At 44.3% G+C, this 102010-nt stretch overlaps 1 protein-coding gene across 1 annotated transcript; it reads left to right on the top strand.

The window, feature by feature from the left end:
* Nucleotides 1–14809: 14809 nt before the first annotated feature.
* Nucleotides 14810–100733, top strand: SNX4 (sorting nexin 4). The gene is made up of 14 exons (XM_062209215.1): nucleotides 14810–14966; nucleotides 37721–37842; nucleotides 47301–47436; nucleotides 47508–47657; nucleotides 48128–48175; nucleotides 58460–58515; nucleotides 68428–68500; nucleotides 73319–73380; nucleotides 80368–80433; nucleotides 89080–89169; nucleotides 89872–89971; nucleotides 93412–93557; nucleotides 95370–95484; nucleotides 99553–100733. Exons 1-14 carry the CDS (start codon nucleotides 14826–14828, stop codon nucleotides 99598–99600), a joined length of 1353 nt encoding a protein of 450 aa, XP_062065199.1. The 5' UTR covers nucleotides 14810–14825; the 3' UTR covers nucleotides 99601–100733.
* The last annotated feature ends 1277 nt before the right edge of the window (nucleotides 100734–102010 follow it).

The raw sequence follows: 102010 nt of genomic DNA, 5'->3' as shown, positions 1-102010 counted from the left end.
AAGCAGAAACTCTGGGCTTTCTTTCCCATGGTGTGCACATTTTGGGAGAGGTGGTTTTTCAAGTGGAGACTGAGTGGAAATTTACATCTCACAGGGCTCATAGGAGTCTTCACAAAGCTCACAGAAAACATGCATCCATGCATCTCCAAAATTTCCCACATGGATTTCAATGTTTCTGCACCAGAATAAAGTGATCTTAGAATGCCCTTTTCCACGAACTTTTTGAAGTACTTTCCTAGAAGCTTGTCATGGCTTCCGCAGGCCAGTGGAAGTGGGGGTATCAGGCAATGAGGTAGATCCACTGCCATCGCACCCCCACACAATCTGCCATTCTGCTTTGTGGTTGCTGTTTGCTTTTTTATTGTTTAAAAGGCAAAGAGAAAGAGAGAGGGCGTCAGACAGATCTCATCCTCTGGTTCACTCCCCAATGCCCACAATGGCCAGGACTGGGCTGGGCTGAAGCCAGAAGCCAGGAATTCAGTCCACCTGAGTGACAGGGCCCTAACTGCCCGAGCCATCACCTGCTGCCTCCCAGGGTCTGCTGGAATCCCGAGCTGGAGCCAGACTGAAACCCAGGTGCTCTGACATGGGTGCAGGCGTCTTAGCCACCAAGTCAAATGCTGGCCCGTTGAGAAGAGAAAGTGGCCCACAGAAGATGGGCAAACGTGTCTCAAGTCGGAAGTTCGCTGGGTGAAGTAGGGGAAAGCCGGTGAGGTGCGTTCTGACTGGAGGGGCGGAGTTCGGAGCCAGGCCGGCGAGGTAATGTGGACTTTTCATTCTGGCTTTCCTTGTTCTGTGGGCCTCCGGCTTCTGAAGGGGTTGTAGGAATGCAGGGCGCCAGGGCAAGGAGTCGAAGGCTGACAGCCCCAGCCGAACCGACGTGGCACAACTCCCAGTCAGCCCTAGCAGGATGGTGCAGGTGCGTGCCCATTGGCTGCTCCAGGCTCCAGGCTTCCCACTCTGGCGCTGATTGACAGCCCCGGGCAGGCTGTGCTGACCGCCAAGGTGCTGCACGGCCTGGCCCTCGTGGTAATTCCCTTTCTGTGCATCATCCAAACTCCAGGTTTTTTTTCCTGAGCCACCCAGGCCCACCTTCCCTGAACCACCAAGTCCCACTCCCCTTCTCCATGTAGCAGAAACTGCAGTGTTGCAAATGTAGAACCAGCGGTGGCTGGAAATAGCCAATATGGCGGGAGGATGTATCGCTCCTCCCCTCCTCCACCGCATCCCACAACCTGCAGATTATTACAATAAAACTACCATGGGGGCAGCCCCACTCTCATCTAGCACCTGACAGCACACTTCCGATATTTCAAAAAAAAAAGGGGGGTGCTTAGACGCGGGCGACGCCTGAACCCCGCCAAATCCCACCCCTTTTTGAATATCCAATGTGGCTCCACCCCAGACATCACCCTGTGTGCCTCCTGATGCTACAAAGGGAAGGCCCAGCCTTGTTGGGCATTTTTTGTTTTTTGTCTTGTTTTATTGAAAGGTTGTTTTCTCCTTGAAGGGGGCTCTTCTTGGTTGAGTTTTCACTTGGTGCGGGATTTTCTTTGTTTGGGTTCGTTTTGGCCGCCCCGCTCTGGCCTGACGTCTCTATAGCTGGCGCTTTTGCTTTGCTCTACATCAGTCCTGCTCTCCTGTACACCTTCCGCCTCCACCTTTGAATTCTCGGGTGCCTGGAGGGAAGACCTGGCGTAAGCCTGGCTGGGAGCCCCACCCCCCACCCCCCATGACAAGAGGGCTCCTGTGCACCTCGGTCCCCACAGCGCTCTGCTTTCCTTGAGTCTGCCAGGCACCTTTTCCTTCTGCGCATGCCCAGGTTGCAGACGTGCAGCGCTCTGCTCTGGGTGCCCTGTGCAAATGCACGAGCACGTCCCCCAAAGCAGGGACTTAAACAGGGGAACTTTCAGGAAAAGAACAGGGAAACAGCAAGACATTTTTGAGTTTGGGGCATCAGCGGGGGACCCCGGTAAAGCTGTGGTCCACCCTGGTGAGGGGGCAGTCAAGAACCAGCGGTTTTCGGGCAACATATCTGAGACAGTCGCTTTAACTCCTATAAGAGCTGAGTGGTCTGCATTCAACAATATTATCTTAATTTGCTATTTGATGTCAAGGAGCAGATTTCCAGCTAAGATAGAAATCATAGTTCTCTTTCCCAAATTTAAAGCTATTTGTCTTTTATTTTAAAAATAATAATTTATTTGAGAGGTAGAGTTACAGACAGTGAGAGGGAGAGACAGAGAGAAAGGTCTTCTTTCAATTGGTTCACTCCCCAGTTGGCTGCAACGGACAGAGCTGTGTTGATCCGAAGCCAGGAGCCAGGTGCCTCCTCCGGGTCTCCCATGTGGGTGCAGGGCCCAAGGACTTGGTCCCTCCTCCACTGCACTCCCAGGCCATAGCAGAGAGCTGGATTGGAAGTGGAGCAACCGGGACTAGAACTGGCGCCCATATGGGATGCCGACGGAGGATTAACCTACTGCACCATGACGCCGGCCCCAGCTATTAGTCTTTGAAACGATTTAGTAACCTGATTTTTTTCTGAGGATGTGGCTCCATTTACCTCAAGAAGGTGAAAAAGACAACAAAAAAAATTTTCTATCACAATCTGAATAAAAACCCAAATTCCAAACCAGAGGTATTCCTGACATGACTCAAGGCATAAGTGCAATTCAAATTCTGCTGAAGTAAGATCTAGGGCAAGTGTTGTGGTGCAGTGGCTTAAGCCACCACTTGGAATGCCCGCATCCCACATCAGAGCCCCAGTTAAAGTCCCTGCTCCAACTACTCTGCTTCCATCCAGCTCCCTCCTGATGCACCTGAGAAGACAGTGGCTGATGGCCAAGTGCTTGGGCCCCTCCACCCACTTGGGAGACCCACACACGGTTCCTGGCTCCTGGCTTCAGTCTGCTTTGCTTGTAACCGTCATCTGGGGAGTGAACCAGCAGATGGAAGATCTCTCTCTGTGTCTCTGCCTCTCTCTCTCTCTCTCTCTCTACATCAATCTGCCTTTCAAATAAATAAATAAATATCTTTAAAACAAGCAAATGAAAAGATCCAGATTTAGAAGTATTTCTTTCAATCAAGCTCAGGCCAGGAATGAACGGCATTGGGTCACTGAGAATCTAGATCCAAGTTGTAATTGAATAAAATGGCCACAAGATGTCACTAGGCACTTAAAGTGCTTTTAAAAAAACTCTGAATCAAGGAGAAAAACAAAACGGGTGAAATGTCAAATTATTAATGATAACAGGAGATATGAGGGCGTCCCCTCAGCAATATATCCTCTCTAGACTGGCAGTTCTGTCACAGCTCCCTAGCCAGGGTGGCCATATGGGCACAAACCAAAACAGGAGCTCAACAAAGCCAGAGAGCCATGGCCACAAGCCCTAGGTGCTGCATTCCAGGTCCTGGCAGGGGTTGAAAAGGAGGCACTTACATCAGGCCCATGAGTCCCAAAGGAGACTGCTGCTGTGGTGCCAATACTGGTCCCAAGGGAGTTGCATCTTTTTCTGCTCCTTTGAAAATGAGATCCCACTGCTGCCATCAAGTTGTTAAAACTTGGCCGGCGCCGTGGCTCACTAGGCTAATCCTCCACCTGCGGTGCCGGCACCCCAGGTTCGGTTTCTAGTCCTGGTCGGGACGCTGGATTCTGTCCCGGTTGCTCCTCTTCTAGTCCAGCTCTCTGCTGTGGCCTGGGAAGGCAGTGGAGGATGGCCCAGGTCCTTGGGCCCTGCACCCGCATGGGAGACCAGGAGGAAGCACCTGGCTCCTGGCTTTGGATCGGCGCAGCGCTGGCCATAGCGGCCACTTGGGGGGTGAACCAACGGAAAAGGAAGACCTTTCTGTCTCTCTCACTGTCTAACTCTGCCTTTCAAAAAAAAAAAAACTAAAGCTCAAGGGTTCTTTGACATTAAAGGTTTTAGTGAGCTATTACCGATGATAGCCAAAAAAAGGGTCAAATCCTAGAGCCAGTTCCTATAACTGAGAGCAACAAGATTCGATTAGAGATGGAAAGTGTCCACTGAACCAAAAAAGCCAGAGTATTTTTTAGAATATCTATTTATTTATTATTTGAAAGGCAGAGTGACACAGAAGGAGAGCGAGAGCGAGCGAGAATGAGAGAGAAATCTCCCATTCACAGGTTCACTCCCCAAATGGCCACAATAGCCGGGCTGGGCCCTGCTGAAGCCAGCAACCTGGCACTCCACCCAGGTCTCCGACAAGGGTAGCAGGGAACTCAAGTACTTGGGCCATCATCCACTGCCTCCAAAGATGTACATTAGCAGGAAGCTGGATCAGAAGCAGAGTATCCAGGACTCAAACCAGGCACTCTAATATGGGATGTGGGCATCCCAAATGGTGACTTAACCCACTGCATTACAACACTGACCTTTCTGTCTATTTCTGTATTTCAAATAAAAAATTTTAAAAAATTTGAACAATAATAATGGATGAACCCTGAGTTTGACAGACCAAGAAAAAAGGGAGAGAATATGAATTACAGAACATAAATAACAGCAATAAAAGGTTATCATGGGGCCGGCACTGTGGCGTAGAGGGTAAAGCTGCCACTTGCCATGCTGCATCCCACGTGGGCACTGGTTCAAGCCCTGGCTGCTCCACTTCTGATCCAGCTCTCTGCTGTAGCCTGGGAAAGCAGTGGAAGATGGCCCAAGTCCTTGGGCCCCTGGACCCACATGGGATACCTAGAAGAAGCTCCTGGCTTGTGGCTTCGGATCAGCTCAGCTCTGGCCCTTGAGGCCATTTGGGGAGTGAACCAGCGGGTGGAAGATGTCTTTCTCTCCCTCTCTCTGCCTCTCTATAACTCTGCCTTTCAAATAAAATAAATAAATCTTTCAAAAAAATGCTATCACTACAGACACTAACAATTTTATGCCAACAAATTCAATAACTTAGATAAAATGGACTTTTCAATTTCTTGAAAAATGAACTTTACCAAAACTGACACAAAATGAACCCAAATCTTGGGGCTGGCGCCATGGCTCATTTGGTTAATCCTCCGCCAATGGCACTGGCATCCCATATGGGTGCTGGGTTGTAGTCCCGGTTGTTCCTCTTCCAGTCCAGCTCTCTGCTATGGCCCGGGAGTGCAGTGGAGGATGGCCCAAGTGCTTGGGCCCTGCACCCACATGGGAGACCAGAAGGAAGCACCTGGCTCCTGCCTTTGGATCAGTATAGCTCCGGCCGTAGTGGCCATTTGGGGGGTGAACCAGTGGAAGAAAGACCTTTCTCTCTCTCTTTCTCTCTCACTGTCCAACTCTGCCTATCAAAAAAAAAAAAAAATCTGAAAGGCCTGTATGCTTTAGAGAATTTGAATCAAAACCTTTCTCACAAAAAAAAGCTCTAGGGGCATGCATGGTGGCATAGCACGCTAAGCCACCATTTGGAACAGCCACATCCCATGCTGGATGGAGTGCCTGCTTCAAGTCCTGGCTACTCTGCTTCTGATGCAGCTCCCTGCTAAAGTGCCTGAGAGGGAGCAGGTAGCGGCTCTTGTAACTTGAGTCCCTGCCAACAACATAGCAGACCCAGATGGAGTTCTGAGCAGAGATGAAAACAACAAAAACTGGTGTCAGTAAAGGGAAATGTGTGTTCTCAAACATTGTTAGAGGGAACGTAATTTGTTCCACATTTTTAAAAGATGTATTTATTTATTTGAAAGTCAGAGTTACACAGAGAGAGGAAAGGCCCCTGTTCCACATTTTGGAGAACAGTTTGGTGGTGCCTATTAAAGGGGGGTACCCAGTCATGCACCCTCGTTTTGTAGGACCCAGCTTCCTGTCGTAGAGCAGGGCAGGTGTTGTGGCACAGCAGGTTGTCACTGCTTGGGACACCTACCCCCAGAGAGAGTGCTGCTTTGAGTCCCAGCTACTCTGTACCTCCGATCCAGTTTCCTGTAATGTGCCTGGAAATGCAGCAGATGATGGCGCAATGCTTGGGCCTCTGCCACCCACATGGGGGACCCAGGTGGAGTTTCTGGCTCCTAGCTTTGGCCTGGCCCTGCCCTGGCTGTTATAGGACTTTGGGGAGTGAACCAGTGGGAACATGATTCTATCTTTATTATACTTATGTATTGGTTTTTAAAAGGAGGGAAAAAGACATTCAGAAATATAAATAGTGGGCCGGCGTCGTGGCTTAACAGGCTAATTCTCCTCCTTGCGGTGCTGGCACACCAGGTTCTAGTCCTGGTTGGGGCGCCGGATTCTATCCCGGTTGCCCCTCTTCCAGGCCAGCTCTCTGCTATGGCCCAGGAAGGCAGTGGAGGATAGCCCAAGTGCTTGGGCCCTGCACCCCATGGGAGACCAGGAGAAGCACCTGGCTCCTGGCTTCGGATCAGCGCGATGTGCTGGCTGCAGCGGCCATTGGAGGGTGAACCAATGGCAAAAAGGAAGACCTTTCTCTCTGTTTCTCTCTCTCACTATCCACTCTGCCTGTCAAGAAAAAAAAAAAAAGAAAGAAATATAAATAGTGAAGGTGATTGTTTCTGGGTCCTAGTGTTATGGATAATTTTAATATTCTTTTTGCTTTTTGGTATTTCTGAATTTTGAAAATGATGACTATACATTGCTTTTTTTTTTTTTTTAGCAAAAATGGAACTAAAGGTCATTAGAAACACATAATATGCTTCCCTGTCCATGGTACTCTTTACAAGCACTGGTCTAGATAACACTTTGGTGGGAGTATCAGCAGGGACTTTAAGTATCAAGTAGAAAGTTGGACTGGTGGGGCTGGTACTGTGGTGCAGTGGGCTAATGCCCTGGCCTGAAGTGCCAGTATCCCATATGGGCACCGGTTCCAGGCTCAGCTGCTCCACTTCCGGTCCAGCTCTCTGCTATGGCCTGGGAAAGCAGTAGAAGATGGCCCAAGTCCTTGGGCCTCTGCACCTGTGTGGGAGACCTGGAGGAAGCTCCTGGCTTCCGGCTTCGGATCGGCGCAGCTCCAGCCGTTGCAGCCAATTGGGGAGTAAACCATCGGATGGAAGACCTCTCTCTCTCTCTCTCCTCTCTGTGTAACTCTTTCAAATAAATAAATCTTTTTTTTTTTTAAAGAAAGTTGGACTGTTGACTTTTGAGTTCCCTGCTAATTGCAATTTTTCTGTTTTTGCACACATGTGTCACTACACAAATGCCTCTGTATATGTTAGTGAAGTCAATGCATCTGCAAATGTCCGAACAATGCCTTTTTTTCTATATTTTCCATGCTTTGATAGTGGCGCCTTGCCGACCCTCAGGGGCCTGTTTCTAGGGCTGGCCAGTCCCTAGAGGTGGTAAACAACGGCCTGCAGGACAAGGGGCTTCGGCCCCTTCCCCCGGCCCCTTGCCCCAGCCACCTCCTTTGTCAGCACTCCCTGCAGCCTCATTCTCCTTCACTAACGGTGTCGGGGCCACGCAGCAGACCACCCTATCCTCCAGAGCCTGCAGAAGTCACTCAGCCTAGCCAGTCCTAAGCGTCTGGCTCTGCCTGGCCTGTTCCCACAGAAGCCCTAAGGAAGGCCCCTGTCCATGTTCCCCCTTGGCCTCCCTGCCCCGCTGACTCACCCTAGTGGTTCCTTTGCAACCCACCCCCCATCTGGTGGTACCTCCAGGTGGTACCTCTTGCTTCAAGGGAGCTGTGGGTATAAAACACTCCTTCCTTCACGACAGTCATCTGTGTGTGTGTCTTACCACACCCGTGTAAATCAAATCCTGGGGGCCGGCGCTGCAGCTCACTAGGCTAATCCTCCGCCTTGCGGCGCCGGCACACCGGGTTCTAGTCCTGGTCGGGGCGCCGGATTCTGTCCCAGTTGCCCCTCTTCCAGGCCAGCTCTCTGCTGTGACCAGGGAGTGCAGTGGAGGATGGCCCAAGTGCTTGGGCCCTGCACCCCATGGGAGACCAGGAGAAGCACCTGGCTCCCGCCATTGGATCAGCGTGGTGCGCCGGCCGCAGCGCGCCAGCCGTGGGGGCCATTGAGGGTGAACCAACGGCAAAGGAAGACCTTTCTCTCTCTCTCTCTCTCTCTCTCACTGTCCACTCTGCCTGTCAAAAAAAAAAAAAAAAAAAAAAATCCTGGGCACCCGTAGAGTGTCGCATATGCACACAGCACCTGGACCCTCCCTTGTATGAACTTCCTTCAGCATAAACAAACACACTTGGGTGAGATTTTGTTCTGGTTTCATTCAAGTGGGTTCAGTCTGAGCCTTCTCAAAGCAGAGTCTCCGCATAATTTCTGGGGAATTATCTTGGAACATCTGGGCTGCTGTGACCAAACACCACAGCCTGGGGGACTCAGAAACAGCAGACTTCTGTCTTACAGTTCTGGAGGCCGGAAGGTGGAGGTCAAGCTTCCAAGCCAGTGTGCTGGGGCCTGAGGAGGGCTCGTTTCCCGCCCCACAGCGGGCTTCTTGCTGGGTCCTAACGCGGGGGGGGGGGGGGGTAGTGGTGGATGAGCTTCTGCGGGCTTCTTAGGAAAGCACTGAGCAGCAAGCATGGACTGTCAATCCCTCATTGGAGGGCGCCACCCTTCCCTTGTGAGCTCATCGCCTCCCCAAAGCCCCACGTCCTAAAACCGCAGAGGTTAGGATTTCAGCACATGATCTGGGGGAGGGACCTAAGCATTCAGACCAGAGCTGGAATTGTGTCTGAGTGGTTGGATGTGGTTGGTTGCTGGCGAGGATTGAAGAGTTGAGAGTAATTATGACTTCCTTTTTTGAACTCCTAAAATCATCTCCCACAACAAAATGCCATAAATCCTTAGTAACTTTTAGACAGCCCTAATTTTCAAGTCTGGCAACTTCTGGATACCAAAGAAAATTCCATGTCTGGAGCATGAATTTCCGGTTCCTTTTGAGCTTGCAGAAGTACCCTCACAGGTGAAGTGCTATTACTGGATGTGTGATGTTGGTAGAGAGGTGCCACATCGTTTGTCCTGAAATACTTAGCCAATGAACTGTGCTTCCTCCCTGCCCATCAGGTCAGGTTTCCTAGTTGTAAACAACTATCTGCTTCGGAAGGCCTCCATCAAAGTTTTTTTTTTTTTTTTTTAAGTTAGAGTTACAAAAAGACAGAGAGAGACCTTCCATCCACTGATCTACTGGTTCACTCCCCAGATGGCCGCAATAGCCAGGCCAAAGCCAGGAGCCAGGAGCTTCATCTGGGTTTCCCACAAGGGTGGAGGGGCCCAGGCACTTGAGCCATCTTCCACTGGTTTTCCCAGGGAGCTGGATTGGAAGTGGAGCAGCTGGGACAGGAACCCACACCCACATGGGATGCTGGGGTTACAGGCAGCAGCTTTACTTGTGACGACACAACGCCAGTCCTTCAAAGTACCTTTAAGTTATCTGAGAGGGAAGGAGTATTTATTTGCTGAAGATTTTGGTAGCTGGCTTGCTGTAGGATGTTGGAGGAGTTGAACTCCTGGGAGTTCAAGGGCCCCATCTGCTGAGTTGAAATAATTGGCCCAGGGTAGTGAAGGAAGGATCTGAGTGCTTCCGCTCCTGTGCTGGGAGGCTGGGAAGAAGGCGCATGTGAAGAATTGCTCTGGGGACTCTGCCCCCAAAGAATACAGTGACACTGATAGGAAGGGGACAAATGAGATCCTGTGCTGTGAACAACAGCCGATGTCCTCCACACCGACCCTGGGAAGGAGGGAAGAGGAGGGTGCCCTGCACACTGACCCTGGGTAGGAGGGAGGAGGAGGGTGCCCTGCACAGTCCCTGGGTGGGAGGAGGAGGGTGCCCTGCACAGTCCCTGGGTGGTCGGCCAAGGGGCAGCAGGAAGATGCCAGCGGCGGGGAGAGGAGAACCTGGATGATAGGGTACAGCGACTTTCATATCTGTTAAGTGAACGACAAAAAGAAAAAGTAAAGCATGCTGTTCAGATACAGAAGCCTGGAGTCCCTCCTGCTGGCTGAGGTGACAAGTGTGTCCCCACAGAGGGGCACTCATCCTTAGAGCCAGCCTGGCTGGGTCACTTTCGGGTCCCAAGGGCAAGCCCTCCCCAGTGGGGGCGGGGGTTGAGGAGGCGTCCTTTTGTTTCCAGAGTCACAATACGGGCACATCTGTGTCTCTGCCTTTATGGATTTCCAAGTAAGTAATCTACTGACCTCTTTTTAAAATAATTATTTGAAAGAGAGAGAGAGAGAGAGAGAGATTCTTTATTGGCTGGTTGGGCTGGGCCAGGCTGAAGCCAGGAGCCAGGAACTGCATCCAGGTCTCCCAGGTTCTGGGATCATTGTCTGCTGCCTCCCAGGTACATTAGCAGGAAGCAGAGGTAGGACTCAATCCCAGGCACTGGGATATGGAATGCAAGCATCCCAAGCAGCCGCTCATACCACACCTCGAGCCCCACTGGCCCGCTCTCTTCTTCCTTTCTTGCATGCAAAGAAGTCACATAGGCCAAGAGCTTGGTTTCTGACTGTCCTACAAATCTGGGTTTGAATCCCAAGCCTTTCCTGTAGTTACTGGCTATGTGACCTTGTTGGCTGTTACCTGAGCATGCTTCTTCCTCTGTGAAATGAAGAAAATAATGCCTGCCTGGACACTGCAGGGTGGACAGGTCTGCAAAGTGCCAGCACAGAAAAACTGCAGCTGTTGTGATGCAAGCTACTGGGCAGAGCATCCCAAAGATGGACCGAGTGAAGGATTGACCTCCCGCACACCCAGGCTTTTTATATAAACACTAGTTGCTGTCTCTTTATCAAAAAGAATTTGTTAGCTTATAGGCAGCCCAAGGTCAAGGTATATTATCTAGTATACATAAATATTCACTTTTTTTGAAACACATTATTTTGTAATAAAGTAAAAATAATCCATCAGATAATCTATCAGAGTTTAAATGAAAATTTCCTTAAAATCCAATTCCTAGTTAGCCTAGGGAAACAAGTGGCTGGGTCCACAGAAAAGCTATGTAGAAGGATGGTCACTGCAGTGTTTGTGAAACTAAAGCTTGGATTCAATTTAAATTATAAGTATAGACCTTTATAGGATTAAATAAATCATAATAATGTTATCATAAAATGCTTTTGGCCATTAAGAAGATTATGTAGAAAGATTTACTCACATACAAAGGTGTTCTTACTGTATTAAGTAAAATGAAGTAAATTCTGAAATAGTGTTATAGGGGGTGGAGGTTAGGTTAAGATGTCCTAGTCTCGCTCTGGAGTCGGCAGACTCGACCCCAGCTGCGCCTTTTGAGTCCGGTTTCCTGCCAGTGCAGATCCTGGGAGGCAGCAGGTCATGCAAGTAGTCGGGCTGCTGCTATCCACATGGGAGACCTAGATTGAGTTCCTGGCGCTCTGCTTTGGCCCAGTGTGGTCCTGGCCATTACAGGCATGTGGGTTCTCACCATTGGGTGAGAGTTCAGTCAGTCTGTGTCTCTCCAATAATTTTTTTAAAATGTTGAGTGGACTAACGAACAAATTAAAGTGTAAGAAAACAGGGGCTTGCTGGCGCTGCGGCTCACTAGGCTAATCTTCCGCCTTGCGGCGCCGGCACACCGGGTTCTAGTCCCGGTCAGGGCGCCGGATTCTATCCCGGTTGCCCCTCTTCCAGGCCAGCTCTCTGCTATGGCCCCGGAAGGCAGTGGAGGATGGCCCAAGTCCTTGGGCCCTGTACCCGCATGGGAGACCAGGAGAAGCACCTGGCTCCTGCCATCGGATTAGCGCGGTGCGCCTGCCGCAGCAGCCATTGGAGGGTGAACCAACGGCAAAAAGGAAGACCTTTCTGTCTATCTCTCTCTCTCACTGTCCACTCTGCCTGTCAAAAAAAAAAAAAAAAAAAGAAAGAAAGAAAACAGGGGCTGGTGTTGTGGTACAATAGGTAAAGGCACTACCTGGGACGCAGAATCCCATGTGAATGTTGAGTCCTGGATGCTCCACTTTTTTTTTTTTTTTTTGACAGGCAGAGTTAGACAGTGAGAGGAGAGACAGAGAGAAAGGTCTTCCTTTTGTTGGTTCACTCCCCAATTGGCTACTATGGCCGGTGCACTGCACAATCCAAGCTAGGAGCCAGGTGCTTCCTCCTGGTCTCCCATGTGGGTGCAGGGCCCAAGGACCTGGACAATCCTCCATTGCCCTCCTGGGCCACAGCAGAGAGTTGGACTGGAAGAGGAGCAACCAGGACTAGAACCTGGGGTGCCGGCTCCACAGGCGGAGGATTAGCCTAATGAGCTGCGGCGCCAGCCGGCTGCTCCATTTCTGATCTAAAGCCCTGCTAGTGTGCCTGAGAAAAGCAGCCCAGCTCTGGCATTTGCAGCCATCTGGGGAGTGAACCAGTGGATGGAAGATCTCTCTCTCTCTCTCTCTCTCTCTCTCTCTCTCTCTCTTTCTCTCCCTTTTTCTCCGCAACTCTTTCAAATAAATAAGTAAATCTGGGGCCAGGGCCGGGGCTGTGGCTCACTTGGTTAATCTTCCGCTACGGCACCGGCATCCCATATGGGCGCCAGGTTCTAGTCCCAGCTGCTCCTCTTCCAGTCCAGCTCTCTGCTGTGGCCTGGAAGGCAGTGGAGGATGGCCCAGGTCCTTGGGCCCCTGCACCCGCATGGGAGACCAGGAGGAGGCACCTGGTTCCTGGCTTCGGATCAGCGCATTGCCAACTGTGGCGGCCATTTGGGGAGTGAACCAATGGAAGGAAAACCTTTCTCTCTGTCTCTCTCTCTCTCTCGCTGTCTATAACTTACCTGTCAAATAAAAAAAAAAAAATAGGTAAATCTTTTTTTTTTTTTTTTTTTGACAGGCAGAGTGGACAGTGAGAGAGAGACAGAGAGAAAGGTCTTCCTTTGCCGTTGGTTCACCCTCCAATGGCTGCCGCGGTTGGTGCGCTGCAGACGGCGCACCGCGCTGATCCGATGGCAGGAACCAGGTGCTTCTCCTGGTCTCCCATGGGGTGCAGGGCCCAAGCACTTGGGCCATCCTCCACTGCACTCCCTGGCCACAGCAGAGAGCTGGCCTGGAAGAGGGGCAACCGGGACAGGATCGGTGCTCCGACCGGGACTAGAACCTGGTGTGCCGGCGCCGCAAGGCGGAGGATTAGCCTAGTGAGCCGCGGCGCCGGCCAAAATAGGTAAATCTTTTTTTAAAAAAAGATTTTAAGGGGCCGGCGCTGTGGCGCAGCAGGCTAATGCCCTGGCCTGAAGCATCGGCATCCCATATGGGTGCAGGTCCGAGACCCAGCTGCTCCACTTCCCATCCAGCTCTCTGCTGTGGCCTGGGAAAGCAGTAGAAGATGGCCCAAGTCCTTGGGCCCCTGCACCTGTGTGGGAGACCAGGAAGAAGCTCCTGGCTCCTGGCTTCAGATCGGCGCAGCTCCTGCCATTGCAGCCAATTGAGAAGTGAACCAGTGGATGGAAGACCTCTCTCTCTCTCTCTCTCTCTCTCTCTCTCTCTGTCTCTCCTCTCTCTGCGTAACTCTGACTTTCAAAAAAAAAAGTTTAAAAAAATTGGGGACTGGCATTGTGGTGTAGCAGGTTATACCACTGGTGATGCTGACATCCCATACAGGAGCACCGGTTCTAGTCCTGGCGCTTCTGCTTCTGATCCAGCTCCCTGTAATGTACCTAGGAAGGCAGTGGAAGATGGCCCATGTGCTTGGATCCCTGCCACCCACTTGGGAAATGCATATGAAGTTCCTGTCTCCTGGCTTTGGCTTGGTCCAGACCTGGTTGAGGTAGCCATTCAGGGAATGAACCAGCAAACGGAAGACACTTCTTTCTCTGTCACTCTGCTTTTCAAATAAATAAAATTCATCTTTAAAAAATTATTTTAGGGGCCAATGCTGTAACGCAGTGGGTTCAAGCCATGGCCTGCAGTGCTGGCATCCCGTATGGGCACAGGTTCAAGACCAGCTGCTCCATTTCTGATCCAGCTCACTGTGAATGTGCCAGGGAAAGCAGAGAATGGCCCAAATGTTTGGGCCCCTGCACCCCTATGTGGGAGACCTAGAGGAAGCTCCTGGCTCCTGGCCTTGGCCTGGCCCAGCCCTGACAATTGTATTGATTTGCAAAGTGAACCAGCAGATGAAGATTTCTCTCTCTCTCCCTCCTCTCTGAAACTCTGCCTTTCAAATAAATAAATCTTTAAAATTTTTAAAAAAATTAAATAGTTTTATAGTGTGATCCCATTTTTATTTTATATATGTATATATTTGTATATATATATATATATGATACTTGAAGGGATATATATTAAATGTTATCAGGGTTGGGCCGACGCCTGCAGCACTGGCATCCCATATGGGCACTGGTTCTAGTCCTGGCTGCTCCTCTTCTGATCCAGCTCTTTGCCATGGCCTGGGAAAGCAGTAGAAGGTGACCCAAGTCCTTGGGCCCCTGCACCTACGTGGGAGACCTGGAGGAGGGCTCCCGGCTTCGGATTGGCACAGCTCCGGCAGTTGCAGCCACTTGAGGAGTGAATTAGTGGATCGAAGACAGCACCCCCCCCAACTCTGACTTTCAAATAGATAAATAAATAAATAAATCTTTAAATAACAATAACAATAATAATGGGAGCCCAGGCAGAGGCCGAGAGGGGGATGGTCGGACCACGGCCTTCAGCTTCCTCTGCGTCCACGGAATGGTTCCCATGCCTGCTTCTGGTGTTCACCGTCCCTGCTCGTTTCTCTCGCTCTCTGTCTTCCCCTATCTCTAGAGTTCTCCTAGATTCCGGATTCTCCTGACTCGGGAGCCAAAGGCTTCCTCTACCGGCCCATCTGCCGCCAGCCCCGCTAGGGGGCGCACCCGGGCCGCGGCCCCCTGGGGCGGGCCGGGGCAGAGGGGCGGGGCGGGGCGGCGGCGCAGGCGCACTGGGCTCGGCGCGCGGAACTGCAGCCATGGAGCAGGCACCTCCGGACCCCGAGCGGCAGCTGCAGCCTGCGCCCCTCGAGCCGCTAGGCAGCTCCGACCCTGGGCTGGAGGCTGCGGTCGGGGAGGGCGCGGACGGGGCCCAGGAAGAGGGCTCCGGGGCCGACACGGTGAGGACGAGGGGCGGCCGAGGCCTCGGGGCCTGTGTCTGGGCCTAGCGGGCTGGGCTGGGCAGGGCAGGGCAGGGCTGGGCAGGGCTGGCGGAGGCTGCGGGGTTCGGCCCGGGAGGCCGCTGTGCTGGGGCGGCGGGGCCGCAGCTGCTGTGGGCGGAAGGCTCCGTGGGGACCGGGGACCCCTGGAGTGGGGGCCGAGCGTCGGCGCTGCGGGGGCCCAGGGCAGGGGACGTGGGGGCGCTGAGCCTGGAGGGGCGTGGGTTTCAGCTGTCGAGAGAAGGGCAGGCGTGGAGTTTCGGGGCGGTGGGTTCGTGGGGGCTTGAGAGGGGAGGGGTTGGGGAGTGGGATGAGGCGCGCATCTCGGGGCTCTCAGGGTGGCTGGCCCGGTGCTACCGCCCATCAGGAAACTGAAGAACGGGTCAGGTTCAGGAGAAGATACAACTGAAGGCACATTTTCCAAACACCTCATTTGGCTTTAATTTCTCGATTTGGGGGCGTGATTTGGAGGCTCCCCGGTGTTCCAAGTGTGTAGCCGCTTGGGACAGCTCCTGTGGTAGTGATTTTCATTTGCTAGAGAGGAAAAGGGGAAAAACGTATCGTCTTAGATTTGTAAGCGCTTCCGGTCCAAAGTGTTTTTCACGTACGTGGCGGGATTTGCAGACCACCGACCCGGAGGCTCCTACCTTGGGCATTGCTCATCCAGTCATTTTGGGTTTTTCTTGATCGAATGGCGGGCCCCATATTAAACTGCCCATCCGTGTGATGGATAAAGCAAAGCTGTTCATTGGATGTAGCTAGGAGGCCTCTTCAGCTTGCCACGGACTTCAGCTGAAACAGGAGTTAAAGATTTGGCCTACTGAGGAAAATACCAAGGTAGGGAGAGGAGCAGGAAGACTTGTTGACGGTATGATATGCTTGTAATTTTTCTTTAGGTTAAAAAACCATTTTTGTAGAGGAGTGCTTAGGTTGGCAGCAGCAAAATTGAGATAACGGTGTTGAGATGCCCACATGCCCCCTGCCTCGCGGGTACTGAGCCTTCTGCAGGGCCCAGCCCACAGCCGAGTGTGTGAGTGTGCGTTTGTTCCCTCGCTGGCAGGCCTTATCACTCCAGGTCCACAGTTTACATTAGTGCTGACTCCTGGTGTTGGACAGACCTTACGCGTGCCCACCATTGCAATAGCCTCTCTCTCTTCATTGCTGTGAAGATCCTCTGGGCTCTGCCTGTTGGTTGGTCTTTCCCCTCAACCCCTGGCCACCACTGATCTTACTGTTTCCGTAGCTGTGGCTTTCCCAGTCTGCCAGGGAGCTGGACTCTTACTCAGATTGGCATCTTTGACTTCGTAGTAAGCATTTGAGGTCCCTCATGGCTTTTCATGGCTGAGTAGTTCTGTTCTTTTTAGCACTGAGGAATCGTCCATTGTCTGCATGTACCATGGTTTGTTTATTCATTCACTTACTGGGGTACACCTTGGTACTTTGGAGTTTTGGCAGTTAGGAATAAAGCTGCTGTAAACGCGTGTGTGTACAGGTTTCTGTGTGGACATAAGTTTTTAACTCCTTTGGGTGAATGCCAAGTAGCATGATCACTGGGTCATTTGGTACCAGCATGTTTTTTGGAGAAGCTGCCAAATTGACTTTGAAAGTGGCCGTACAGTTTTACCTTCCCACCAGATGTAAGAGAGAGTATGTGTTCTAGACATCCTCATCAGCCGTTGGTGTTGTCAGTGTTCTGGACTTGGGCCACCGGGGATGGGGATTTCCGTGTTTTGCTTTGCGTTTCCCTGAGGACAGCTGATGGGGACCATCTTTGCATGGGCTTGTTTGCTGTCTGTGACTCTTTGGTGATGTGTCTGGTAGGAAGGACTTTTGCCCCTTTTAAAAATTAGGTGGTTTTTCAATTGTTGAGTTTTACCTTTCCATTTCATTTTTCCCTAAATTTTAGAATTACTTGTGGAGTGGTCAGAGGATCTCATATTAAATGTGAGAGAAGTGTATATTCTGTCAGTGCATAAATTTGACTGTTACATGCACCCATGATATAATCTTTCTTTTGAAAATAGTGCGCATTCAAATTATATCACTATGCAAACAAGGCTTTCACAAAATAATTAACAGTTCCTTTGAAGCCTCCATCCATTCTACTGTATTCCAGCTCCTTTCCTCTACCACAGAGTTAACCAGTATTCTAAATTTTTAAAATGTTATTTATTTTTAAAGATTTATTTTTTTGAGAGGTAGAGTTGCAGACAGAGAGGGAGAGACAGAGAGAAAGGACTTCCATCTGTTGGTTCACTCCCCAAATGGCCACAACGGCTGGAGCTGGGCAGATCCAAAGCCAAGAGCCAGGAGGTTCTCTGGGTCTCCCATGAGGGTGCAGGGGTCCAAGGACTTGGGCCATCTTCTGCTGTTTTCCCAGGCCATAGCAGAGAGCTGGATTGGAAGAGGAGCAGCCGGGACTCAAACCAGTGCCATGTGGGAAGCTTGTGCAGCAGGCAGAGGCTTAGCCCACAAAACCACAGTGCCAACCTGGTATTCTGAATTTTGTGCCGGTTAATTCTTGCTTTTCGGTATTATGTTACCATATGTATCCCTAAACAGTGTATGAGGGGGTCTTCAAAAAGGTAATAGAAAATGTATACTGTGAGAAAACTGCATGGATTTCAATTTCTTTTTTTTTTTAATCAAATCTAAATTCTATTTTTTTCCACAAACTTTTTGAATTATTTAGTTTTCGCTGATTTTTGAGACTACATATGTGGAATCATTTTTCTGACTGCCTTTCCTTTGAGATTCATCTAAAATGTGGTTTAGTTTATTTTCATGACTGTAGCATGCCACTTTGTAGATATTCCTTTTTTTTTTTTTTTAATAAATCTCACACTTAAAAATTTTTTAACTTATTTATTTGCAAGGCAAAGAGACAGACATCTCATCTGCTGGCTGACTCCCCAAATGCCCACAACAGCCAGCACTGGGCCAGGCTGAAGCTCAGAGCCAGGAACTCGGTTCCTGTCTCCCACATGGGTGGCAGGGACCCAAGTACTTGAGCCATCACCTGCTGCCTCCCAGGGTGGGCATTAGCGGGAAGCTGGAATCAAGAGCAGGGCCAGGACTGTAACCCAACTGCTCTGATGTGGGGTGTAGACATCCCAAATGGCAACTTCACTACACCGAATGCTTGTCCCTCTTCCTCAGATTTTTTAAATGTATCTGTTTGAATCGGGAACTCAGTCTGGGTCTCCCACATGGGTGGCAGGTGCCCAAGTACTTCTTCTTCCATTGCTTTTCCAGCTGCATTAGCAGGAAGCTGGATCAGAAGCAGAGTAGCCAGGATTCAGACTGGCACTATTATGAGGATGCCAGTGTTGTGAGTGGCAGCTTAACCTGCTGTGCCACAGTGCTGGCCCCCAGTTTTTTTCATATCCTTCAATGAGTGATCCAAGTGTCCTTACTGGTACCTTAACCGCAAGGCCAATTGCCTGTGCTGTCATGAACTTTTTGAAAAACCCTCAGGTGGTCTCTTGTTTTTCTGTCAGTCTTCAGTTTGCTTTTCCATTGTGATATTAGAAGCTCCTTGTCTTTCCCATTTGTATTTTTTCCCTGTGAGGAAGAGTGCCTTCATTTTTTAAAACTATGGGCATTTCTATTTAGAATAATTTGAACAGCTGAAAAAATGAGAGGGGAATCTAATCTCTAAGAAGGTAGTAATTAGGAGAAGGGAGAGGAAAAAACAAGGAATGGGGGAAAGAATACTTTTTTTTAGGCTGAAAGATTCCATTAATTTGCAGTTAAGAGGCAGAGATAGGGGCTTATTATTATTTGCCAGAGATCAACCATTGCCTGAAGAAAATTCTTAAGTGTTATTTATTTATTTTTATTTGAGAGTCAGAAGGAGATTGCCCATATACTAGTTCACCCCATAAATGCCCACAAAATCTGGAGCTGGGTAACACTGAGAACTCAGTTTGGCTCTCCTTTTTTTTTTTTTTTTTTTTTTTAAGATTTATTTATTTTATTTGAAAGTCAGAGTTACACAGAGAGAGAAGGAGAGGCAGAGAGGGATGGCTGTGCCGATCCGAAGGCGGGAGCCAGGAGCTTGTTCTGGGTCTCCCATGTGGGTGCAGGGGCCCAAGGACTTGGACCATCCTCCACTGCTTTCCCAGGCCATACCAGAGAGCGGGATCGGAAATGGAGCAGCTGGGACTTGAACCAGTGCCCATGTGGGATGCCAGCACTGGAGGTGGCGGCTCTACTCACTACGCCACAGTGCCAGCCCCTGGGCTCTCCCCTTATGAGTGACAGGGACCCAGGTACTTGAATCATCACCTGCTGCCTCCCAGGGTGTGCATGAGCAGAAAGCTGGGATGGAGAATGAAGCTAGGACTCAAACTGAGGCATTCTGATTTAGGATGTGGGTGTCCCAAATAGCGTCTTAACCATGGTGCCAAATGCGCACCTTTAAATGATTTTTTAGGGAGAGCAGTGGAGCAAAGCGTGCTTGAAAGGGCCAGTGTTGTGGTGTAGCAGGTTAAGCTGCAGCCTGCATTGTCCTGGCTGCTCCATTTGCAATCCAGCTCCCTAAGTGCCTGGGAAAGCAGCTGAAGATGGCCGAAGTGCTTGGGCCCCTGCATCCACGTGGGAGACCTAGATGAAGCTCCTGGCTTTGGTCTGACCCACTCCTGGTTGTCGTGGCCACTTGGAGAATGTGCCAGTGAATGGAAGATCTCTTTCTCTGTTTCTCTCTCTCTAACTCTGCCTTTCAAATAAATAAATAAATAAATCTTAAAAAAAAAAAAAAAGTTCCAGTGCAAGGTGGGCATTGTAGTGCAGTGGGTTAAGCTGCTGCTTGTGACACCCACGTCTCATTTCTGAGTGCCTATGTAGAGTCCCAGGTACTTGAACTGGGAGGCAGCAGATGAAGGCCCGAATACTTGGTTCCTGCCACCCACTTGGGAGATCGTGATGGAGTTCCTGTTTCCTGGCTTTGGCCTGGGCTAGCCCTGGTTGTTGTGGGCATTTGGGGGAGTGAATCAGTGAATGGGAGAGCATTCTCTCTCTGTCTTACTCTACCTTTCAAATAAATAAATAAATCCTTAAAAAAAGTTCCAGTGAACAATTAGCACCTTCTCTGATTGGCAGCTGAGAACTAAATGAAGTAGACCAGAACTGTAGGGTTGTGGGATTCTGTGGCTGAGGATACATAAAAAAGAGAACATTTATAGGCATAGTATCAGAGTCTATGAGTTTGGCAGCAGCAGATGAAATCATGGTCAAAAGTTTTCTTATCCCTTCCTACCTCAGTGGCAGTCAGTTTGTTGTTGTTGTTGTTTTTTTTTTTTTTGAAGGTACCTTATGGTATAAAATTTTTCCATCATAGCCAGCATTTGTATATCATATATAGAAGTGTTGTCTCAGGAAATAGCATATAACTATTATTTTATGCAGTGCTCTTCGATATTTTTCTCTTCTGTATATTTCATTAAGAAATGTTGGTCTCAATCCACCAGATTAATTAATTTCATGAAACATGAATGTATTGTTATTCAATTTGGAAGAGTATTTAACTTACATGTTTCTTTTTAAATAAAAATTAATATTTTCTGAGGAGCTGTACTTTTGGAAAAAAATTTATTTATTTGAAATGCAGAGAGACAGGCAGGCAGGCAGGCAGAGTTCCCATCTACTGGTTTACTTCCTAGATGCTCATAACGGCCAAGGCTGGGCAGGGCTAAGCTGGGGACCAGGAGCTCAATCCACATCTCCCAGGTGGGGTTCAGGAAACCAAATACTTGAAGGTCTATAGCAGGAAGTTGAAGTCAAGACGCAGGGCACTCCAATGTGTGATGCAGCATCTTAACCACTAGGCCAAACTTCCATCCCTGTGCTTTCATTTTGAAAGTCTTCTTACAGAGGGGCTGGTGCTGTGGTATGGTAGGCTACCGTCTACAGCACCAGAATCCCTTATGGGCGCCGGTTCATGTCCTGGCTGCTCCTTTTCCGATCCAGCTCTCTATTTATGGCCTGGAAAAGCAGTGGAGGATGGCCCAAGTGCTTGGGCCCTGTACCCACATGGGAAACCTGGAAGAAGCTCCTGGCTTCTGGCTTCAGATCAACCCATCTCTAGCCATTGCAGCCATCTAGGGAGAGAATCAGCGGATGGAAGAACTTTCTCTCTGTCTCTCCCTCTGTCTGTCTGTAACTCTGCCTCAAATAAATAAATAAATAAATAAATCTTTTTAAAAAATCTTACAGAAAAAGCATGAGAACCCTATTTTATGTGTTGTCCTCTCAGAATTTGTATGCTGGAGCCTAATCCCCCAGGTGATGGTGTTTGGAGGTGTGGCTTTGGGAAATGATTGGGTCACAAGGGTGGAGCACTCATGTGACTCCTCCCTCCACTGTGAGGATGCTGTGGAGCCCTGCACGCGAAAGGGAAGCAGGCCCTCACCAGATGCTGAGTCCACCGGCATTTTGATCTTGGACTTGTGCTTAGAGAGCTTCAAATCAGTTCTCCCACCTTGCCACCTTGCCAGAATTTGACCCGGAATGAGTTGCTTAACTTCTCTTTGCTTCAGTTTCCTCGTCTGCAAAATGGGGATAACAGTCCTTGTGATAGACCAAATGTCTGTGTCCTCCAAAATTCCTATGTTATTAGGATCCCTAATCCCCTAAGGTTATTAGGTCTTTGTTCTGTTGATTCACTCCCCAAATGCCTGCAGCATCCAGGGCTGTCTGAGACAGGAGAAAGCCAGCAGCCTGGAACAGAATCCAGGTTTCCCAAGTACTTGAGCTTTGTTATTTGCTGCCTCCCAGGTGCCATTACCGGGAAGCTGTATTGGAAGCATGTAGCTGGGACTCCAACAAGCCACTCCAGTATGGGACATGGCGTCCCAAGTGGGGCCTTAACTACAGTGGCAAACACTCTGCTCTGGACTTCATTTTTTTTTTTTTTTTTTGGCAGGCAGAGTTACACAGTGAGAGAGAGAGAGACAGAGAGAAAGGTCTTCCTTTTTCCATTGGTTCACCCCCCCAAATGGCCGCTATGGCCGGTGTACTGCAGCTGGCGCACCGCACTGATCTGAAGACAGGAGCCAGGTGCTTCCTTCTGGTCTCCCATGCAGGTGCAGGGGCCCAAGCACTTGGGCCATCCTCCACTGCCTTCCCAGGCCACAGCAGAGAGCTGGACTGGAAGAGGAGCAACCAGGACAGAATCCGGTGCCCCGACCGGGACTAGAACCCGGGTGCCAGCGCCGCAGGCAGAGGATTAGCCTATTGAGCCGTGGCGCCAGCCCTAAGTTATCTTCTTACACCTCCATCCTCAGTCTGCCCAGGTTTTTTTTTCCCCCACTTGTTTTTTTTCTTTCTCTCTTTCCTTCCTCCCTCCCTCCCTTCCTTCCTTCCTGTTTCCCCATAATTTTCAATTTAACAATAAACTTAAATATATTTTCCTAAGTGTATGATGTAAATATTAGATATTATAAGTACATTTGGCATTCTAACTGCTTTTTTTTTTTTTTTTAATTTATTTGACAGATAGAGTTAGGGAGAGAGACAGAGAGAAAGGTCTTCCTTCCGTTGGTTCACTTTCCAAATGGCCACTACGGCCGGAGCTATGCCGATCCGAAGCCAGGAGCCAGGTGCCTCTTCCTGGTCTCCCAGGCGGATGCACAGCAGAGAGCTGGACTGGAAGAGGAGCAACTGGGACTAGAACCTGGTGCCCATATGGGATGCCGGCGCCACAGGCGGAGGATTAACCAAGTGAGCCATGGCGCCGGCCCCTAACTGCTTTCATTTGTAGTACTCAAAGTTGATATATAGGTTGACTGTCCCTAATCTGAAAATCCAGAAGTCAGAGCACTGACATGACCCTGCAAGTGGAAAAGTCCACACCTGACCTCATGTTGGATTGCAGTCAAAATGCAGGCATTCAGGGGCTAAGCTACTCATTATATGACATCCTTAGAGAAGCAGGCACAATAAAAATATTTTATAAAAGTACCTTCAGCGTATGTACGTAAAGTATGTGAAATCTACATGAATTTCATGTTTAGACTTAGGTCCTATCCCCAAAATATTTCATTATGTATGTGCAAACATTACAAAATCTGAGATTCTCTTCCCAAGTGTTTCAGAAGAGTGATGTTCAGCCTTTACTCAGGTTAGCCTTTCTTTTGTTTTCATTCTTGAAAGAGCTCCACAGGTAGACAGCAGAGCGTGGCTTGGGGGAAGAATTTCCTGTGTGTACCGTGGACCTTGAGCTCAGGCCCATTGTCTCTGTCAGTTTTCTTTCCATCCCTAATGCCTGACATTGTGAGTGCTCAGTAAATATTTGTAGAATTAATAGTTTCTTATTATTCCTTCTATTACTGTTCCCTACTTTATGCTTCCTTTTTACTGTCTTCACTGTTTGCAACATTTTAAATACATAAAACAGGTGATTTTCATTTTCATTTGCTGAATTGGAAATACATTTTTTAAAAGATTTATTTATTTATTTATTTATTTGAAAGGCAGAGTTACAGAGAGAGAAGGAGAGACCGAGACATCTGCTGGTTCGTTCCCCAAATGACTGTAACGGCTGGGGGCTGGGCCAGGTCAAAGCCACGAGCCATGAACTCCTTCCAGGTCTCCCACATGGGTACAGGGGCCCAAGGACTTGAGCCACCCTCTGCTGCTTTCCCAGATACATTAGCAGGGAGCTGGATTGATAGTGGAGCAGCCGGGACTCAAACAGGCGCCCATATGGGATGCCGGCACTGCAGATGGCAGCTTAATCTGTTCTGCCACAGTGCCGGCCCCAGAAATTATTTCATCAGTATATCCTTCTACCTTTATCTAATCTCAGAGTCAGGTAGTTATTTAGTCTTAAATCAAGTAGAAATCAATGATGTACACATTAAGTATCTACACTGAGACATTATTCCTTCATCACTCTTTAAGAATAGTCTTCACTCTGACGGTAAGTCCACTTTAAATACATTTATAATATTGTGTCTCGGGGCAGGTGCAGTAGTGTAATGGGCTAAGCCTCCGCCTGCGACTCTAGAATCCCATGTGGATACCGGTTCAAGTCCTGGCTGCCACCATTCCAGTCCAGCTCTCTGCTTATAAAAGCAGTGGAAAATGCTTAGGAAAGTGCTTAGGAAAGAGTGGAAAATGGCCAAGTGCTTGGGCCTCTACACTCATACGGGAGACCTGGAGGAAGCTCCTGGCACCTGGCTTTGGATTAGCTCAGCTCTGGCTGTAGTGGCCATCTGGGGAGTGAACCAGCAAATAGAAAACCTTTCTCTCTCTTTAACTCTACCTCTTCTTCTCCCTCTCAAATACATAAATAAAATATTTTTTAAAAATTTTGTGTGTCTCTTTAAAACATGTCCCTGGTCTTAGCAGCCAGTCAGTAAGCCAAATTTCTAAATCTAATGAATGTGTCCCTTTGACAGGGTATCTGTTGGGTTATTCTTGGCACTGCTCTGTGCTAATATTGACAGTATAAGCAATTTTGTGTCATTCTCAACACTGCCAGTATTATTGTTGTATGCCTATTTTTGCTCTTTGGCTTATTTGTTTATTTATTTATTAAAGATACATTATTTATTTGAAAGTCAGACATAGAGGGAGAGAACCACTATCTGCTGGTTCAGTCCCCATATGGCTACAGTGACCAGGACTGGAGTCAGGCCAAAACCAGGAGCTTCTTTCAGGCCTCCCACATGGGTGTCAGGGGCACAAATGCTTGGGCCATTTTCTGCTGATTTACCCAGGCCATCAGCAGGGAGCTGGATCAGAAATGGAGCTCTGGAACACGAACCAGCACCCATATGGGATGCCGGCAATGCAGATGGTAGCTTTACCTGTTGTGCCACAGTGCCAGCCTGGTTCTTTAATTTTTATGGTGGCTGATGTTATGCCTATATTTTTATACCTTCGTTCTACTGGATAGTATCACACAGTAAATTCATGACTCATGGCTTTATCTTTTTGGGGAGATAATTTTTCATTGAAGCACATGGTGGTAAATCAGAATGCTTGGCTGTGGGTCAAAAGGTATTTTCACACATATACACAGAATGAGGACTTTGTGCTACTGATTTTTTATGATTTATTATTTATTTGAAAGGGAGACGCACACACACACACACAGGGAAAGAGACGGAGAGAGATCTTCTATCTGCTGGTTCACTCCCCCAGTAGCTGCAATGGCTGGGCTGGTCCAGGCCAAAGTCAGGTCTTCCACATTGGTGGCAAGGACCTAAGTATGTGGACCACCATCTGCTGCCTTCCCAGGCACAATAGGAAGCTGGATTGGAAATGGAGTGTTGAGTGTCTGTTATGGGATGCTGGCATCACAAGTGGTGGCTTAATGCAATGTGACACAATGCCAGCCCCATTCTCCTGATGTTGAGTGGCTTGTGCTTATTTAATTTTTTGTTTTCTCTTGGTGTAATTGTTTCCTTCTATCTGTCTTATTTGCTGTTTTAGTACATCAATATACAACAACTTATACTTTTATAAACATAACCTTGTTTGACAACTGATTTTTTTTGTTGGCTGATTCCATTCCATTTGGCTTAGTTCTCTGTCCTTTTCTTTATTTTCTTTGATCATTTTTACCTTTTATTTTATTTGAAAGGCAGAGAGAGAGAGAGAGAGAAAGAAAATCTTCCATCTTCTGTTTGACTCCCTAAATGGTCACAACGGTCAGGGCTGAGTCATGCCAAAGCCAGGAGTCTGGAACTCCATTAGAATCTTTCACATAGGTGGCAGGGGCCCAGACACTTGGGCTGTCTTCCACTGTTTTTCCAGGTGCATTAGTAGGGACCTGGGTTGGAAGCAGAACAGTCAAGACTCTGCCACTCTATGGGATTCTGGTGTCAGGTGGCAGCTTAACCCACTATGCCACAATGCTAGTCCCACCTTCTGTATTTTGAAACATTATTTTCATTTTTTAAAGTTTTTTTTTTTTTTTTTTAATAAAGGCAGAATTGGGGGGGGGAGGGCAGAGATCTTCCATCCATTTGTTTACTTCCCAAATGGCCACAATGGCCAGAGCTGGGCCAGGCTGAAGCCAGGAACCAAGAGCTTCTTCTGGCAGGTGCCCAAGTAGGAGCTGCTTTCCAAGGTGCATTAGCAGGGAGCTGGAGCAGAAGTGGAGTGGCAGGGAATTGAACCGGTGCCCATATGGGATGCCAGAGCTGTAGGCAGCAGCTTAACCTGCTACTCCATAGCACTGGGCCCATGTTTTCATTTTATTTGAAAGGCAGAGAGAAAACTTGTTCATCTGCTAATTCATTCTTCAAACATCCACAACAGCTGGGACTGACCCAGGCCGAAGCCAAGAGCCAGAAACTGAACCTGGGTCTCTTATGTGGGTGATAGGGACCTGCTGCCTTCCAGTGTGTGCATTAACAGGACGCTGGATTCAAAAGCTGAGCCAGGACTCGAACCCCAACTCTTTCTGTGGGATGCCAGCATCCCAAGCAGCATCTTGACTGTTGCAGCAAATGCTCACTCCAATACCATACTGTTTTATACTGTTCTTTTGTAGTAAATTTTGATAATCCATAAGTGTGAGCCTTCCAATTTTGTTCTTTTTTAAGTTTGTTTTGGCTATTTAGAGTTCCTTAGAGTTTTATTTTATTTAAAAAAAATTTTTTTTAGAGTTATTTCTTTTCTTTCTTTCTTTCTTTTTTTTTTTTTTTTTTATTTGACAGGCAGAGTGGATAGTGAGAGAGAGAGAGAGAGAGAGGTCTTCCTTTTTGCCATTGGTTCACCTTCCAATGGCCGCTGCGGCCGGCGCATCTCGCTGATCCGAAGCCGGGAGCCAGGTGCTTCTCCTGGTCTCCCATGCGGGTACAGGGCCCAAGCACTTGGGCCATCCTCCACTGCCTTCCTGGGCCATAGCAGAGAGCTGGCCTGGAAGAGGGGCAACCGGGATAGAATCTGGCGCCCCAACCGGGACTAGAACCCGGTGTGCCGGCGCTGCAAGGCAGAGGATTAGCCTGTTAAGCCACGGCGCCAGTCCTAAAAAAAATTTTTTTTTAAGATTTATTTATTTATTTGAAAGTCAGAGAGAGGAGAGGCAGAGAGAGAGAGAGAGAAAGAGAGAGATCTTCCATCTGATGGTTCACTCCCCAACTGGCCGCAATGGCCGGCGCTGTGCCTATCTAAATCCAGGAGCCAGGAGCTTTTTCCAGGTGTCCCACGCGGGTGCAGGGGCCCAAGGACTTGGGCCATCTTCTGCTGCCTTTCCAGGCCACAGCAGAGAGCTGGATAGGAAGTGGAGCAGCCGGGTCTTGAACCGACGCCCATATGGGATGCCGGCACTTCAGGCTGAGGTGTTAACCTGCTGCACCACAGTGCCGGCCCCTCCTTAGAGTTTTATGACTTTTGGGATGGGTTTTTATATTTTGCAAGGAATGCCATTGGATTTTTGATAGGGATTGCACTGCATCTGTAGATTGAATAGTATTGATATCCTAACAACAGTCAATATTCCAATCTGTGAACATGGGATGTACTTCTGTTTGTTTATGTCTTCTTTAATTTCTTTTAGCAATGTTTGTAGTTTTCATTGTACAAGTCTTTCACCACCTAAGTATTTTTTTTCTTTTTAATATTACTATAAATAGAAAACTTTTTGTAATTTCCTTTTTAGGTCATGCATTATCAGTATATAAGAATACAATTGATTTCTCTGTGTTGACTTTGCACCCAGCTACTTTGCTTAATGGATTTGCTAGTTTTTTATTTTTTTAAAGATTTATTTATTTATTATTTGAAACGCAGAGGCAGAGAGTGAGAGAGAGAGAGAGAGAGAGGTCTTCCATCCTCTGGTCCTCTAGTTTACTCCCCAGATGGCCACAACAGCTGGAGCTGGGCCAATCAGGAGCCAGGAGCTTCTTCCCTGGTGCAGTGGCCCAAGGACTTTGGCCATCTTCCACTGTTTTCCGAGGCTATAGCAGAGAGCTAGATGGGAAGTGAAGGAGCCAGGACTTGAATTAGTGTCCATATGGGATGCTGGCACTGCAGGTGGCTGCTTTACCAGCTATGCCACAATGCCGGCCCCGCATTTACTAGTTCTAACAGTGCTTTTTATGTGTGTGACATTTTGTTAAAAAAATTTATTTATTTATTTGAAAGCAGACTGAAAGTGAGAGGGGTCGAGGCAAGGGAGGGAGAGATATTCCATCCACTGGTTCACTGGGCTGGGCCAGGCTGCACCAGCTCACAGGCAGGAGCCAGGAACTCCATCCAGGTCTGCTATGTGAGTGGCAGGGACTTAACTACTGGAGCCATCATGTGCCGCCTCTCAGGCACATTAGCAGGAAGCTGGACTGAAAGCAGAGTAACCCAGACTTGAATGAAGTGCATCAATATTGGAGGCAGGGGTCCCATCCCGAGTGTTGACTAACACGCTGAACCTCAGTGCCTGTCTCTTTGTGGAATCTTTGAGAGTTCTCTACGTGTAAAAAATTTTTTAAAAATACTTATTTATTTATTTAAAAGTCAGAGTTACACAGAGAGAGAAGAGGCAGAGGAAGAGAGAGAGAGACAGAGAGAGAGATAGGTCTTCCATCCGATGGTTCATTTCCCAATTGGCTACAACGGCCGGAGCTGCGCCAATATGAAGCCAGAAGCCAGGAGCTTCTTCCCAGTCTCCCATGCAGGTACAAGGGCCCAATGAGTTGGGCCATCTCCACTGCTTTCCCAGGCCATGGCAGAGAGCTGGATCGAAAGTGGAGCAACTGGGTCTCGAACTGGTGCTCATATGGGATGCTGGTGCTTCAGGCCAGGCATTAACCCACTGTGCCACAGTGTTGGCCCCTCTACATGTAAAATTATATCATCTATGAAGAGAAATAATTTTACTTGTTTGTTCATTTTGAGCACCTTTTATTTCCTTTTCTTGCGTAACCACTCTGGCTAGAATTTTGAATACTGTGTTGAATAGAAGAGGCAAAAGTGCTCATCCTCAACTTGTTCCTTATCTTAGTGGAACAGTTAAAAAAAAATTTTTTTTTTAAAGATTTTCTTATTTGCAAGATGGAGTCACAGAGGGAGAGGGAGAGATGGAGAAAGAAATAGATGCCTTCCATCCACTAGTTCACTCCTCAAATGACTGCAACAGCCAGGTCTGGATAGGCCAAAACCAGGAGCCAGAACTCCATCCAGATCTCCTATGTGGATGGCAGAGTCTCAAGCACTTGAGCCATCCTCTGCTGCCTTCCTAGGTGCATAAGCAGTAGATGAATTGAAAGTGCAACAGCTGGGACTCGAACTGGCACTCTGATGTGAAACGGCAGTGTTGGAACTGACGGCTTGACCTGCTGCACCACAGTGCAGGCCCCAGTTTTCTTGTCTTGTAGTGTCTTTGTCTTTGGTATCAGAGTAGTGCTGGTCTCATAGGTTGAGTTAGGAAGTATTCCCTCCCTTTGGTTTTTTGGAAGAACTTGAGGATTGGCTTCTTTTGCTGTTCTTCTTTTGCTGTTTGGTGGAATTTAGTAGTGAAGCCACTCACTTCTGGGCTTTTCTTTATTGAGAGATTTTTGATTACTGATTCAGTCTTACTAGTTTAGAGCTCTCTTCAAAATTTTATTTCTTCATGATTTAGTCTTGCTAGGTTTTGTGTTTTTTGGAATTTTCCAATTTGTTTGCTTTCATAGTACTTCCTTACAACCCTCCTTACAACCTTCTTTCTTCCTCCCTTCCTCCCTTCCTCCCTTTCTCCCTTTCTCTCTTTTTTTGACAGTTAGTGAGAGAGAAAGAGAGACAGAAAGGTCTTCCTTCCGTTGGTTCACCCCCCAAATGGCTGCTACGGCTGGCGCACTGCGCCGATCCAAAGCCAGGAGCCAGGTGCTTCCTCCTGGTCTCCCATGCGGGTGCAGGGCCCAAGCACTTGGGCCATCCTCCACTGCACTCCCGGGCCATAGCAAAGAGCTGGACTGGAAGAGGAGCAACTGGGACCAGAACCCAGGATGCCAGCGCCTCAGGCGGAGGAGCCGCGACACCGGCCAACCCTTTTTATTTCTATAGAATCAGCAATATCCCTTCTTTCATTTCTTTTCTTTCTTTCTTTTTTCTTTTTTTTTCTTAAGATACTTAATGTATTTGAAGGGCAAAGAGAAGAGAGAGAGAGAGATCTTGCATCCCCAAATGGATGCAACAACCAGGGCTGGGTCAGGCCAAAACCAAGAGCCTGGAACCCCATCCAAATTTCTTAAGTGGGTGGTAAGGCTCTAAGCACTTGGGCCATCTTCTACTGGCCTCCCAGGTGCCTTGGCAGGAAGCTAGATCCAAAACTAAGTAGTGGGAACTGTAACAAAGCAGTCTGATACAGGGTTAGGCATTGCTATTTGAGTCTTTTCTTTCTTTCTTTTTCTTTCTTTTTCTTTCTTTCTTTCTGTCTGTCTGTCTTTCTGTCTGTCATTCTGTCTGTTTCTGTCTTTCATTTTTAAAATGTATTTATTTATTTGAAAGTCAGAGTTACAGAGGAGAGACAGAGAGAGAGAGAGAGAGGTTTTCCATTTGCTGGTTCACTCCAAAATTGGCTGGAGCTGCGCCAGTCCAAAGCCAGGAGCCAGGAGTCCCTTCCAGGTCTCCCAACGAGGGTGCAAGAGCCCAAAGACTTGGGCCATCCTCTCCTGCTTTCCCAGGCTATATCAGAGAGCTAGATTGGAAGTGGAATAGCCGGGACTTGAACCGGTGCCCATATTGGATGCTGGCACTGTAGGTGGCGGCTTTACCACCTATACCACAGTGCTGACCCGTTTTTCTTTTAGTTCAGCTAGTAAAAGATTTGTCAATTTTGTTGACATTTTCAAGGAATGAACTTTTTTTCTTTATTGGTTTTCTGTGCTGTAATCCTCATTATTTCCTTCTCCTAGTCTTAGATTTAGTTTCTTGTTTTTTTTCCTAGTTCTATATGTTGTAACGTTAAGCTGTTGATTTATTTCTTATTTTATAATGTAAAAGCATTCATAATTATGAATTTTCCCTGTGTCCCATAAGTTTTTTTTTTTTTAATGTTGGATCAAGTGTCCCTTTTTTTTTTTTTTTTGACAGAGTTAGACAGTGATAGAGAGAAAGGTCTTCCTTCCATTGGTTCACCCCCCAGATGACCGCTACGGCCGGCACTGCGCCAATCCGAAGCCAGGAGCCAGGTGCTTCCTCCTAGTCTCCCAAGCGGATGCAGGGACCCAAACACTTGGGCCATCTTCCACTGCCCTCCCAGGCCACAGCAGAGAGCTGGACTGGAAGAGGAGCAACTGGGACTAGAACCTGGTGCCCTTATGGGATGCTGGCACCGCAGGCAGAGGATTAACCAAGTGAGCCATGGCGCCAGCCCGTCCCCTATAATTTTTGATATACAGTTTTTGTCTTATAGTTTCTTTTTTTATTTCTTATTTGCTCTGTTGGTAGTTTAAGAGTCTGTTGTTGCCATTTTGAGTCCTGGCTGTGTGCTTCCCATCCAGCTCTCCCTGCTTGTGTGCCTGAAAAGGCAGTGGAAGATGTCCTAGCATTGGGTACCCATGGGAGACCCTGGCTCCTCGTGTTGCCCTGGACCAGTCCCAGCTGTTGCAGCCAGCCATGTGAAGAGAAAGCCAGCAGATGGAAGACCTCTTTCTCTGACTCTCCTTCTCTGTTACTCTACCTTTCAAATAAAGGAAAACAAGTCTTGGGGGGGCGGTGTCCCTGTTGTATAGCTTCACAATTTTGTGAATTTTCTGGTTTTACTTCTGTTACTGATTTCTAACTTCATCTTGCTGTGGTTGGAGAAGATAGTTTGCATGATATATATACATATATATATATATATATATATAATATTTTTATCTATTTATTTGAAAGAACTACAGAGAGGGAGAGGCAGAGGGAGAAAGAGAGAGAGGTCTTCCATCCACTGGTTTACTCCCCAACTGGCCGCAACAGCCAGAGCTGAGCTGATCTGAAGCCAGTAGCCAGGAGCTTCTTTTAGGTCTCCCATTCGGGTACAGGGGTCCAAGGACTTGAGCCATCTTCCACTGCTTTCCCAGGCCATAGCAGAGAGCTGGATCAGAAATGGAGCAGCCAGGACTCGAACAAGCACCCATATGGGATGCCAGCGCTACAGCAGTGGCTTTACTTGCTATGCCACAGCGCTAGCCCCAATATCCATCTTTTTAAATATGCCAAGACCTAATTTGTCGCTTAAAATATGATCCATCTTGGAAAATGTTCCGTGTATGTTTGAGAGAGTATATATGCTGCTGTTGTTGGATAGAGTTTTCTGTTAGATCTAGATGGCCAATTTGTGTTAAGTCCACTATTTCATCACTTTCCTTCTGTAAGGCTGTTCTACACATTATTAGGAATGAGGTTTTGAACTTTCCAACTGTTATTGTAGAACTGAGTTTCTTCTATGAATTCTGTCAGGTTTTGCTTCATACATTTTGATGGTCTGTTATTTGGTGCATAAAAGATTATGATTATTACATCTTCTTGCTATATTGATCCTGTTATTTATTTATTTATTTTTGACAGGCAGAGTGGACAGTGAGAGAGAGAGAGAGACAGAGAGAAAGGTCTTCCTTTACCATTGGTTTACCCTCCAATGGCTGCTGCGGCCGGCGCACCGCGCTGATCTGATGGCAGGAGCCAGGTGCTTCTCCTGGTCTCCCATGCGGGTGCAGGGCCCAAGCACTTGGGCCATCCTCCTCTGCACTCCCGGGCCACAGCAGAGAGCTGACCTGGAAGAGGGGCAACCAGGACAGAATCCAGTGCCCCAAATGGGACTAGAACCCGGTGTGCCTGCGCCACAAGGCAGAGGATTAGCCTATTGAGCCGCGGTGCCAACCTGATATTGTTACTAATATATAATGTCCTTTGTCTCTTGTAAACTTTTTTGAGTTAAAACATATTTTGTTTATGTTAGTCTGGTGTTACTGCTCTGTTTTGGTGGAGTGTCTTTTCCTGTCCTTTTACTTAGGATTTATTTGTGTCTTTGGATAAAGTATATCTTTTGTGAAGGCATATTGTTGGACCATGTGTTTTTATCTCCTCTGCTTATCTGTGTCTTCTGACTGGGGAACTTAATCCACTTACATTGTAAATAATTAGTTTGGTTCCTATATATTTTATAGCTATTTTTGTCCTTCATTTCCTGCATTACTACCTTGTTTTGTGTTTAGTGATTTTCCTTTAGTGAAACATTTTAATTCTTTCCTCTTTTCCTCTTGGATGTATTCTATAGCTATTTTCTCTGTGGTTATCATAGAGATTACACTTATCCTAAAGTTACAACACTCGAGCTGTCACTGCTGCCTCCTAGGGTCTCCATTAGCAGAAAACTAGAGTCAGCGCCATAGCCAAAGTGCGAGCTCCAAAATCACTGACAGTCGTTCTGATGATGTTCTTATTCAGGAGTCCTTAATGTGTGATGAGTTCTCTCATGCTGCTTTCTTTTCTTTTCTTTTTTTTTTTTTTTTTACTTTTTGACAGGCAGAGTGGACAGTGAGTGAGAGAGAGAGAAAGGTTTTCCTTTGCCGTTGTTTCACCCTCTAATGGCTGCCGCGGCTGGCTCACGGCCAGCGCACCGCGCTGATCCGAAGCCAGGAGCCAGATGCTTCTCCTGGTCTCCCATGGGGTGCAGGGCCCAAGCACTTGGGCCATCCTCCACTGCACTCCCTGGCCACAGCAGAGAGCTGGCCTGGAAGAAGGGCAACCGGGACAGAATCCGGCGCCGGCTTCATGCTGCTTTCAAGAGTCTCTGTTTTCTTTCTTTCTTTTTTTTTTTTTTTGACAGGCAGAGTGGACAGTGAGTGAGAGAGAGAGAAAGGTTTTCCTTTGCCGTTGGTTCACCCTCCAATGGCTGCTGCGGCCAGCACACCGCACTGATCCGAAGGCAGGAGCCAGTTGCTTCTCCTGGTCTCCCATGGGGTGCAGGGCCCAAGCACTTGGGCCATCCTCCACTGCACTCCCTGGCCACAGCAGAGAGCTGGCCTGGAAGAGGGGCAACTGGGACAGAATCCGATGCCCCCACCAGGACTAGAACCTGGTGTGCTGGCGCCGCAAGGCAGAGGATTAGCCTATTGAGCCGCGGTGCCGGCTTCTTCTTCTTCTTTTTTTTTTTTTTAAGAGAGTTACAGACAGTGAGAGGGAGAGACAAAGGTCTTCCACCCGCTGGTTCACTCCCCAAATGGCCAGAATGGCTGGAGCTGTGCTGATCAGAAGCCAGGAGCCAGGAGCTTCTTCTGGGTCCCCCATGTGGGTGCAGGGGCCCAAGGACTCGGGCCATCTTTTTCTTCCCTCCCAGGCCACAGCAGAGAGCTGGATTGGTAGAGGAGCAGCCGGGACTCAAACCGGCGCCCATATGGGATGCTGGCGCTGCAGGCGGAGGATTAATCAATTGTGCCATAGCGCCGGCCCCAGAGTCTCTGGTTTTGCAAATTTGATTAAGATGTTTCCTAGTAAACTCATCTTCTTTAGAGCTCACTGAGCTTCTTGGATGTTTATATTCATGTCTTTTGTCAAATTTTTTAAGTTTTCTGCCATAATTTCTTTAGATTTTTCTCTCTTCCTTCTCCTGCGATTATTTGTTGGTCTGCCTGATGGTGTCCTACAGGGTTCTTAGGCTTTGTTCACTCCTCTTCTATCTTTTTTCTTTCTTTTCATTGAACTCTATGATTTCCATTCTCCTGTCTTCCAGTTTGCCAGTTATTTTGTGTGCTTGCCCAAATCATGCTTTTGAAGCCTTTTAATGATGTTTAAGTTTCTTTTCTTTTCTTTTTTTAAGATTTATTTATTTATTTGAAAGGCAGAGTTGCAGAGTCAGAGGCAGAGTGAGAGAGGTCTTCCATCCATTGGTTCACTCCACAAATGGCTGCAATGGCAGGAGCTGGGCCAATCTGAAGCAACGAGCCAGGAGGTTCTTGCAGGTCTCCCATGTGGGTACAGGGGCCTAAGGACTTGGAACATCTTCTACTGGTTTCTCAGACCATAGCAGAGAACTGGATTGGAAGTGGAGTAGCCGGGACTTGAACCAGTGCCCATATAGGATGCTGGCACTGCAGGCGGTGGCTTTACCCGTTGAGCCACAGTGCTGACCCCTATGATGTTTAAATTTCTGTCACTATTCTTTTAGCTCCAGAATTTCTTTTTTGTTCTCATTAAAGTTTTCTATTTACTGATGTTTCCATGCTGTTCATACATTTTTTTAAAATATTTTTTATTATTATTTTTGACAGATGTGTTAGAGAGAGATAGAGAGAAAGGTCTTCCTTCCGTTGCTTCACCCCCCAAGTGGCTGCTACGGCCGCCGATCCGAAGCCAGGAGCCAGGTGCTTCCTCCCAGTCTCTCATCCGGGTGCAGTGGCCCAAGCACCTGGGCCATCCTCCACTGCTTTCCCAGGCCACAGCAGAGAGCTGATCGGGAAGAGGACCAACCGGGACTAGAACCCGGTGCCCATATGGGATGTTGGTGCCGCAGGTGGAGGATTAACCAAGTGAGGCATGGCGCCTGCCCCACACATTATTTTCTTGACTTTTTCCACTTCTTTTCTTCCTTTTTTTTTTTAAAGATTTTTTTTTATTTGACAGGTAGAGTTATAGACAGTGCGAGAGAGAGACAGAGAGAAAAGTCTTCCTTCCGTTGGTTCACCCCCCAAGTGGCTGCTACGGCCGGCGCTGCGCCGATCCAAAGCCAGGAGCCAGGTGCTTCCTCCTGGTCTCGCATGCGGGTGCAGGGGCCCAAGCACTTGGGCCATCCTCCACTGCCTTCCCGAGCCACAGCAGAGAGCTGGACTGGAAGAGGAGCACAACCAGGACTAGAACCCGGTGCCCATGTGGGATGCTGGCGCTGCAAGGTATAGAGGATTAAACCAAGTGAGCCAGGGTGCCGGCCCCCCACTCTTAAAGCACATTAATACAGTTGTTTTGAAGTCTTATCTAGTAGATCTCCCATCTGATCTCTTTCAGGGACAGTTTCTGTTGATTTATTTATGTTTTTTCTTTGTATGGGCCATACTTCACTCCTTGTATATTTTATGATTTTTTTGTTGAAAACTGGGCATTTGAGTATAATAATGTGGTCAAATTCTTTTCCTGAGAGTTTGCTGAGGTTTTTATTTATTTATTTATTTATTTTGAGAAGGGTCAGGGAGAAGGTTGTTGTTTCACAACCTCTGTGCCAAGCCAGCCTAAGGTGTAAATTTTAAGTCTTGTCAGTTCTTTTCTAAGCCAAAGCCTTTCCTTGTGTATATATGGTCATTTCCTCATTTTTTTTCTGTATAGTCAGTTGTTTTGGAATTCCAAGATTCTTTAAAAATGTGTTTCTTTACTTTTTTGAAAGACACAGTGAGAGAGCGAGAGAGAGGGAGAGTTTGTTATCCCATCCACTGGTTCACTTGTCAAATGGTTGCAACAGCTAGGGCTCTGCCAGGGTGCAACCAGGAGCCATCCCAGTCTCCATGTGGGTGGTAGGGACTCACATAATTGGGCCATCTTCGTCTGCTTTCTCAGGCTTATTAACAACATCCTGGATCAGAAGTGGAGTAGCCAGGACCCCAGCAGGCTTTCTGATATGGGATATCAGTGTCCCCAGCAGTGGCTTACCCCATTGTGCCAAAACACTGAGCCCCTGAATGTCCAATATTTTAATATCTGGCTTCCAAAAGGGGGAAAAAAGAAAAATGAAGGAAGAAAGAAAAGAGTGTTAGCCCTTAAATACCCTGAAAGTTTCTTTTGTCAGGAGGACAGATTTGCAAAACTGTGGAAGGTGCACAACAGTGGCTATCAGCTTTGTCTTTACTTCTGTGATTAACAGCAGCAGGCCCTGATCAGAGGTCAGATCCCTGATATTTGCAAGGCAAAACCCCCTTTGCCTACCCTAGGCTCCTGCAAGCTGTGTTTAAGCTTCTCCAGGAGCTCAGCTACTACTGCAGGGCTCAAGGTGGGAGATGGACAGCTACTATATGCTAAGTTGATCAAAATTAACTACATTTCATCGTTCAAACCTTCATGAGACCCCAGAGTTGCCAAATATTTGCATCAGACCTAGTCTGCCCATATAATTGTTGTCCTGGTTGGGAGACAGATTCATGGTGCTTCCTAATCCATTGTGTTCCTGGGATTTGCCTTGTACAATGTGTGTTTTTTTTCTTAAAGATTTATTTATTTATTTGAAAGAGTTACACAGAGAGAGGAGAGTTAGAGAGAGAGAGAGAGGTCTTCCATCTGCTGGTTCACTCTCTAAATGACCACAAAGGCCAGAGCTGAGCTGATCAGAAGCCAGAAGCCAGGAGCTTCTTCCGGGTCTCCCACGCGGGTGCAGGGGCCCAAGGACTTGGGCCATCTTCCACTTCTTTCCCAGGCCATAGCAGAGCTGGATCGGAAGTGGGGCATCCAGGTCTTGAACCGGCGCCCATATGGGATGCTGGCACTGCAGGTGGCAGCTTAACTGGCTACGCAACAGTGCCGGTACCTACAATTTGTTCTAAATATTTTTTTCTTATGCATTTCTAAATAGATTTATTTTTGGTCACTTGTGTGAAATGTCTAACTCTTAATAATGAAATGTATGATACCTGTTAAAATAGCCTGGAGAAGTTAGAGCACGACAATATGTTGATAAAAAGAGATTGCCATTTGCAACCCCTAACAATTCAAGAGATATAAAAAACTATCTTGAAATATGTAAAAATAAGAGGTTTTATTAAAATAGGTTTTTTCTTTCCACTCACGGGTTTTTTGTTCTTATTCCATTGACTTTTGTCTAGATGACAGAAAATAATTTTTTGTTGAAGAAGATAGAAATCAGTGTTTCAGAAGCGGAAAAACGAACTGGAAGAGCTGCCATGAACATGCAGGAAACATACACTGCTTACCTCATTGAAACAAGGTAGGTGGTGAGAATCAGGCCTATGCTTAGAGAGAAAGCTTTTTCTGGTAGTTGTTGATGCAAACTCTGTTGAATAACAATATTTTATGAACCATTTTATTTTCAGGGATTGACTTTGTTTTACTTTTTACAGATGTAGTAAGTGAAAGCTGTGTCTTTTGCTGGGTTGTTTTTGGTAGCCATATTCTGATTTATTTGTTTTTGGGGGAAGAGGGTAGTTTATGGAATGCTTCTGGGATCTGGAATATTACTGGATGTAGGCTTTGGTGGAGATTTTGATCTTATCCCTATGAATTTTGTAAAAGAATACCAGGTTCTTCTGAGTTTATAAAGTGAATTTCTTTGTGTGGAGATGGTTAACAGAGAATTCTAGGAATAGAGAACAAGGCCTAAGTTGTCTTAGGATAGTTGGAAGTAACAGATAAATTAATGGGAAGAAAAATGAATCGATTGGGACTTTAGACCATGTGGTAAAGTAGAAAACACAACGTGAATCATGCAGTAAGAAATGGAAACTCCCCAGAAAGTTACAGGACTTTTTTTTTTTTTTCCAAGTTTTATTTATTTATTTGAGGGGCAGAATTAGAGAAATATCTTCTATCTGTTGGTTCACTGCCTAAATGGCTGCCGTGGCCGTAGCTGGAAGCCAGGAGCTTCACCTAGGTCTCTCACATGGGTGCAGAGGGCCAAGGACATGAGCTGTCTTACTTTGCTTCCCCAGGCACATTAGCAAGGAACTGGATGGGAAGTGGAACAGCGGAGACTCAAAGCAGCATCATATGGGATGCTGGTGGTGCAGGCAGTGACTTAACCTGGGATGCCATGATGCCAGCCCCAGAAATGCTTTCAGTTAAAAGAATATTTTTGAGCCGGCGCCGTGGCTCACTTGGCTAATCCTCCGCCTGCGGTGCCGGCACCCCGGGTTTTAGTCCTGGTTGGGGCACTGAATTCTGTCCCTGTTGCTCCTCTTCCAGTTCAGCTCTCTGCTGTGGCCCGGGAAGGCAGTGGAGGATGGCCCAAGTGCTTGGGCCCTGCACCTGCATGGGAGACCAGGAGGAAGCACCTGGCTTCTGGCTTTGGATCGGTACAGCGCGCCAGCCATAGCAGCCACTTGGGGGGTGAACCAACAGAAAGACCTCTCTCTCTCTCTCTCACTGTCTAAATCTGCCTGTCAAAAAAAAAAAGAAAAAAAAAAGAAAAAAAAAAGATTTTTTTTGGGTGCCAGTAAAATAAAATAATAGCAGTACCAAACCAAGCTGATTATATGTTATAACCTTGTATTAATGTTTACTTTTTTAAGAATTAAGGTGGTATTGTTTTATTTGCTTAAAATGCATTTTATTTATTTGAAAGGCAGAATTAGAGAGGGAAAGAAAGAGGTCTTCCATCTGCTGGTTCATTCCCCAAATGGCCATAATGGCCAGGACTGGGCCAGGCTGAATCCAGGAGCCAGGAGCTTCTTCCAAGTCTCCCATGAATGTTCAGGGGCCCAAGCACTTGGGCCATCCTCTGCTGCTTTTCCAGGCCAGAAGCCGGCGGGGACTTAGACTGGTGCCCATATGGGAAGCTGGTGTCACAGATAGTTTCTTTAGCTACTATGCCACAACACCAGCCCCAAGAAAAAAAGTTTTTTTTTTTTTTTTTTTTAAGATTTATTTATTTACTTGAAAGAAGGAGTGAGAGAGAGAGAGAGAGAGAGAGAGAGAGAGAGAGAGACAGACCTTCCATTTGTTAGTTCACTCCCCAAATTGCCACAACAGCCAGGACCAAGCCATTCTGAAGCCAGAAGCCAGGAGCTTCTTCTAGGTCTCTCATGTGGGTAGAGGGGCTCAAGCACTTGGGCCATCCACCACTGCTTTCCCACACACATCAGCAGGGAGCTGGATTCAAAGTGGAGCAGCTAGGACTCGAACTAGCGTCCATATAGGATACAGGTGTTTCAGACCGGGGCTTTAACCCACTGAGTCACAGTGCTGACCCCAGAAAAAAAAGTTTTAAACTCAACTGTTTCATAGGCTTTGCTAAAAGTCAGTGAACCTTTATGCTGAAACTTGTGACTCTCAAGGCATCTTCCAGGTGTGTGGTGCGCTCAAAATGAAAGTTAAAATCTTGGTGAAGGTTGTCTAAAGATGACTTTGCAAACCTTTGTAGATACAGTCAGCCCTTTGTATCGATAGAGTTGGTTCAGCTACTTGTGGATCAAAAGTATTGGAGGGAAAATTAGATTTTACTGAAGACCTATGTCTTTTTTGCATGTTTTTGTTCCCTAAATGATACAGTACAACAATTATTTATATATAATATTTATATTGCAATAGGTATTACAAGTAATGTAGATGATTTGTGAATAGAGTGTCCAAATATTTTATATATGAAATTTGGGCATCCTCAGATTTTGGTATCCTATGGGGGCCTAAAACTAAAAGAATCTTTTAAAAGTGAGAGAGTATATGTCATAGGGATTTTAGGAAAAGGGAGAGTTAAGGTAGTTCTTTTAAAAATTGGGTTGGGTCATTTTGTGACTTAACTACATATATGTATGTGTCAAAGAGGTTTGTAAGGTTATTTTTACAAAAATTACGACCCCATGAGAGGATTAAAACAATTTTTAAAAATACTTTTTGTTTTATTTGAAAGGCAGAGAGACAGAGACAGACAAAGATCTTCCATCCACTGGTTCATTCCCCAAATGCCCACAACGTCCATGGCCAGGCTAGGCCAATACCAGGACCCAGGAGTCAATCCAGGCTTCCCAGGTGGGTGGCAGGAACTCAGGTACTTTAGCTATCACCACTGCCTCCCAGGATGAGCATTAGTAGGAAGCTGGATTGGAAGTGGAACAGACAGAGCTTGAACCAGGCACTCCGATATGGTATGTGGGTGTAGTAAATAGTGACTTAACCACTGTGCCAAATGCCTACCCTAGTTTGTTTTTAAATTAAATTAGTCACTTTAAAAGTCATACTTTAGAGAATACTGTTATCTCTAGCTTTCTAGGTAAATTCTAAATTTAAAAAATATTTTTGGTATGTGCCAGTTTCTTTACTCACTTGGGCTTCAAGTTAGGTGCTGACTACTTCTGCTGGAAGAGAACCTTGAACCTTGATCTGTGTAATCTAAAATAATCTAACCCTAACCCTAAAATGTTTACTCTTTAGTTTTTTTTTTAAATATCTGGTTTAACAATGTGATGAGCACATTCCCCCCCCCCCACCCCTTTTTTTAAAAAAAAATTATTTGAAAGGCAGAGTTACAGAAAGAGGGAGAGAGAAAAATCTGTCATCCACTGGTTCACTCCCTAAATGGCCACAATGGCCAGAGCTGGGCCAGACTGAAGCCAGGAGCTGCTTCTGGGTCTCCCACGTGGGTGCAGGGGCCTAAGTACTTGGGCCATCTTCTGCTGCTTTCCAGGTGCCATTAGCAGGGAGCTGGATCAGAAGTGGAGCAGCCAAGACTTGTCTAAATACTGATAGAGTTTGTGGACTCAAAGGCTTACATAGCCTTCACAGCTTATGTCAAGAGCCTGGGGTGATCACTGACATCATAAATAAGAGTGTCAATTGTTAAATCAACACAGGAGTCTTTGTGTACTTACTCCCCATGTAGAACCTCTGTCCTTAATGAGTTGTACCATGAGAATTAACTGTAAAACTTGTTCTCAAACAATACTTTATACTTTGTGTGTGTGTGTGGGGTGCAAATTGTTGAAATTTTTACTTAGTATAAAGTTGATATTCTGTATATAAAGTTAATTAAAAATGAATCTTAATGAAGAATAGGATGGGAGAAGGAGTAGGAGGTGGGATGGGAGTGGGGGTGGGAGGGTGGGTATGGGGGAAGAACCACTATATTCCTAAAGCTGTGCCTATGAAATTTGTATTCATTAAATAAAAACTTTCTTAAAAAAAAAAAAAAGTAAGGCCAAGACTTGAAGCTTCACACTCTTATGGGATGTAGGCGTCCCATCCAGCATGTTAATTATTAGGCCAAACATTCGCCCTGGATTCTTGCCTTTTTGATCTAAAACTCCAGATGTTTACTTACAAATGGTCCATAAGGGGCTAGCGCTGTGACATAGTGGACTAGGCCTCCACCTATGATGCTGGCATCCTATATGGGCACCATTTCCTGTCCCAGCTGCTCCTCTTCACATCCAGCTCATTGCTATGGCCTGGGAAAGCAGTAGGAGGTGGCCCAAGTGCTTGGGCCCCTGCGTCCACATGGGAGACCTGGAAGAAGCGCTTGGCTTCAGACTGGCCCAGCTCCAGCCATTGTGGCCATTTAGGAAGTATACTAGCGATGGAAGACCTTTCTGTCTGTCCTTGTCTCTGTAACGCTACCTCTCAAATAAGTAAATAAAAAAGTACAAAAAAAAAAAAAAAAAAAAAGGGCCATAGACCATGAGTTTGATTGTTATTGTTCAAGTAAAAAGGTTGTAAGTTTTGAGATAGTTCAATTTGTGTTCTTCTCTTTTACGATTTGTGTTTTCTCTGTCTTAGCAAATTCTTTCCTATCCATATCATACAGACATTTGGCATGAGAAAAAGCTTTATAAGTATAGAAGACCCAGCACTGTGGCACAGTAGGTCAATCCTCCACCTGTGGTGCCAGCATCTCATATGGGCACCAGTTCTAGTCCTGGCCCTTCCTATTCCAATCTAGCTCTCTGCTATGGCCTGAGAAAGCAGTAGAAGATGGCTCAAGTCCTTGGGCCCCTGTACCCGCATGGGAGACCTGGAAGAAGCTCCTGGGTCCTGGATGGAAGACCTCTCTTTCTCTCCCTCCCTCCCTCCCTCTAATTCTTTCAAATAAAAAAAAAAAAATAAAATAAAATAAAAAACACAAATATTTAATAGCACACAACTGGTTTTACACAGAAACAGCCACCATCAGCCCTAAGAATCAAGTAATGATACCACACTGCCTCCCAAGCCAAAATGGAATTCCTACATATTCTAACAGAGACATGATTTTACACTTATTTTAAAAGAGCTGAACTGCTGTGAATATAAACAGACAAATCTCTGAGGGAACTAAAAGCAGTTACTTCAGCTGTGATCAGTTTTAGCCTCCTAAACCACAGCACTCTAGCGAATTGCAGACCGGGCTTTGTACTTGTTCCCAAAGAGTAGATGGGTAAGCTATAGGATCCAACTTCAACTCTTAGTTGATATGAAGGCTTGGTAATATTCACACTGTCCATGATTGTATGCATAAATACTGAATTCCAGAAAGAATGTCATGTAAATAAATGTAAATATATATGAGGTTTTGGGTTGGTGAAGGCCAATTAACCTTAGGGATTCTATACTTACTTTTTTTTATTATTATTATTTTGACAGGCAGAGTTAGACAGTGAGAAGAGAGACAGAGAGAAAGGTCTTCCTTTTCCATTGGTTCACCCCCCAAATGGCTGCTACAGCCGGTGTGCTGCGCCGATGCGAAGCTAGGAGCTAGGTGCTTCCTCCTGGTCTCCCACGCGGGTGCAGGGCCCAAGCACTTGGGCCATCCTCCACTGCCCTCCCGGGCCATAGCAGAGAGCTGAACTGGAAGAGGAGCAACTGGGACAGAATCCGGCGCCCCAACCGGGACTAGAACCTGGGGTGCCGGCACCTCAGGCGGAGGATTACCCAAGTGAGCTGTGGCGCCGGCCATACTTTTTTTTTTTTTTTTTTAATATTTTTATTTATTTATTTCAGAGGTAGAGTTATAGACAGTGAGAAGGAGAGACAGAGAGAAAGGTCTTCCTTCTGCTGGTTCATTCCCCAAATGGCTGCAATGGCCAGAGCTGTGCTGGTCTGAAGCCAGGAGCCAGGAGCTCCCGGGTCTCCTACGGGGGTGCAGGGGCCCAAGACTTGGGCCATCTTCTGCCTTCCCAGGCCATAGCAGAGAGCTGGATCAGAAGTGGAGCAGCAAGGACTTGAACTGGCACCCATATGAGATGCTGGCACTGCAGGTGGTAGCTTTACCTGCTATACCACAGTGCCAGCCTCAGCCACTAAATATTTGTTGAATGGTTGGATAGATGGGGTAGTTTTTGAATCTGATGACAGTGTTCTCTGTGCTGTCATTCATTTTCTCACGGTTAGATCCTGTCTTTAGTGGGCTTTTTTTTTTTTTTTTTTAAGATTATTTATTTATTTATTTGACAGGTAGAGTTACAGACAGTGAGAGAGAGAGAGACAGGGAGAAAGGTCTTCCATCTGATGGTTCACCCCCCAAATGGCCACCACAGCCAGAGCTACGCTGATCCGAAGCCAGGAGCCAGGCGCCTCCCCCTGGTCTCCCATTATGGGTGCAGGGCCCAAGCACTTGGGCCAACTTCCACTGCCCTCCCAGGCCACAGCAGAGAGCCGGACCGGAAGAGGAGCAACCGGACTAGAAACCGGTGCCCATATAGGATGCTGGCACTGCAGGCAGATCAACATAGTGCGTCACGGCGCCGGCACCCCCCCCCCCTTTTTTTTTGAGATTTATTTGAAAGGCAAATAAACAGAGAGAAAGGATGAGATATATTTAAATATCTTCCATCCACTGCTTTATTCCCCAAATGGCCACAACAGCCAGTTCTGCTTCAGGCTGACGCCAGGAGCTAGGAGCTCCATTCTGGTCTCCTACATGGGTGGCAGTGGCCAAGTATTTGGGCCATATTTCACTGCCTTCCCAGGCACGTTAGCATGGAGCTGGATTGGAACTGACTAGCCAAGACTCAGACTGGCATTCTGATATGAGATGCTGTATTGCAAACAGTGGCCATAACCTGATGCACCACAAAGCTGTCCCCTGGTTTTTTGTTTTTTGTTTTTGTTTTTGTTTTAACAGATTTTCTATAAGCCTTGTAGGCGTACTGTGTATTGGCTTTATTTATATACTCATTAGCAAGATGTAGATTTTGTTTGTTATAATTTTGAATAATTTTAAAGCTGAGATTAATCCGGATACTTCTACAGCTAAAGTTGAGAATCTGAATTGGAATAGTTATTAGTCATAGCTAATGTTTAGGTCAACTCTTTAAAATGAATTGTGATTTAATAATTCTCTGTTTTTTTGCTGGGGAAAGGGAAACATTTGTGCATTTTGTGTTCCGTTGTTTGTTTCCTTTTTATTAATACATAATGATTAAATTTCATGGTAAGCTTAAATAATAAAAATGAGCATGGCATGATACAAATACTTCAAACTTGACTTTGAGTCAGCTATTTGGTGCAGTGGTTAGACACTGCTTGAGACATGTGCATCCCATTTCAGAGTGCCTGTGTTTGAGTCCTGGTCTGCTTCCTATTCCAGCTTCTTTCTAATGTACACCTTGGGAAGTAGCAAGTGATAGTTCAAGTACTTGGGTCCCTTCAACCACATGGGAGACCTGGATTGAGTTCTAGTCTCCTGGCTTTGTACTGGCACAGCCCCTGCTATTGCAGGCATTTGGGGAAGTGAACAAACAGATGGAAGATTTCTCTGTGCCTTTCAAAGAAATAAATATAAAGTTTTTAAAAAAGATTTATTTATTTATTTGAAAGTCAGAGTTAAACAGAGAGAGAAGAGGAGGCCGAGAGAGAGAGAGGTCTTCCATCCGCAGGTTCACTCCTCAATTGGCTACAACAGCTGGAGCTGTGCTGATCCGAAGCCAAGAGCCAGGAGCTTCTTCTGGGTCTCCCACATGGGTGCAGCAGCCCAAGGACTTGGGCCGTCTTCTACTGCTTTCCTATGCCATAGCAAAGAGCTGGATCGGAAGTGAAGCAGCCGGGACTCGAACCAGTGTCCATATGGGATGGCAGCACTGCAGGCGGCAGCTTTACCCACTATGCCACAGTGTTGGCCCCAATATAAAGTTTTAGAAAAAAGATTTGGCATTTGTGGCAGAGTGAACCAAGCTGCAGCTTATGACACCAGCTTCCCATCTCAGAGTGCCAGTTTAAGTCCTAGTTGTTTTACTTCCAGTCTAGCTTGCTGCTAATCCACCTGGGAAAGCAGTAGAAGATGGCCTAAGTACTTGGGCCGCTGCCACCCCTGTGGGGGACCAGGATAGTTGCTGGCTCCTGGCTTTAGCCTGGTTCAGCCCAGGTTCAGCCCTGGTTGAGGCTGTTTGGGGAGTGAACCAGTAGATGGAAGATCTCTCTCTCTCTCTCCCCCTCTCTCTGTTGCTCTGTCTTCCAAATAAATAAATATATCTTAAAACATTTTTTAATATTTGTAAAATCATTTTTTTAGAAAAAAGGTTTATTCAGTTATTTGAAAAAGTTATAGAAAGGGAGAGACAATGAGAGAGAGAGAGATCTTTCATTTTCTTGTTCACTCTCCAAATGGCCGCCACGACCTGGGCTGGGCCAGGCTGAAGCCAGGAGCTTTATCCCAGTCTTCCATGTGATTCAGGGGCCAAGTACTTGGGCTATCTTCTGCTGCTTTCCCAGGCACACTAGCAAGGAGCTGGATCAAAAGTGGAGCAGCTGAGACTCAAACTGTCATCCATATGAGATACTAGCGCTGCAGATAGTGGCTTAAGTTGCTGTGCCACAACACCAGTCCCTCAAAAAAATTTTTTTAAAGACAGCTTTATTCCTAGACTGATTTTGTTTTTGTGTCTTTGTGTTTTTAATAGAGAGATATGCATTATGGTTGTGTGTGCATTTCTTGGGAGTACAAATAAACTATTGTCTAGCAAACAATTAGAAAATAAGAAAGTACTAACCGTACTTAGAAGACTGGTGCTTTCTCACAGTGTTATGCTATGCTAGCAGAAACCTCAAGTAATCAAGTAATTTAAAATATCTTTTATATGATTTAACTCCAACCTTCTGTCAGTTAGAAGTTGAACTTTTATATGGGTGAGAGGTGATGTTGCCTGATAGCTCTTTATAATTATATGTAAAACTTGAAAGGAGTTTTTGCAATCCCTCTTTCCCATCCTTTTAGAGATACTTGAGATTTTATCATTGTATTTCCTGGTTTTGGATTCATCTGATTGGTCTGATTGGTTTATAATCTAAATTGAGGTTTTGTGGTGTCTTAGTCTTCATCATGAGTATTCATTCATCTTGGCAGAACTGAAGTTAAAACTATTTTTATTTAATGAAACACTAGCTAAGCCAGAGATTATACACTGAGGCATTTAGAATGTTCCTGGTACAGCTGTATCTTTTGAGTCCAGTAGGCTTCCTATAACAGAAGGAAAGGGATGGGGGGAGGGGAAGCTTTGGAATCCGATGGATGTGAGTGCCCACACCCAGGTCTCTGTCATCCTAGCAGAGCCTGGGCTGTGCAGCCGTTTCCTCATCTGTGCAGTGAGGATCCTAAGTCCCTGCTTTGTAGGTTGTTGTCAGGATTAAATAAGAAAATATGCGAAAAGCATTTACTCAGGGCCTGCTTTGTAAACATTAAATTTTAAGACAGGTTGTGTTTATATGTATATATTCTTATTTAAAAAAAAACAATGGTAGAAATGTTCTTCTCTTCCTTTCCAGGTCAGTTGAACATGCCGATGGCCAGAGTGTCCTAACAGACGCGCTGTGGAGGCGGTACAGTGAGTTTGAGCTGTTGAGAAACTACCTTCTAGTTTACTATCCACACGTTGTCGTGCCGCCGCTGCCAGAAAAGCGGGTAAGAAGTGAAATGCAGCAGCTTCCGGGTAGCGGCGTTGGGACTTTCTTAATGATGCTTTGTTTACCTAGGCAGAATTTGTGTGGCACAAACTCTCTGCTGACAACATGGATCCAGACTTTGTGGAGAGACGACGGATTGGCTTAGAAAATTTTCTCTTGAGAGTTGCTTCCCATCCAGTCCTTTGTAGAGACAAAATCTTCTATTTGTTTCTAACACAGGTATTTTTCTTTTATTTAGTCTTTTTAAAATGTTCATTTGATGGGTTTTGTTGTTTTAAACTATGGAATGCTGTTCTAAGGATCTTTTTGGAGTAACTTTGTTAATTTATATGTAATTTATTATGATTTTGGTTTGTGTTGAATTTCAAAGTATGGGAATCCATTATTCTTTTGGTTAACCTATCTTATACTTGGACATACCAAAGATGATAAGTTTTTGGTATCACTTAAATAATAACAGAATTACTCTTCAGTGTTTGAAGTCCATATCTGAAAAATTTTTGGTCCACATTTTCGTGATCTGGACTGTATGTTTAATTTTGAAATGGAAAGAAGTCTTTTTTTAACTACTTTCTCTTGTCTTCCCTTGAAATAAGAACAGAGTGATAGGTATTTATTTAAAATGTAATATTCTTTGTGGATTGTTTTGCTTTGCATTAGTGATTTCTAAAATTAACTTGAATTTTTAGGAAGGTAACTGGAAGGAGACTGTGAATGAAACTGGGTTCCAGCTGAAGGTAAGAATTTTGTATGAAATAATTTGCTGTGCTCCTTTATAGTTCTAGCACAGTGCTGTACACTCAGTGAGTATTTGATATTTGTTGAGTGAGTGAGTGAGTGAATGTATCATTGTGGATTTGCAAAGAAAAGAAACACTGCACTTCACTTTTAATTTGTGTAATTCTAATTACTAGTAAGACTATAATGAGTATATTAATTCTACTAGGAAAGAGCATTTTGAAGCAGCAATTTAAATACAAGTTGTAGCTTTTTCTCACAGTGAATTCATATTATACTTTACATTTTTTTACTTTCTTCCTGTTTCTGCTCACTCCCTTCCCCCTACAATTACTCACCCCCCCCCCCTCCGATTTATTTATTTGAAAGTCAGAGTTATAGAGAAAGAATGAGAGACAAAGATCTTCCATATGCTGGTTCACTCCCGAAATGGTTGCAACAGCCGGGGCTTGGCCAAGCCAAAGCCAGGCACCAGGAGCTTCTTCTGAGTCTACCACATGTGTGGTAGGGGCCCAAGTATCTGGGCTGTCTTCTGCTGCTTTCCCAGGGCATTAGAATGGAGCTGGATGGGAAGTAGAGCAGCTAGGACACAAACTGGTGCCCATATGGGATGCTGGCATCACAGGCAGTGGCTTAACCCACTATGCCACAACACTGGCCCCAAGAGCTCACTCTTTATCAAATAAGAAAGGCATGTCTTCTTTTATTTTATGGTTTTTAAATTTACAGAGTACTTTTTACAAAGTTTATTTTAAAGATGTGTTTATTTTTGTTCTTTTTTTTCCCCAGAAGCCTTTTATTTAAAGTATACAAACTTCATGCATTTCATAAATACAACTTTAGGATCACAATGATTCTTCCCACCATACCTGCACTCCCACCCTTCTTCCTCCTCCCTCTCCTATTCCCATTGTTATTTTTTACTAAGATCTATTTTCAATTAACTTTATACATATAAGATTAACTCTATACTAAGTAAAGAGTTCAACAAATAGTATGGAAAAAAAACTGTCCCTTGAAGCCACAGTTAGAGAGAGAGGGAGAGACAGAGAGAGAGAGATCTACTATTCACTGGTTCACTCCTCAAATGGCCTCAAAGGCCAGAGCTGGGCCAGACTGAAGCCAGGAGCTTCTTCCAGGTCTCCCACTTGCTGCATTGGAAGTGGAGCAGCTAGGACTCAAACCAGCACCCATATGGGATGCTGGCATTGCAGATGGCAGCTTTACCAGCTACACCACAGTGCCAGCCCCTGAAAGGCACTTCTAAAGACTCAAGATCGGATTTTCCCATTTTACTAGACTAACAGATAAGTTCCTGGTCATGCTGCTTCTACCTACTGGGGTATGACAACCAGTTCAAAATGGGCACAGGAGCATCTATTGGCAATTCAGGCTTAGTTAGTTTTTCCACATTTAGTCATTGAAATAGTGTTTGGAAATGAAGCTGTTATCTGAAAATTGAGGAGCATGGTGGTGGTAGTGAGATGGCCACCCTGACTAAAGTTTCATCTCTGATGTAAAATGAATAGATAAGTAGATAAATATCATATAAATTGAAATAGTATGGGTTGAGTATCCCCAATCCAAAAATCTGAAATCTTGAAATTCTTTGAATTTTGGAGCATTTTCAATTTTGGAGCTTTTCAGATTTCAGATTAGGCCTGATCAGCCAATGAAATCTATGCAGATATTCCCAGACTCTGTAATCTGAAACACTTCTTTTGGTCCCACACATTTCAGATAAGAGACACTCAATTTGTATGTAGTATAAATTGATACATGATTCACATGTTAGTATAGTTTCACTAGTTCAATATGACCTAAGTAATTAATCATTTTTTAAGAATTATTTATTTATTTGAACGGCAGGTTATAGAGAGGCAGAGGCAGAGAGAGAGAGAGATGTTTTCCTTCTGCTGGTTCAATCCCCAAATGGCCGCAATGGCTGATGCTGAGCCAATCTGAAGCCAGGAGCCAGGAGCTTCTTCCAGGTCTCCCATGTGGGTGCAGGGGCCCAAGGACTTGGGCCATCTTCCACTGCTTTCCTAGGCCATAGCAGTGAGCTGGATTGGAAGTGGAGGAGACGGGACTCAAACTGGTGCCCATATGGCATGCCGACACTGCAGGCGGCAGCCTTACCCACTATCCCACAGCGCCAGCCCCTAAGTAATTTTTAAGTTGTATTTTATTTTTTTGAAATGCAGAGCTAGCGAAAAGCAGAGAGAGAGAGAGAGAGAGAGAGAGAGTTTTTCCATCTGCTGGTTTACTCCTCAATTGGCCACAATGTCCAGGGCTGGGCCAGGTCAAAGCCAGGAACCAGGAACTTCATCTGTGTCTCTCACATGGGTGGCAGGGGCCCAAGCCATTGAGCCATCTTCCTCTGCTTTCCCAAGCACATTATTAGGGAATTGGATCAGAAGTGGAGCAGCCAAGACTCGAACCCACACCTACATGGGATACTGGCATTGAGTGATGGCTTAACCTACTATATACCACAATGCTGGGCACCCAAAAATCTTTATAGTAATTAAAAAACTTGGAACTTACGCATTTGTATAAAGGTACTTGAAATTCTGCACAAAATAAAATACAAAGAATTTTTTTTCCTATACAGAGAACAGTTAGGTATCATATAACTAACAGTTAGTTGTCATATGAGATTATAATTTATAACTATTTTGAAATGGAGGCAATATGGCTTACTACTATACTTATGGAAATACTTTTTTTCCTCTCAGTTATTCAGATAACCTTGGCTCTCTGTGTTCTAGGCTACAACTTATTTTAACAGAAATAAAAAGATGCCGAAGTGAGTAATACTGGAGACAGTCACGCTGACAGTAGTTTTGTTGTACATTTGAGCCTGATGGCAAGGCAAGGGAGGGAACTGTAGTGTAGGAGTCAGAACCCTGCAGGATGGGTTCACTTAGCATGAGGCCTAATCCCCACACTTCCTGTATAGCCTAGAGCTTCATTGCCTTACAGATGGGCCCAGTTTATAGTGGTTGTGTCTGGAGGCTTCAAGGAAAAGTGGAATTATGCTTGCTATGTACTTTTTTTTTTTTTTTTTTTGACAGGCAGTTATACAGTGAGAGAGAGAGAAAGGTCTTCCTTCCATTGGTTCACTCCCCAAATGGCCGCTACGGCCGGCGCTGCGCCAATCTGAAGCCAGGAGCTAGGTGCTTCCTTCTGGTCTCCCATGCTGGTGCAGGGCCCAAGCACTTGGGCCATCCTCCACTGCCTTCCCGGGCCACAGCAGAGAGCTGGACTTGAAGAAGAGCAACCAGGACAGGACCGGTGCCCCAACCGGGATTAGAACCCGGGGTGCCGGCGCTGCAGGCGGTGGATTACCCTAGTGAGCCGCGGTGCTGGCCGCTATGTACTCTTTGATTCATGTGTGGTCAGTGGGCTGTGCATCTCAGTTGTTGGGATTGTTCTGAATACCGAGACCTAATGTTCATTCCCAACATGCTGATTCCCATTAACCTAAACTTTTGTAACTTGTTTTTTAAAGATTTATTTTATTTATTTGAAAGGCAGAGTGACAGAGGGGAGGAAAGAGAGAGAAAGAGATCTTCCATTGGCTCCAAATGACCACAACAGTAGGGGCTGGTCCAGACTGAAGCCAGGAGCCTGGAACTCCATCTGGGTTTCTTGTGTGAGTCACAGCAGCCTGAGGACTTGGCCGTCATCCTCTGCCTTCCTGGGCGCATTAGCAGGGAGCTGGATTGAAAGCAGAACAGCTGCAACTTGCACTGGTGCTGTGGTATGGGGAGGAGATGCCAGTATCACAGGCGGCAACTTAACGTCTGCACTACAGTGCTGGCCTCTAAAATTTGATAACTATTGCTCTAAGGTAATAAGACTGTTTTTTGGAAGAAAGTTTTAGAAAGTTGTCAGAAATGGTAAAAAAAAAAATCTTTAGACTCATCACATGTGGGGTCTTCAAAAAGTTAATGGAAAATGCACACTATGAAAAAACTAGATATGGATTTCAATTTTTTGGTACTTTTCTTCTATTTTCCACAAACTTTTAAAAAAATTATTTTATTTGAGGGGCCCACTCTGTAGTGCAGCAGGTTAAAGCCCTGGCCTGAGGCGCCAGCATCCCATATGGGCTGCTCCTGTTCTGATCCAGCTCTCTGCTATGGCCTGGGAAAGCAGTAGAAGATGGCCCAAGTCCTTGGTCCCTGCATCCACTTGGGAGGCCCAGAAGAAGCTCCTGGCTCCTGCCTTCAGATCGGCACAGCTCTGGCTGTCGTGGCCATCTGGGGAGTGAACCAGTGGATAGAAGACCTCTCTCTGTCTCTACCTTTCTCTGTAATTCTGACTTTCAAATAAATAAAATAAATTTTAAAAAAATTATTTTATTTGAATGGCAGATTTACAGAAAGAGAGAAAGAGAGACAGAGAGAGGTCTTCCATCTGCTGGTTCACTTCCGAGATGGATGCAATGCCTGGGGCTGAGCCAGGCCGAAGCCAGGAGCCAGGAGCCTCTTCCAGGTCTCCCACGTGGGTGCAGGGGCCCAAGTACTTGAGCCGTCTGCTGCTGCTTTCCCAGGTACAATAGCAGGAAGCTGGATTGGAAGTGGAGCAGCTGGGACTTGAACCAGCACCCGTATGTGCTGCCGACACCACAGAGGCTTAACCTTCTATGCCACAGTGCTGGCCCCTCTGTTTTTTTATTTTTAAAATGTTTATTCATTTGAAAGGCAGAGAGAGAACTAGATAGACAGACACTGATCTATCTGCTAGTTTACTCCTGAAATGCCTGCAACAGCAGGGGCTGAACCAGGCTGAAGCCAGGAGCCTAGAACTCTATCCTGGTCTTCTAGATAGATGGCAGGGTCCCTAGCACTTGAGCCATCACCTGCTGCCTTCCAGAGAGTATGTTAGCAGGCAGCTGGTTTTGAGAGTAGAGTCAGGGCTTGAACCCAGGTATTCCAGTATGGGGTGCAGGCATCCTAAGCTACATCTTAATAGCCTACCATCTGTTTAATCTACAGTCTTGACTTACTAGATTAATATTTTTAAAAATCTTTGCTGAGTGACTGTTATGCCCTGCAAGATAATTCTAAACTTAATTCTTTTTTGTTTTATATGAGCACAAGCAACAATTTTTTCAACATTATTGATTTTTGACATTTCTTTATGTTTTAGAATTTTATATAAGTATTCATGCTATATAATTCCATGATAGGAGACCAAAAGGTTTATCTTTAAAGTAATGGACATTTAAACTAGTTGTTATAATGTAATTTTAACTGGTTAACTCAGTCATGAACATATGCATCATCCAATATGTTCAAACTTTAAATGGATACAGGCTGATTTAAAAGAATCTGAAACTTTGCTGCTTGTAGCAGACCTGTCAGAGCCAAAGTCTGGTCCATTAGGGTCTCTGCTTATTTTTGTATTGCTCACAAGATCCAAGAGAGCCAGTGGAGAGTCCAAACTCTGGGTGCCTGCAGAGTGTGTTAGGGATTCTTCTGAGTCCCGAGTGCTGTGGGTACTGTTTATTTATTTATTTATTTAAGATTTATTTATTTATTTGAAAGTTGGAGTTACACAGAGGGAGAAGGAGAGGCACAGAGAGAGAAAGAAGGCCTCCCCAATTGCGGCCCAATTGGCCACAACGGTTGGAGCTGTACCAATCCTAAGCCAGGAGCCAGGATCTTCTTCTGGGTCTCCCATTTGGGTACAGGGGCCCAAGGACTTGGGCCATCTTCTACTGCTTTCCCAGGCCATAGCAGAGAGCTGGATCAGAAGTGGAACTGCTGGGTCTCAAACAAGCACTCATATGGGATGCCAGCACTGCAGGCGGCGGCTTAACCCGCTATGCTACATCACCGGCCTCTGTGGGTACTGTTTGAATGAGCTAGAAACATCCATAAGCTCTCTGTTCTTATGAGCTTATTATTTTTTTTTTAATATTTATTTATTTATTTGAAAGTCAGAGTTACACAGAGAGAGAAGGAGAGGCATGGAGGAGGTCTTCCATCCACTGGTTCACTCCCCAGTTGGCTGTAACGGCCGGAGCTGCACCCATCCAAATCCAGGAGCCAGGAGCTTCTTCCAGGTCTCCCACACAGGTACAGAGACCCAAGGACTTGGGCCATCTTCCACTGCTTTCCCAGGCCATAGCAGAGAGCTGGATTGGAAGTGGAGCAGCCAGGACTTGAACTGCAGGCAGCGTCTTTACCCGCTATGCCATAGCGCCGGCCCCATGAGCTTATGTTTTAATGAGCTTATGTTTTAATGAGCTTATGTTTTAATGCTTAGAGATATTGAATTAACATTAAAAAAATAGAGATATTGAATTAACATTAAAAAAATAAAATACTTAAAATAGTGGTATATGCTGTAAATAAAGTTTCAGCATTGTTAATGTGACAGGAGGGGTTGTTTTTCAAGGGTTACTTTGAAGTGGGTGACTGGAATATTTGTTGTCCAAATAGCAACCTTTTTGAGAGTAAAAAGAGCTGCTGTTAATAATAAGAGTAGGACAACAGCTATTAAACAGGACTGCCCTTGGGCAAACTGAATCACATGGTCCCATGGCACCTCCATCACCCAGTTTTAAGGAGTAATGTTTGAGCTGAGGCCTGAACCATAAAAAACTGTAAAGCTGTCAACCCACGAGGCCAAGAAAGAGAAGTGTGAGACAGAGGCTCAAGCTGAGTAGAGGTTTACCAGGCAAAGTTTGGGGAAAGATGAGCAAAACATGAAATCACTGCCACAGTAGGGCAAGGGGTTAAGCTGCTGCTTGAGGTGCCTGTATCCAGTAAGAGAGTGCTGGTTTGAGGCCTGCTGCTCTGCCTCTTATCCAGCTCCCTGCAAATGTGCCTGGGAAGCAGCAAATAATGGCTCAAGTAGTTGGGCCCCCACTGCCCATGAGAGAGACTTGGACAGAGTTCCTGACTCCTGGTTTCAGTTTGGTCCAGCCAGTTTGGGGTGTGGACATTTGGAGTGTGAGCCAGTGGATGGAAGATCTCTCTTTGCCTCCTGTTCTCTTTCTCTGTCACTCTGCTGTTCATATAAATAAAAAAATCTTTTTTTAAAAATAGTATTGCCACAGTAACTGTTGTGCAACTCTGAGCTGCTATTCATATTTTCATATTACATCTTTTCTGTTTGTTTTTTTTTTCTTTGAAGATTTATTTATTTGAAAGGCAGAGTTATGCAGAGGCAGAGAGAAAGAGGTCTTCCATCTGATGGTTCACTCCCCTGTGCTGTCTTAGAGTCTAATGTTTAACCAAGAAACAAGCAAGATAATTTCGGTTAATGCTGGTTTAAGTGGAACAAAATAGGGTGGTGTGACACAGTGATGGGTGAAGGGCACATTTAGGTGCTTAGTGGGGAAATCTGTGCAGTTTGGTGCAGTCCAGGTAGTTTTTTGGAGCTCCAGCTTTGGGGGAGAATTTCTACTTTGGCTGCATTTTAGATAGTTTCCCTTATTGAGTTGGGTGTGGTGCTGGACCTGACCTGACCTGACAGAATGTTTGGTGAGCAAAAGTCAGCCTGGTGACCTTTTACATTTATATGATTTCTTTTTTTTCTCTCTCTCCTTTTTTTTTTTTTTTTTTTTTTTTTTTTAAGATTTACTTATTTTATTTGAAAGAGTTACAGAGAGAAAGGGAGAGGGAGATAGAGAGAGCTTCCATCCACTGTTTCACTTTCCAAATGGCTGCAACAGCCAGGTTGGGCCAGACTGAAGCCAGGGTCCAGAAACTTGTCTCCCAGCAGCAGTCTCCCAGCTGCGTGTAGGGGTTCAGGCACTTGGGTCATCCTACACTGCTTTCCCAGGCGCATTAGCAGGGAGCTGGATCAGAAGTGGAGCAGCTGGAACTCGTACTTTCATCCATGTGGGATGCTGGCGTCGTAGGTGGCAGCTCTACTCAGTATGCCGCAGCACCAGCCTCTAAATGATTTTCAAATTGGTAAATTGGTGATGCTAAGCATAAAGAATAAACTTGGTACTATTAAAATGCATGAGATTCAGGAAAAGATGAAGTATCTCTTCTTACAGTTTTTATGTAATTTGATCTTCATTTAAAGAATCAACTTTTGCTGGGTTCAGTGCTCTGGCATAGCAGGTTAAATTGGTGCCTGCAGCGCCAGCATCCCATATAGGTGCTGGTTTGAGTCCCTGCTGGTCTGCTTTGCTTCAGTTCCCTGCTTGTGCAGCTGGAAAAGCAGTAGGAGATGGCCCAAATCCTTGGGTCCCTGCCCCCATGTGGGAGATCTGGAAGAAGCTCCTGGCTCCTGATTTCGGATTGGTCCAGCTCTGGCCATTGTGGCCAACTGGGGAGTAAACCAGCAGTTGGAAGACCTCTCTGTCTCTGTCTCTTCCTCTCTCTCTCTTTCTCAGTAACTGCCTTTCAAATAAGTAAAATGAATCTCTTTAAAAAAAATCACTTTTGCATATGACCAGTCATTAAAACTTGTGAGATCCTTTAGTATTTAGTAATTATAAAAACATGTTTATTTACTTATTTTTTAAAAGGTAGAGGGACAGATAGAGATCTTCTGTCCCCTGCCTTACCCCGCAGTGTCCCCAGTGACTGGGGCTGGGTCAGGCCCTAGCCAGGAGCCAGGAACTCCATTCAGACCTCCCTAGTAGGCATCGGGAACCCAAGTACCTAGGCCATCATCTACTGGCTTCCAGCCATTCTAACAGGAAGCTGGAGTTGGAAATGGAGGTGGGACTCCATCCTAGATACTCCAAACTGGGATATGGATGTCCAAAGTGGTGACTTAGCCTATTGAGCCATAATGTCTGCCCCTTTTTAGTGATTTTTGCTATACACATCAGATTTATAGGTGTTGCTATTTGTAAGGACTTTCAAATGTATTAACTCATTTGTCCATGAGATGTAAGATAGATCAAGAATTGGTGAAATGGTGATTTTAGAAATGAGAGAATCCTCTGAAATCATTGATAAGTTAAGCTTCTTTCTTTCTTTTCTTTTCTTTTTTTTTGACAGGCAGAGAGACAGAGAGAAAGGTCTTCCTTTTGCCATTGGTTCACCCTCCAATGGCCGCTGCGGCCGGCGCATCTCGCTGATCCGAAGCCAGGAGCCAGGTGCTTCTCCTGGTCTCCCATGCGGGTGCAGGGCCCAAGCACTTGGGCCACCCTCCACTGCCTTCCCGGGCCATAGCAGAGAGCTGGCCTAGAAGAGGGGCAACTGGGATAGAATCCGGCGCCCCGACTGGGACTAGAACCCGGTGTGCCGGCACCGCAAGGTGGAGGATTAACCTGTTAAGCCACGGCGCCGCCGGCCAAGTTAAGCTTCTTTAGATAATTCTGTAAATCTCTTCTGGTCTATAGTTCCAGGAGGCTGTGACTCTGGAGTAGTATATTGTTACTTTTGTTTTTCTTTACCTGGTCAAGTAATCTGGGAAGCCCTGGCAATATTTTTGCTATATTAATTGAGAGTTTTTCTAATTGTGCATTGGTAGGTGGACTAATGTAAAATTTTCAAACTGATTGAGGATTTTGAAACCAAAGCACATCTTGAAGTTGATTGATGTTTGAACTGCCTTTCATGAACCCTATAGTTCCTGTGCCTTGGTCAGAGAAGTATTTTTTTGTTTCTTTAGTGAGCACTTAGGATAGGATTTAGATAAATATACATTCCATGCAGTGAAATTACTGTTTAGTGTATTTCCCTCTGTTTCTTCTTTGAGAACAATTACCTAGAAATAAGTTAAGATAGGTAAAAAGTTGTGCTGTCTTGCAACATCTTACAGTAGCCAGAAAGTAATTTGATGTCATCTAGCTTGCCTACTTTAGTACACGTATTCTCATATTTCTTTATTTCTCCCTAAAACACTGATTATGAAACAAAAAAAATCAGTGTACATTGGCTTGGATTCTGAGAACTGTCTTCTCACAGTCTCTAAAGCAGCAGTTTCCCTTAGTTTATTTAGTTCAGATCATTGCTTTTCTTGGTTTAGAGAAAAGCTGAACTACTTTTTCCACATTATCTGTTCTGAATTATAACAATGTAGAAGCCACATGCCTGTTAGTGTATTGGTGTTTATAGTTGTTTTTCTTTGTTATCAGCGAATGCTGCATATTCAGTCTAATTTATAAGATGTTTTTGTCATATTCTCAAAAATAGCTCCTAAGCTGTTTTTTTCAGGGATGTTTCCTGTGTTTCCAGCTGTATATGAAGAAAATTGTACTTGAGCATCTTAATTCTAAAGGGAAAGTTAAACTGTTTGAATTTTATACCCTGAAATGTAATTATATTAAGTGAACAAATTATTTTTTCCAGGCAGACTCCAGGTTAAAAGCGCTTAATGCAACATTCAGAGTGAAAAACCCAGACAAGTAAGGTTTTGTTTTAATAACAGTTACAATGTTGTTTTGAATGGTGTTTATCAATCTATTTAATTTTTCATTTCTGAATGTATGCAATTTATTTGCGGAATATTTATATAGTAATTCATGTCTAGTGAAGTATTTTAAAGTCTAAAACTGATTTTGAAATTTGGTAATTTAATTAGGTTTAAAGTTGTAAATAACTGAAGTTACAGAAAAGCCACTGTTGTTTTTTAGAAGGATTTACTAAATGTTGAAAGTGTCAGAAAAATGAGAAAAGCAATTTTAATTTCATATAGTTTTCCTTGTATGACTTTGCTTGTGAGATATCCACAGAACTCAATATGAAAATTATGTACTTACATATTTCATAATCAGCTATCTATTCTATATGCCAAAAAACTTTATCTAAATGCATACTAGCATAATTTCATGGAGATACATTTATATGACACATACTTGACTTCATTAATATCAGTTTATTGTTTGTGAGAGCTTTTCTGTATTAAAATATGCCAATGTATTAAAAATTGACTTTCCTTAGGAATAGGCCTAGGTATTTAGGATTTTGCTTTTGTTCCTCTTAATTTAGGAGCTAATTCAGGCTCCTACTCTGTGGACCTGGCAATCTGGTTCATCTAGAGGTGTTGAGCAGTTAGAGCAGTGCTAAGGCTGACTTTTCCATTTTTCAAGGACCACATTTATGAGATCGTTATGGTTTCTCCAGTGAGTCCTTCAGTGTTGATTTCTATACAATGTACTTTTTTTTAGATTTTATTTATTTATTTGAAAGGCAGAATTACAGAGAGACAGAGGCAGAGAGAGGAAGAGAGAGATCTTCCATCCTCTGGTTCACACCCCAAATGACCACAATGGCTGGAGTTGGGCCAATCAGAAGCCAAGAGCCAGGAGCTTCTTCTGGATCTCCCATGTGGGTGCAGGGGCCTAAGCACTTGGACCATCTTCTACTGATTTCCCAGGCCATAGCAGAGAGCTAGATAGAAGTGGAGCAACCGGAACTCAAACTGGTGCCCACATGGGATGCTGGCGCCGCATGCTGCAGCTTTACCTGCTGTGCCACAGTGCCAGCCCCCACAGTGTACATTCTTATCAGACAAAAGCTTAGTTTGTGTATTCTGAAACCCTAACACTAATTACAGTGCCTCTTTTTTAGCTTGAAGTTTGAATAAGAAAGATAAAGAAATGTTTTTTAGTTTTGATAATTAATGAGTTGTAATGGTTAGCCATTGAGGATTTTGTTTTTGTTTTCTTTGTAGTAGACCTCATTTTTTAGAGCTGTTTTAGATTCATAGCTAATTTGAGTGGAAAGTACAGAGTTCACTCACGGCTTCCCCAGCTATCACCGTCCCAACCACAGTGCTGCATTTGTTCCAGTGAGTCTGCATTGTACATAGCATTTTTACTCAGAGTCCATCATTTATATTAGGGTGTATTCTTGGTGTTGGACATTCTTTGTGTTTGGACAAATGGAAAATAACAACTATTCACCATTGTAGCAGCTACATAATAGTTTCACATTAGATGCTAAGAGTCCTCAGTGCTCTACCTGTTCATCTCTTCCTTCCCCTAGTTCCTGGCAATCACTGATCTATTGACTGTCTCCATAGTTTCTCCTTTTCAGAATGTCATGTCATACAGTAAATAGCTTTCATGTTGGCTTATTTCACTTAGTAATGCGCATGTAAGGTTTCATTAGGGTTTTTGTAAATGCTACAGTGACATACATAGTATATAGTATGTAAGAGATGTTCTCTTAAATTATAAGTCACTCTCCAAAAAAGCTTTAGGAAAACTTAAGGTAAGTTTGTAACCTTGGTGGATTTATATTTGTTAGAGTATCATGAAGATACCTTTATTTAATTAACACTTTCATTTTTCATTATTTTTATAGAATAATTTTAATTTAATGAAAAATATTTTGTCATTTGAATATTTTTCTTTTTTTACCTAATTAGTTTTTCTGAGTTGCTAAATTTTACTTATTATTCATACTGTATGTAGAAATTTTCATGTGATACTACCAGTGATATTACCAAGTAGTTTTTTTGCACTTTTATTTTTGTTAAGGTGTATAATTTTAATTTTTTTTATGAATAGTAATAGAATTTGTTGGCTGTAAATTCTGAGCGAAAGAATTGCCTATACTGGTCATTGTTATAACAGATTCTTTTTTTTTTTTTTTTTTTTGAGAGGTAGTGTTACAGACAGTGAAAGGAAGAGACAGAGACAAAGGTCTTCCTTTCCATTGGTTCACTCCCCAAATAGCCGCAACAGCCGGAGCTGCACTGATCTGAAGCCAGGAGCCAGGAGCTTCTTCTGGGTCTCCCATGTGGGTGTAGGGACCCAAGCACTTGGGCCTTCTTCTACTGCTTCCTCAGGCCATAACAGAGCTGGATTGGAAGAGGAGCAGCTGGGACTAGACCGGTGCCCATATGGGATGCTGGTGCCACAGGCAGAGGATTAACCTGCGCTATGGTGCCAGCCTCTGAGGTTCTTAATATGTAGAAAAAATCTCTGTTCTAGGTCTAACTGGTCCAATAGTCCCACCATTATTAAAATAAATTTCATTCTATCTTTTCCGAAAGTCCAGAAAACCAGAATGATTGTTTCAAAGGGATTACCATTTGTTCTTCTATTACTTGCTTCATACATGTTTATCTTTCCCCATACTTTACTGTTAAGAGCAGTGAGGAGGACCTGGAACCTCCTCCTTTTATTTAACTGTAGGAGCTCTGTAGATGCTGTTTGTACTGCATTAACTGAGTATTTTTCTTAAAGTCAATATGCCCAAGGTTTATCTCCATTTGTTGAGCTCTATGTTGTTGCCAAGAAGCTAAACCCTCAAGACAGAATCTAAGGAGTAAACCAATCAGATTATATAAATGTTATTTACAGTTATTTAAAACTATACAATTTATTGTGGAAATCAACAGTATCAACCACTCATGTCTTGTGCCACCTTCAGTAGAAGTTTCAGTTACCAAAGGCTTTAGTTGCCAGTTGCCAGGTTTTCTTGACTTAAAAATATACACAATTAAATGATTTTATTTAAATTATATATAGGGGCCGATGCTGTGGCATAGCGGGTAAAGCCACTGCTTGCAGTGCCGGCATCCCATATGGGCGCCGGTTCATGTCCTTGCTTCTCCACTTCCAATCCAGCTCTCTGCTATGGCCTGGGAAAGCAGTGAAAGATGACCCAAGTGCTTGGGGCTCTGCACCTATGTAGGAGATCTGAAAGAAGCTTCAGGCTCCTGGCTTCAGATCAACACAGCTCCAGCCATTATGGCCAACTGGGGAGTGAACCAGTGGATGTAAGACCTCTCTCTCTCTCTCTCTCTCTCTCTGCCTCTCCTTCTCTCTGTGTGTAACTTTGACTTTCAAATAAATAAATAAATTTAAAAAAAAATAAGTCATACATAAAACAATGGTTTTCTTCTTTTAAAAAAAATCCAGAATACAAACGGGCCAATAGTTAAGATTATTATTTTTCTCAGGGTATTCCTTGAATTTCTAATCTGGTTATATCACTTTCCTATGCTGGAAGTATGGATCGAGAGAAGGAATTTGTATAGTGAGTTTTTCTTCAAGGAGCTCAAAAGTCACCATATTAAGGATACGTTCAAATGGACAGGGAGGTAGGAATTTGAAGTGTGGAAATCAGAAAAAGAGGAGAGTGATTAGTAGACTGACATATTTTAGGAGTCACTTGGACTACCAGAGCTCATTGAATTCTTTCTCTTTCTGGGCTTACTCTCAGGTAATGTTTTACAAGTGCAAATATAGTAAAATTTGTAGAACTGGAAATACTTTCAGTGTAGTAGGGTAGAGAAAATTTAAAGCCATGTGAAAAAATAGAAGAGCAACGTGAAATAGATAACAGTTGGACTCCAAACTTTGTTTGAACCCTTGAACTTTGAGATTGGAGAGAGATATTAATAAAAAACAAACCTTGATGGAGGTTATTTTCTTTTTCTTTTCTTTTTTTTTTTTTTTTTATTTTTGACAGGCAGAGTGGACAGTGAGAGAGAGAGACAGAGAGAAAGGTCTTCCTTTTGCCGTTGGTTCACCCTCCAATGGCCGCCGCGGTTGGCGCGCTGTGGCCGGCGCACCGCGCTGATCCAGTGGCAGGAGCCAGGTGCTTCTCCTGGTCTCCCATGGGGTGCAGGGCTCAAGGACTTGGGCCATCCTCCACTGCACTCCCTGGCCACAGCAGAGAGCTGGCCTGGAAGAGGGGCAACTGGGACAGGATCGGTGCCCCGACCGGGACTAGAACCCGGTGTGCCGGCGCCGCAAGGCGGAGGATTAGCCTAGTGAGCCGCGGCGCAGGCCGATGGAGGTTATTTTCAAGATGAGTCTTGGGATGGATGTTGTGGCACAGCAGGTTGGGCTCCTGCTTAGGATGCCCACATCCCACATCAGAGTGCCTGGGATTGAGTCCCTCCTATGCTTCCAATTTGACTTCCTGTTAATGCACTGGGAGGTAGCAGATGATGACTCAAGTATTTGGGTCCCTGTCACCAATATGGGGTAACCAGATAGAGTTCTTTGCTACTGGCCTCGGCCTGGCCCAGCCTCAGCAATTGCACGTATTTGGGGAGTAAAACAGCAGATAGAACATATCTCCTCTATTCCCCTTCACCGTTACTCTGCCTTTCAAATAAATAAGTAAATAAATAAAACTTAAAAAAATTAAAAATAATAAAAGATGAGCCTTGAATAACTGATGAGATTTGGTTAGGGGAGGCATAAGTCCAAGCTAAGAGAGATGACTGGCCGGCGCCGTGGCTCAACAGGCTAATCCTCCGCCTTGCGGCGCCGGCACACCGGGTTCTAGTCCCGGTCGGGGCACCGATCCTGTCCCGGTTGCCCCTCTTCCAGGCCAGCTCTCTGCTGTGGCTAGGGAGTGCAGTGGAGGATGGCCCAAGTCCTTGGGTCCTGCACCCCATGGAAGACCAGGAGAAGCACCTGGCTCCTGCCATCGGATCAGCGCGGTGTGCCGGCCGCAGCGCGCTACCGCGGCGGCCATTGGAGGGTGAACCAACGGCAAAGGAAGACATTTCTCTCTGTCTCTCTCTCTCACTGTCCACTCTGCCTGTCAAAAAAAAAAAAAAAAAAAGAGAGATGACTAAAAGGTAGAAGTAGGGCCGGCGCCGTGGCTCAATAGGCTAATCCTCCACCTGCAGTGCCAGCACCCCGGATTCTAGTCCCGGTTGGGGCGCCGGATTCTGTCCCGGTTGCCCCTCTTCCAGTCCAGCTCTCTGCTGTGGCCCGGGAGTGCAGTGGAGGATGGCCCAAGTGCTTGGGCCCTGAACCCCATGGGAGACCAGTATAAGCACCTGGCTTCTGGCTTCGGATCAGCGCGGTGCGCCGGCCACGGCGGCCATTGGAGGGTGAACCAACGGCAAAGGAAGACCTTTCTCTCTGTCTCTCTCACTGTCCACTCTGCCTGTAAAAAAAAAAAAAAAAGTAGAAGTAGAATATGGAGAATTAAGGGAAGCATAGATCCTGTAGTAATTTTTTTTTTTTTAAAGATTTGTTTATTTGAAAGGCACAGAGTTACAGAGAGAGAGAGAGAGAGAGAGAGTGGTCTTCCATCTACTGCTTCACTCCCCAAGTGGCTGCAATGGCCAGATCTGAGCCAATCTGAAGCCAGGAGCCAGGCGCTTCTATGTCTTCCACATGGGTACAGAACCCCAAGTACCTGGGCTATCATCTACTGCTTTCCCAGGACATAGCAGAGAGCTGGATAGGAAGTGGAGCAGCCAGGACTCAAACTGGCGCCCATATGGGATGCCGACATTACAGGCAGCGCCTTTACCCACTAAGCCACAGCGCCAGCCCCCATAAGATTGTTGTAAGAATAGAAAACACAAGAAAGGTTGGTTGAGGCTCCACAAACTTACAGTTTTATCAGAATCTGCATTTATTTGTTTATTTTTATGTCTCACAATCAACAATTTAAGATATGTAGTATTTCAGAAGGGAAGACTTGCATCATTATCTCCCTAGTCTGAGCTCTTTCTAAATTTCCTCCTATCACTTGAAGCTATAGCATTTTAACATTATTATATATGATTTGTATTCTTTACTCTAAGAATATCTCATTCTTTCAGGTAGGATTTCATATTATTTATTTACCTGAGAGGAAGAGAGACAAGCAAACAGATCTTCCATCCACTGGTTCACTCCCCAAATCCCTTCAGTGGCCAGGACTAGACCAGCCAAAGCCAGAAGCTAGGAACTCAGTCCAGGTCTCCCATGTTGGTGGCAGGAACCCAATTACTTGAGCCATCACTGCTACCTTCTAGGGTCTCTCTTTGCAGGAAGCTGGAGTCAAGAGCCAGAGGCAGGCAGTGAACCCAGGCACTGAGATAATGGGACACAAGCATCTTAACCTGTGACTTAACTGCTAGGCAGAAAGGTCATTCTGTGCTCCTTATTTCAGTGTGTAGGCATTGCTAGATTCTGAGTTGGGCAAAGAACTTTGAGTGTCATTCTCAGAAAAATTAATTTCTTCATTTCTTAAATTTCTTCATTTAATATATGTTGTCATCTAAAACTCACTGGATTTTTCAGTCTTTAGATCTTCTGATTTCCCAGTAAGCATGATTTTTCCAAAGATGCACATTTTGTCTGTCACCTAGGTAGTTAGAAACTTTTAGCCATGTGGTCACCTGGGAATGCTGTAAACTCTTGCCCCAACATACACAAAGCAGATTGTGCCATTCTGTCAGTCAGATTCAGAAACTGAAGTATGCCTTACACATTTCATGACCAGAGAAAGGACCTTTGCTTTCAGCTCCAGAAACCTGTTTCTCCCAGTTTAAGTACTCTTGAGTCTTAACTTCATATTCTTACAGATTTTCTTGTCACCTAATATGAGAACTAAGAATTTTCTAGCCGTGCCAGCTCCAGAGTTGGGAAGGGTCGTCAGGAAATCTAATCAAATCTGGAGAAGCTCCAGAAGGCCTGCTTCTAGAGAATGTCTTACTCCTAAGCCCTGCCACCAGCGAGAGCTATCCAGGCAGATAGGATGTAAGGAACTGTTAGTCTCTTGACACTTGAATTCAGATTTTAACTTCTAAGGGAAAATTATTCCAGCTCAATTCTAATTGGCTGTACGTAAAGAAAGTTTGTAAATTGATAGCTATTGAAAGGTCAGATAATACAAAGCTTCATTCCTGTCCCTACCTATACATCCCTACTCCTTTTCCCCAGAGATTAGATTGACATTAATTTTTAGTTTCATATCCCTTCATAGTTTTACACTATAAATGCAAACAAAAGTCTAAGAATATGTTTACTTTCCATCTGGAATATAAAAAGGGAGATCAGACATGGTTTTTGCACCCTCCCCCAAGTGACATGCCAATCTTTTTTTTTTTTTTTTTTTTAAGATTTATTTTATTTATTTGAAAGGCAAAGTTACCAAGAGAGAGAGGTCTTCTATCTACTGATTCACTCCCCAAATGACCGCAAAAGCCAGTACTGGGCCAGGCCGAAGCCAGGAGCTTCTTCTGATCTCCCACATGGGTGCAAGGTCCCAAGCACTTGGGCTACCCTCTTCTGCTTTCCCAGGCACACTAGCAGAGAGCTGGATTGGAAGTGGAGCAGCTGGGACTTGAACCTGCACCCATATGGGATGCTGGTGTTGCAGGCTGGAGCTTAACCCGCCACACTACAGTGCCAGCCCTGCCAATCTTGCCAGCCCTTTTATACCTGAATTATGTTTTTAGCTGAAGAACTCTGCCCTGAGGGGAGTAAGAGTAATGATCAAGTATTTTATTATGATCAGATGTCCTCAGCCTTGCTAGAGTTACATACATGGTGTCTGTGAAAAGTTCTGTAAGCCACATTAAGGAGTTTGAACTTTGTCTCAGGATCTTTGTAGTTTAAAAGCAGGGGAGTGGTGTAGCTTTGGGCTTTTGGAAGGCCATCCAAGCAGGGTGGGCGGTAGTTGAGAGTGGTGTGGGAGTGAGTGGACTAGCAGGTGAAAAGTGGTGGTGCTGATTTGAATCTAGACTATTGGCTGAGCAACCCAAGAAAGTGAGTGGATTTGGGTAACATTTAGAAGTGGAATCCACAGGCTAGGTTGTCAGTAGAACATAGAGGGTGAAGGAGAGGGGCAGGAAAACAGATGACACGTGAGCTTCATTATTTTGCATAGTAGGCAGTTCACGAGGGCAGTTTTGGGGGACAGAGGATGACAGATTGAGCTTTGGATAGGTAAGCAAGTACAAATGTCTGCTAGTCACTTGGTTGTATAGATTTGGAGTTCAGAACAGAGATTTGGGCTGAAAGTAGAAATTTGGGATTCTGCAGCATGTAGCTCCTAAGTGTGAGGTGTTATGATTGACAGGTGTATAAAGAATGGATAGATTAGATTAGCAGATAGCTGAGAATCTAATTCTTAAGCTTGAAGAATGCCAACACTTCCAAGTTGTTTTCAAAAGTGTAACCTGAGAAGTTCCACTGTGCAACTCCTGTGGGCCTCTGTGTCATTGTAGTTACTTACACTCCTCGAGAGACTCTCAGTAGTTTTCAGCAGAATCTATGCACACTTAAGTTAGAGATGTAAGAGATGGGTGAAGGGAAGGAGAACTGCAAAAGGGACTTAAGGAGCGGCCAGAGAGCACAAGGAAAATCATAAGACAAGAACATTGATGTTAAGAGAACAAATGGTTGAGAGGGAGGGCAATGTCAGCTGTCATACTGCCGAGAGGATCCGGTAAGAGGAGGGCTGAAATGCACTGTTATTAGCAGGGTGAGAATACTTGGTGACTTAGCAGGAATATTCTCCACTGTAGTGCTGGTGGCAGGAGCTAGGTTCTAGTGGGCCAAGCAGTGAATGAGAAGGAAAGAAGTGGTTATTAGTGGGGAGTTAATGCTTGGTTTTAAAAGTTAAGTATGTTGTCAAGGAAGTGTGTATATTTTAATCTGGGAAGAACTGAATTATCTTGCTAATGAAAAGGAGCTTGTAAAGAGGGAAAATTAACACATACACATATGGAGTATAGCTGGCATAAACTCTAGAGTGTTGCACGGGAAGGAAGAAATGATATAGATATGAGAAAGTGTGTGAGTTGATTGGTATGAGGTAGTGGTAGTAGTTCCCATTGTTTGGAGGGTAACAGGTGGTGGTCGCAAGTTTCAGAGCTTTAAGGACAATTGCAGTTAATGAATTAGGGAAACAAAGATTACCAAGCAGCGTTAAGGCTGAGGTTAGGCCGGTGCCGTGGCTCACTTGGCTAATCCTCTGCCTGCGGCGTTGGCACCCTGGGTTCTAGTCCCGATTGGGGCGCTGGATTCTGTCCCGGTTGCTCCTCTTCCAGTCCAGCACTTTGCTGTGACTCGGGAAGGCAGTGGAGGATGGCCCACGTGCTTGGGCCCTGCACCCAAATGGGAGACTAGGAGGAAGCACCTGGTTCCTGGCTTCAGGCCGGCTGCAGCGCACCGGCCGAAGCGGCCATTTGGGGGGTAAACCAATGGAAGGAAGACCTTTCTCTCTGTCTCTCTATCTCTCACTAACTCTGCCTGTCAATAAAAAAAAGGTTGAGGTTAGAGGCCAGAAGTTTATGGTTTTACATTAAGATTTTTGGCACTAAAAGTTTTTTCCTGCCTTTTTGTTTTCAAAGTAGTTTTTCATACCAGCAAACGTTATCTCAGTGCCAGGGTATAAATTTTTAAGTGTGACATCTTTTCTTGGCTTTCAACATAACTAAAGAATCATTTTATTTTAGAATTTTTTGATTTTATATTGGTATGTAAATGTTCAAGGCCACAGCAGATGATTAAGTAAAATCAGTTTCATTATTCTCAGGAACTACTGTTTTATCTTTCAGCATTTGACTGCTTTTTTTTTCATGAGAAAAAATGATTATTTGTTTCCTATTCCAGGCGATTTACTGAACTAAAACACTACAGTGATGAACTGCAGTCTGTCATCTCACATCTTCTTCGAGTCAGAGCTGTAAGTGCTACCCGAGAGCGCTCTGACACATATTTATAAAGAAGTGGCTCTCATGTTGTTATATTTTTAAGTAATGGTTGGTATTTATGATGAATAACTGGTTTTACATTCCAGTTTTTAATGTTTCATTATTCATATTGCTTTTTAGAAGAAATGTGATCCAAAACCATTTAATAGAATTAATAAGCTTAAAAAAAAAAGTAATAAGCTTGAGTGTTGGGCCAATTATAGTCCACAGTAATGTATTAGATGCTATATGAAGCAGGGTGGACTGAATATGATTAACAATAATGTGTTACATACTATATGAAGAGCTAGAAAACAAGAGCTTATGGGTCCAAACATAAAGAAAAGAACCTGGAAATGCTAATTATTCTAACTACTTGATCGGTTAATTTACACTGTATACATGTATTTAAATAATGTACTGTACCCCATAAAAAGGTACAAGTATTGTCTATTAATCAAAAATTTCGGGGCAGCACTGTGGTGCAGTGGATTAGCGCCCTGGCCTGAAGTGCTGGCATCCTATATGGGCGCCAGCTGCTCCACTTCTGATCCAGCTCTCTGCTATGGCCTGGGAAAGCAATACAAGATGACCCAAGTCCTTGAGCCCCTGCACCTGCATGCGAGACCAGGAAGAAGTTCCTGGCTCCTGGCTTCAGATTGGTGCAGCTCCGGCCATTGTGGCCAATTGGGGAGTGAACCAGCAGATGGAAGACCCCCCCCCCCCTCTCTTTCTCTCTCTGTCTCTCTGCCTCTCCTCTCTCTGTGTAACTCTGACTTTCAAATAAATAAATAAATCTTTTAAAAACAAAATTAAAATGAAATTTAAAAATAAATGTGAAACATTTTGTGTCACGTGGTTGGGAATCGTATAGTTGTTACATCTTGTCAAAAGGCCTACTATTTCAGTGTTGGAATGTAAATAAGTATAGAATCTGAGATCCACAGATAGCATCCTGTTTTTGTTTTTGTTTTTTTTTTTTAAGTTTTGAAGATAGACCTGCTGTGTCTTTATTTTTTTAATTAATTAATTTTTTAAATATTTATTTATTTATTTGAAAGAGTTAGAGAAGGAGAGGCAGAAAGAGAGAGGTCTTCCATCCTCTGGTTCACTCCCCAATTGGCCACAACAGCTGGAGCTGCACAGGAACCAGGAGCTTCTTCCAGGTCTCCCACACAGGTGCAGGGGCCCAAGGAATTGGGCCATCTTCTACTGCTTTCTCAGGCCAGAGCAGAGAGCCAGATTGGTAGTGGAGCACCCGGGTCTTGAACAGGCAACCATATGGGATGCGGGCACTGCAGGCAGTGGCTTTACCCGCTATGACCCAGTGCTGGCCCCAGCTTATGGTTTTTTTTTTTTTTTTTTTTTTTATTTGACAGGTAGAGTTACAGTTAGAGAGAGAGAGAGAGAGAGAAAGGTCTTCCTTCCGTTGGTTCACTCCCCAAATGGTTGCCACGGCTGGCGTTGTGCCGATCTGAATCCAGGAGCCAGGTGCTTCCTCCTGGTCTCCCATGCGGGTGCAGGGGCCCAAGCACCTAGGCCATCCTCCACTGCTCTCCTGGGCCACAGCAGAGAGCTGGACTGGAAGAGGAGTAACCGGGACTAGAACCTGGCGCCCATATGGGATGCCGGCGCCGCAGGTGGAGGATTAACCAAGTGAGCGATGGCGCTGGCCCCCCAGCTTGTGTTTTAAAACTTGAGAGTTTGGTGTTTTAAGAAATAAAAACAACAAGCAGAAAAGGTGGATGGCATTAGAGGAAGAACTGAGTTTGGAACTTGTCTCTGCCATTTGTTGAATCGTTCAGGAAAATCTAGTAACTGTTCAGAGCTTGTTCTTTTTGCTGGAAAATGGGATTAAAATCTGCCTGGCACCTGGTAGGTATTTTCTTGCTCAATTTCATAGCAGCCCCTTGAAGACACTGTGATTGTCCCCATTTTGCAGATTTTAAAACAGGCAAATGAAGTAAAGTATTTTGTGTAATATCATTTAATAACTAGATATATGGAGCCAGAACTTACAGCTGATTCCAGATTCCATTTCTTAACCCTCTTACAAATGACAGGTTGACAAGGGATGTGAATTCATGTAGAGGGAGGGGAAGAAGACTGACAGTCACAGAGCCGCCCCACTTGTGGCCAGGAATCTTGGAAACATCTCATCTTCACAAAGTCATTTCTACTTCAAAAGAAAGATGCAATTTTTAAAAAAATTTTTTATTTATTTATTTTTTTTGACAGGCAGAGTGGACAGTGAGACAGACAGACAGAAAGGTCTTCCTTTTCCGTTGGTTCACTCCCCAGTGGCCGCCACGGCTGGCGTGCTGCGGCTGGCGCACCGCACTGATCCGAAGCCAGGAGCCAGGTGCTTCCTCCTAGTCTCCCATGGGGTGCAGGGCCCAAGCACTTGGGCCATCCTCCACTGCACTCCCGGGGCACAGCAGAGAGCTGGACAGGAAGAGGAGCAACCGGGACAGAATCCGGCGCCCCGACCAGGACTAGAACTCGGGGTGCCGGCACCGCAGGCGGAGGATTAGTCTATTGAGCCATGGCGCTGGCCAGAAAGATGCAATTCTAAGGCTAGGAGTGGCCTAGAAAATTTTCCAAAATCAAACCCTAACCTCAGAAGGAGGTGAAATTTGAACTCATATTTGTCTGACTTCAAGTCTCTTATTTCCTGCTACCCTATGCCACCTCTCTAAGAATATAGGGATAACCAGTGTAAAGAGGCGCCAGTCTGTGTGTCCAGATTTTAAAAATAACGTCTTTTAGTAGCATGTCATAGAACCTTGTTCCTCCCAACTTTAAATATCTACTGTTTAGTGAGGAGAGAGGGCATTCTCAGTTCCAAATGATGTGAATTGGGAAAGATAATTGCATGAGGTTGTCTGATTCCTTCTGTTGGCAGTGCATTTGTCCAATGTCAGTCCTCCCAGAACAGTTGTCTGATGATCGATTTGCAAATAGAAGGACTTCTCAACAGAAAAGAAATTTTATAGCAGAATAGACTAACCAAGTACAACAATCTTTTCTTGGTATCAATATTCTTTTTTTTTTTTTTTTTTTTTCAGGATTTACTTATTTAAAAGTCAGACACACACAGACACACAGATCTTTCATGCACTTTTTCACTTCCCAAATAGACACCGCAGCTAGTGCTGTGCCAGCCTGAAGCCTGGAGCCTGGAACTCCATCCTGGTCTCCTTCATGGGTGCAGAGGCCCAGGGTCTAGGGCCATCTTCTGTTGCTTTCTCAGGAGCATTAGCAGAGAACTGGATGGAAGCAGAGCAGCCGAGACTCAACCTGGCACTTGGATATTGGATGCCAGCATTGCAAGTGGAAGATTCCCCTGCTTTGCCATAATACCAACCCCAGCAGCAGTAGTCTTAATTACTGTTGAATCAATCTGGTTTTAGATTTTTTTTCTAAAGATTTAATTTTTTTTTAAACTTTTATTTAATGAATATAAATCTCCAGTGTACAGCTTATGGATTACAATGGCTTCCCCCTCCCATAACTTCCCTCCCACCCGCAACCCTCCCCTCTGCCGCTCCTTCTTGCCTTCCATTCACATCAAGATTCATTTTCAATTCTCTTTATATACAGAAGATCAATTTAGTATAAAGATTTCAACAGTTTGCACCCACATAGACACACAAAGTGAAACATTTATAAAGTCAGAGAGAGAGGGAGAAGGGGAGACACAGAAAGGTCTTCCATCCTCTGGTTAATACCACAAATGGCTGCAATGGCTCAGGCTGGGCTAGGCCAAAGCCAGCAGACAGGAACTTCTGGGACTCCCACATGGGTGCAGGGGCCCAAGCACTTGGACTGTCCTCCATGTGCCATGCTTTCTCAGACACATTAACAGGGAGATGGATTGGAAATGGAGCAGCTGGGACTCAAATCGGCACCCATACGGGTTGCTAGTGTTGCAGGCAGTGGCCTAACCTGCTGTACCACAATGTTAGCCCCTGGTTTTAGATTCTGATTATTCGTGTTTTACTCCCCTGCCTTTTTGGCCTTTCCTTTTCTCTAGAAATGATAAATTTTGGCCTATAGTTTGTAGTTTTTCTAAGCCTCAACTAAGCTTGATGAGATGTCTAAATACCCAACAAGGAATGCTTGTTTTGTAACTACTCAGTGGAATTTTATGTGACTACTTAAAGTGGTGTTTATTAAAGGTGATATTAAACTGCTGGGGAAAATACTACTATTCTTGGCTATAGGAAATTGTAAAGCAGTAATTAAAAACTATAAAAAGAAATATGAATGAGGCTGGTGCCATGGCACAGTAGGTTAATCCTCTGCTTGTGGTGCCGGCATCCCATAAGGGCGTCGGTTCTAGTCCCAGCTGCTCCTCTTCCAATCCAGCTCTCTTCTGTGGCCTGGGAAAGCAGTAGAAGATGGCCCAAATACTTGGGCCCCTGCATCCACATGGGAGACTGAGAAAAGGCACCTGACTGCTGGCTTCAGATCGATGCAACTCCGGCCGTTGCGGCCATTTGGGGAGTGAACCAACGGAAAAAAGATTTTTCTCTGTGTCTCTCCCTCTCATTGTCTGTAACTCTACCTCTCAAATAAATAAATAAAACCTTAAAAAAAAGAAATATGAAGCATATGGTATGATAAATATGGGAAGATTGTACTAGTTTTTTTTATGATAATGTTTTCTGGAGATAAAGTTTTTTTCTTCTCCATATTTTCTAAATACATTAAGCATGGACTTTTTTGTTGTCTTTAATAAGATGATTTTTAAAGTAATCTGCATAGAACTTTAACCTAATAGCAGTTTCTATTAAAATTTATTTCAGAGAGTAGCAGATCGACTCTATGGTGTATATAAAGTGCATGGGAATTATGGGCGAGTTTTCAGGTAAGGATTGAACATATTTTTTTAAAAAATTATTTATTTATTTGAAAGTTACTACAGAGAGAGAGAGAGAGAGATCCTCCATCCCCTGGTTCATCCTCAAATGATCATAGCAGCCAGAGCTGGGCCAGGCTCTAGCCAGGAGCCTGAAACTCCATCCTAGTCTTCCACATGGGTGTCAGAGGCCCAAGCACTTGGGCTGTCTTCTGTTGCTTTCCCAGGCACATTAGCAGGGAGTTTGATTGGAAGTGGAGCAGCTGGGACACCAACTGGCACTCATATGGGATGTCAGCATTGTATGCAGCTGCTGGCCCCACATTTTTGTTTATTTTCATTTGAGAGAGAACACTCCTTTCTGCTAGTTCAACCCCTAAATGCCTGCAATAGCTGAGGGGGCTGAAGCCAGGAGCCAGGAACTCAAGCCAGGTCTCCCACATGCATGGTAGGAACCCATTAGCAGGAAGCTGGAGTCAGAAGCCAGAGTGGGGAGTTGAACCCAGGCACCAGTAGATTTCTTAATCACTAAGCCAAATACCTGCCCCAGTACTTTCAAAATAAATAATTGTTAACTTTTTGTCTAAAAAGATTAATTTTTGAAAACATGAATGTGGAGAGTATGAGATTGTTTTTCAGTGGTATTCTGTAGAAGTGTTTTCAAGTGCTTGCTTTTTATTTTAAAGTCCCTAAACCAAAAGTCCTGAGGAAGTTCAATATATTGAGCAATAAAAAGCAAACCTGTCTGAGGCAAGTCGTGGGCCTTTGTTTCCTCGCAGAATACCTAAGATTACATTGTCTGTCAGTGTCTTAGAGAATTACTGGCTTTCTTTTTGTCATTTATATAGACTGTTATAAGATGAGTTTTCAGTCTTGAGATAATTGTAGTGATAATTTGGATATTTGCATATATAACTTGCATTTTTTTAGTTATCTTTGAACCATTTGAGAATTTTTGTGTATGTCATTATTTAGATTGTAACGTTATATAAGTTATTATCACATCTCTTTATAAAAAGGAAAATGTCCTTGCTGATGTTCCATTACATGTCCTTTTGATTGATTTAAAAATATACCTCAGGTTACCTCTTATAATATGGAATGCAGTCAAATGGAACAAAATGCAAAAGGAGCAAAAGCTTGTGCAGTGAAAAGTCTCCTGGCCCCTGTCTGCTGACCACGCAGGTCTCCTCCTCTGAGATAACTACTGTTAGTTTCTTAGTTTCCTCCATGCCCTCCTAGTAAAATGTGGAACTATAAATGCAGCATACAATTTTTTTTCCCTTTTTTAAAACACAAAAAGGGAGCATATCGTATGCATTGCTTTATTTGCTTCCTTTACCTTTTCCACCTAAGAACTGTTCTCCATGGTACAGTAACTGAGTTGGGTTTGATTGAGCAAGAGTGTCATAATTCAGTTAACAAATCTCTTCCTTGGTTATGATTTACAGTCTTTCAATATTGTACTTAATACTACAATAAATATTGTTGTATGTCGTTTCACACACATGGTATATATGTAGAATAAAACTTTAGATGTGGAATTCCTGGATATAAGGACTAAGAAGGCAGACTGAGCTATGAGTGAGAAAGGTTGCCAAAGTGGGAGAAATTAATGAAAAGGTGAACATTCTGTAAGTAAACAATGAGTGGCAATTATACTTAAAGAAGATTTTTGTGTGTTTGTCTATTTCACATACACGTTAGCCATTCAGTGGAGAAGCCAGAGAGATGGTCTAACAGAAGTGCAGTCATGGGAGTGGGTAAAGAGGGACCAGACAGGCTGGCTGCATGCCACTAGGACACTGAAAACCTGGAAAACAAAGCAAACTGTAAATGCCCTTGTTCCTTATGTACCTCTGTGCAGAGACCAGGGTGGACGGCAGAGCAAGGGGGAGACCAGGCTGCAGGAAGAGCAGAGGCATGGGGAAGTACACCAAATCCGTCAGCACTGTGTAGAGAGATACTCTTTTTTTTTTGACAGGCAGAGTTAGAGAGACAGAGAGAAAGGTCTTCCTTTTCCATTGGTTCACCCCCAAAATGGCCGCTACAGCTGGTGCGCTGCACTGATCCAAAGCCAGGAGCCAGGTGCTTCCTCCTGGTCTCCCATGTGGGTGCAGGGCCCAAGGACCTGGGCCATTCTCCACTGCACTCCTGGGCCACAGCAGAGAGCTGGACTGGAAGAGGGGCAACCAGGACAGAATCCGGTGCCCCGACCGGGACTAGAACCCAGGGTGCCGGCACCGCAGGCGGAGGATTAGCCAAGTGAGCCTATAGAGATACTCTTAATAGACTGCATTTCTTAGCCTCAGAAGAAGCTTGTGTGACAGGACAGGCAGCCTTTGCCATGCAGGGATCTCCCCAGGGGCCAAGGTGGGGCTGGCCCAAGCTAGCTTCCAGGAGTTGGAGAAGAGGCACACCCTGAGAGTGGGTGAGGTGGGGGAGCAGAGGAAGGGCTGCAGTGTCCCTTGGGCTCTCAGTTGGGAGATGAAAGGTCTCCTGGTTTTATTGCTTCTTTGTTTTGTTTTCTTTTTTCTTTTTTTTTTTTTTTTTTAAGATTAATTTATTTATTTGAAAGGAAGAGTTATAGGGATGGATAGGGAGAAGCAAAAAGAAAACTTCCATCTGCTGGTTCACTCCCCAAGTGGCCACAACAGCCAGGGCTGGACCAGGCTGAAGCCAGGAGCCTCATCTGGGTCTCCCAGGTGGGTGCAGGGCCCGAGCACCTGGGCCATCCTCTGCTGCCTTCCCAGGCGCATTAGCAGGGAGTTGGAACAGAAGTAGTGCAGCCAGGACTTGAACTGGTGCACACATGGATGTGGGCACTGCAAGCTGCAGCTTAACCCACTACGCTGTAGTGCCAGCCCCTCCTTTTATTTTCTTAGAGTAGATTTTTGTATTATTCATGCCACGAGTTGTTGATAATGTTTGTTGGCTCCAGGTAGAGGAGTTCTTTTACACTCTTCTTGAGTCCAAGGTGTTCTGCAGCTGCCTTCCCTGGTTATAGCACCTGCCCTGACTTAGCATCAGTCACAGGGGCATTCCCCATTGTGGTTTATGGGACCTGTCCCTGTTTTCACTAGTTTCTTGCTCAGCTAGGAACTTTCACATCTACTTGTCTGGAAGTACACCAAATGTAAGAGAACTTCAAAGAGTTCTTCTGTGGGAAAATAGAATTAAAAGATGTTTATTTTGATGCCAATTTACGCATCAAAATGCACATTTTCTATGAAGACCCCTGTACATAGGTGGGATTCACTCTGCAGAAGACTTACAAAAAAGGGGAAAGGAACTTCAAGTTCTACCATGCACTTAGAGCTAATGAAAGCTGTCAGGAACTAATAGCCTAAGATGTATTCTGTTAATTGAACATTTATTTAATTCATAGAGTTAATCCATATGGAAGCAACCAGAAGAAAACATCTCTCCCAGAATCAGTATTATAATTCCTTTCAAGGGATTCCAGAAAATAATACAGGCAAATTTTTTTCCAAAAAGCATGTGCAAAGGCTCGTGATCAAAAATGAAACTCATCGTGTATCTCATGATGGGTATAAAGCTCACTAACACAAGGATGTACTTTCCTTTTATGTTTTGACTGAAGGCATGGTAAGTGGGGGTGAAGGGCCCTTTTGACTAAGAAAGCAGAAGTAAGAAATGTTGTAGGTTGGGATAAACACATGGAGCACTGTACTGGCAGCCAGTTCTAATCTCAGCTCTGTCTCTGATCAGCTGTCTGGCTTTGCGTAAACCATGTTTGGTCTCAGAGCCTGACTTTAAGTCTGGATTTAATTGTGGTGTAGGATGAGGACAGTGATTTTCAAATCCCTTCTAAGCATAGTAGTTTATGTTTAGATGAAATCTTATACAGAGGTATATACAAGCAGAACATTTTTAACAAGACCTGCTTAGGGCTGGAGACTTTCCCTCTCCTTATCCATCCCTGATGAATGCCGCATTCAGTGACTAAATTTAGCTGTAAACTTCTATTCTGGTTGTAACTCATAATGTTCTTTTGTTCCTCTCATTAATCTTGACAATGGGATATTCTTGGGAGTCCTTCCCTTTCTTTCTTTAAATGGAATTGTAAAATACTAGAACAGGAGGGACCTTGGTAGTTCTGTAGTTCAGAGTTCTTAACGCAAGAGGTGAGGACAGACTGCAGGTTGTCTGAAGTCCCTGCAATTGTATGTAAAATTTTGTGTTTGTGATTTTTTTTTACGCCTTAGGAAAAGGATACATGGTTTTCATCACATGGTACAGAAGGTCTATGACCCTTGTGGATGTGTTCATCTATGACCATTACCCTACCAGTACTTTAATAATACAGTTTTGCCTCTTAGAAATCAGATGCTTGGTGGGTGTTATGGCGCAATGGGTAAAGCCACTGCTTGGGATGCCTGCATCCCATATTGGAGTGCTTGGGATTGAGTCCTGCCTCTGCTGCCATTCTAGCTTTCTGCTTATGTGCACCTTGGAAGGCAGCAGGTGATGGCCTAAGTTCTTAGGTTCCAGCCACCCATCTGGGAGAGCCAGACGGAGTTCTAGGCTCCTGGCATTAATCTGGCCCAACCCTGGCTTGTTGTAGGCATTTGGGGACTCAACCAGTAGGTGGAAGATCTTTCTGTGTGTGTGTGTCTCTCTCTCCATTAGTTTGCCTTTCAAATAAATAAATCTTTTAAAATTTGATAGTAGACCTTTCTCTCTTTTAACAGTATGTTAGTGTTCCCCTGAAACTGATTAATATTTTCTATTCCCTATCCTAGACTTATACACGGGCCATAGGTTAGAACCTTTTGTCTAGCTAGTTTCTTAAAATTTCATGGGTATACAAGTAATCTGGGAATCTTGCTGAAATACCCATTTTGATTCAGTAGGTTTGCAGTGGTTCATCCTACATCTGCATTTCTAACAAGCTGTTAAAATACAATTTGAGTAGCAAAAGGCAAGACTATATGTACTCTGAGCAGGATAGATCTTACTTTCTTTACTTTGGTCTTTCCAGTGCTTAGCGTTGGTTGATACATAGAACCAGTAACTATTTACTGCCTCACAATTATTAGTTGATTCACTGACTCAGTTTATAAACTATACTCACCAAGTATTTGTGAGACATTAAACTACTCAGTTGGAATATAATGATGATCAAATCCTTCCTTCCTTGAACTGGTTTTTAGGATTGTTTAGGAATCAAGGAATTGCATTTGGTTATGTTGACCTGGAGCTGCTAGCAATAATAGGAGGCTTGAAAATGAGATGAACACAGTTGCTGTAGATGTCTCCCAGATGATTGATCTGGATTGGCGATTAATTCCATTAATATCACCTACAGTTAAGTTAACTGGACTCACTGCATCACACACTTGGCCAGTTACACTTGCCATCCATCTAAGAACCCTCAATTTTATTTTTCATGTGAAGAACTGGGCTTTACATTTGTTTTATTTGAAGTGTGAGAGGTACGTAAAAGCAAAAATTGCCTTATAGGCATAGAAATGAGGTTTTGGAGCTAAAGCTGGAGGTGTTAAAAAGCCATTTTGTGCCGGTGCCACAGCTCACTAGGTTAATCCTCCGCCTTGCGGTGCTGGCACCCCGGGTTCTAGTCCCTGTCGGGGCACTGGATTCTGTCCTGGTTGTCCCTCTTCCAGTCCAGCTCTCTGCAGTGGCCCAGGAGGGCAGTGGAGGATGGCCCAAGTGCTTGGGCCCTGCACCCGCATGGGAGACCAGGAGAAGCACCTGGCTCCTGGCTTCGGATCAGCGTGGTGCACCGGCCGCAGCGCACCGGCCGCAGTAGCCATTGAGGGGTGAACCAATGGCAAAAGGAAGACCTTTCTCTCTGTCTCTCTCTCTCTCACTGTCCACTCTGCCTGTCAAAAAAAAAAGCCATTTTGTAAACAGCAGTGTACATAAAGAAGCTTAACTGTTGCTGCTACTCTTTGACTAAACATGTAGGAAAGGAAATTATTGGAGGGAGTTTTCCTTGTTTTTTCTTTTCATCATAATCATGCAGTTACATCAGTGATTGGTATGTTTGTTTTGCTTCCTTGAAGATAGTAAAACCTTCTGAGGTTTTTTCTTCTGATACTATAAGCATATGATCTTGTATTTCAGAACAGTTTATTGAAACTATTGAGAGAATTACGATTTTTTCTTTTATGATATGTTGAAGATGTTTATTGTATATTTTGCAAATAGCAGGAAAATTGGAAAAAACCCATAAGACCAGAAAAATGATTATGAGTTGTCATTTGAAACAATGCTTAGGAGAAACTATTTTAATATTATGGGAAGACACTGTTAAGGGAAAAAGGCATGATGAAAAATTGCCCATATCATGTGATCTCAGTGACATTAAAAAGAGCAAATAAAAAGACTTGAAAGACAGCAAACCGTGTAGAGAAAGCAAATTATATCATCTCTTGATATTTGGGATTATAGATTTATTTTCCCAGTTTACTGTAATATGTATGTGTAACTTCCATAAAAATAATTTTTTATGAAGAGCATCTCACATAAATGACAGCAGAATGATCTTTGGTAGGCTTACTCAGCAGGCTGTGCAGCTCCATTTAAGGTTTTACTATGTACCTAACATTTCTGTACAATCGCCCTTTTCTGTTAGCTGTTAATTCAGTGGCATATAACTAGGTGTGCTGGAACCATCCATGGACATTTGAAAATGCAGATGCCTTGGCTCTGTCTCCAGAGATGGCGTTCCATATTTTTTTTCACAATTGACTTGCATAGGCACCCTGAGAATGTGACACGTAAGCAGAAGCTGTTTTGTGTGACACTTACCTTGCACTCTCCAGCAGGTGTCAGCTTACATTCAGTTGTTAACTTGAGGGGGACAACAGCATATTTGAGTCACAGAAAATAAATCCAAATATATGTACTGTACATTATTGAAAAACTAACTAGAAAAGAATAGTATAAAAGAGTCCACTTAGTAATCTCTAACTCATGTTGCTTTTGGTTTCATCTTTTTCTTTCTAGTGAGTGGAGTGCCATAGAAAAAGAAATGGGTGATGGACTGCAGAGTGCTGGTCATCATATGGACGTGTGAGTACTTGGAGGGTGCAGCATAAAACACCATGTGAAGTTCACATGGCAGTGTTAATGACTCTTACGTTCCTACGAAGTTTACTGGTATTTATGTTATACTGTGTGTGTGGATCTAACTGAAATTTATCTGAGGAATACAAGGTTAGTTCAACATTTGAAAATCAGCCTGGGGGGAGGGGTCAGCACTGTAGTGCATCGAGTTAAAGCCCCAGTCTGCAGTGCCAGTATCCCAAATAGGTGCTGGTCCGAGTCCTGGCTGCTCCATTCCCCATCCAGCTCCCTGGTAATGTGCCTGGGAAAGCAGTGGAAAATGGCCCAATTCCTTGGGGCCCTGCATCCACATGGGAGACCCAGAAGAAGCTCCTGGCTCCTGGTTTCAGATTGGCTCAGCTCCAGCTGTTGGCAGCAATTCTGGGAGTGAACCAGTAGATGGAAGACCTCTCTCTCTGGCTCTACCTCTCTCTGTAACTCTTTCAAATAAATATAATAAAACTTAAAAAAAAAAGCCTAATTTCATGAATTAACAGAATAAAGACAAAAACTTATATACTCATTTCAATACATGTAGAAAAAGCTGCTAACAAATTTCAGCACTAATGGACAGTGAAAATTCTCATCAAACTAGGAAGAAAAGGAAATTTCCTCAATCTGAAATTTACAGCAAATATCATCTTAATAGTGAAGTGTGGACATTCTTTCCTAATGTCAAGAACAAGGCAAGGTTGCCCACTGTCACCACTGCTAGACACACTGTGCTGGAGATACCAGTCAGTACAACAGGACAAGAAAATTAACAAGTATAAATATTAGAAAGGAAGAAGTAAAACTGTCTTTATTTATTTGAAGTCAACAAGTTTTTTTTTTTACATAGAAAATCTTAATAAATGAGCCAGAAATATTGTAGAACTAACATCTGATTTTAATAAGGATGCAGGATACCAGATTAATATATAAAAATCTGTGGGAGAATATTTGAGAGGCAAAGAGAGGGAACTCTGGTCTACTGATTCACTCCACAAATGCCTGCAATAACAAGGGCTGGGGCAGACTGAAGGAGGGAGCAAAGAACTCAACACAGGTCTCCCATATGGATGACAGAAACCCAATTACTTGAGCCTTCAGCACTGCCTGCAAAGATCTGCAGTAGCAGGAAGATGGAGTCAGGAAACTGAGCCAAGAATTGAACTCAGAGAGGTCAATGTGGGATGCAGGCAACTTAACCTCCAGGCTAAACAACCTACCCCCTGCACTCCACCACCACCACCACCACAATGGGGCCAGTGTGATGCAGTGGGCTAAGTTGCAACTTGTGATGGATCCCATACTGAAGTGCTGATTTGAGTCCCAGCCACTCCACTTTGACTCTCACTTCTTGCTGATGTGCCTAGGAAGGCAGCAAAACATGGCCCATATGGGAGACCTGCCATCTATATAGAAGACCAGGATGGAGTTTTCTGGCTCCTGGCTTTGGCCTGGCCCAGACCTGGCTGTTAGAGGCATTTAACCAGCAGATAGAAGTCTGTCTGGGGCCGGCGCTGTGGCTCAATAGGCTAACCCTCCGCCTGCGGCACCGGCACACTGGATTCCAGTCCCAGTCAGGGCGCCAGATTCTGTCCTGGTTGCCCCTCTTCCAGTCCAGCTCTCTGCTGTGGCCTGGGAGTGCAGTGGAGGATGGCCCAAGTGCTTGGGCCCTGCACCCACATGGGAGACCAGGAGAAGCACCTGGCTCCTGGCTTCGGATCAGCGCGGTGCACCGGCCGCAGCGGCCATTGGAAGGTGAACCAGCGGTAAAAAGGAAGACCTTTCTCTCTCTCTCTCTCACTGTCTAACTCTGCCTGTCAAAAAAAAAAAAAAAAAAAAAAGAAGTCTGTCTGTCCTTCTGTATCCATCACTCTGCCTTTCCAAAAAAAAAAAAAAAAAGCCCACTAATCTATTGTTTTTATATACTAGCAATAATTGGAAAATTAAAAAAATGTTTTTCAGATGCTGTCTATAGTAGAGTCAAAGCATAAGGCTTATGAATTACGTAATGAAAGATATAAAAGATCTCTGTACTAGAAACTATAAAATGTGGCTGAGAGAAATTGCTGAAGACCTGAATAAATGGAGAGATGAACCATGTTCATGGATTGGAAGTCTCAGTGTTGCTGAGGTGTCAATTCTACCCAAATTGCAGTCCCAATCAAAATTCCAATGATTTTTTAATGGAAAATTGATAAGCTGATTCAAAACTTTATATGGAAATTCAAAGGACCTAGAATAGCCAAAGCAATCTTGATAAAGAATAGTGCGCCGAGGCTCAATAGGCTAATCCTCTGCCTGCGGCGCCAGCACACCGGGTTCTAGTCCCAGTCGGGGTGCCGGGCTTTGTCCCGGTTGCTCCTCTTCCAGTCCAGCTATCTGCTGTGGCCTGGGAAGGCAGTGGAGGATGGCCCAAGTCCTTGGGCCCTGCACCCACATGGGAGACCAGGAGAAGCACCTGGCTCCTGGCTTCGGATCAATGTGGTGTGCCAGCCGCAGCACGCCGGCCGCCGCGGCCATTGAGGGATGAACCAACGGAAAAAGGAAGACCTTCCTCTCTAGACAGACACACACACTCTCTCTCTCACTCACTGTCCACTCTGCCTGTCAAAAATTAAAAGAATAGTGCTGGAAAATATTACTTGTTTTCAAGATCTATAAGCAGTGAGCATTTAGCCTGGTGGTTAAGACACCTACACCTCACATCAGAGTATTTGGATTTGATTGCCAGCTCTGCTCTTAATTCCAGTTTCCTGCTAATGCAGATCTTGGGATGCAGTAGTAACAGCTTATATAACTGGGTTCCTACTACCCATGTGGGAGACCTGGATTGAGGTTCTGGATCTCAGTTTCCCCAGCCCACCCCCAGCTGTTTGCAGCCATGTGGGGAGTAAACCAGCAAATAAGATCCATCTGTCTCTCTCTTCTCCCTCTCCCCACTCATAGCCTTTGCCTCCCAAATAAATTTAAAAAATTTTTTTTAATTTACTATAAAGGTAATAAGGTATTGGCATAAAGATAAAGATCAGTGGAACAGAACATAGTCCAGAAGCAGAGCCATGCTTCCCATAGTCCATTTCAACAGATAGTGCTGGAATAACTGGATTTCTACATGGCAAAACAAGTGAACCTTTGGGCCAGCACTGTAGTATAGCAGGTAAAAGTGCCACCTTCAGTTCCAGCATCCCATGTGGGAGCTGGTTCAAGTTCTGGCTACTCCAGTTCTGATCCAGCTCCCTGCTAATGTGCCTGGGAAAGCAGTGCAAAGATGGTCCAAGTGTTTAGGCCTCTGTACCCATGTGGGAGACCCAGAAGAAGCTCCAGGCTCCTGGCTTCAGATTGGCTCAGCTCCATCCATTGTGCCCATTTAGGAAGTGAACTAGTGGATGGAAGATCTCTCTCTCTCTCTCTGCCTCTGCCTCTCAAATAAATAAATAAATAAATCTTAAAAAAAAAAAAGAAATGAGCCTTGAGCTACGTCTCACACTTTACACAAGGACTCATTCAACTTGAATGATACACGTATGTGTGAAAGCACAAATTATAGCTTTTAGTAGGAAACATGAAGAGAACATTGTTACAGCACTAGAGGTAAGCAAAGATTTCTTTCTCTTTTTTTTTAGATTTATTCATTTATTTGAAAGAGTGAAACAGAGAGAGGAGAGGCAGAGAGAGCAAGAGAGAGAGAGAGAGGTCTTCCATCCAGTGGTTCACTCTCCAATTGGCCACAAAGGCCAGAGCTGCGCTGATCTGAAGCCAGGAGCCAGGAGCTTCTTCCAGGTCTCCCATGTGGGTAGCAGGGCCCCAAGGACCCGGGCCATCCTCCACTGCTCTCCTAGGCCACAGCAGAGAGCTGAATCAGAAGTGGAGCAGCCGGGTCTTGAACTGAGGCCCATATGGGATGCCGGTGCTTCAGGCCAGGGCGTTAACCCACTGCGCCACAGCGCCAGCCCCAGCAAAGATTATTCTTAAAGTGCATATGATGGGGCCGGCGCTGTGGCATAGTGGGTAAAGCCACCACCTACAGCGCCGGCATCCCATATGAATCCTGGCTGCTCCACTTCCAATCCAGCTCTCCGCTATGGCCTGGGAAAGCAGTGGAAGATGGCCCAAGTCCTTGGGCCCCTGCAGCCACGTGGGAGACCCGGAAGAAGCTCCTGGTTTCTGGCTTCAGATCAGCACAGCTAAGGCTGTTGCGGCCAATTGGGGAGTGAATCAGCAGATGGAAGACCTCTCTCTCTGTCTCTCTCTGCCTCTCCTTCTTTCTGTGTGTAACTCTGACTTGCAAATAAATAAATAAATATTTAAAGTACATATGAAAATAAACAAATTTTAATGATAAGTTGATTGGTCAAAATTTAAAACTAATGGTTATCAAAATAGTATTTCAGGAAGGGAAACGTGGAGAATCAATTCTAAATGGGATACAAAGTGTCAGCAAAGATGAACAAAGTTCTGAGATGAATGATGGTAATGATTGTGTAATAGTGTGAACAATACACTAAAAAATGGTTAAAAAAGTTAATTTTATGGTATGTATATTTTACCCCGGAGATACCATTAAGATAAAGAAGAGGCAGACCATAGACTGGGAAAAAACATTTCTTACCAAATATATAAAGAACTCCTACAACTCGATAATAAAATAACAAAATATATCTTAAATATTCTTGCCACAGAAAGTGGTAAGGGGGCTAGTGTTGTGGCACAGTAGGTTAGGCCACTGCTTGTGATGCTCACATCCCATTTCATAGTGCTGGGTGGAGCTCTGGCTGCCCTGCCTCCAATTCAGCTCCCTGCTAATGCAGCTGGGAAGGCAGCAGAAGATGGTCCAAGCACTTGGGCTCCTGCCATCCACATAAGAGACCCCGTGGATTCCTGGATTCAGCCTGACCCAGCCCCAGCTATTGTGGCTATTTGGGGAGTGAACCAGCCAATGAAAGATGTTTGTATGTGTATATGTCTCTGTCACTTCCTTTCAAATTAAAAAAAAAAAAAATCTTAAAAAACCAGTAAGTATGTTAGGCTGTCAGTATGCTAATTAAGTTGATTCATTCATCTTGTGATGTATGTTTCAAGATATTACATTGCACATTGGATACATGACTGAAGATTTATTTATTTTTTGAAAGGCAGAATTAGAGACATCTTCCATCCACTGGTTCACTCCCCAGAAGGTCACAATAGCCAGGGCTGAGCCAGGCTGAACCTAGGAGGCAGGGGCTTCTTTGGGGTCTCCCATGTGAGTGCAGGGGCCCAAGCATTTGAGTCATGTTCTACTGTTTTTCTCAGGCCATTAGCAGGGAGATGGATCAGAGGTGGAGCAGCTGGGGGACAAACCAGCAGCCACATGGGATGCTGGCATCTCATGACAGCTTTACCTGCTACACCACAATGCTGACCCCTAGAAACAAACTTTTGTCAATTGTATCTTAATAAAGCTAGGGCTGGAGGGGCTGGCACTGTGGCGCAGCGGGTTAAAGCCCTGGCTTGAGGCACTGGCATCCCATGTGGGTGCCAGTTCTAGTCCTGGCTGCTCCTCTTCCGATCCAGCTCTCTGCTATGACCTGGGAAAGCAGTGGAAGATGGCCCAAGTGCTTGGACCCCTGCACCCCCGTGGGAGACCCAGAAGGAGCTCTGCTCAGCTCCGGCTGTTGCGGCCATCTGGGGAGTGAACCAGCGGATGGAAGACCTCTTTCTGTCTCTGCCTCTCTCTGTAATTCTGTCTTTCAAATAAATCTTTAAAAAAAAAAAAAAAAAAGCTAGGGCTCGAAAAAGAAAAAAACATTTTGTAAATATTTTCTTCAGGCTATATTTAAGCTAACTGACAATTTTCCAACTAACTTGTTTAATCTTAAATCTCTGTACTCTGTTCATTTAGCAATTCAGTATATGTAATTTCGACCATCCTTTGAGTTACTTACTAAAATGTTAAATAAAATTATTCTCAGAACTGACATCTAAAACCCTTTACCATTTGTCCGTCTGTATTCAAGGATGTGCCAGCTTGTCCCACACTGTCTTCTCAAGTCACCAGCCTGTGGCTCCTCTTTTTGTGTTCATATCCTTAATGTTAACTCTAGACTTACAGATTTACAAACTGAGACTTCTTTCCTCATTACTTAGATGCAGTTCTTCATTCTGATAAAGTATTTTTTATGATTTATTTATTTATTTGAAAGGCAGTTACAGAGATAGAGAATCTTCCATCCTCTGGTTTACCTCCCCAGATAGCCACAACAGCTGGAGCTGGGCCTATCCAAAGCCAGGAGCCAGGAGCTTTTTCCAGGTCTCCCATGTGGGTGCAAGGGGCCAAAGCACTTGGGCCATCTTCTACTGCTTTCCCAGGCCTTCAGCAGCTGGATCAGAAGTGGAGCAGCCAGATCTCGAACTGGAACACGTATGGGATGCTGGCACTGCAGGTGGTGGGCGGCCTACCCACTGTGCCACAGTGCTAGCCCCTCTGATAAAGTTTATAATTACAGAATATGTACTTTGTTGTTATAAATTGTGTAAACACATTGCTCTTCTTTTTTTTGTTTAAAGAGAGTTTTTAAAAAGATTTCTTTCTCTGCTTTCTTTCAAGGCAGAGTGTCATAGAGAGGCAGAAAAGGCTGCAATGGCCTGGGCTCGTCGAAGGTGCAGTCAGGAGCCTGGAATTTCATCTGGGTCTTCCATTTGGGTGGTAGGGGCCCAAACACTAGGGCCATCTTCTGCTTCTTTCCCATGTGCATTAGAAGAGAGCTAGGTTGGAAGCTGAGCAGCCAAGACTCCAGCTGGCACTTCGATGTAGGATGCTAGCATTTTAAGAAGTGGCTTAACCCACTGTGCCACAACAGCCTCACACATTGATTTTCTTTTTTTTATTTGAAAGAGTTACACATAGAGAGAAGGAGAGGCAGAGAGAGAGGGGGGTCTTCCATCTGCTGGTTCACTCCCCAGTTGGTCTCATCAACAGGAGCTGTGCTGATCTGAAGCCAGGAGCCAGAAGCTTCTTCTAGGTTTCCCATGTGGGTGCAGGGGCCCAAGATCTTGGGCTACCTTCTGCTGCTTTCCAAGGCCATAGCAGAGAGCTGAATCGGAAGTGGAGCAGCTGAGACTCAAACCAGCGCCCATATAGGATGCCGGTACAGCAGGTGGCGGCTTTACCCACTATGCCACAGCATCAGCCCCCACACATTGCTTTTCAAATGAACCTTTGTTTTTCACTCATTTAATTTTACAACTTCAGTAAACTTTTTTTACTTTTCTGGAGGAAACATACCTGAAAACATAAAGTATATGTTATTTCTATGCTAAGGAATCAATTGATTTTTTATGCCAAAGTAAATATATTTTTAAAGATCTATTTGTTTATTTGAAAGTCAGAGCTTGAGGAGCAGGGGAGGGAGAAACAGAGATATCTTCCATCTGTTGGTTCACTCCCCAGATCAGAAGTGGAGCAGCCAGGACTTGAATGGGTGCCCACATGGGATGCAAGCAGCAATTTTACCCACTATGCCACAATGCCAACTCCAAACTTGTCTTTTAATTCCATTTTTCCATGAATTTTTTGAAGTCCTCTAGTATGTACCAGCTGGAGAGAAAATTCAGAATTGATTTGAATGAAGGATGTATCTTCTGTACAGAAGTAGTACATATATGTAGCCCTTGTCCTTATGGAATTTACAATATGTTCAGAAAAGTAAAACCAGCACATAAGCCATCACTTTGATGGAATTTAAGTTCTAGCTTGTTGGCAGATCAGTAGAGTGACAGGGGTTGACTTTGTGCAGCAGGTTAAAAAGTTTGAGTCCTTGTTACTCTGCTTCTGATCCAGCTTCCAGCTAACGTGCCTGGGGAGCAGCAGATAAGTGTTCAGGTACTTGAGTCCCTGCCACCACATGGAAGCCCTGAACAGAGTTCTTGGCTCCCGACTTTAGCCTGGCCTAGGGAATGGAAGATCTTTCTGTCTCTCCTTCTTGCTTTATCACTCTGCCTTTCAAACAAAGAAATCTTTTTAAAGAGTGATGAATAAAAATTGTGGAAATTTTCATAGAATGGTTGAGATATGTGTCCATCGAGTTTGGCAGAGGCAGTGTGGAGAGCCAACACATTTCTGTACTGGCATGGGGTCAGGTGCGGCCGTGGGAGTGATGTAACAAACAGGGCAGGATCCTAGTAAGAGCAGAGGGTGCTGTTGAGAATTGGTTTAAAATAAGACCTGTAGATTTTTCTGTAATCTTGATTTGCTCTTTTCCTTTTGGCATTATCATAATTACTACCAAGGACGTGTGTGTCAATTATGCCAAGCTCTTATTCTTTCTATAGTGTTTGTGACCCTTTTATAACCTCTCTGAATAGGAGATACTACAATGTCGCATTACTTCTTAAGCTACTTGCAAAAGAACCGTATTTTGTTTATTTCTGAGCCATTGCTGATTGAAATATTATGTTAAAATTCAGTAAAACATGGTGATTACAAATTGCTATAAATGTTTCTAAAGACTAATTCTCACTTTCTCTACTTTATCACTCATGCATAGTAAATTGTGGACTGGACTGTGAATAGCACCGTTCTACAGGTTAGCACTTTGTGTTCCAATGAACGTTACTCTGTTTAAGCAGTGCTTTTAAAAACAGGTATGCTGCCTCCATTGATGACATTCTGGAAGATGAGGAACACTATGCGGATCAGTTAAAGGAATATCTTTTTTATGCAGAAGCACTGCGGTAAGTTTCGTAAAAGTTTCTTTTTCTTTCTTTTTTTTTTTTTTTTAAAGATTTATTCATGTATTTGAGAGGCAGAGCCACAGAGAAAGGTCCTCCATCAGCTCATTCACTCCCCAAATGGCCACAATGGCCAGGGCTGGCCCACGCCAAAGCCAGGAGCCTCCTCTGGGTCTCCCACGTAGGTGTTGGGGCCCAACCACTTGGACTATCCTCCACCACCCTCCTGGATACACCAGCAGGGAGCTGGATAGAAGTAGAACAGCCAGGACAACAACTGGCACCCATATTGGATGCCAATGCCGTAGGCAGAGAGTTACAGAGAGGCAGAGGCAGAGAGAGACATCTTCCATCCACTGGTTCACTCCCCAAATGGCCGCAGTGGCTGGAGCGGAGCTGATCTGGGTGCAGGGGCCCAAGGAATTGGGCCATCATTTTTCTACGGCTTTCCCAGGCCCTAGCAGAGAGCTGGATTGGAAGTGGAGGAGCTGGGACTCCAACTGGCCCATGTGGGATGCTGGCACTGTAGGCGGTAGCTTTACCCGCTATGCCACAGCACAGGCCCTAAAACTTTTGTTTTAAATATATGTAAAGTTTATATGCTTAGGTTCTGCTGGATTTATTTAGCTTTTAAAGTGTCTTAAGGTGTTCAAACATGAACACAAAGGAGAGAAGTTAAATGTCAGCACTGTGTTCCGTCTCTAGGGCCGTATGCAGGAAGCATGAGCTTATGCAGTATGATTTGGAGATGGCTGCTCAGGACTTAGCTTCCAAGAAGCAGCAGTGTGAGGAACTGGCAACAGGGGTGAGTATTTCTGTTCAGGTCTCTGGTGGAAACATCTAGCAAACGGTGTGTAGGGTCAGCTGTAGAGACAATACTCAAGATGCCTGAAATTTTACAGGGGAATCATTTGTGATAATTTTATAATTCTTTGTTTACCTTAATATTTAAAAAGTAAGCCATTGAAATCATATAGCATTATAAGATGTTTTACCAACACTCTCTGTGCGATAAGTATGGCCTAATTTCTGATCAACTCCAAATGACAAAAATATTACTCTCTGAGACTGAAATGATTGGCTTGATCAGGTTTAATTTTGCACGATGTTTCACTGACATTTTAGTTTACTTTGAAACCCTTGCACAGTTAGAATCTGTGCATCTCTCCTAACAAGCAGCTTTATGTGCACTTTATTCTTTAATGCTTACAATGAGTACTTGTGAAGAAAATTCCCTCTCTTAGCTACTTGAGATTTAGACCTATAATCAGCTTTCCACGGCTGTGGCAGAGACATTCTGCAAGCAGGGAGGCAGCAACAGTGCCACCATTTACAGGTCCCTTCCTCATTAATGAGAACTTGGGTTTACATGGATTACCCACTTGCTACTTCCTGGTAACGTCATAAATAAATGTGGGGAAAGACCCGGGACCATGAGATGTGTATTGATGAGGTCCTTGATTTAATTTTTAAATTATTATTATTTTTTTTTGACAGGTAGAGTTAGTGAGAGAGAGAGAGAGATAGGGAGAAAGGTCTTCCTTCCATTGGTTCACCCCCCAAATGGTTGCTACGGCTGGTGCTGCGCTGATCTGGAGCCAGGAGCCAGGTGCTTCTCCTTGGTCTCCCATGCGGGTGCAGGGGCCCAAGCACCTGGGCCATCCTCCACTGCCCTCCTGGGCCACAGCAGAGAGCTGGCCTGGAAGAGGAGCAACTGGGACTAGAACCCGGTGCCCATATGGGATGCTGGCGCTGCAGGTGGAGGATTAACTAAGTGAGCCATGGTGCCAGCCCCTGTTTTTTTAAAATTTTTAAAATAATTATTTTATGTATTTGAAAGACAGAGTTACAGAGAGAGGTAGAGACAGAGAGAGAGGTCTTCTATTCTGCTGGTTTACTCCCCAAATGACTGCAACAGCCAAATCTGAGCCAATCTGAAGCCAGGAGCCAGGAGCTTCTGGGTCTCCCACGTGGGTGCAGGGGCCCAAGGACTTGGGCCATCTTCCACTGCTTTCCCAGGCCATTGCAAAGAGCTAGATCAGAAGAGGAGCAACTAGGACTCGAACCGGTGCTCATGTGGGATGCTGGCCCTGCAGGCTGGGGCCTTCACCTGCTGCACCACAGCATCAGCCCCCCTTGATTTATTTTTAATACTCAGGTTGGTGGTTGGGGGTAGCATTGTGGCACAATGGTTAATGCCTATGACTCTGGCATCCCATATGGGTGCCAGTTCAAGTCCTGGCTGCACCACTTCTGATCTAGCTCCCTGCTAATGTGCCTGGGAAAGCAATGGAAGATGGCCCAAGCGCTTGGACTGCTGCACCTATGTGGGAGACTTAGAAGAATCTCCTGGCCTCCACTTGGCCTAGCCCTGGCTGTTGCAACCGTTTGGGGAGTGAACCAGCATATGGAAGAGCTCTCTCGCTCTCTGTCTCTCCTTCCTCCCTCCCTCCCTCTCTCTCTGCCTTTCAAATAAGTAAGTAAGTAATTATTAAAAAGGAAAAGAAAACTGAAGGGGAAGTTGCCAGACCATTTTCAGGGAGGTCAATTCTCGTGTGTGTGTGAAGGGGAAAGTGCTTGCTTGTATAAACCACAGAGGAGGACGTGTCACAGCAGCGACACTAGAGGGTGCCGGGCAGTGCTGGCCTTATGCAGCCTGCTTCTTTGTAGGTTCCCAAGTTTCAGTGTGACTTACCCAGGGTTTAAAGGTGCTCCTGTCGTTTGGTGTATTTTCATGGTTGGCCAACAGATTTTTATCTATTTTTCATGTCCCAGAATAGTATTTTTTTTTTTAAAATCACCATTCAATCAAGTATTAGACAAGTTTTTCTCACTATATACAATACTTCACACCTGGAAGTTTGCTGTTTGATTAAGAAGTTCACTTTTTTTTTTTAACTTTTATTTAATGCATATAAATTTCCAAGGTACAGCTTATGGATTACAATGGCTTTCCCCCACCATAACTTCCCTCCCACCCGCAACCCTCCCCTTTCCCACTCCCTCTCCCCTTCCATTCACATCAAGATTCATTTTCAATTCTCTTTATATACAGAAGATCAGTTTAGTGTATATTAAGTAAAGATTTCAACAGTTTGCACCCACATAGAAACACAAAGTGAAAAATACTGTTTGAGTACTAGTTATAGCATTAAATCACAATGTACAGCACATTAAGGACAGGGATCTGACATGAAGAGTAAGTGCACAGTGACTCCTGTTGTTAACTTAACAAATTGACACTCTTGTTTATGGCATCAGTAATCACCCTAGGCTCTTGTCATGAGTTGCCAAAGCTATGGAATTCTTTTGAGTTCACCGACAAGGTCATAGTCAAAGTGGAAGTTCTCTCCTCCCTTCAGAGAAAGGTACCTCCTTCTTTGATGACCTGTTCTTTCCACTGGGATCTCACTCGCAGAGATCTTTCATTTAGGTCATTTTTTTTTTGACAGAGTGTCTTGGCTTTCCATGCCTGAAATACTCTCATGGGCTTTTCAGCCGGATCCGAATGCCTTAAGGGCTGATTCTGAGGCCGGAGTGCTGTTTAGGACATCCGCCATTCTATGAGTCTGCTGTGTATCCTGAAGAAGTTCACTTTTAATTTTTCCTTTTTGACTAGTCCACAGTGTTCCAGTGTCAGAAATCACATTGGGAGCCCTGGATGTAGGCTTATGTTGTTTCTCTTTGAGCTAGGGGGAAGCTGGCAATGCTTCTTTCCTGTGGGAGGGTGGTAATGAAAAATACATAATATGAGGTTTATCATTTTTAATGTAGTTAGTAGTACTAACTCCCAAATCTGTGCATACCAAGCGTCTTCAAAAAGTTAATGGAAAAACAATATTATGAAAAAACTATGAATGAATTTAAACATTTTTTGCATCAAACTTTGTGTTAATTCCATTTTCCACAAACTTTTTTTGAAGCAGTATATGCAACACTGTTGTCCAGCCAATCTCTAGTACTCTCTTCTGCTTGCAACACTGAAACTCAGTGTCCCATCAACAGTTCCCATCATGCCCTCTCCCCTGCCACTGGCAGCCACCATTCTTTGTGTCTCTGATTTGAGTACTCCAAGCAGCTGATATAAGAGGGATCGTACAAGTGCAGTGTTTGTGTTCTGTGACTGACACCGCATTTGCTATGATGTCCCCAGGGTTATTGATGGTGTAGTGCGTATCAAAATTTCACTCCTGTGTGTGTGTATGACACATTTTGTTTAATCTTTCTTCTGTTATTTCCTTTTAGACTGTGAGAACATTCTCTTTGAAAGGAATGACTACCAAGCTGTTTGGACAAGAAACTCCAGAGCAGAGAGAAGCCAGGATAAAGGTGCTAGAAGAACAAATAAAGGAAGGAGAACAGCAGCTGAAGTCTAAAAATTTGGAAGGCAGGTAAAGATGCTGAGATGTTGGGCAAAGTTAGACTTGTAGACTAATTTATAGCAGATTTTTATAAATTAATTAATTAATAAAATTATTCCCATTTTCCTTAGGATATAACTTGTTTCTCTACTGTATAGTGATTGCATTTCTAAGATGTATGAGTTAACAAAACTCATGTTTTAGAAGCAGTTGTTATGTGGATGAGAGGAAGAAGCGGAGTTTCAGCTTCATTGCATTATTTCCCTGCATTTTCATAATATCTTCCCTTTGCACATCCCCCTGCCCCTTCTTCTCTGATTAACCAAAGCCTGAGTACCCTCAGTACCTGGCTCCAGCGTTGCTCCAGTGTGAAGCCTTTTCTGATTCTCTCATGCTCCTGGAGTGTGGCAGTTTTGTATTGGGTGATTGACAACATGTGGCCACCCTGGCTAAATGAGGAGGCTTTCACAGTCAGTGACTGTGTCTTCCATCTTTATGTCCCTGAACCTTGCCTAGAGTTTGGCATGTTTCCATAAGCACGTCTAGAAATTCGGTTCTCAAAAATCTGCTGTCACTGATTGGTTAATTTTCTTTACCGTTGTTTTCCTTTGACAGAGAGTAGACAAAGGCAGACCATGAGTCTGTCACAGGTTTTGAGTTAGTTTTTTGTTAATTCTTAAAATGCTGGCACCAGGGGCCGGCGCTGTGGCACAGCAGATTAACGCCCTGGCCTGAAGCACCGGCATCCCATATGGGCACTGGTTCAAGACCCGGCTGCTCCACTTCCAATCCAACTCTCTGTTATGGCCTGGGAAAGCAGTAGAAGATGGCCCAAGTCCTTGGGCCCCTGCACCGGCGTGGGAGACCTGGAGGAGGCTCCTGGCTCCTGGCTTCGGATCAGTGCAGCTCCAGCCATTGCAGCCAGTTGGGGAGTAAACTAACAGATGGAAGACCTCTCTCTCTCTTTCTCTCTGCCTCCTCTCCTCTCTCTGTGTAACTCTTTCAAATAAATAAATACATACATACATCTTTAAAAAAAAAATGCTGGCACCAAAGAAGTCAAAGTAAACTTTCACAAGTAGAGTCAAAAAGACGAATTCCTTTCGGGATTTTGAAACTCCAGTGTCATTAAATATAAGTGTATGCTAAATGTGATTCCTCATCCAGCTTGTCAAAAGAGTCTATTTTCAAGTGATCCCAGGAAGGCACTATGGTACCACATCTGTTAGGCTTGTGGGTTGGTTTAAGGAGCCATCTATATCTGTTGGATAGGAGTAATTAGAAAATAGAAATTGTGGCAAAATATAAATTGTAAAGGGCCCGGCACTCTGGCATACTGGGTAAAGCCTCCATCTGTGGTGCCAGCATCCCATATGGGTACCGGTTTGAGTCCTGGCTGCTCCACTTCCTATCCAGTTCTCTGCTACTGCCTGGCAAAGCAGTAGAAGATGGCCCAAGTCCTTGGGCCTCTGCACCCAAATGGGAACCCAGAAGAAGCTCCTGGCTCCTGGCTCCGGATTGGCACAGCTCTGGCCGTTGAGGCCAATTGGAGAGTGAACCAGTGGATGGAAGACTTTCTCTCTGCCTCTGTCTGTGTGTTACTCTGCCTTTCAAATAAATAAATAAATCTTTAAAAAGAAAAATAAAAAGAAATTGTTAAAATGTGGACAACTGTATGACTTTTTCCCTCACTATAATTTTTAGGAAAAGAAAAAAGAGAACTGCCTCATGTACAAGCAGTAGCTTTTTCTTCTAGACAATTAAAAATAATTCAGACAAGAACTGGTTAGTTAAGTGTATAATATACAATTAATTAAATAGTAACTAAACTTCTTTCTTCAGGGAATTTGTGAAAAATGCATGGGCTGATATTGAACGCTTCAAGGAGCAAAAGAACCGTGATTTGAAGGAAGCCCTCATAAGCTACGCAGTCATGCAGATCAGTATGTGCAAAAAGGTAGGTTTGGCTGTAGCAGGAGTACTTACAGATCTCTCTAAATTATCTTATTTGGACCAAAACTCTTTCCTTCTCATTCTTCTGAAATATTTCCCAGTTGCCCTACTTAATTTCAAAAGAAGTATTGATAACCAAACTGTCAGTTATTGAGTCTCAGTCATCTAAAGTTCCAAATGTGTATGCCCCATTTAAACCTGTATTTGAAAAACAGTCCAACAATATTATTTTGGTTATGTGATGTTTTGGGGACAAAAAGACTAAAATACTCTTCCTAACAGTGATGTAAGCTTTGCTTGGACAATCCCTTAAACATTACTTTGGGGAAATGTGGTTATGATATGGTTTGTTGGTAAAGTAAATCTTTCCCATAACTGATAAACCCATAGTGAAAGATATGAACATGGAAATTCATCCTGGTTCAAGTAAATTTTCACCTTTGGGGAAATCTTTCTAAAATGTTGTTTTAAGAACAAAATGGAAACTATTCCTAAGCTGCTGCTTCATAACCTGAGTTCTGCCAACATGACCATCAGTACCAGTGCTTTCTGTCTGTCAGGCATGTCATGTGTCAAACAATTTGACATGTGTTACGTCAGAGTCCAGTGAATTCCCATATTAGGAAGATCCTAGAAAAATTATACTCGTCAATAGCTCTTATGTTGTAATTTATCCAAAAGTTTTATGTTTTGGAGAACAGCCCTCACTTCCCTTCACCTTTTCACTTATATCACTGGCATTAGCAGTGATATAGCAGGCTTTAAGATATTTTGATAATACTGGACCTACTTGTTAAGTGGGCTCCTCTTGGCTTGGGCAGATTCACACTTAAGCTTGAATCAACTGGAAGTTGATTCATACTGTGGATATTTAAGGTCATTTGAAAGCAGTAAGAGCCATGCCCGGCTCGTGTGCACGAGCTGTTGCATGGGTTGCAGGTGGGCGGTGTTTAACTCTCTTGCCTGTTTGCCTCGACTCCTGCTCCTGTTTCTCACTGCTGCTGGGTTGCATTGGTATTTGCAGTCATTTCTAATTTGCCTCTTTTAACCTCAGGAGCTCTGAAAGATCAGATCACAAAGATTTTTGGAGCTGGTTTCTGTTTTGTAGAAGACTCATTAATAAGTTCCTTGTAATCTCCTGTTCCATTTGCTTCTTTTCCATTAGTAAAATGCAAGGCCTTTTTTATAATGGCTCTAAGGATTTCCCCCCCACACACATACTTTTTTATGGTGAGGTGATTGAAGTTTCTAGAAAAGTAATCTGAATAAAAAAAAATATTACCTTAGGTATGTTGGACATTCTGTTGAATATCTAGGGGTTTACTAAGATATGCTAAGATAATAAGTAAACAAGAATTTCCTAAGAGTTTATGTTCATTTTATTTCCCAAGAACAGTGCTATAAAATTTTGTCATGTTTTATTTTCTTGCCTAAGTGAAATAAATTTTTGTATTTGGAAATCTACAGTGTTCTTTTCTTGTAGAAATTTAAAATCAAATTCATGACTAGCATCCTTTTTTGTACAAATTTGAGTGTCTATTTTAATTGTATATTAATTTTTAACATATATTATGCTTTCTTGTGTCAGTTATTCACAGTGTTAACCAAATGTAACGAAAATGTTAATTGAATATAGTCACGTGACTACATTGCGGTACTGATGAAAGATGTCTGTTTTTAAATTTTTTTTTTGCTTTTTAAAAAATATTTATTTTGTTTATTTGAAAGGTAGAGAGAGAGGGAGAGACAGAGAATGAGATCCTCCATCTTTTGATTTACTCCCCAAATGGCCACAACAACCAGAGTTGGGCCAGACTAAAACCAGAATCCAGGAATTCTATCTGGGTCTCCCATGTGGGTGGCAGGAGCCCAGGTACTTGGGCCATCTTGTGCTGCCTTCCCCAGCACATTAACCGGGAGCTGAGTGGGAAGTAGAGCAACCAGGACTCAAACCAGCACTCTGATATGGGATCTGGTGTTGCAGGTGGTGGTTTAACTCTCTATGCCACAGTGCCAGTCCATGATAAGTGTTTTTGGGTCAACTTTTTTGATGATAAATTATCTACTTTATTGAGTCAAGTAGGCTGAAGCTTTTAAAAAATACCTTTTTATTGATTTTTAGGCTACTTTATTTTTATAGATTTTTAATTAGTTATGAAAATAAAACACATATGCCCTTTGCAAATATTTTAAATAATCCAATAGCATATTAAGTATAAAGTCACACTCCTAAAAATTTTTTTTTTTCAAAATTTTACTACTGTTAAGCCTTCATATGTATCTTCCAGATTTTTTCTTTTATTTACTTGAAATATAGAGATCTTTCTTTTTTTTTTTAAGATTTTATTTATTTGACAGAAAGAGTCACAAACAGTTGAGAGAGAGAGAGACAGAGAGAAAGCTCTTCCTTTTCCATTGGTTCACTCCCCAAATGGCCGCCATGGCCGGAACTATGCTGATCCAAAGCCAGGAGCCAGGTGCCTCCTCCTGGTCTCCCATGCGAGCACAGGCACCCAAGCACTTGGGCCATCCTCCACTGCCTTCCCGGGCCACAGCAGAGAGCTGGACTGGAAGAGGAGCAGCTGGGACTAGAACCCGGCGCCCATATGGGATGCTAGCGCCGCAGGCAGAGGATTAACCAAGTGAGCCATGCCTTTAGCTCACTCCCCAAATGTCCACAACAGCCAGGGCTGGGCCAGAATGAGGTCAGCAGCTAGGGACGCCTCAATCCAGGTATCTTACATGGATGGCAGGGACTCACATATTTAAGCCATTGCCTATTGCCTCCTAGTGTGTACATTAATTAGCAGGAAACTGGATTTGGAAGTAGAGAACGAGGATTCGAACCAGGCACTCTGACATTTGTTGTGGGTGTCCCAAGCAGGCTCTTAAGCTATGCCAAATGCCAACCCCAAGATTTTCTTATATACACAGATTCATTTCACTAACCATGAGGGGAATTAAAAGGTAACTTTGTTGCAAATTTTTTTTAAATCCATGCATAGTTTTTTTATGATATACATTTTTTTGAACTCTGAAAATCCCTCATAGGCATGGATTTACACATTTTTTGCACCAAAATAAATTTATCTTTTGATTTCATTTTTCTATTAACTATTTGAAGTACTCTTGTATACATTTTTCTCCTCTGAGCATATTCTAAGTGCTAGTGTGTAACTTTTGCTTTTCTTTTGATATCTCATGGACAGATTGCTATGACAGTATATACTGTCTATCTTATTCTGACAGTGAACATTCCATTAGTAACTACTGTATCCAGCCAGTCTAAGGCCTTTTAAAAGGTTTTTGCTTTTCATTACTTCATCTGCTTTTTATATCCCATTAGGGAGAAAGGAACCTTAAAAATATTTTTTGGGTTTTGTTTTTCCTATTTGAAGCCTTGATCAATATTGACACACTTCAATACATAATTAAGAAAAAGTTCCCTTCTGATAAATTAGCAGGTATTGGAGACTCTGCACCTTGTTCACTGAATATCTTTGTTTCTGTCACTTGCTGAGGTATTACTGAGACATCTTCACAGACACATTTTTGTTGAAGCTTATCAGGCTGTCTCTAGTGTTGTGTTGTAGTGGACTGCCAGTACTGCTGAGAGGGACCCAGAAGTTGGTACAGGATTAGTTTTCATCAAAACTTTAGTTATTAGACTAGTAACTTAATAACTCAATTTATGTTTAATCATTACACTAATAATTTTGTTTCAAATTCTACATTGAAAAAACTATCTGAAAACTTACTTGGTTTACACATAGAAATGATAATGAGTATGTGATATGAGTAAATGAGTTTTATGATATGAGCCCTGGAAACTCAGTTTTCCAATAAATTGTAGTTCTTTCTCCATTTTAACAATAAGTGCATATGAAGAATTCTCTTAACTTTTTCAGTTGCATTAAACATTCATTCATTGTTAGCAGTTTCCCAAAATAGTGTCATATTTGCTGGACTTACTAATTGTTCCAAAAAGCAAAACTTAGCATACCATTGAGCTAAATATTTTGGTTTTGAGAATCCTTCCAGAATCACATTTTAAAGTTACTTTTGTTTTTAGGGAATTCAAGTTTGGACCAATGCTAAGGAATGCTTTAGCAAGATGTAATCCTGTGAAATGAATTTCTCTTCAATCAAAAAAGTGCCCCAAAACAGAAGCACAAGTAAAGAAAAGAAATTTAAGTTTCTACCCAGTATACATAAAAATATACAATAAGTTGAATAAATTCAGCTCTCTTTAACCTAATTATAATTGTGTTTGTATAGCACAAAAAGGATGTATTTTAATGAAGATTATATATTATAATTTGAGTTTTGGGGACTGGTGCTGATTCCAAAAATTTAACTTAATAATATATACCAATAGATTTTTTTCGTCAGGCTTCTGAACCAATGACTGAATGTCAACATGTTAATTAATTTCTAGAAGCTTATTTCAATACCAACTGTTTTAGGTCTGATCATGTAGAGTGTTTTTTTCCTGAGATTGAATTCCTATATTTACTTGGTAAGACCTACTAATCTGTTGTAGGGGGTTATTTCTCTTGCCTTATAGTTGAGCTGTTTGGTTCGACAAAGCTCAGCAGTAAAAAGTTAAGTGTGTAATCTGAGGTTTTCTTCCACATTCATTGATGCCCCCTGCAAGATCTGCATACACTAGAAAATGCCTTCAGTTTGTGTTTGCCAGAATTTTGATACTGGCCAGAAATTTTATACTGCCGACAATGACGACTCAGCTTCTCAGACATACAGAGAAATACATGGTTAGGATCTAGGACTTGCTATGCAGAACGCTGTAGTTGAGTGTGTTCCATGTTAAGAATTCAGTTCCCCGCTAATTCCTAACCTCAGTGAGGAGCCTCCCTCTGCTCTGCTTGGCTCTGCACACGGCATTTCAGGGTACGAGAAGTGGCATTTCTGTGTGAGATACATGTAGTAGACACACATGCTGGTGTCTTCATTATTAACATCCTTTTCTATTGCTTGGCTGTAATTTTTGAAAAAGATACATTACAATGTTTTTTTATGTGTGTTTTTGTGGTGTATGTTCAGAAGCCAAGCACCTTCATTTTCCTAGCTTTGCAGAATCTGAACTGTGTACTCATTATTTCTAATGTTGGGGGAAAAAATCCCCAGTATTGTTCAACATTTGACTTTTTTTACGTTTAAATGTTGCTGGATTTTTGTGCTGTTTGCCAAACTTATACAATAAATAAATGATGTATCATGATGATTTTCAAATGATTTTTCTTATTTTAACAAGATGGTCCAGACATATTAACATGTGATGCTGTATGAGAAACAAAACACATGCCATATTATGTTTTAAAGTGTTTAATTGTATAAATAGATCTTATACTAAAATGTGTTTTAAAAATAAGGTGCAGAAATAACATTTAAATTTTTATTGGAGTTTTTAAAAAGATAAAATTGGTAGATCCGTACAAGTACGTATTTCATTGCATTTTGTAGGGCCACTTTTTGCTTAATGAAATGAAACACCTTCCTGCGTGGCATTTAAAAATCAGAAGCTGTCTGGCCCAGACGAACTGCACACTAAATGTGAAAATGTATCAGACTGTTTTTGGGAAGCAGAACTAATTTGAGAAAGCCCTTGTTAGTGCCCCTATGTTTTAAAAAGATGAATTAGGGGAAAAAATTGTTATCTTTTCAAAAAATATATAAACAAACTTAGTTATATGTGTATTTAACTGAAAGTCCCTTGATGGGTTGATTTGCTTAATTTTATAACAGAATTGTTACTTTTTTGTTTTTTTAAGGCACAGTTAGAGAAAGGGGGAGAGCGAGTGAACGAGATAGATCTTCCATCTGCTAGTTCATTCCCCAAATGGCTGAGCTGGGCCAGACTGAAGCCAGGAGCCAGGAGCTTCTTCCAGGTCTCCCACATGGGTGCAGATGACCAAGCACTTGGGCCATCCTCCTCTGCTCTCCCAGGCACACCAGCAGGGAGCTGGATTGGAAGTGCAGCAGCCAGCAATCAAACCAGTGCCCATATGGAATGCTGGTATCGCAGGTGGCAGCTTTACCCACTGTGCCACATTGCTAGCCCCCAAATTGTTCCTTTAAGGAGAACGATTAAGGAATTTTATAATGGAAATAATTTTTGTACTATTCAGAATAAGTATAAAGAAAATAATTTGTGTTTAGTAACTTTTCAGTATTTAAAATCATAAATCAAAATGAATTATTAAAAATGTAGAGGAGGAGAGCCGGTGTCATGGCTCACTTGGCTAATCCTCTGCCTGCGACGCCCGCACCCCAGGTTCTAGTCCGGTTGGGGCGCCGGGTACTGGTCCTGGTTGCTCCTCTTCCAGTCCAGCTCTCTGCTGTGGCCAGGGAGGGCAGTGGAGGATGGCCCAAGTGCTTGGGTCCCTGCACCAGCATGGGAGACCGGGAGGAAGTACCCAGCTCCTGGCTTCGGATTGAACCAACGGAAGGAAGACCCTTCTCTCTGTCTCTCTCTCTCTCACTAACTCTATCTGTCAAATTAAAAAAAA

The sequence above is a fragment of the Lepus europaeus genome, chromosome 2 (genome assembly GCF_033115175.1).
Source record: "Lepus europaeus isolate LE1 chromosome 2, mLepTim1.pri, whole genome shotgun sequence".
Lineage (NCBI taxonomy): Eukaryota > Metazoa > Chordata > Mammalia > Lagomorpha > Leporidae > Lepus > Lepus europaeus.
The sequence above is the reverse complement of the archived record's forward strand: the minus strand, read 5'-3'. Positions and strand labels throughout refer to the sequence as shown.

Bases quoted from the DNA above. Each gene is read 5' to 3' on its own strand.
- SNX4 (XM_062209215.1), top strand. From the start codon at position 14,826: ATGGAGCAGGCACCTCCGGACCCCGAGCGGCAGCTGCAGCCTGCGCCC. The intron at 68,501-73,318 runs GTAAGTGCTACC...AATTTATTTCAG, and splicing joins ATCTTCTTCGAGTCAGAGCT to AGAGTAGCAGATCGACTCTA. The intron at 89,972-93,411 runs GTGAGTATTTCT...ATTTCCTTTTAG, and splicing joins GTGAGGAACTGGCAACAGGG to ACTGTGAGAACATTCTCTTT.